The 144,179-nt window shown below is 45.5% G+C and overlaps 4 protein-coding genes across 6 annotated transcripts in view; 1 reads left to right on the forward strand and 3 right to left on the reverse strand.

The window, feature by feature from the left end:
- The first annotated feature begins 14,994 nt into the window (after window positions 1-14,994).
- Window positions 14,995-26,543, forward strand: BTBD17 (BTB domain containing 17). 3 transcript variants are annotated; one of them, XM_072112532.1, is made up of 3 exons: window positions 14,995-15,018; window positions 23,722-23,992; window positions 24,233-26,543. In XM_072112532.1, the coding sequence occupies exons 2-3, from the start codon at window positions 23,772-23,774 to the stop codon at window positions 25,311-25,313; spliced, it is 1,302 nt and encodes a 433-aa protein (XP_071968633.1). In that variant the 5' UTR covers window positions 14,995-15,018; window positions 23,722-23,771; the 3' UTR covers window positions 25,314-26,543. The 3 variants fall into 3 exon arrangements, with proteins under 3 accessions (XP_071968633.1, XP_071968631.1, XP_071968632.1); XM_072112530.1 differs by lacking the exon at window positions 14,995-15,018 and adding an exon at window positions 18,821-19,001; XM_072112531.1 differs by lacking the exon at window positions 14,995-15,018 and adding an exon at window positions 19,352-19,409.
- KIF19 (kinesin family member 19) lies at window positions 26,302-89,316 on the reverse strand. Its single transcript, XM_072112529.1, has 20 exons — window positions 89,063-89,316; window positions 68,989-69,069; window positions 63,896-64,006; window positions 45,403-45,490; window positions 43,152-43,288; window positions 40,116-40,241; window positions 38,853-39,047; window positions 37,153-37,299; window positions 36,943-37,065; window positions 36,646-36,802; window positions 36,386-36,560; window positions 35,685-35,883; window positions 35,086-35,356; window positions 34,743-34,864; window positions 34,340-34,509; window positions 33,955-34,060; window positions 31,077-31,161; window positions 29,741-30,141; window positions 29,445-29,595; window positions 26,302-29,106 (listed from the first exon to the last, which is right to left on the reverse strand). Exons 1-20 carry the CDS (start codon window positions 89,099-89,101, stop codon window positions 28,943-28,945), a joined length of 3,048 nt encoding a protein of 1,015 aa, XP_071968630.1. The 5' UTR covers window positions 89,102-89,316; the 3' UTR covers window positions 26,302-28,942.
- A 5,121-nt stretch (window positions 89,317-94,437) lies between these two features.
- On the reverse strand, window positions 94,438-113,311 carry DNAI2 (dynein axonemal intermediate chain 2). Its single transcript, XM_072112534.1, has 14 exons — window positions 113,187-113,311; window positions 111,321-111,508; window positions 103,654-103,815; window positions 102,713-102,834; window positions 100,443-100,585; window positions 100,238-100,351; window positions 99,278-99,417; window positions 98,844-98,966; window positions 98,404-98,627; window positions 97,893-98,028; window positions 97,421-97,567; window positions 96,900-97,136; window positions 94,790-94,828; window positions 94,438-94,565 (listed from the first exon to the last, which is right to left on the reverse strand). The coding sequence occupies exons 1-14, from the start codon at window positions 113,290-113,292 to the stop codon at window positions 94,560-94,562; spliced, it is 1,887 nt and encodes a 628-aa protein (XP_071968635.1). The 5' UTR covers window positions 113,293-113,311; the 3' UTR covers window positions 94,438-94,559.
- A 4,184-nt stretch (window positions 113,312-117,495) lies between these two features.
- Window positions 117,496-144,179, reverse strand: part of TTYH2 (tweety family member 2) — a 33,055-nt gene continuing 6,371 nt past the window's right edge. The window contains exons 3-14 of the mRNA XM_072112535.1: window positions 139,291-139,402; window positions 136,327-136,547; window positions 135,445-135,540; window positions 130,232-130,304; window positions 124,421-124,490; window positions 124,281-124,336; window positions 124,112-124,204; window positions 122,701-122,793; window positions 122,474-122,616; window positions 122,187-122,372; window positions 121,332-121,410; window positions 117,496-118,291 (exon numbers count right to left, since the gene is read on the reverse strand). Of these exons, the coding sequence (XP_071968636.1) occupies window positions 118,211-118,291; window positions 121,332-121,410; window positions 122,187-122,372; window positions 122,474-122,616; window positions 122,701-122,793; window positions 124,112-124,204; window positions 124,281-124,336; window positions 124,421-124,490; window positions 130,232-130,304; window positions 135,445-135,540; window positions 136,327-136,547; window positions 139,291-139,402 (1,303 nt within the window). The 3' untranslated portion in view covers window positions 117,496-118,210. The remainder of the gene's footprint in view (window positions 118,292-121,331; window positions 121,411-122,186; window positions 122,373-122,473; window positions 122,617-122,700; window positions 122,794-124,111; window positions 124,205-124,280; window positions 124,337-124,420; window positions 124,491-130,231; window positions 130,305-135,444; window positions 135,541-136,326; window positions 136,548-139,290; window positions 139,403-144,179) is intronic.

The following is a 144,179-nucleotide window of genomic DNA, read 5'->3' on the forward strand; positions in this document are numbered from 1 at the left end:
AGTTGATAGGTAGCCACAGCACATGCCCCCAGTAGATATGTAGTCTCAGCAGATGCCCCCAGTAGAAAGGTAGCCACAGCACATGCCCCCCAGTAAATAGGTAGTCACAGCACATGCCCCCCAGTAGATAGGAAGCCACAGCACATGCCCCCAGTAGATAGGTAGCTACAGCACATGCCCCTAGTAGATAGGTAGCCACAGCACATGCCCCTAGTAGATAGGTAGCCACAGTACATGCCTCCCAGTAGATAGGTAGCCACAGCACATGCCACCCAGTAGATAGGTAGCCCCAGCACATGCCTACCAGTAGCTAGGGAGCCACAGCACATTCCCCAGTAGATAGGTAGCCACAGCACATGCCTCCAGTAGCTAGGGAGCCACAGCACATTCCCCAATAGATAGGTAGCCACAGCACATGCCCATAGTAGATAGGTAGCCACAGCACATGCCTCCCAGTAGATAGGTAGCCACAGCACATGCCACCCAGTAGATAGGTAGCCACAGCACATGCCTCCAGTAGATAGGTAGCCCCAGCACATGCCTCCCAGTAGATAGGTAGCCACAGCACATGCCTCCAGTAGATAGGTAACCACAGCACATGCCTCCAGAAGATAGGTAGCCCCAGCACATGCCTCCCAGTAGCTAGGGAGCCACAGCACATGCCCCCAGTAGCTAGGGAGCCACAGCACATTCCCCAGTAGATAGGTAGCCACAGCACATGCTTCCAGTAGATAGGTAGCCACAGCACATGCCCCCAGTAGATAGGTAGCCCCAGCACATGCCCCCATTAGATAGGTAGTCACAGCACATGCCCCCAGTAGATAGGTAGCCACAGCACATGCCCCCAGTAGATAGGTAGCCACAGCACATGTCCCCAGTAGATAGGTAGCCACAGCACATGTCCCCAGTAGATAGGTAGCCACAGCACATGCCTCCAGTAGATAGGTAGCCCCAGTACATGCCTCCCAGTAGATAGGTAGCCACAGCACATGCCTCCAGTAGATAGGTAACCACAGCACATGCCTCCAGAAGATAGGTAGCCACAGCACGTGCCTCCCAGTAGATAGGAAGCCACAGCACATGTCCCCAGTAGATAGGTAGCCACAGCACATGCCTCCAGTAGATAGGTAGCCACAGCACATGCCTCCAGTAGATAGGTAGCCCCAGCACATGCCTCCCAGTAGATAGGTAGCCACAGCACATGCCTCCAGTAGATAGGTAACCACAGCACATGCCTCCAGAAGATAGGTAGCCCCAGCACATGCCTCCCAGTAGCTAGGGAGCCACAGCACATGCCCCCAGTAGCTAGGGAGCCACAGCACATTCCCCAGTAGATAGGTAGCCACAGCACATGCTTCCAGTAGATAGGTAGCCACAGCACATGCCCCCAGTAGATAGGTAGCCCCAGCACATGCCCCCATTAGATAGGTAGTCACAGCACATGCCCCCAGTATATAGGTAGCCACAGCACATGCCCCCAGTAGATAGGTAGCCACAGCACATTGACCCCAGTTGATAGGTAGCCACAGCACATGCCCCCAGTAGATATGTAGTCTCAGCACATGCCCCCAGTAGAAAGGTAGCCACAGCACATGCCCCCCAGTAAATAGGTAGTCACAGCACATGCCCCCCAGTAGATAGGTAGCCACAGCACGTGCCTCCCAGTAGATATGTAGCCACAGCACGTGCCTCCCAGTAGATAGGTAGCCACAGCACATGCCACCCAGTAGATAGGTAGCCACAGCACATGCCCCCAGTAGATAGGTAGTCACAGCACATGCCCCTAGTAGATAGGTAGCCACAGCACATGCCTCCCAGTAGATAGGTAGCCACAGCACATGCCCCTAGTAGATAGGTAGCCACAGTACATGCCTCCCAGTAGATAGGTAGCCACAGCACATGCCACCCAGTAGATAGGTAGCCCCAGCACATGCCTACCAGTAGCTAGGGAGCCACAGCACATGCCCCCAGTAGATAGGTAGCCACAGCACATTGACCCCAGTTGATAGGTAGCCACAGCACATGCCCCCAGTAGATATGTAGTCTCAGCACATGCCCCCAGTAGAAAGGTAGCCACAGCACATGCCCCCCAGTAAATAGGTAGTCACAGCACATGCCCCCCAGTAGATAGGTAGCCACAGCACGTGCCTCCCAGTAGATAGGTAGCCACAGCACGTGCCTCCCAGTAGATAGGTAGCCACAGCACATGCCACCCAGTAGATAGGTAGCCACAGCACATGCCCCCAGTAGATAGGTAGTCACAGCACATGCCCCTAGTAGATAGGTAGCCACAGCACATGCCTCCCAGTAGATAGGTAGCCACAGCACATGCCCCTAGTAGATAGGTAGCCACAGTACATGCCTCCCAGTAGATAGGTAGCCACAGCACATGCCACCCAGTAGATAGGTAGCCCCAGCACATGCCTACCAGTAGCTAGGGAGCCACAGCACATTCCCCAGTAGATAGGTAGCCACAGCACATGTCCCCAGTAGATAGGTAGCCACAGCACATGTCCCTGGTAGATAGGTAGCCACAGCACATGTCCCCAGTAGATAGGTAGCCACAGCACATGCCCCCAGTAGATAGGTAGTCACAGCACATGCCCCCATTACATAGGTAGTCACAGCACATGCCCCCATTAGATAGGTAGTCACAGCACATGCCCCCCAGTAGATAGGTAGTCACAGCACATGCCCCCATTAGATAGGTAGTCACAGCACATGCCCCCATTAGATAGGTAGTCACAGCACATGCCCCCAGTAGAAAGGTAGCCACAGCACATGCCCCCAGTAGATAGGTAGTCACCGCACATGCCCCCATTACATAGGTAGTCACAGCACATGCCCCCATTAGATAAGTAGTCACAGCACATGCCCCCCAGTAGATAGGTAGTCACAGCACATGCCCCCATTAGATAGGTAGTCACAGCACATGCCCCCATTAGATAGGTAGTCACAGCACATGCCCCCAGTAGATAGGTAGCCACAGCACATGCCCCCAGTAGATAGGTAGCCCCAGCACATGCCTCCCAGTAGATAGGTAGCCACAGCACATGTCCCCAGTAGATAGGTAGCCACAGCACATGCCTCCAGTAGATAGGTAGCCACAGCACATGCCTCCAGTAGATAGGTAGCCCCAGTACATGCCTCCCAGTAGATAGGTAGCCACAGCACATGCCCCTAGTAGATAGGTAGCCACAGCACATGCCCCCAGTAGATAGGTAGCCCCAGCACATGTCCCCAGTAGATAGGTAGTCACAGCACATGCCCCCAGTATATAGGTAGCCACAGCACATGTCCCCAGTAGATAGGTAGCCACAGCACATGCCTCCAGTAGATAGGTAGCCCCAGCACATGCCTCTCAGTAGCTAGGGAGCCACAGCACATTCCCCAGTAGATAGGTAGCCACAGCACATGCCTCCAGTAGATAGGTAGCCACAACACATGCCTCCAGTAGATAGGTAGCCACAGCACATGCCCCCAGTAGATAGGTAGCCCCAGCACATGCCCCCATTAGATAGGTAGTCACAGCACGTGCCCCCAGTAGATAGGTAGTCACAGCACGTGCCCCCAGTAGATAGGTAGCCACAGCACATGTCCCCAGTAGATAGGTAGCCACAGCACATGTCCCCAGTAGATAGGTAGCCACAGCACATGTCCCCAGTAGATAGGTAGACACAGCACATGCCCCCAGTAGATAGGTAGCCACAGCACATGTCCCCAGTAGATAGGTAGCCACAGCACATGTCCCCAGTAGATAGGTAGCCCCAGCACATGCCCCCAGTAGATAGGTAGTCACAGCACATGCCCCCAGTAGATAGGTAGTCACAGCACATGCCCCCATTAGATAGGTAGTCACAGCACATGCCCCCCAGTAGATAGGTAGTCACAGCACATGCCCCCATTTGATAGGTAGTCACAGCACATGCCCCCATTAGATAGGTAGTCACAGCACATGCCCCCAGTAGATAGGTAGTCACAGCACATGCCCCCAGTAGATAGGTAGCCACAGCACATGCCCCCAGTAGATAGGTAGCCACAGCACATGCCCCCAGTAGATAGGTAGCCACAGCACATGTCCCCAGTAGATAGGTAGCCACAGCACATGCCCCCAGTAGATAGGTAGCCACAGCACATGTCCCCAGTAGATAGGTAGCCACAGCACATGCCCCTCAGTAGATAGGTAGTCACAGCACATGCCCCCCAGTAGATAGGTAGCCACAGCACATGCCTCCAGTAGATAGGTAGCCACAGCACATGCCCCCCAGTAGATAGGAAGTCACAGCACATGCCCCCAGTAGATAGGAAGTCACAGCACATGCCTCCCAGTAGATAGGTAGCCACAGCACATGCCCCCCAGTAGATAGGAAGTCACAGCACATGCCTCCCAGTAGATAGGTAGCCACAGCACATGCCCCCCAGTAGATAGGAAGTCACAGCACATGCCTCCCAGTAGATAGGAAGTCACAGCACATGCCACCCAGTAGATAGGAAGTCACAGCACATGCCTCCCAGTAGATAGGTAGCCACAGCACATGCACTACACATAGAATATGAGGGGAAAACTTTTTCTAACATATCAAATTCAGGAACACACATGAAAAGCGACAGGTGTAGGAGCCTTCATGTATCTAGCACAGCTACACAGTGCAGAATCACCACGAGAAGAGCCCAGCGATCTGCTCCCAGAGAAAAGCCGATATGGAAACTCCTCAGACTATTACTCAGAAATTCATGGTGTAAATAATACCGCCATATCATCCTCACACAATACCGCCAGTTATGTTCTAAATAATACCGCCATATCATCCTCACACAATACCGCCAGTTATGTTCCAAATAATACCGCCATATTGTCCTCACACAATACCGCCAGTTATGTTCCAAATAATACCGCCATATCATCCTCACACAATACCGCCAGTTATGTTCCAAATAATACCGCCATATCATCCTCACACAATACCGCCAGTTATGTTCTAAATAATACCGCCATATCATCCTCACACAATACCGCCAGTTATGTTCTAAATAATACCGCCATATCATCCTCACACAATACCGCCAGTTATGTTCTAAATAATACCGCCATATCACCCTCACACAATACCGCCAGTTATGTTCTAAATAATACCGCCATATCATCCTCACACAATACCGCCAGTTATGTTCTAAATAATACCGCCATATCATCCTCACACAATACCGCCAGTTATGTTCTAAATAATACCGCCATATCATCCTCACACAATACCGCCAGTTATGTTCTAAATAATACCGCAATATCATCCTCACACAATACCGCCAGTTATGTTCTAAATAATACCGCCATATCATCCGAACACAATACCGCCATATCATCCGACAAGTGAATAGTTGTCTGATGCAGAGGTTGAAGGGTCCACCTTGCATGGTACCTGACACACATATTAGCGCCATGCACTATGTAGTGGCCGGGTCTGATTACTGCAGTGAATTGGAGCTGCTCCTCGGGGGGAGGGGACCCCATTATAAGCAGAAGGATTTCTTATAATATAATAATAATAATATAATTATTTCCGATCCTGGATCATGTGACCCCTGACCTTTCAATCACAGCCAATAAATGATGTTTTCCCTGGATAAACACAAGATCATATTCCTCCACGTAGATTCTACAACCGCCCTGCACCATCAGCGGGAGGGTCACCGGGTCTGATGGGGGTTATATTTATCCGCCTGTGTAGGGAGCGGAGGTGTCAGGGAGCTGCACATAAAGCCTCCTGCATTTTTCAGCAGTTCTGGGCGGAAGACGTAGTTACTCTGAGTTTGTACAGTGTTAGGAAGTGTCCCTGGAGAGATGTGTAATCAGACCTTTGTGATTATTGCTCTTAGCTGCAGGGCTGTGATGTAAGGATTTATATTCTAGGATTGTAGCTGCACTGGGATTGTGTCCTCACACTGCTGTGCTCTGTACTCTCTGCAGCCAGTGTTAGGTATTGTCCCCAGAGAGATGTGTAATTTTGCATCTTGTGATACACAGCAGGACTGTGAAATGTGGATTTATATTCCAGTATTGGACCAGGGGTGTAGGGCTTGTCCTCACACTGCTGTGCTCTGTGCTCTCTATAGACAGTGTTAGGCAGTGTCCCTGGAGAGATGTGTGATTATACCTTTGTGTATATTATTGGTAGCAGCAGGACTGTAATGTATGGATTTATATTCGAGAACTGCAGCTTCTGGCCGTGTGTCCTCACACTGCTGTGCTCTGTGCTCTCTGCAGCCAGTGTTAGGTATTGTCCCCGGAGAGATGTGTAATCATCAGAGATGAGCGAGCACTAAAATGCTCGGGTACTCGTTATTCGAGACGAACTTTTCCCGATGCTCGAGTGCTCGTCTCGAATAACGAACCCCATTGAAGTCAATGGGAGACTCGAGCATTTTTCAAGGGGACCAAGGCTCTGCACAGGGAAGCTTGGCCAAACACCTGGGAACCTCAGAAAAGGATGGAAACACCACGGAAATGGACAGGAAACAGCAGGGGCAGCATGCATGGATGCCTCTGAGGCTGCTTAATCGCACCATTATGCCAAAATTATGGGCAACAGCATGGCCATGACAGAGTGACAGAATGAGGCTAGATAGCATCTAAAACATCCAATAATTGACCCTGACACTATAGGGGACGGCATGCAGAGGCAGCGGCAGGCTAGAGAGTCTCATGGCGACATACCCTAAATGGACTCAGGCTTCACCAAAGGAGGTGAAATGATTTCCTATGTGAACAAAAGGTTGACGGTATATTTAGTCGATAACACAGCATGGTGGCGACATAGTGACCAAGTTCCATAACGTATCTGGTGAAACACCCGAAAAATGAGCCTGACACAGCTCTTTTGATAAGGGGACGACATGTGGAGGCAGCCGTGGAGACGACTTCCATGATTAAGAGCGACAGTATGGGGCATCCATATTGCGCTGCTATGATTGCAACTTCAGGTCTCCAGCATGGCGGCGACAGATGGGCCGAGTTCCACTATGTATCTGGTGAAACACCTGAAAATTCTGCCTGACACAGCTCGTTTGATAAGGGGATGATGTGCTGCATATTCTCTCGTGCTCCAGCGTCTGGGGTATAGACAGTTGAAATGAGACATTGGTGGACGCTGTGGAGGATCGTGGAGGCGAAATGGACAGGAAACAGCAGGGGCAGCATGCATGGATGCATCTGAGGCTGCTTAATCTTGGGATGGAGCTGGTGGTCCACTGCCAGGTGAGCTTTTGCCTGTCCAAGCCCCTGTCTCTCGGCTCCTCCCCACCCAAAATGGGCCTGGGGGCCAGAAGCGTTTACTTTGAAAAAATTATAATTTTCAAAGCAGGCCGGGTCGTTTGAATATTTCACCTAGGAATAATGGAATAGCATAGTGGTTCTATTTTCAATTGTTTTTACGGAAATGGTTCCATGATTAAGAGCGACAGTATGGGGCATCCATATTGCGCTGCTATGATTGCAACTTCAGGTCTCCAGCATGGCGGCGACAGATGGGCCGCGTTCCATTATGTATCTGGTGAAACACCTGAAAATTCTGCCTGACACAGCTCGTTTGATAAGGGGACCATGTATAGAGGCAGTGAACTAGTAGTAGATTAAAGGTGCTGCAGTTAAAACTATGTTAGTTGGATCTTGGGATGGAGCTGGCGCTCCGCTGCCAGGCGAGCTTTCGCCAATCCAAGCCCCTGTCTCTAGGCTACTCCCCAAACAGCACTTCTAAGAACCTTTTGTATAAGATCAAGTGTAGTAGCGTTCTTATAAGTTTAGGATATGGCGGGTGAGGGGAATGTAAACAGAAGCGCAAGAAGCGCTGAAATAATATCGGTAAATGATAAAAGTTTGCCAGTATATTTTGTGGATAACACAGCAGGGTGGCGACAAAGTTAACAAGTTTGATGTGGAATGCCCTGTAATAGCTCTTGGGCGGTGTGCCTTTTATCGCCTAGGCTCAGCAGTTTGAGCACCGCCTGCTGTCGCTTAGCGACGGCACTGCTGCTGTGCCTAGAGCTACCGACTGATGGCACCATGCCCACGGATGGTAATTCGGAGGAGGAGGAGGTGGAGGAGGGGTGGGAGGAAGAGGAGGTATAGAAGGCCTTTGAGACCTGGACCGAGGTAGGCCCCGCAATCCTCGGCGTCGGCAGTATATGACCAGCCCCAGGGTCAGACTCGGTCCCAGCCTCCACCAAGTTAAGTGTAGTAGCGTTCTTATAAGTTTAGGATATGCCGGGTGAGGGGAATGTAAACAGATGCGCAAGAAGCGCTGAAATAATATCCGTAAATGGTAAAAGTTTGCCAGTATATTTTGTGGATAACACAGCAGGGTGGCGACAAAGTTAACAACTTTGATGTGGAATCCATGAAAACAACCCAAATTTCTGCCTGACACACCTCGTTTGATAAGGGGACGATGTATGGAGGCAGCTATATGGACGACTTTTGGAGGTAGCAATGGAGACAACGTGTGGAGGCTGCTATGGAGACAATTTAATTTGGATAGTGCCTGTATGTGGCAGTCCAAAAAAGTTTTCAAACCAGAGGAGCAGGTAGGTGGCCCTCCAGAAAAATGAAATAGATTGAGTGCCTGTATGTGGCAGTCCAAAAAAGTTTTCAAACCAGAGGAGCAGGTAGGTGGCCCTCCAGAAAAATGAAATAGATTGAGTGCCTGTATGTGGCAGTCCAAAAAAGTTTTCAAACCAGAGGAGCAGGTAGGTGGCCATCCAGAAAAATTGAATAGATTGAGTGCCTGTATGTGGCAGTCCCAAAAATTGTTTAAAACAGAGGACCGGGTCGGTGGCCCTCCAGAAAAATTAAATGCATGAAGTACTATAGCAAGAGCCAGTGGGCCCTGTCAAAAAATAGCCAGTTTCCTCTGCTTTAGTGTACAAAGAGGAGGAGAAGGAGGAAAATGAGGAGGAGGAGGAGTGCATAAATTATTCAGGTTGAGCTTCCTTCACCTGGTGGAGATTGGAAATTATGAGAAATCCAGGCTTTATTCATCTTAATAAGCGTCAGCCTGTCAGCGCTGTCAGTCGACAGGCGTGTACGCTTATCGGTGATGATGCCACCAGCTGCACTGAAAACCCGCTCGGACAACACGCTAGCGGCAGGGCAGGCAAGAACCTCCAAGGCGTACAGCGCCAGTTCGTGCCACATGTCCAGCTTTGAAACCCAGTAGTTGTAGGGAGCTGTGTGATCATTTAGGACGATGGTATGGTCAGCTACGTACTCCCTCACCATCTTTCTGTAAAGATCAGCCCTACTCTGCCGAGACTGGGGACAGGTGACAGTGTCTTGCTGGGGTGACATAAAGCTGGCAAAAGCCTTGTAAAGCGTACCCTTGCCAGTGCTGGACAAGCTGCCTGCTCGCCTACTCTCCCTCGCTACTTGTCCCGCAGAACTACGCACTCTGCCGCTAGCGCTGTCAGAAGGGAAATACTGTTTCAGCTTGTGCACCAGGGCCTGCTGGTATTCATGCATTCTCACACTCCTTTCCTCTCCAGGGATGAGAGTGGAAAGATTTTGCTTGTACCGTGGGTCCAGGAGAGTGAATACCCAGTAATCGGTGTTGGAATAAATTCTTTGAACGCGAGGGTCACGGGATAGGCAGCCTAGCATGAAATCTGCCATATGCGCCAGAGTCCCAACGCTCAAGAATTCACTCCCCTCATTGGCCTGACTGTCCATCTCCTCCTCCTCCAACTCCTCTTCTTCTGCCCATACACGCTGAACAGTGAAGGTCTGAGCAATGCTCCCCTCTTGTGTCTCGCCAACATTCTCCTCCTCTTCCTCCTCATCCTCCTCCACCTCCACCTCCTCCGATATGCGCTGAGAAACAGACCTAAGGGTGCTTTGGCTATCAACAAGGGAATCTTCTTCCCCCGTCTCTTGTGACGAGCGCAAAGCTTCCGACTTCATGCTGATCAGAGAGTTTTTCAACAGACCAAGCAGCGGGATGGTGAGGCTGATGATGGCGGCATCGCCACTGACCATCTGTGTTGACTCCTCAAAGTTACTCAGCACCTGACAGATATCAGACATCCACGTCCACTCCTCATTGTAGACTTGAGGAAGCTGACTGACCTGACTACCAGTTCTGGTGGAAGTTGACATCTGGCAGTCTACAATCGCTCTGCGCTGCTGGTAAACTCTGGATAACATGGTCAGTGTTGAATTCCACCTCGTGGGCACGTCGCACAACAGTCGGTGAGCGGGCAGTTGGAGGCGGCGCTGCGCTGCCCTGAGAGTGGCAGCATCTGTGCTGGACTTCCTGAAATGCGCACAGATGTGGCGCACCTTCGTGAGCAAATCAGACAGATTGTGGTATGTCTTGAGGAAACGCTGAACTATCAGATTTAACACATGGGCCAGGCATGGCACATGTGTCAGTCTGCCGAGTTGCAGAGCCGCCACCAGGTTACGGCCGTTGTCACACACAACCATGCCTGGCTTCAGGTTCAGCGGTGCCAGCCACAGATCAGTCTGCGCCGTGATGCCCTGTAATAGCTCTTGGGCGGTGTGCCTTTTATTGCCTAGGCTCAGCAGTTTGAGCACCGCATGCTGTCGCTTAGCGACGGTACTGCTGCTGTGCCTAGAGCTAGCGACTGATGGCGCCATGCCCACGGATGGTAATTCAGAGGAGGAGGTGGAGGAGGGGTGGGAGGAGGAGGAGGCATAGTAGGCCTTTGAGACCTGGACCGAGGTAGGCCCCGCAATCCTTGGCGTCGGCAGTATATGACCAGCCGCAGGGTCAGACTCGGTCCCAGCCTCCACCAAGTTAACCCAATGTGCCGTCAGCGATATATAGTGGCCCTGCCCGGCAGCACTCGTCCACGTGTCCGTGGCCAGGTGGACCTTGTCAGAAACGGCGTTGGTCAGGGCACGGATGATGTTGTCTGACACGTGCTGGTGCAGGGCTGGGACGGCACACCGGGAAAAGTAGTGGCGGCTGGGGACCGAATACCGAGGGGCAGCCGCCGCCATGAGGTTGCGAAAGGCCTCGGTCTCTACTAGCCTATAGGGCAGCATCTCCAGGCTAAGCAATCTGGAGATGTGCACATTAAGGGCTTGGGCGTGCGGGTGGGTTGCACTATATTTGCGTTTCCGCTCCAGCGTCTGGGCTATGGAGAGCTGAACGCTGGTGGATGCTGTGGAGGATCGTGGAGGCGACGATGGGGTTTTTGTGCCAGGGTCCTGGGCAGGGGGCTGACTATCAGCTGACACAGGGGAAGGAGCAGTGGTGTGCACGGCCGGAGGTGAACGGGCTTGTTGCCACTGAGTGGAGTGTTTAGCATTCATATGCCTGCGCATACTGGTGGTAGTTAAGCTAGTAGTGGTGGAACCCCTGCTGAGCCTGGTTTGGCAAAGGTTGCACACCACAGTCCGTCGGTCATCCGGTGTTTCCTTAAAGAACCTCCAGACTTCTGAAAATCTAGCCCTCGCCGCAAGAGCCCTCGCCACGGGAGCTTCACTACGTGACACATTTGTCGCTGATGCACCAGCTCTGGCCCTGCCTCTCCGTCTGGCCCCACCACTGCCTCTTCCAACCTGTTCTGGTCGAGGACTCTCCTCTGTCTCAGAAGCACTGTGTTCACCCGGCCTCTCAACCCAGCTTGGGTCTGTCACCTCATCATCCTCTGATCCCTCAGTCTGCTCCCCCCTCGGACTTCCTGCCCTGACAACAACTTCACCACTGTCTGACAACCGTGTCTCCTCATCGTCGGACACCTCTTTACACACTTCTTCCACTACGTCAAGAAGGTCATCATCACCCACAGACTGTGACTGGTGGAAAACCTGGGCATCGGAAAATTGCTCGGCAGCAACCGGACAAGTGGTTTGTGACTGTGGGAAGGGTCCAGAAAACAGTTCCTCAGAGTATGCCGGTTCAAATGCCAAATTTTCATGGGAGGGGGCAGACTGGGGGGGAGGAGGCTGAGGTGCAGGAGCTGGAGGAGTGGCGATTTCGGTGACATGGGTGGACTGCGTGGAAGACTGACTGGTGGACAAATTGCTCGAAGCATTGTCGGCAATCCACGACATCACCTGTTCGCACTGTTCTGGCCTCAACAGTGCTCTACCACGAGTCCCAGTAACTTCAGACATGAACCTAGGGAGTGTAGCTCTGCGGCGTTCCCCTGCTCCCTCATAAGCAGGTGGTGTCTCACCCCGCCCAGGACCACGGCCTCTGACCCCTGCAGTAGTTGGACGCCCACGTCCCCGCCCTCGTCCTCTACCCCTAGCCCTCGGGTTAAACATTTTGAAAATGAAAGTTTAACTTTAATTTTTTTTAAACTTTTTTTTGTGTTTTTTTGTGTTTTTTAGTTTTTAAAACCAAACAATGCTATCCTATTGCTATGGCTATTTTCTAGCCAAGTATGAAAGCACACTACTATGCCAGATGAGATGACGCTGAGTTATGAAACAAAATAAACGTAAAATAAAAAAGGAAAAATGGCAGACTGTGCCTAATTGAAATCCAACCCCTACTAAATTTTCCCACTTCGGTCTTTGCAATGGATATGTGCGTCACTAAGCGCAAAACACAGCGGTCGCAAGTCTCACTACAAATTCCTCACAATTTGCTAGTAGATGCACTGCAGCAAGGACAGCCACCAGCAGATCAACCAGAAATCAAATATATAACGCTACTGTAGGCGTAAGCCGTTTGGATTCTCCTATGGCTATTTTCTAGCCAAGTATGAAAGCACACTACTATGCCAGATGAGATGACGCTGAGTTATGAAAAAATAAACGTAAAATAAAAAGTAAATGGCAGACTGTGCCTAATTGAAATCCAACCCCTAATAAATTTTCCCACTTCGGTCTTTGCGATGGATATGTGCGTCACTAAGAGCTAAACACAACGGTAGCAAGTCCCCCTGCTAATTCCTCACAATATGGTACTAGATGCAAATAATAAAAAAAAAAAAGTAGAACGTTATTGTAGCCCTAAGAAGGGCTGTTGGGTTCTTTGAGAATCACTCCTGCCTAACAGTAAGCTAATAGAACAGCCTAACGCTTTCCCTGAGCAGCAGCAGCTCTCTCCCTAGCGGCATCCAGACACAGAATGATCCGAGCAGCGCGGGCAGCGGCTAGTCTATCCCAGGGTCACCTGATCTGGCCAGCCAACCACTGCTATCGACGTGTAAGGGTACCACGTCATGCTGGGTGGAGTGCAGAGTCTCCTGGCTTGTGATTGGCTCTGTTTCTGGCCGCCAAAAAGCAAAACGGCGGGAGCTGCCATTTTCTCGAGCGGGCGAAGTATTCGTCCGAGCAACGAGCAGTTTCGAGTACGCTAATGCTCGAACGAGCATCAAGCTCGGACGAGTATGTTCGCTCATCTCTAGTAATCATACCTTACTGTATGTTGTGAGTAGCAGCAGGACTGTGAAATCTGGATTTATATTCCAGTATTGTACTGGAGGGGGTGTTCTCACGCTGCTGTGCTCTGTGTTCTCTATAAACAGTATTAGGTAGTGTCCCTGGAGAGAAGTATAATTATATTTTTGTGTAAGCTAGTGGTAGCAGCGGGACTGTGACATATGGGTTTATTTTCTAGCAGTGTGTCCTCACACTGCTGTGCTCTGTGATCTCTAACTAATCTGCTCCTCAGCCCCTTCTCTCTGCACTAAATCAACTACAGCAGTCTTTCAGATGGGAGGAGGAACAGTTACATGTGTGGGGACATGTTCTTGGAGAAGCTACAATTCTGTAATATAAATTACATATTTCACAGTCCTGCTGCTACTAACATAATACACAGGGATATGGTTACACAACCCACCACAGATAATACCTAACACAGGCTGCAGAGAGCTTAGAGCACAGCAGTGTGGGGAAACTCTTCCAGTACAATCCTGAAATATAAATCCATATGTCACAGTCCTGCTGCTACTAACAACATACAAAAATTTACAATTACACAGAAGTATAGATACAGAGGTGTGTACTAACACTTAAGAAGTACGATGCAGCTAGTAGGGGGAAGCATCTCTCCATGGGCAATTCATAACACTGGCTGCAGAGAGCCCAGAGCACAGCAGTGTGGGGGGACACCTCCTGGGTACTTTGAGTAGCTACAATCCTGGAATATATTCTAATAAAAGTCTAACTTTAATAAACGGTCAAGACACGTGTGAAGGAAGCTGAGATATGAGCCCCTCTTTGATGGAGCCCAATAAGAGAGATAGTCTAACAGACTTTCACCCATGAGACCATGCCACCCCTCCTGCAGGCTACACCCCTGTACAGTGTATTCTATACAATGGGGCAGCATGGTGGCTCAGTGGTTAGCATTACAGCCTTGCAGCGCCGGGGTCCTGGGTTCAAGTCCCATCCAGGTCAACATCTGCAAAGAGTTTATATGTTCTCTCTGTGTTTGCATGGGTTTCCTCCGGGTCCTCCGGTTTCCTCCCACACTCCAGACCATACTGGTAGGTTGATTAGATTGTGAGCCCCATTGGGGACAGAGGCTGATCTGGCAAACTCTGTGCAGCACTGCCTAATCTGTGTGCGCTATATAAATAATAAATTACTATTACAAGGGGCAAACAGTATGCAAGCTATAGGGTCTATGGTGAAAGGGGCCACTAGGGGGAGCTCACTAGCTGTACAAATCTTTATTCTGTGAGCTCCTCCTAGTGGGGGCAAATTAGAAGTATTTTGAAGTAGGACCTTGGTAAGTTTAGACTCTGAGTTATTATATAGTGCTGTTAACCCCTCAAAGTCTTAATAGGATTTAGTATTTTTTCTTTGTCACATAAGTTTTTGACTTAAGAAAACTTAAAAACTGCATTATACTGTATGAGGGCTTGGTTTTTGCATCATTTATGCATCATTTATAGATATCTATATAAATTTACAAAATGATTTTTACTTTTCTTACAGGGTTGAGCTGCAGGATAAAAAAAAAGGGACTAAATTTGTGCCACAGCTACAACGATAACCCAGCACGGAAGGGTTAAACAGCCAATGATTGATATCTGGTAAGTAGCATCTGGATAATCATAACATCATAAAAACTTGGCACCAGATTGAACACGGCCCAGATCTCTGAAATCACCTAATTGCAGGTAATTTTGGATTTTGAGACCCTTCACCTTTAAGTATCTGCTGCAGCTGATGATAATGTCTTCCCTTGGAGGTGGTGGGTTTCATTTTTCCAGGTAACTTCTGCCATCTAGTGGTCACATTTATAATGCATCATATTAAAAAATGGTTTTAGAAGTTCAGTCTGATCCCCACTAAATGATTGTTCAGGATGCATCACCCTGTATGTCCTGCACAGTGGGTGAGCAGGGTGCCCGCCCCACCAGCTGGCACCCAGGGGGGCACTGGCACACAGACACAGGGAGCAGATGTCTGCTTGGGGTTGCGTTGATTTTGCTGGCGAAACAAACACTGCCCGGAGGACAGACACATCTGACAGCGCCAGATCAATGGTAAGCAGGACCCAGAGCCATGGAGGGCAACAGAGGACGGAGCGTTAACCCTTGCGTAACTAGGACATTTACATTTCTCATTTTAGTATCACATACTGGGGCACATGTATTATCGTATCTGTGCCTTAAAAAATGCCGGGATCTTACGTTTTTTTTGGTGCAGAATTGTTGCGGATCATTTATAATGAGTTTGCTCCAGAAAGAACAGATGTTTCCGACTATCCCGACTCCTCCGTCTTATTTTGGCGCAAGTGGGTGCTGCCTAACTTTTGCACATTGTCCGTCACATTTATGTGTATTTTGTCGGCATTTTTAGCCGCATTTTTTGGCGCACAATAGACCAGGAAAAAAATGGTCAGAGAGCAAAATTAAGGCGCAGTCCATTTAAGATTTTGGCACACTTTTCGGCATTTTTCTGGTGCACGACTGATTATTACCGTCTACCCATTATTTACTCACAGCCGTGCGCCACTTTAAAACATCGGGCTGTGCTTTCCGAAGACTGATCTCCGATACCGTCCTTGTGCCAGAATTAGTAAATCCCCCCCCAGTGTGTGCTATGTGCAGTGTCCTGTGTATAGTGCAGGGGGCGCCAGATTCAGGATTTCTGGTGCATGTTCTGCCTGAATCTGGCGCCCCCTGCGATGCCCCGACAGAGTGCACCACTTTTTATTTGGTGCCCTTTAAACATGGGACACAATTCTGTAAGAAATTGCATAATAAATGTGGCGCACAGTACGACTGAGCATCGGAGCGCCTCCTTCAGTGCAGAAATTTGTCCTACACATATGTGGCGTGGACACTTCTTAAATACCAGTGCAAGCAGTTTGCACCTTAAAGAACATGCAAAGTCCAACAGAAAACTGGTGCAAGGTCCATACTAAATGTGCCCCAGGAACTGCAAAAGTAGGGCACATTAACTTACCCATCCCACTGCGTCCGCCGATCCGGAATGTCCGATGAGGATTCGGAGCTGCCGCCATTCACTAAGATCGTGCACCCGATTTCTTGAATGTGTCGCTTCCCCGCTCAGGTCCGCCGGAGTTCACCATCTTCTTCCCGCTGCATGTAAGTGCTGATTTTGCGACACTATTTGAATTTTAAATTCCGCGGTTTGTCCGAATCAGTCGGGTTGTCCGACGGCCACGACCCCCGATTTGTGTCGCATGAAAGCCGGCGCCGATGTGACACAATCCGATCGCGTTTGCAATTCTGGGCAAATCGGAAATATTCGGGAAACATGACGGGAATGTGTCCAACAGACCCTTAGTAAATGAGCCCCAGTAACTGCACCAGCAGCAGAATAGTGAGTGCAGCTCTGGAGTATAATATAGAAAGCATTTACTGACAACTCAGCATTCACCCCTTTATAATGAGACCCCATTGTAACATCCTGTTCTGTATCGACGCTCTTGTTCATGGCCCAAATTCTGCAGTAAGAAGACCCCTTTAAGAACAGGACATATGTATAATATATAGGAATGTCTAGGGGGCGTCCTCCAGTGGATTCTCTTTCGTGCTCATGTAGGGGAAATTGATTCCATGTTCACGCGCTGCTGGAGAGCGGCATTGATGGCAGAGCAGATAAGTGTCAGTCTATGACATTCCCCCTGGCTAGAGACATGGGATGTGGTGGTCCCGGAGCTCGCTGCTGGCTCTGTCTGTGCGAGGGGACCATGATCCTGAGGTGACCCAGACTGTCCCCCGGGGTGGAGGCTCCATCTGCTGCGGCCTCCTGTGTGCACCCGCGGTACACGATGGCTGCTGCTCAGTGTTATGCATTACACAGACATCATTGGCTGGAATGGGAACCATCCTGGGGGCTCCAGGGGTGGCCATATGTAAGGGGCGCCCAAATTTGTTATGCTACTCCCATAATGTAAATGGCACAGGGCGAGTCCCATGTTTGTGACGCGTCTTGTCTCTCTCATACGCCATAGACCATTGTTTGTAAAATCCATGCCTATAACCCCACCCCTAACCCCACCCCTTTTTTCCGGGATGGTTGGAAGGTTTGCCCAGCACAGGTGGTCACACTACATAGGGTATATTAATGGTATATCACAATGCAAGATCAATCTAAGGTTCAACATCCTTAAAGGGGACCTGTCACTAAGTACAAAATGCTGATTGACCTACCCCATGGGATGTCCTCCGCCCCCCTGATCATTTTACTGTTTGTTTCTTTTTAATCCATCCACCTGTTCAAAAGATATGGCTCCGGGAAGATTACATGTGAAAAAGATCATGCTAGTAAGATGGGCGGGCCTTGACAAAGACACACCCCCCAGACCAAATCGTCACCACCCCCTTGGGTATTATCAGCTGATTCACATATAAACTTCTGAGGGCCATATCTTTTTAACGGGTGGACAGATTTAAATAAAACTAACACCAAAGTGATCAGGGGGCAGCGGAAATCACATGAAGTGTGTTCTTAAAGGAAGCATAATAAACCAGGCACTGTCTTCATAGATCCAGGCACCGGGACTGTGAAAATCTTCTTATATGTTATCCATGGCTTCCGTCCTTCTAAAATCAACTTTTAAAATTATGATAATAACCCCGAAGGGCTCTGGGGTGTTACCAGAACCCCTCTATGCAGTAGATTCACAGGCTAATACACTGTCCCCCCCCCCCCCCCCCAGCTCTTCTCCCTCTCTCTGCCTGATATAATCTCACACGGTGATAAGGGGAAAGTTCTCTGCTCTTTTGTGTAACAGCCTGTAAAGCTACAGCACAGAGGGGCTCTGGTAATGCCCCCCAAAGCCCTCCAGATTCATTAGCATAATTTTAAAAGTTGATTTTAGAAGGAAGGAGGCCGTGGATAACTAATATAAGAAGATTACTACAGTCACGGTGCCTGGATCTATGAGTAATGTATGGATTGTGATGGGAGATTTCCTTATAATTTTCCTTTTAAGTGGAATTCAATTTAAAGGGGCATCCTAGACTCCAACTTTAGGCAGCCCGGGTCCATCACTATCATAGAGTCTGAATGAGACAGCAGGGAATGTGCTTGACCATCACACAAGTGGAGCTGGATCAGGAATAGAATACAACATTGCAGTAAGGACTGACACCGGCAGCAGGAATAGTAGTGAGGTCTCTACTGTGTGAGTGGATATGAGCTATTGTTCACTGTTATCAGCCACTGCACAATGTGGAGGAGGTACAAACACAGATATAATTTGTCCATCTCTCCAGCGTCGTTCCCAGGCCGGGGTGTGAATAATTTGGGTGAGTGCGCCTATAAATGGGCTGTCACTATGATGCAGATGAGTCTCTCTCCCTGATACATTGTATCCCATCAGAGGAGGGGAGAATGGAACTTTCCTGGGCACAAACACTGGTTGCCATGACGAGGGGGCAGACGCACCAATGACTGACAAGTGACCACCCGGGAGGACCCCCGCCTCATATAAAGGGGGACAGGGCACAAAATAAGCAGAGAAGAGGCAGCAGGATGGAGAGGGGAGGAAGGTGGCTGCTCCTGGCATCACTACTTACCATCACCGCACAGGCAGGTAGGTGGATCCTGCTCCTGGCATCACTACTTACCATCACAGCACAGGCAGGTAGGTGGATGCTGCTCCTGGCATCACTACTTACCATCACAGTACAGGCAGGTAGGTGGATGCTGCTCCTGGCATCACTACTTACCATCACTGCACAGGCAGGTAGGTGGATGCTGCTCCTGGCATCACTACTTACCATCACCACACAGGCAGGTAGGTGGATCCTTCTCCTGGTATCACTACTTACCATCACTGCACAGGCAGGTAGGTGGATCCTGCTCCTGGCATCACTACTTACCATCACTGCACAGGCAGGTAGGTAGATCCTTCTCCTGGTATCACTACTTACCATCACTGCACAGGCAGGTAGGTGGATGCTGCTCCTGGCATCACTACTTACCATCACCGCACAGGCAGGTAGGTAGATCCTTCTCCTGGTATCACTACTTACCATCACCGCACAGGCAGATAGGTGGATCCTTCTCCTGGTATCACTACTTACCATCACTGCACAGGCAGGTAGGTGGATCCTTCTCCTGGTATCACTACTTACCATCACCACACAGGCAGGTAGGTAGATCCTTCTCCTGGTATCACTACTTACCATCACCGCACTGGCAGGTAGGTGGATCCTGCTCCTGGTATCACTACTTACCATCACTGCACAGGCAGGTAGGTGGATCCTTCTCCTGGTATCACTACTTACCATCACTGCACAGGCAGGTAGGTGGATCCTTCTCCTGGTATCACTACTTACCATCACTGCACAGGCAGGTAGGTGGATGCTGCTCCTGGCATCACTACTTACCATCACCACACAGGCAGGTAGGTGGATGCTGCTCCTGGCATCACTACTTACCATCACCACACAGGCAGGTAGGTAGATCCTTCTCCTGGTATCACTACTTACCATCACCGCACAGGCAGATAGGTGGATCCTTCTCCTGGTATCACTACTTACCACCACCGCACAGGCAGGTAGGTGGATCCTTCTCCTGGTATCACTACTTACCATCACTGCACTGGCAGGTAGGTGGATGCTGCTCCTGGGGGTGCACTACAGGTCTCAGCCTTCCCCCAGCCAGGTAGGACCAGGACTATGTGATCTTATCCTGCCCAAGACAAGTCACCCACATTCTATAAATAATTAGGATAAAATAATTACCCTGTTTTTATAATTGTGGTTTCCCTTAATAAAAAAAATAGAAAATATTTTAGGGTTTAAACATTTTTTTAATTTTCATTTGTTTAATGAGTAGAAATCTGTAGTGTCCAATGTGCTAGATCCAAGCGTCTGCTCTGTGTAGGGTTTTCCTAGTTTATTTTGCTTTATGCGATGTTTTGTCTGCATCTATGTATCTTTTTTTTCCCCCTAAATAATAAAAAATAAACCTGTGTATGTAGATCTACACAATGACATTTTTGGGGAAAAATAACAAAAATGGAGAATGTTTATATTTTTTTCTCCAGCTTTTATTTTAATTGTTCATCAATTTTTTTAAATAATAAATATAGATTTATTTCTTGGTGTGTATTTAGGAAATGACATACAGCAGATAGATCTGAGATTGATAGAGAAAGAGAGAGAGAGAGAGAGACAGATGGATGGATAGATAGATAGATAGATAGATAGATAGATAGATATGAGATAGATAGATAGATAGATATGAGATAGATAGATAGATAGATATGAGATAGATAGATAGATAGATAGATAGATAGATAGATAGATAGATATGAGATAGATAGATATGAGATAGATAGATAGATATGAGATAGATATATTTGAGATAGATATGAGATAGATAGATAGATATGAGATAGATAGATAGATATGAGATAGATAGATAGATAGATAGATAGATATAGATAGATAGATAGATATGAGGTAGATAGATATGAGATAGATATATATGAGATAGATATGAGATAGATATATATGAGGTAGATAGATATGAGATAGATATATATGAGATAGATATGAGATAGATAGATATGAGATAGATAGAGATATGAGATAGATAGATAGATAGATAGATAGATAGATAGATAGATAGATAGATAGATATGAGATAGATAGATAGATAGATATGAGATAGATAGATAGATATGAGATAGATAGATAGATATGAGATAGATAGATAGATATGAGATAGATAGATAGATAGATAGATAGATAGAAAGATAGATCGATAGATAGATAGATGTGAGATAGATATAGGATAGAGATAGATAGATATGAGATAGATATTAGATTGTTTTTGGAAGTTAATAAAACATTTTGAAAACATAACAATTATAGAGCTTTCCTCCCCCTGGCACAGCAGGGTGGGTGCGGGGGGCATCTCCTCGCCAGCGCTTTGTGCCATCTTTCCGCCAGTGTGATTGGGTTCTGGGCTGCAGCTTCTGTTTATGTGATCGGATCCTCAATGAGTCTTTGTCCACTGCCGGGTGACTCTTAGTGCCAGATAGTGCGGGAGGGTGGGTGGTGGGCAGCAGGGGGTCCGGCGGGGGGGGGGGGGGGGGGGGGTCTATTGTGCTGTCACTTACCAGATGGAAATGAGACCCTGGGGGAGATGAGGCTGAAGGGGGGATTATGTGGCCATCAAAATAAAACCCACGTCCTGTGAATGTGTGGTGAGGGGCAGCGTCTACCTTCTCAGGGGGTAAATATTTTATGGCCGTTGAATTCAGTCTTTTGTTTTCTGTTATCAGCCATGTGGTGCCAGGGGCGAGGGTGGCCATGGGAGGGGGGGGGGGGGGTGCAGTGATCAGGAAAGCTGACCAGTAATAAATTTGTTGATAAATCTGCCCCTATATATCCGTATATACACACATACATACACTATATATCCATATATACACACATACATACACTATATATCCGTATATACACACATACATACACTATATATCCGTATATACACACATACATACACTATATATCCATATATACTCACATACATACACTATATATCCATATATACACACACATACATACACTATATATCCCTATATACATACATAAATACACTATATATCCGTATATACACACATACATACACTATATATCCATATATACTCACATACATACACTATATATCCATATATACACACACATACATACACTATATATCCCTATAAACATACATAAATACACTATATCCATATATACACACATAAATACACTATATATCCATATATACACATACATACACTATATATCCATATATGCACACATAAATACACTATATATCCATATATACACACATACATACACTATATATCCATAAATACACACACACACACACTATATATCCATAAATACACACACACACACACTATATATCCATATATACACACACACACTATATATCCATAAATACACACACACACACTATATATCCATATATACACACATACATACACTATATAGCCATATATACACACATAAATACACTATATATCCATATATACACATACATACACTATATATCCATATATGCACACATAAATACACTATATATCCATATATACACACATACATACACTATATATCCATATATACACACATACATACACTATATATCCATATATACACCCATACATACACTATATATCATATATACACACATACATACATTCACTATATATCCATATATACACACATACATACATTCACTATATATCCATATATACACACATACATACACTATATATTCATATATACACACATACACACACTATATATCCATTTATACATAAGCATCATATATATTCTACTCACACAACATTTATATGCTGCCATTACACACTCCTTATACAAACTACACACACCTTTACACATACTACATACAGACCACTCACACCATATATACGAAACACTGAAGTCCAGGTGCATGAAAACTATTTATCCTCGCACCCTATATACAATACCCACATATACCCCCTATAAGCAGTACTGCAAATATACCTACAATGAACATGCCACACACATAAATATATACCAGCACAGAATATACATAACTGCACAGCAGGACTTCTATCAGGCAAATATAGACATCACTTACTGTATAAAATAGTGGCCGCTGCTGCCTCCCCTCTCTGTGGTGACCTGGTTCATCCTGGTTCTTCCCGGTGGACCCCTCTCAGACGACAATTATTCTCCTACAGATATAGAACAACAACTTCTTCTGGCCATGATTTATGGCCAATAAATTTGGTATCCAGGGATCTTCAGCTTCTGTAAGCACATCTCCACACTGCGCCCCTAATGATACTGTAGTCAGTTTTCATTTAGTGCCCCTATTTACACAGGGGTGTACCTGCTAAAAGGCGAATTGAGCCTCTCGCCTCAGGCAGCAGACACTGCAACGAGATCGGGGATAGCATGAGGGGTGTAGTCAAAATACATCTGATCAGCATTACTGTATGGAGAACCTATCTACTAATACTAGATGGTATGGAGGGTATGGAGGTTGCCATCTATCACTATCTAACTCACCTCAGGCAGCCGAAAGGGTAGGTTCACCCCTGTATGTACACGGCAGCACCCCTACTTCATTATTATGCAGTCCAGCACTACTCTGTGCATTAATGATGCATAGGCCTTGTACATAAATTAACTGCAATACTATGTTTCTCCTGCGGGGGCACTGTAGGGAAACTTAGAAGCTACAAAGAGTTGATCTATGATTCCTGTCAATAATTTTTTTTCTTCCTCCTGCAGCTCACAAATCTGATACAGGGGGCGACGCCGCGATCATCAACCACTCCTCCATGGTCATCCAGCGACTCCAGGAGCTGCTCCAGAACGGCAACGCCAGTGACAGTACTCTACGTGTCCGAACCAGCAACTCAGATGAGGTGAAGATCATCCACACCCACCAGCTGATGCTTATCCTGCAGAGTGACGTCTTCGAGGGTCTTCTAGGGAATCAAAGTGTGGTGACCCTCATGGAGCCCCCCGAGTGCGCTGCTCTGTTTGAGAAATTCATAAGGTAAATTTATACTACCAGAGGATACTACCCCACGACCCAACTAAGAGAGTAGCCTCCAGCCCTCCAATCTTCAAACATGTCTATTAGAACCCTTCTGGGACCTTTGAAGGTCTTCCACTGGTCCTTAATCTGTAGAACTCAAGGCCAACAGAAGGGACAGCTACTTCCTTAGAAGCTTGGTCTAGTGGGAGGGTCCACAATTTTCATCAAGTTCATTCTCTGTCGATGTCTCTCTTGTAGATATTTCTACTGTGGGGAGATCTCAGTCCAGTTAAACCAGGCCATACCACTCCATCGCTTGGCCAGCAAGTACCACGTCTCCGCTCTACAGAAAGGCATTGGTGATTACATGAAGACCCATCTAGCCAGCGAGTCCACTCAAGGCCACGTAGTGAGTTGGTACCATTACGCTTTAGGGACTGGAGATGAAACGTTGCAGGAGAGCTGCCTCAAGTTCTTGGCCTGGAACCTTTCCACCGTGATGAGTAGCAGTGAGTGGGTGACCGTCAGTGATGACCTCATGGTGTCTCTTCTACAAAGATCTGATTTGGTGTTACAGACGGAGCTAGAATTGTTTGCTTCGGTTGAGGAGTGGGTAAATCGTAACAACCCAAATATATCCATTATTGAGAAGGTTCTGAGGTCTATCAGGTACCCCATGATTCCTCCAAGTCAACTTTTTCAAATCCAGAAGCAGTCGGTGTTATTGGCATCATACCAACATCTCATCCAGGATCTACTCTTCCAAGCCTTCCAGTTTCACTCCGCATCACCTCTTCATCTTGCCAAGTATTTTGATGTCAACTGCAGCATGTTCATTCCTCGGAATTATCTATCTTCATCCTGGGGGTCCCAATGGATCATCAACAACCCTGCCAGAGATGATCGAAGCCTTAGTTTTCAAACCCAACTAGGTCCCAGCAGCTATGACTCCAGTAAAAAGATTACCTGGAATGCGCTCTTCTCTCCACGATGGCTTCCCGTAAGTCTCCGTCCGGTCTACTCCGAATCGGTGTCTAGTGGTTCTCAATCAAACCGTCTAGAAGACGGAAGACCAAGGCTGGTGGTTTCTTCAGCGGTGAGTGGCCTAGATTTTGCCGGAGTCACGTTCCAGAAGACCGTACTGGTTGGAGTGAGGAGACAGCAAGGTAAGGTGTTCGTGAAGCACGTCTACACCGTCCACCAGAGCACGGATGAAGTGTCAGACTTCCTTGTTCATGCCGATTTGCAGAAACGGACCTCAGAGTATCTGATCGACAACTCTCTCCATCTCCATATTATCATCAAACCTATCTACCATTCAGTAATCAAGGCCAAGTGAGATGCAGTCAGCTAATCTCTGGTTGTGAAGGTCTGGGCAGAACCTGGACATGGACAATGGACTCTTCTCCTTGACAAAAACTTTGGTACAGTTGGATGCATCTCCAAGATGGTTGGGTTGGATCTACCACCTTCACTCCAATTTTGATAGGTCCTATGCCAGACCAGTCTTTAGACCTTCAAACATCTTCTGGAAGACTACAAGAAGATGGGTTGCCTTCTCGATTGAATGTTCTAAGATGAGGCCTCCTATGAATGTCCTTGTGACTTCACTCATGGATGAAACCAATTTCCGTACGATCACCTTGGTTCGGAAATCTCTAAGTGAAGATAACAAACTCATCAGTTGGATAATGGTCGGTGCACACACCCAAGATTTAAAGTTGTGGTGGCCACCAAACTGTGCATCCTTGGGTGTTATGAAACATTGGGGCAGATTTACTTACCCGGTCCGTTCGCGATCCAGCGGCGCGTTCTCTGCGGTGGATTCGGGTCTTCCGGCGATTCACTAAGGCAGTTCCTCCGCTGTCCACCAGGTGGCGCTGCTGCGCTGAAGTTCCCCGAGGCCCGCCGGAACGCCCTGAAATTCACCGGCCTATACCTGGTGAAGGTAAGTGCAAGTTTCGCGACACATTTATTTTTTTTTAAACGCGGCGGGTTTTCCGAATTCGTCGGGTTTTCGTTCGGCCACGCCCCCCCATTTCCGTCGCGTGCATGCCAGCGCTGATGGGCCAAAAATCCGATCGCATGCGCCAAAATCCCGGGGCAATTTAGGGAAAAATCGTCACAAATCGGAAATATTCGGGTAACACGTCGGGAAAACGCGAATCGGGCCCTTAGTAAATGACCCCCATTGACTTTAACTTTCGTAACGGCTCAGAAGCAACATCAGGAGACCCACAAGACGAAGGCCATTGTTTCCACCCAGACACTGAACCAGCAGGGGCGTCTGTGCTGAGACCCAGTAAAAATTAGACTCCACTCAAGTCACCGAGATTATTATATTCCAATTTAATTTATATAAAAAGACAGTCAACAAACAACAACGACAAAAAAAATCAGTACAAAGAATACAAAGTTCTGATCCAGACCATGAAGAAGAACCTACCGGGACCCTAATTCCCCTCCGACTAGAAAGGACGATACAAGTGCCACGGCTGTAAGGACGTTCTGTAGCGGATAATATAGATCCGGTTCTTAGTGCTTCATAATAAAACATATTGGTTTACAATGGTGTGAGATTCTTATAATATGGTAATAAATAATACCCCTGGTGGTCCGGTGGGGCATAGAGGTCAATTTTAAGGAATATTTTGCTAAATTTAGGATCTAATCCATAAAGTTACTGATTATTTATGAAGATTTATGTGTTAATATTACTATTTATGATGACACTGCATGGTTTAATGTCTAATAATACAGGTGCTAATATCCCTGGTGGTATAGGGGGATTTGGGCATTTGTATGAATACTCCTGGTTGTAAAATCTGTGGTGTCCCTGTTGATATAAAGTTAGGGGTGAAATATAAATACTCCTGGTAGTATAGAGTTAGGTAGGTGTTTATAATAATACTCCTGGTGGTATAGGGTGGGTTAAGAGAACCTAAAAATAACTTCATATTTATGGCGGAAAGTTAAGTTTTACATTGACTTGTGTATCATATAGAATTGTATCTACCTGCGGTACTTACCAGCATACTAGGAGGTTAAGACACTACCTCACCTGGTTAATATTGTCCATTTACTATGTATTGATATAAGATTGATGTTGTGGTGGTTAATGTAGAATATCCCTGATGGCCTAGAGTTTAATATCACAGCCGATTTATAATTATAGCCAATTTACCGAAGTATTTAGCCAATACTTAGCCGCCATTCATTTAAACACTTAGGCAATATCTAAGCAGAATGGTAAAGGTGGTCCTGGTGGTCTAGTGTGGTTTATGTATTCACAATTATATCCCTGATGGTCTAGTGTGGTCTATAGATTTATATTAATATCCTGGTAGATAAGTGTGACTTTTGTGTTTATATTAATATCCCTGGTGGTCTAGTGTGGTTTATATATTAACATTGATATCCCTAGTGGTCTAGTGTGGCTTATGGGTTTATGTTGACATACCAGGAGGTCGAGTGTGGTTATATATATTAATATCCCTGGTGGCCTAGTGTGACTTTTGGGTTTATATTAATATCGGTGGTCTAGTGTAGTTTAGGTATTAACATTGATATTCCTGGTGGTCCAATGTGGCTTATGGATAAATATCCCTGTGGTCTAGTGTGAATAATGGATTAATATCCCTGGTGGCCTAGTATGATTTATGGGCTTATATTAATATCCCTGGTGGTATAGTGAGGTTTACGGATTGATATCCCTGGTGGACTAGTGTGGTTTATGGATTTATATTGATATTCCTGGTGGTCTAGTGTGGTTTATGTATTAACATTCATATCCCTGGTGGTCTAGTGTAGCTTATGGATAAATATCCCTGGTAGCCTAGTATGATTTATGGGTTTACATGAATATCCCTGTGGTCTAGTGTGAATAATGGATTAATATCCCGGTGGCCTAGTATGATTTATGGGCTTATATTAATATCCCTGGTGGTCTAGTGTGGTTTACGGATTGATATCCCTGGTGGACTAGTGTGGCTTATGAATTTATATTGATATTCCTGGTGGTCTAGTGTGGCTCATGTATAACATTCATATCCCTGGTGGTCTAGTGTGGCTTATGTATAACATTCATATCCCTGGTGGTCTAGTGTGGTTTACGGATTGATATCCCTGGTGGTCTAGTGTGGCTTATGGATTTATATTGATATCCCTGGTGGTCTAGTGTGGCTTATGGATTTATATTGATATCCCTGGTGGTCTAGTGTGGTTTACGGATTGATATCCCTGGTGGTCTAGTGTGGCTTATGGGTTTATATTGATATCCCTGATGGAATTGCAGCCTGGATCTAACAATGCTAATGCCATTCGGTGTCAGACTATGGAAAAACGGTGAACAAAAAAAATAGACGATTCACAGCAAAGTTCTAGTGAATTTGCATAGTACGGGGGTCCCACAGACCCTGCAGAGGTATTCAGCCAATGGTTGCCCGAGCTACGCCCAGTAGCCCAATCACCTTTAGTCCATTGCATATACGAGGCGCCATCAGCCTCGCCAACACATAGGCACGGGGGCTTCTGATACCATAATGCCCCCGGTGCCCCGTATTGAAGGTCATAGCCCTGGTGAGCGGAGGGACACAACAGTCGATGTGGAATAATCCAGTGATAATACAAAAAAAGTGCACAAACTTTACAAGAAACCTACAAAGGACGAGGATACGATTTGTATAAATTGTTGCCTTAAAATGATTGTGACATCCAATGAGAAGCAGGCACTCTGCGGAAGAGGGAGGCGGCCAAGTCTAAGTAGCAGCAACCAAGTCCACCGGACATTGGTATCTCCATAGCAATTGTTGCGATAACGTTCCGTCAAGGTGATGAACCTTGGAAATATCTTCCAGAATACAACGCGCCCTCCTGCAACTTTGACCTTCTTTGAGCAAAACCGTGTTGGATCTGTGGCATAGATAGGACAACCTCTCCTTAGGTTTTTGAAGGAACATCCCAAACCTGTTAGTATTTTCGGACCCGTATCTCCTTCCCATGGATGACCCCAGCGTTGCCCGTGTTGTAGTTGAATCTTGGCCGCTGGTTGGTGGAGATTTGCTTCTTGGAGTTGCCGGGTTGGTTGTGTTGGGATCCTGCTCCTTGGTGGTCTCCAGATTTCGCCATGTTCCCTGTAGGGATTGAAGACAACGTTAAAAAGGGTCTAGTACTCTACTACTTCTACCCTATGATCCCGATCACTGGTGGTCACGCTGATGGGACCCCGGTCCTACTACAATTCCTTGACCTAGGTGCTAGAGACATCTTCTAGCTACTAGGTCCCACAACTCTACTTATGGAATATTAGAAGATACCAAACTAGTAAAGGGGGTCCAAAACTTGTTCTTATTCCCTCAATCCAGAAGATGAGGACCAGTAGTGGACCAAAACTATGAGTAGAACACCAGGACCACCTCCAAAAACACTAATGGGGTCACGTATCTCCACCCGAACGTCACATGACACCCACCAGCTTGGTTCTGAGGAAGTTTGACCTGTGCTATGGGTAGCACCATTTTCCCGCGGCTGTTGATGTTGTGAGGGGCGTGGCTTTGGATCTTGTGGTCGGAGTTGCTCTCCAGGGCTCTGTTTCGAGAAGGATGGTTCTTTGGTCGCACCAACTAGACAGATAAGAAGGAACAATACGTGAGTCGTAGGGTGACAAAACCTGGAAGCCTGAGGAGCAATTCTCCATTGCAACCTGTACAGAAGAAGACCACCACACCCCTTCTCTATCGTGGTTGATGTCCAAAGGCCTTCGCTTACCCCTTGGCCGGTGACCTCAAAGGACCTTGACCTCTTCTTTCTTCGCTTAACTTCTAAAGACTCTTCCCTTTTCTCCAACTTCTGGGCTCCTTTCTTCTGTGCTTGGTTCCACAGACCTGGTGAATCTCTCGGTTGGTTGCCTCCTCTGGCTAGGGCCACCACCATCTCGCCGGTGCTGGTGGAGAGGTTGTCTTCGCTGGCTGCGTGGTGGAGTGGAGAGTTTGCTATTGGCTGATCTCTGAATGGGTTGTCCTCACTCTCGCTCAGAGAATGGACAGACAGGTTGCTCCTCTCCTTCATGGGTTGAAGCGGTTGTAGACGGTCGCCCTCTATGACCCGGGAACGTCTTCTGGCTGCCTTCACCGAAATACTTTTAATGCTGCTAAGAATTTCTTTTTTCTCTGGAAAAATAAATTCAAAAAGTTTCCTCAAATGGTCACCACCCAATGTTCTAGCACATCTCAGGGTCCACTTATGGTCTTACACAAAATACTCTCCCTACAGTTATGCTAATACCATACACGATTGATTTATATAGCAGGATTATACTAGGGGAGTGTCCTCACCCTGCTGTGCTCTGTGCTCTCTGCAGCCAGTGTTGGGTATTGTCCTTCAACGATGTGTGGTCATACCTATTTGCGTGTTTTTAGTAGCAGCAGGACTGTGAAATATGGATTTATATTCCAAATTGTACTGAGGGCATGTCCTCACACTGCTGTGCTCTGTACTCTCCACAACCAATTGTTCCTGGATATACGTGTAATCAGACTTTTGTGTGCTGTGTTGATAGTAGCAGCAAGACTGTGAAATATGGATATCTATTTCAGGAGTGTAGCTTCTCCTAGTGACCCAGAGGCAGATTTATGAGGTGTGTCCTCACACAGCTGTGCGCTTAGCCGTCTACATGGAGCAATTCATCACATGGAGTACATGCTTCCCGGGGAACTTGAAAAAGCTACAATCCTGAATTACAAATCCATTTTTTCACAGTCCTGCTGCTAATAACATACACAATGGTATAATTACACATTTTTCAAAGAACAATACCTAACACTGGCTGCACAGAGCACAGCAGTGTAAGGACATGCCCCCAGGTCACTTGCAAAAGCTACAATAGTGGAATACAAATCCATTTTACACAGTCCTGCTGCTAATAACAACAACATGCACAATGGTATGATTACAAATCTCTGCAGGGTCAATACCTAACACTTTCTGCAGAGAGCACAGAGCACAGCAGTGTGAGGACACGCCCCAGCGCAGGAAATGGACGATTCAATATAGTGCAGTGTGTATAAGCGGTGGATGTGTGACCCTTTTGACTCCCCGTACTTACCCTTCCGTGTTAGCGCCACCTTGTCACTGCTGTCCGGAGAGGAGCTGATGTGGTGACTTCTCAACAGATTGTCACGTGGAAACGACTGAAACCAAAATATCAAAATCAATAAAATCAGAAGCAACTTATTATTGTCACATAATGTAAGAAGGATCAGACTGGAGGGGGCGCCAAGTGTAAAAACTCCCTGCAGCGCCACCACAGGTGAAGCGGAGTATTACACGGTATCCATTGATATCAATGTATCAGAACAGTTCTGGGTCCTGCTCTCTGGAGATGCTCCTCTCACGTATAAGAGATGATGCTTCCCAAAATTTCCCAACACAGTTTCAGAAAATGGGGTTTTAAAGCTTAAAGGGCAATTGTAGTCACTAAGTTTAATGTAGTATAAATATTTATGGCTCCATCTCTGTGGGCTGTTACTCCAGAATGAATAAGGGTCTTCCCACCCTTCTGCACATTCAACTATCTATGGGAGCCCACCCTAAAAACCAATGTATATCCCATAAATGAATCATTGTGAAAGCCACTGACAGACTGGGCCCATCCATGTAGTAGACACTGAGCCACTGACAGACCGGGCCCATCCATGTAGTAGACACTGAGCCACTGACAGACCGGGCCCATCCATGTAGTAGACACTGAGCCACTGACAGACCGGGCCCATCCATGTAGTAGACACTGAGCCACTGACAGACCGGGCCCATCCATGTAGTAGACACTGAGCCACTGACAGACCGGGCCCATCCATGTAGTAGACGCTGAGCCACTGACCAATGAAAGACCTGGCACATCCATTTAGTAGACACTGAGCCGCTAACAGACTGGGCCCATCCATGTAGTAGACACTGAGCCACTGACCAATGACAGACCGGGCCCATCCATGTAGTAGACAACACTGAGCCAATGACAGATCGGGCCCATCCATGTAGTAGACACTGAGCCACTGACCAATGAAAGACCTGGCACATCCATGTAGTAGACACTGAGCCACTGACCAATGAAAGACCTGGCACATCCATGTAGTAGACACTGAGCCGCTGACAGACTGGGCCCATCCATGTAGTAGACACTGAGCCACTGACCAATGAAAGACCTGGCACATCCATGTAGTAGACACTGAGCCGCTGACAGACTGGGCCCATCCATGTAGTAGACACTGAGCCGCTGACAGACCTGGCCCATCCATGTAGTAGACACTGAGCCACTGACCAATGACAGACCAGGCCCATCCATGTAGTAGACACTGAGCCACTGACCACTGACAGACCGGGCCCATCCATGTAGTAGACACTGGGCCACTGACCAATGACAGACCAGGCCCATCCATGTAGTAGACACTGAGCCGCTGACCAATGACAGACCGGGCCTTTCCATGTAGTAGACACTGAGCCGCTGACAGACCGGGTCTTTCCATGTAGTAAACATTAACCCGCTGACAGACCGGGCCCATACATGTAGTAGACACTGAGCCACTGACAGACCTGGCCTATCCATGTAGTAGACACTGAGCCACTGACAGACTGGGCTCATACATGTAGTAGACACTGAGCCACTAAACTGGGCCCATACATGTAGTAGACACTGAGCCACTGACAGACTGAGCTCATACATGTAGTAGACACTGAGCCACTGACAGACTGGGCCCATCCATGTAGTAGACACTGAGCCACTAAACTGGGCCCATACATGTAGTAGACACTGAGCCACTGACAGACTGGGCTCATACATGTAGTAGACACTGAGCCACTGACAGACTGGGCCCATACATGTAGTAGACACTGAGCCACTGACAGACTGGGCTCATACATGTAGTAGACACTGAGCCACTGATAGACTGGGCACATACATGTAGTAGACACTGAGCCACTGACAGACTGGGCTCATACATGTAGTAGACACTGAGCCACTGACAGACTGGGCCCATACATGTAGTAGACACTGAGCCACTGACAGACTGGGCTCATACATGTAGTAGACACTGAGCCACTGACAGACTGGGCTCATACATGTAGTAGACACTGAGCCACTGACAGACTGGGCTCATCCATGTAGTAGACACTGAACCACTGACAGACTGGGCCCATCCATGTAGTAGACACTGAGCCACTAAACTGGGCCCATACATGTAGTAGACACTGAGCCACTGACAGACTGGGCTCATACATGTAGTAGACACTGAGCCACTGACAGACTGGGCTCATACATGTAGTAGACACTGAGCCACTGACAGACTGGGCCCATACATGTAGTAGACACTGAGCCACTGACAGACTGGGCTCATACATGTAGTAGACACTGAGCCACTGACAGACCGGGCCCATCCATGTAGTAGACACTGAGCCACTGACAGACTGGGCCCATCCATGTAGTAGACACTGAGCCACTAAACTGGGCCCATACAAGTAGTAGACACTGAGCCACTGACAGACTGGGCTCATACATGTAGTAGACACTGAGCCACTGACAGACTGGGCCCATCCATGTAGTAGACACTGAGCCACTAAACTGGGCCCATACAAGTAGTAGACACTGAGCCACTGACAGACTGGGCTCATACATGTAGTAGACACTGACAGACTGGGCCCATACATGTAGTAGACACTGAGCCACTGACAGACTGGGCTCATACATGTAGTAGACACTGAGCCACTGACAGACTGGGCCCATACATGTAGTAGACACTGAGCCACTGACAGACTGGGCTCATACATGAAGTAGACACTGAGCCACTGACAGACTGGGCTCATACATGAAGTAGACACTGAGCCAATTCCATGACCATATGTTGACATTTTGGCAAATTTGCTTACAGAACCCTTATCCAAACCGCAAAGAATAATGAGAAGATAAGACTCATCCAATGTCCCCCACCTACCTCCTTGCTGACCATGCCATTCACGTGTATTGGCGGCGGAGTCACCACTGTAGAGTTTTTAATCATCCTGGCGCGGGGACTGGTTTTAAACACTTTATTTGCATCACTGGTAAAAAAAAAAAAAGAAGACATAAAGAGTTAAACCTTTTTACATCCAATAAGAATCAGGAACTTGAGCAGATGCTGGGAACACAAAGACATTGCTAAAAAACATGACTCTACTGAATTGACCAGCTAAGCATCAACTGAAGAACATCAAGGAGATCCATCACTGGACTCTATCTCCTGCATGAGGAGGACGGACCCTAGATGCCAGTCCTGAAGCCGATAATGGACTGTCCAAAAACATAAGAGAATCAAGGGTAAAGAACAAAAACTATCCAACCTCTCTGTCTCGGAGAGGAGTCGAGGAAGTATTCTTCTGTAGGACTCTCTTTGATTCAGATTCCTGTTGTCCGATCCAAACGTCCGGACGCTCTCTTGGTCCGAGTCTGGTTCCTGGGATGTCTCTTCTGCTGTGATCTGAGGGATTTTCGGCAAAGAGTTCTGGCTGTCCTGCAGAGTGTGGAGAAAGAAGACATTACAAGACGTTGTGGGAGAAGGAACTTCAGATCTCATTGTCATAAGTTGACCAACAGCTTGATGTCCTTGGATCAGGACTTTGCTTATTTTTTCTAGCTCCTGGAGGTAGAACAAAAATGTCCTTCTCAAGGAGCTGAGGGACATGGTCCTATTCATGGTCCACCTAAAGATAAAAGACTGCCCAATCATGACTTAGCCTTACTTACCTTCAAGGCCATAACAGATGCTCTGTCAATTATGGTGATTCGGTCTAAAGTGCCTTCTTCTAGCTCTCGAAGGTAAAGCTCATACAAGTCCTCGAGGCGGGGAGGGATAGCCAGGTTGTGTTCTACAAACAAAGGAACCATTCAGGAAAGATTTGTTTGGTCAACCATTTGATGGCCTGGAAACTGCTCTAAATCTCCACCGTTGAGACTAGAACTACTTCCATCCGACCCTTATATCATCTATGAAAACCAGGTGGCTCAAGTCAAGAAGATGGTCACCCACCCACATTTGATTCTTGTTGAGAAAGTTCCTTCATATTCAGAACTCAGTGGGAAGCCTCACCAAGGATGATGCGTCTCTGCTGCTTGATGATCTCATCGCACAGACACCGGTGCTGCTCGAATTTCTGCACCATGTAGTTCTTCTGCCGGATCATGTTGTCTTTGAGCAAGGCGTGGGACTGCATCTCCGTGTTTTCAATCTCCAGTTCATGGACTTTACACAAGAGGCTCAAAACTTCCCTCTGCTCCTCCGAGCTGATTCTTTTTGGCAATATTTCCTCCAGTCTTCTTGCTCGTTGCCGGATTTCTTTGAATCGTTTCTCTAATTCCATCTGGAGAAGAGAAATCAAGAGAATCAAGAACAGATACCAGGCCAGTACTTCTCTATAATGTCCTATGTGACTCTGCTGATGCATCCGAGTATCGAAGACTGGTATGAGCAGAGTTTTCTCTGGGTGCAGTGTATGGGAGACATCGGAGCAGCTGGTCTCCGGCCACCAGCTCCGAAACAACTAAACATTACAGACAGAACCTTCTGAAGGGAAAACTGCTAAAAACACGAGTCATATAATGGGCAGATGATGTTCCTCATACGTTGTACTGATCTATATTTTACACTCTAGTCACATCTAATACAACAGGGTGGAGTTTGCTACTCACCTTTTGGCGGCGTAGCTTGCTCTGATCCACTACCAGCGCATGAACGTTCTCTCTGGCCGTCGTCACCTCCGGTGGCTCCATGATATCAGACTGGTCATCTCCGGTGTCCGAATCCTTCTCGCTATCATCTTTGACATACGATTCCCTCCGCAGTTCTTCTCGCCACTTGCGGACTCGACGCGTTTTTTCTTGCTCCCAGCTGTAACCACAAGACAAAGGTTTCACCTATAGAGTACCCCCGGAGTCATTTTTATAAAAACCTACTCCAAAGTTGGTCAAAATTATGGTCATTGTATGGTCAGGTTCAAGGACTTAGGACAGTGATGGTGAACCTTTTAGAGATCGATTACCCAAAATGAGACCCAAAAACCACTAGCTTTTCCCAAAGTGCCAACACAGCAATTTAGGCACTAACAAACTTACTGCTACCAGAATCTTTGAGCTCCAATTCGACACCTTTTCTCTCTTCGGACAGGACCAAACAGCACAGGATGGGTCACTTTAAAATAGCAGGACACTACCTAGACTACCTGAGACTGCAGGAAGATGCCATATGGGTCTGCCAAACTCTGTGCCTGGGAGACGGCCTGGGTTCCCACAGAGAGGCCTCCGAGTGCCATCCCTGGCACCAGTGCCATAGGTTCGCCACCACTGACTTAGGACCTGGAGTGCAGGTAGAAGGATGGCAGTTCTCCACCTACTCTGCAATGATGAGGAAGTGACGGGAAGTCTCCATCTGTATCTCCATGTGGTTGTTCTCCAAGTCCATCAGCTGTTTGCGGATTTCCATCTGTTCCCTGAAAGCCTTGATCAGCTGCTCCCGGAGCTGGTCCATCTCCCGCCGATCATAGGGTAAGGTATGGAGCTGAACCTCGGCTGGTGGACAGATGATTGGGAGATGTTAGGTATGAAATTCTTGGGACGCGATGGGATTTATCTGCCCAAAGAAGCCAGGCACTACCTTGGATGTTGCGAATATCGCTCCTCTCATTCCTCATGTGCTTCAGGCCCTGCTCATCGATCTTCTCCTTGAGTCTTTGGATCTCGTTTCTCAGGTCCGCTATGATACTGGTGTACTGGGCGATGTGATACGAGACGTTGAGAAGGTTCCGCTTCACCTGGTGGAAAGAAGACGAACCAGAATGATGTCAGGACCCTCTACTACTCCCTAACACCAGGGTTCTGTGGATCCGTTGGATTCCATGGATATTAGTTGAGGGTTACCCAACATGTCGGTCATGTAAGTGTCTCTACTTACCCGGGTCTTGATATTTTTGGCACGGTCAGCGTAGGTGAGGGTATTCCGAGACTCCTCGAAGGCGCTGCTGGCCGGACTTATGTGGGCGATCATCACCGTGCGGCTATTCCCACCCAAAGAGTCCTGCAATGAAGGTAAGTAGGAGGATGCAATGATGGGAGTTCATGCTGGAGCACAGAGCTGACAATCACTGGCTTGTAAAGACTGTACCTTCAGGAGTCTGGTCAGCTTGCTGTCTCTGTAGTTGACGTATTTATTGACCCCTCTGTCACTGAGGGCGTTGATACAGTTGCCCAGCGCCAGCAGGGAGCGGTTGATGTGCGCCCCCTCCTTCATCCGCTGACCCCGGTTCTGAGTCTGCATCAGGAAAAATGAAGTCCAAAATGAAGCCTTGGACCTGTGACTGCCGTGGATAGTGTGGAGTTATATGTGGCTGAATTATGGGGCACTGGCACTGGCAGGGGTACAATATGACTGGAGGCACTGTGGCTGGTATGGATATGGTATAACTACGGTTAGCACTACTATGGGGGGGGGGGCACTGTTTCGATCACTATGTCTTCTTTTCTGGTGGGTGCTGATAAGGTGGCACTGTGGACATAATATGTGGGCACTACAGAGGGCACTGTACCCAGATCTCTGCAGGGGCACTGAGCCTGGCTCTTTTAAAGGGTCTTCTATGGCAGCATCTGAATTGGCTTAGTTTGTGGGCGAAAAAGCTGGAGTGACCAATGTCTCACCCTAATATGGAGGCACTATGTCTCACCCTAATATGGGGGCACTATTGCTAGGCCTAATATGGGGGCACTATTGCTAGGCCTAATATGGGGGGACTATGGATCACCCTAATATGGGGGTACTATGGCTCGGCCTAATATGGGGGCACTATGGCTCGGCCTAATATGGGGGCACTATGGCTCACCCTGATATGGGGGCACTATGGCTCGGCCTAATATGGGGGCACTATGGCTCGGCCTAATATGGGGGCACTATGGCTTGGCCTAATATGGGGGCACTATGGCTCATTCTAATATGGGGGTATTATGGCTCACCCTAATAATGGGGTACTATGGCTCACCCTAATAATGCGGTACTATGGCTCACCCTTATATGGGGGTACTATGGCTCACCCTTATATGGGGGTACTATGGCTCACCCTTATATTGGGGCACTATGTCTCTTCCTAATATGAGGGTACTATGGCTCCCCCTTAAATGGGGGCACTATGGATCACGCTTATATGGGGGCACTATTGCTCGGCCTAATATGGGGGCACTATGGCTCACCCTAATATGGGGCACTAAGGATCACCCTTATATGGCGGCACTATGGCTCACCCTAATATGGGGCACTAAGGCTCCCTCTCTTGTAGGGGAACTATGGCTCCCCCTAATATGAGGGCACTATTGCTCTCTCTCTTATTATGGATCACTCTCAGATGAGGACACTTTGTCTGACTCTTTTACAGGGGACACTATTAGTCATGATGTGCACAACATGGACCAGAACCACCACAGTCAGTTCCATTCTGTGCACGGTGTGGCGGTATTATTACTACTACGCTGGCCTAGCTTGGAGCAATCCTGTCCAGACCCAGCAGGTGGCGCTATCTGTCAGGACTACAGCACAGCGGCGGCAGAGTCTTTGTCCTCAGCGAGGTCTCAGGTTTCATATAAAAGGACTCGATCATAAAAAGCCTCAAGGAACGCAGAACGAATCGTCTAAAGGGCCGTCGTGTGGCAGCGGCTGAGCCATTGTCATCTACTATGTGTGTATCCATATGTCACATGACCACTACCATGTATGTGATGTGTGATATATGGACTGGTAGGGACCTGCTCCCTACTGTCTATACAATGCGTTATACTATATACGATATAATACCGTAATAAACGTGTGTTACTACTTACCTGGGAGGCTCGTTCTGACCCGGCCAGGTCTATCATGAATAGTCGCCCTACGCGGACCTCCTGGGTGATGTTCTTGACGCGGCTCTTCTGCCGTACGGTCACCTGGAGGATGGCGTGAGAGCGCGAGGAGGTCTTGTTGGCGGCGGTGGGCTCCTGCGTCCTCTGCTTGTTTCCTTTCATTAGTAGCTGCATGATCTGAAGGTGTAATATCCGGTCAGTCTGGTGTTGCGGAGCACCATATAGCAGGATATTCATATAATTTGTGCACTGTATGGCGGTATTATTTTATAAGAGCTATTTTTCAGGCACTGTATATTGATATAATTTGTGCACTGTATGGCGGTATAGAATGATGTAGAATGGATCTACATAGCGGTACCTTGGGCACAGTATTTGTGCACCAGATGGCGGTACTATTTTATTACACTATATAGAGGTATATTTGCCCATATGTATGTATATTAGTTGTGCATCATAATATGGTAGCAGTATTTTATTACTTTGCTGTTGTACGGTAGTAGTGTATGACCACTTGCATGGCGGTATTATTTTATAAGAGGTATTTTGGGGCACTGTATATTGATATTATTTGTGCACTGTATGGTGGTATTATGGCGTTCCTTTACCAGCAGTATACAGTAGCAGCATACAGAAACAATTTTGGCAATATACGTTGCCAAAATTGCATTATTTGTGAACTGTATGGCGGTATTATTTATATATCTTGGTGTTGTATGGTGCTACTTAGAGGTATTTTTTGTGGCATTGTATGTTGATATTATTTGTACACTGTATGGAAGTATTATTTTCTTACTGCTACGATATTGAAGTATTTTTGGCAGTAACTATATGGTGGTATTATGATATGCATGTAGCACATGTATAGCATTATACAGATATCCTGTTGCGGCTGTATGTTGATTTTAGTTGTACACCGTATGACGGTATTATTGTATTAGCTTGTTGTGTGGCACTATATATACACACATTTGGGTATATATTGTATATATTGTTTGTGCACTGGCCATATTACTGTATACATTTGGTGCTGTACTATATTAGTATTTATGTGCACCCTGTGGGGGTATTATTGTAGTGCTTTGGTTATTGTATGGCAGTTTACAGAGGTATTTTAGGCCCTTTATATTGACAGTAATTGTGCACCATGAGGGTTTACAGTCTTTTCAACAGCAGTAAAGTGAGGACTTCCCTGCGCCCCCTACTGGACAGAAATATTAATATGCAAAATCATCATCCGGGCACCTCTTTGGCGTTGATGGTGGACACCTCTGTAATTCCAGCTACTTGTATCACTCCCTTGGAGTCTTCTCGTAGATCCAGGTAGCCCAGCGCTGGGTTCAGCAAGTCTCGGATCATCTCATTGTAGATCTGTAAGATGAACAGGACAGTTAGATGTAAGAAGTGACAGTAATACATCTGTAGCCATCAGATTTATTCATGAAACCCACAGCAAAAAGTCTCCCTTGCTGGTTGTGCGTCTGCATAAGGCGGTGTATGAAATCACAGCAAAGTATAAGTGTGTACATACGCATGTGTCTGTGTGCATGAGCATGTATATATTTGTTGTGTATGAATTCATATATATAGTATTAAGTGTGTATGTGATTATAAATTTGTGTAAGATTATGCACCAGTTCCAATGTGTGTGTATGCATGTGTGTATGTGTGTTTAGATGTATGTGTGTGTATATGCATGTGTGTGTATGTGTCTATATGCATGTGTGTATATGTGTGTATATGTATGTGTTTATGTGTATATGCATGTGTGTGTGTGTATATGCATATGTGGGTGTATATGTATGTGTTTATGTGTATATGTATGTGTGTATGTGTCTATATGCATGTGTGTGTGTATATGTATGTGTGTATATATATGTATGTATGTGTGTATATGCATGTGTGTGTATATGTATGTGTGTATATGTATGTGTGTGTTTATGTCTATATGCATGTGTGTTTATATTCCTGTGTGTGTATATGTGTAAATGCATGTGTGTATATGTATGTGTGTGTGTGTATATGCATATGTGGGTGTATATGTTTATGTGTATATGCATGTGTATATGTATGTGTGTATATGCATGTGTGTATATGTGTTTATATGCATGTGTGTGTATATGTATGTGTGTGTTTATGTATACATGCCTGTGTGTGTATATGTATGTTTGTGTATGTGTATATGTGTGTGTGTGTATGCATGTGTGTATATGTATGTGTGTGTCATATGTGTGTATGTGTTTATATGTATATGCATGTGTGTATAGGCCTGTGTGTGTATATGTATGTTTGTGTACGTGTATATGTGTGTGTGTGTGTATATGCATGTGTGTATATGTGTGTATATGTATATGTATATATGTATATATATATATATATATATATATATATATATATATATATATATTTAAGCATATTTGTGTGTGAATGTTTATGCATGAGTGTATGTGTATATCTGATTATATATGAATATTTACATTTATTTGTGCTAGTATGTGTGTATGAATACACTGATATAGGTGTTGGTGTGTATGAAAAGTATATATGTGTATGATATGGCAGCTCATTATAATACCCCTCCAGTTTTATGTTAGTAGGTATGAATCCCCTCACAGCCTCCAGGAGACGTATGCCTAGGTTTGGCATTACACCTGAGTGCCGCTCAGTATGGCGGTAATATAATCCGCCATCTATGTAATGTACGTCTCGCTTTACACTGATTCCTGCGGTTTCCCTCTTCCCTGTTTGTCTTCTCGGTTGCTGCAGACGATGTCTTGAGTAAATATTGCACAGGCCACACGAGATGGAGCGCACATGCGAGGCCGCGCCGTCACCATGGCGATTATCTGTGTCGCTCACATGGAGGATGCGGCCAAGTGAGCGGTAAATGTTATCAGGCAGGAAGCCGGGAGATAGCGGCAACACACGCCATGGAGAGGGAGGATTATCCACGAAATCTGAGCCCTTCAACGTGTCAACGCCCTGTCCTGTACACAACACCGAGCTACGTACACCCCATACATGCCCAGCTTACAGGGGTCATAACATGTCACGATATGGCGGCATTATATCCCAACAGCACGGCAATGCAGTATTAGTGTGGGGTGTATTGTGTTATTACTGAGGACCATGTGGCGGTATTATATCCCAACAGCACTGCAATACAGTATTAATGTGGGGTGTATTGTGTTATTACTGAGCACCATATGGCGGTATTATGTTTTAAGTATGCTAGTGATATTAAGTAATATGGAACTATATGGTGAGATCATGTGGGCTAGAGAATATTATGCGGGTACTAGATGGCGGTATTATGTTGTTATGTTAATAATATTGCGGGTCTTGTTGGTATTAGTATAAAGTATACTCCTTATATACTCTATACTGTTTACATCACTTATATCTTTACTCTATATGGCGGTATTATGTTAGTAATATTGCAGCTCTCGGTGGTATTAGTATACTCTATGTGGCATCTGTTTACGTCACTTATATTTTTGCTCTTTATGGCGGTATTATGTGAAATGCTTAAAAAAAATCTACCATCAAAATCCATCCTGATAAACCAGGGACATTACTGATAGATCCAGGCACCGGGACTGTGGTAATCTGCTTATATTTCTTTTCCATGGCCTCCTTCCTTCTAAAATCAACTGTTAAAATTATGCTAATGAGTCAGAAGGACTCTGGGACATTACCAGAGCCCTTCTGTGCTGTAGCTTCACAGGCTGTTACACTGTACAGGCCAGGAGCACTCCCCCCTCCTACTGTGTGTGACTACATCTGACAGAGGGAGAGGGAAGTGCTGAGGGAGCGTGAGAGCGAGACAGTGTAACAGCCGGTGAAGCTACAGGATATAGGGGCTCTCTTAACTTCCCCAGAGCCCTTCTTGCTCATTAGCATAATTATAACAGTTGATTTTAGAAGGGAGGAGGCCATGGATAACAGATACAAGCAGATTACCACAGTCCCGGTGCCTGGATCTATGAGTAAGTGTCTCTGGATTATCAGGATGGATTGTGGTGGTAGATTTCCTTTCAGGAAGGATTATTTGGGTATTATTCTCTTGTATGGTATATAACTGGCTCTTCGGTAATACATGGCGGTATTATCTGTGTCAGGGAGTATTATTTTGTGATGTTTCTATTGACCTCTTTTCTTCACTTCAGTCGTAGATTGTCCATAGTTGGCCACTGTACAATGATGAAGTGTGGTGCTCGGACCTCTCCATCCGGGTTATATATAGGAGACTTGACTTATATGATGGCCCCCACCACTCACCTCCAAGTAGGACATGAGGACCTCATAATCCATGTCATCACTGGTCTCCTCGATGGCTTTGAAGAGATCATTCAAGGTCCTGATGTAGATCCCCGGCTCCCGGTCGGTGCCCAGCATGGTGTACGTCTTGCCACAACCTCACAAGAGAGTAAAGTACAACTTATACTCCGTACCACACAAGCCTGCACCCCTATACATGAGGCATGAGGTAGCCCGCACCCCTATAAATGAGACATGAGGTAGCCCGCACCCCTATACATGAGACATGAGGTAGCCCGCACCCCTATACATGAGACATGAGGTAGCCCGCACCTCTATACATGAGACATGAGGTAGCCCGCACCCCTATACATGAGGCACGAGGTAGCCCGCACCTCTATACATGAGACATGAGGTAGCCCGCACCCCTATACATGAGACATGAGGTAGCCCGCACCTCTATACATGAGACATGAGGTAGCCCGCACCCCTATACATGAGGCACGAGGTAGCCCGCACCTCTATACATGAGACATGAGGTAGCCCGCACCCCTATACATGAGACATGAGGTAGCCCGCACCCCTATACATGAGGCACGAGGTAGCCCGCACCTCTATACATGAGACATGAGGTAGCCCGCACCCCTATACATGAGACATGAGGTAGCCCGCACCCCTATACATGAGACATGAGGTAGCCCGCACCCCTATACATGAGACAGCCCGCACCCCTATAAATGAGACATGAGGTAGCCCGCACCCCTATACATGAGGCATGAGGTAACCCGCACCCCTATACATGAGACATGAGGTAGCCCGCACCCCTATACATGAGGCATGAGGTAGCCCGCACCCCTATACATGAGGCATGAGGTAGCCCGCACCCCTATACATGAGGCATGAGGTAGCCTGCACCCCTATACATGAGGCATGAGGTAGCCCGCACCCCTATACATGAGGCATGCGGTAGCCCGCACCCCTATACATGAGGCATGAGGTAGCCCGCACCCCTATACATGAGGCATGAGGTAGCCCGCACCACTATACATGAGGCACGAGGTAGCCCGCACCCCTATACATGAGGCATGAGGTAGCCCGCACCCCTATACATGAGGCATTAGGTAGCCCGCACGACTATACATGAGGCACGAGGTAGCCCGCACCCCTATACATGAGGCACGAGGTAGCCCGCACCCCTATACATGAGGCATGAGGTAGCCCGCACTCCTATACATGAGGCATGAGGTAGCCCGCACCACTATACATGAGGCACGAGGTAGCCTGCACCCCTATACATGAGGCATGAGGTAGCCCGCACCCCTATACATGAAGCATGAGGTAACCCACACCCCTATACATGAGGCACGAGGTAGCCCGCACCCCTATACATGAGACAGCCCGCACCCCTATACATGAGGCATGAGGTAGTTCGCACCCCTATACATGAGGCATGAGGTAGCCCGCACCCCTATACATGAGGCATGAGGTAGCCCGCACCCCTATACATGAGGCATGAGGTAGCCTGCACCCCTATACATGAGGCACGAGGTAACCCGCACCCCTATACATGAGGCATGAGGTAGCCCACACCCCTATACATGAGGCATGAGGTAGCCCACACCCCTATACATGAGGCATGAGGTAGCCTGCACCCCTATACATGAGGCACGAGGTAGCCCGCACCTCTATACATGAGGCATGAGGTAGCCCGCACCCCTATACATGAGGCATGAGGTAGCCCACACCCCTATAAATGAGACATGAGGTAGCCCGCACCCCTATAAATGAGACATGAGGTAGCCCGCACCCCTATACATGAGGCATGAGGTAGCCTGCACCCCTATACATGAGGCATGAGGTAGCCTGCACCCCTATACATGAGGCATGAGGTAGCCCGCACCCCTATACATGAGGCATGAGGTAGCCCGCACCCCTATACATGAGGCATGAGGTAGCCTGCACCCCTATACATGAGGCATGAGGTAGCCTGCACCCCTATACATGAGGCATGAGGTAGCCCGCACCCCTATACATGAGGCATGAGGTATCCTGCACCCCTATACATGAGGCATGAGGTAGCCCGCACCCCTATACATGAGGCATGAGGTATCCTGCACCCCTATACATGAGGCATGAGGTAGCCCGCACCCCTATACATGAGGTAGCCCGCACCCCTATACATGAGGCATGAGGTAGCCCGCACCCCTATACATGAGGTAGCCCGCACCCCTATACATAAGGGCATAAGGTAGCCCGCACCTCCAGCACTTACCTGTGGGGCCGTAGGCGAACACTGTGGCGTTATAACCCGAGATCACTCCTTCTATTAACCCTTTGGTGGTGAGGCGGTACACGGTGTCCTATCAGGGGGGAGATATTAGATTATCAGTAGATCATGACCATTAAAATGTAGTCCCTCCTTCCCCCACCAGCAATAATTCATACACCCTCTTATTCATCCCTTGTGAGGATGTCCCTCTGTTAGGAATTTCAGGGACCATTATTTATTGGGAACCATCCGTCCTGGAACAGGTAGTGTCCCTAGCAATGAAGCTGCTATTTATTGTCTGGACTGGGGTCTGCATTATTATATATTGTCCTGTCTGGCGTGTGTATTATTGTTCGTTGTATGGACTGGGGTCTGTAATTTTTTATATTTTCCCGGCTCGGGTCTGTATTACTATATATAGTCTGGTCTGGGGTCTGTATTATATATAGTCTGGTCTGGGGTCTGTATTATATATAGTCTGGTCTGGGGTCTGTATTACTATATATAGTCAGGTCTGGGGTCTGTATTATATATAGTCAGGTCTGGGGTCTGTATTACTATACATTGTCAGGTCTGGGGTCTGTATTATTATATATAGTCAGGTCTGGGGTCTGTATTACTATATATAGTCAGGTCTGGGGTCTGTATTATATATAGTCAGGTCTGGGGTCTGTATTATTATATATATAGTCAGGTCTGGTGTCTGTATTATTATATATAGTCAGGTCTGGGGTCTGTATTATTATATATAGTCAGGTCTGGGGTCTGTATTATTATATATAGTCAGGTCTGGGGTCTGTATTATTATATATAGTCAGGTCTGGGGTCTGTATTATTATATATAGTCAGGTCTGGGGTCTGTATTATTATATATAGTCAGGTCTGGGGTCTGTATTATTATATATTGTCAGGTCTGGGGTCTGTATTATTATATATAGTCAGGTCTGGGGTCTGTATTATTATATATTGTCAGGTCTGGGGGTCTGTATTATTATATATAGTCAGGTCTGGGGGTCTGTATTATTATATATAGTCAGGTCTGGGGTCTGTATTATTATATATAGTCAGGTCTGGGGGTCTGTATTATTATATATAGTCAGGTCTGGGGGTCTGTATTATTATATATAGTCAGGTCTGGGGTCTGTATTACTATATATAGTCAGGTCTGGGGTCTGTATCATTATATATTGTCAGGTCTGGGGTCTGTATTATTTTATATAGTCAGGTCTGGGGTCTGTATTATTATATATAGTCAGGTCTGGGGTCTGTATCATTATATATTGTCAGGTCTGGGGTCTGTATTATTATATATAGTCAGGTCTGGGGTCTGTATCATTATATATTGTCAGGTCTGGGGTCTGTATTATTTTATATAGTCAGGTCTGGGGTCTGTATTATTATATATTGTCTGGTCTGGGGTCTGTATTATTATATATTGTCAGGTCTGGGGTCTGTATTATTATATATAGTCAGGTCAGGGGTCTGTATTATTATATATAGTCAGGTCTGGGGTCTGTATTATTATATATAGTCAGGTCTGGGGTCTGTATTATTATATATTGTCAGGTCTGGGGTCTGTATTATTATATATTGTCAGGTCTGGGGTCTATATTATTATATATTGTCAGGTCTGGGGTCTGTATCATTATATATTGTCAGGTCTGGGGTCTGTATGATTATATATAGTCAGGTCTGGGGTCTGTATGATTATATATAGTCAGGTCTGGGGTCTGTATGATTATATATAGTCAGGTCTGGGGGGGTCTGTATTATTATATATTGTCAGGTCTGAATAGAATTTCACCACATAAGGGCGACTCAAGGACTTAAAGGGGCAGTCCTATCCAGTGCTATCCTGGCTTTACATCAGCAATCAGCGGCAGAGTCCATCTATAAGGAGTCTTCAGAGTAATGACGGCCCTCTCAGTCATAGGCATAAGGAAGCAATCTCCCGGCAATTATGTACTTAAGATGTTATCACGGCTTATCCAGTTTGTATGTAAGGGCCATTACCGCTCACTGGAGACTCCCTGAGCGATGACTGATATGTACTAGGACAAGTGCAACACTTCACAAGCGTATCCATGAATTTTACTATCTTATAAAGCTCTAAATCAAACCTTTCATGATTTTTCATGCAAATGTGGCCACTAGAGGGCAAACACGAGCCATATGCTTGACTTGAGGTCAATATTGTTGAATACCTTTGACCATCCATGTAAAGGTCGATGGATTTTTAAGTCAACCATCACTCATTTGCTTACCTAAAATTACCCCCAATGCATATGCAAATGGACTTTTTGCTTAAGATTAGTTACACTGAGAGATGCCTCCAGCTATGGCTCTATAGCAGCTAGGGTCTGATGCTTCTGGTGTCATTTTAAAGGTAAGTATTTCCGATAATGGGGCAGATTTACTTACCCGGTCCATTCGCGATCCAGCGGCGCGTTCTCTGTGGAGGATTCAGGTCCGGCCGGGATTCACTAAGGTAGTGTGCCCGATGTCCACCAGGTGTCGCTGCTGCGCTGAATTCCGTCGGAGTGCACTGAAGTTCACCGTCCTACGCTGGGTGCAGGTAAGCACGTGTCAAGCGACACTTTTTTTTTAAAAATGCGGCGGTTTTTCCGAATCTGTTGGGTTTTCTTACACCCACGCCCCGCCGATTTCCGTCGCGTGCATGCCAGCGCCGATGCGCCACAATCCGATCACGTGTGCCAAAATCCCGGGGCAATTCAGGTACAATCGGCGCAAATCGGAAATATTCGGGCAACACGTCGGGAAAACGTGAATTGGGCCCTTAGTAAATGACCCCCAATGTATGAGTTGAAAGTATAGGTCCAGTTCTTTCTCGTCCTGTATCTCTGGTTCTATACCACAGTTTCTGGTGTGTTTTTTAAGTTTGAATTTCTAATCTTTAAAATGACACCAGAATTCAGCTCATTTGCATAGTAATTCTGGGGTGATTTGTGTAATTTAGCTCTGAATGCTACCAGGATAGATATTTCTTGGTCGGGCCCTTGTGTCTCCGGCTTGGAGGAAACAGTAAAAGTAAAGACGTCACCGCCGTAATCTTAGGAGTAACAGATTTGTTTGCGTTCTCAATTGACCAGTAATACCCAACGACAACCTTAAGAGTCACAGACACATCAAGGCAAAGGTGAAGAGGTAACACAACCCAAAGCACAAAGAGGCAACACGATCCCATCAAGGAGGTAACATTATCTCCCAGGAGGCTTGTGTTTCCTCCGGCCTCATTCTAAGCTTCTAACCAGGGGAAAGATGTCTCAAGAAGGCGGCGGCGAAAGTAAAAGTGTCACGAAATAGGAAGCAAAGAGAGTAAACAGGAATGAAGGAAAGCAGGGCGAGCCAGTACGAGGAGGACAATGGCCGACCAGGAGGACAATGGCCGACCAGGAGGACAATGGCCGACCAGGGGGGGGGGGTGGCAAGAGAATGTACAGAAGACAACACCAGGCAAAGCTGTAAATCAAGAGGTCACCTCCACACATGAATGAGCCCACACAAAAACCAAGCGCAATCTTGAGATTACGGGCAAGACACTGCCGGTTGAGTGGCTCTACGGGGAATACGTTACATGCTTAATTATTCACTGGGATCTCCCGATAGAGGGTCCTAGACGAGGCTCACCAGGAGTTTCCTCAACACTTCAAAGACTCTTAGATCTTTCTGGTGATACCTTCAAGACCAACCCCCAAAAATTGTCCATTTGGGTGATAAACAAGGAAAAATTTGTAACTTAGTTACTCAAAAAGTTGAGGACCCATCAAGAGAAGGATCTCCATAATACAGGCCAGGATCCTCAGATACTCGGCCAAACCTGATGATTTTGTGGTGACCTCAATATCTGATTGGGAGAGGGTGGACTATTCTCTGACTGATTGAGGAAGAGAAAGAAGGATCAGAACATGATAATCTTAAGATGCTCCTGCTTGGTTGGTGAGATGTCTTCAAGTTCTCAAATCTAACCTTGCCTTGGGCCATCACGAAGGCCTTCACTAAGCATTACACAGGCCACCCTAGTACCAGGCCAAACGTGTAGAACAATGGAGGATACCCAGAAGGAGGACCCGAGGTTATATTCAGAATTACTAGGTAGCGTTAATACAAGGTCAAGTTCAACGCCAAGTCCAAAGGCAGGAAATTAAATTTCTGTAACCATTAGGACTACTACAATACTAGCAAAGACTATAACTACTATAATACTGCTCCCTATGTACAGGAATATAACTACTATAATACTGCCCCCTATGTACAAGAATATAACTACTATAATACTGTCCCCTATGTACAGGAATATAACTACTATAATACTGCCCCCAATGTACAGGAATATAACTACTATAATACTACCCCCTATGTACAAGAATATAACTACTATAATACTGCCCCCTATGTACAAGAATATAACTACTATAATACTGCCCCCTATGTACAAGAATATAACTACTATAATACTTCCCCCTATGTACAGGAATATAACTACTATAATACTGCCCCCTATGTACAGGAATATAACTACTGTAATACTGCCCCCTATGTACAGGAATATAACTACTATAATACTGCCCCCTATGTACAAGAATATAACTACTATAATACTGCCCCCTATGTACAAGAATATAACTACTATAATACTGCCCCCTATGTACAAGAATATAACTACTATAATACTGCCCCCTATGTACAAGAATATAACTACTATAATACTGTCCCCTATGTACAGGAATATAACTACTATAATACTGCCTCCTATATACAAGAATATAACTACTATAATACTGCCCCCCTATGTACAGGAATATAACTACTATAATCCTGCCTCCTAGAGGTGAGGTTGTGCGTGGTTTGAGCTCCTGAGACCTCTGCATGTCTGGAGATAGCCCAGGGCGGGGCCACCCTGGGTGGGGAAGCTCCCCAAGCAAGGCCCAGGCTCCAAGGCCTAATCTGGCAAACAGCAACCAGCCAGCTAAAGAAAGGGATGTAAATCCTAAAGTCTTTATGGAAGGAAGCAGCAGTGGCAGCAGTGCAAGTTCCAGTAATGGAAGGACAGTCGGTATGGAAGTAGGAACATGTAAGAACCTGGTGAAGCTAGGTATGACTGAAAGTAAAAGTAAGCTGTTGGAAAGTCCAAGAGCAAGAAACATGCAGAGTGTGCAGCAGCCTCCATCCCAGGCCTCAGGTGGACAATCCACCTCCACCCCGGGCAGGCAGAGAAGGACATCGCTGGAGAGACAGACCATCCAGGAGAACCTGCAGCAGCGAGTTATGTTACCAGCGGAGCGCACAAGGTCTGGGGGCCTGCAAGCTGGAAAGGAGACCAAAGGCGGCCAGGAAGGAACATCTAGAGGTACCACTAATGTTGTGTCTGCAAAACATCCGGGGCTCAATCGCCCATTAGCAGTTTGTGACCCCAGTGCAGTTACAGCGACCGCAAAACACCAGAAGTCCCAGGACTCTGTGCCAAAATCTCAGGGGCCAGGAAAGAGCGGTGGTAGTGTGGCTACAGGATCCAGGCCTGCAAGCAAACAGCACCCTAGCAGCAAACTGCAGCCCCCATCACCTGAGCTCCAGCTGGCCAGACAGATCCCAGGACTGGTGAGGAAGATGGAGACACTCAAAATCCAGAAACTTCACCTGCAGAAACAGATAGACTGCACTTACAAACTGAGGGCAGCAAACCCAGGGAAGCAGGTCCTGCTAGACAAGAAGCTGGACTCACTGGCCAAACAACTGGCTGACGTTGTGCAGGAGATGGAGGCCACCATTGAGCAGATGGGACCAGTGGGAGAGACATACAGGAACCAACAAAGGTTTGAGAGAGACCAGGCCTCATCATCCAGGTGTGAGACCCCGCAGCCCCATGTGAGACCCATACTGCAACCAGCTACTCTGCCTTTTGAGGAGGGAGTCGTGTATAAGAAAAGACAGCAACAGCCAAGTCCTGCAACAGCTCCCAGTGATGCACCACACATCCCAGCAACCCATGGTGATGCACCACAAGTCCCAGCAACCACTGGTGATGCACCACACGTCCCAGCAACCGCTGGTGATGCACCACACGTCCCAGCAACCGCTGGTGATGCACCACACGTCCCAGCAACCGCTGGTGATGCACCACACGTCCCAGCAACCGCTGGTGAGGCACCACATGTCCCAGCAACCGCTGGTGATGCACCACACGTCCCAGCAACCGCTGGTGAGGCACCACAAGTCCCAGCAACCACTGGTGAGGTACCACAAGTCCCAGCAACCTCTGGAGAGGCACTGCAAGTTCCAGCTGTCCGTGGACTATTACCTGATAACAGCAGTGAAGTGGAGGAGGCACCACAAGTCCCAGGTGGCAGTGCACTTCAGGAGGACTCTGGACTCCCACCAGAAGGTAACTCTGTAGCACCTCAGGATGTATTTACACAGAACTGTGTGGTGAGGGGTGTATGTGAGCAGGACATTCAGGACTGTGATCTGCAGGAGCTTAATGCTCTTAATAGTGTTGCTGATATGTCTGAAATTGCTGATATTTCTGTTACTGAAGTGTCTGAAATTGCTGATGTCTCTGTGGATAATGTCCTAGCTGAGCAGGCATCTCAGGTGCAGTATATGGAAACTGGAGACACAGAGGGCCCTGATGTTGTTGCGGAGGGAGCGGGTCAATCTACGGCTGAAGAGTTCCCCCCCTTAGTTACACCACAGACAGCAGAGCCCCATGGTCCGGGTGGTCAGCAGCCCCCTACTACTGATGGTCCCCGGCCCACACATCCCCTACAGCAGGACAGGGGTCAGTCATCAGGGAATGCATGGAGTCGGGGTTCCCCATTTTTCTCCTCTAGCACCCATTACACCGGCCAGGCTTTCAAGAGGAGGAACGTTGTCAGGTTTAGGCATAGAGGGGCTAAGGAGGATCTGCCTGACAGGAGGCACGTGGTGAGGGATATGTTATGCACCCAGATGGGTTTCCAGCCAGCCGACATCCTGGCCGTAATAAATCTGCCTGACAGACAGGGGTATGACATTAGCTTCAAGCTGATGTCTAATCTGGACCGTTTCTGGGCTCAACAACCCCGTTATAGAGATACTGAGGGGTGGAACAAGTTTAGTTTCATTCCCATCTCCAAACTAGATACAGCGATTGTCACCATAATGTTCTGGAACGAGTCTGTCCCCCCTCAAGATATCATCATATGGCTCAAGAGACATTGCACCCTCATGTCAGACATGACCAAGACCAGGGATGAGGATGGGATCTGGACCGGGGGGTGGAGGGTCCTGGTTAAATTACATCAGAACCAGAACATCACCCATCACCTCCCCAACTCCTTCTTTATTGGCAGAGAGAAGGGTGTGTGTTTCTATGTCGGTCAGCCCAGGCTATGCTTTAGGTGTGGGAGATCAGGTCACGTGGCAAGTAACTGCACCACAGTGAAGTGCACCCTGTGCGGGGACCTCGGCCATGTGAGCGCCAACTGCCAGACCATCAGATGCAACCTTTGTGGTCAAATCGGTCACCCCCACAGAGACGGTCCTGAAGCCTGGCACAACATCTGTAGGGACCTCCCCGATGAAGACCTAATGGAAGGGGCAGATGTACCAGAAGAGGAGCAGGAGGAGGAGGCCCTATTGTCAGGGTCAGTGTGTACTGTGCCAGAGACCCCAGATATTAGTGGTGCTACCCCGGACCATCCAGGGACAGGTAACACAGAGGGAGACATGGAGGTAGTGGAGCAGCCTATAGAGCAGCCAGTGCCTGTCCCTTCCCCCGAACTGACACCGACCACTGGGGGAAATCATAGTGTTAAAAAGAGGAAGAAGGATAAGAGCACCAGAAAACCCGAGAGTGCGTGGACCACCGTCCAAAAACCCTCTAAAATGAAAATGCAGAGTCAGGCTGATGTTACTGTAACCACAAATAGGTACAGCGTACTGTCCGAGTCAGATGGAGAGGAGGAAATAGAGAGAGAACTGAAGCGCATGATGGAGGAGTATGATGATGATCCAGGGGGGGATCCTCCCACAAAAAGGAAACCCCTTCATGCCGAGTCTCAGTCAGTATGGGATATGGAAACCGGTAGTCAGGAAGATAACTCTGACTCTGACTTATGATGATGGGGATGGTCTTTCTTCTTCTTTTTCTAATGGCAGACTTCCATCTTACTGTGATCACCAGTAATGTAAACAGTATTAGGGCTAGAAGGACCAGACATGTTGTGTATGATCATCTAAGATATCTCAATGCCGATGTGTTTTTCTTACAGGAGACCCGTTTAAACACCTTGGGTCTCATGCGAGAGGCGGAGAGAGATTGGCAGTCTGGTCCTTCCTTTTGGTCGCTGGCTGTGGAGCCTTATGCCGGGGTCTCCATCTTGTTTAACACCCATGATGTCACCGTCCACAGACTCACTGAGATATCGATGGGACGGTGCCTGCTGCTAGAGGTCACCATCAGAGGCAGAAGACTCCGGCTCATTAACATCTATGGCCCACAGACAGTGACCGAAAGGACTCAGCTTTTTAACGATGTAAAGCCTTATCTGTTCACATCAATTCCTGTCATCATGGCCGGGGACTTTAATGCCACCACTACCACCAGGGACAGGAACAGTAGGCCTCTTACCAGAGACTGTAAGGTCCTTAACAGTATTATTCAGCAGGCTGGCCTGTCTGATGTTTTTGTACAGGGTGGTAGGAGTCCAAAGTTCACCTACACCTGTGCAGGACGCAGCAGCAGGATAGATCTCGCTCTGGTAAGTCCTACTGAAGCCATCAGTGAGAGAATGGAAAGGAATGTCCCATATTCGGATCACTTTGCCTTATATTTTTGTTTGGGTTCCTCTAAGTATCCTGATGTTGGAAGAGGACTATGGAGACTAAATTCTAGTCTGTTAGATGATATTTCTGTCCAGGAATACATTTCATCTTTTTTGCTGCACCAACTGGACAGAGTGGATTTTTATGACAACATGGCTGACTGGTGGGAGGACGTCAAGGAGGAGATCCGGTCCCTCTTACAGAAACTGTCAATTAAGAAGGGGAGAAGTAAGTACAGCCAGTATCTGAGACTGCGTAAAGAATTGGAGTCACTCTATTCGGCGGGTGGGGATGACCAACAAAGGATTGACCGGCTGAAATCTGAGATAAGACAGTATCAGTACAGTAGGTACACCTCCCTGGTAGTGGAAAGGGACTATGGAACCCGAGGGGCACCGGATCCATTTGAGAATTGCCGGGAGCGTGTAGAGAAGAAACTGATCGCAGGTCTCACTGACTCCCAGGGTGTTTTACAAGAGTCTCGGGAGGGTATCCTGGGAGTGGTGAGATCGTACTATACTGACTTGTTTCAGAAGAAGGCTTTGGATAATGAAAAAGTGACCCAATTCTTGGAGGCAACTCCAGGCCCTGATACTAGAGAATTGGACTTTTCTCCTTTGACAGCAGAAATAACAGTGGAGGAGATAAAAGAGGCCATTGATAAGTTACATCTGAAGAAGGCACCAGGTCCAGATGGTATTACAGCAGAATTTTATAAGAAGTTCAGAGACCTCTTGGCTCCAATCCTTGTGGATGTTTACAGAAATTGTCTAGAAAATCACCTGATGCCTCCATCCATGAGGGTCTCATCGCTAATTCTGCTGTCCAAAGGGAAAGAGCCAAGTGACATCAAGAACTGGAGGCCCATCGCCCTCTTGAATGTTGATAGGAAAATTCTGGCAAAAATCCTCTTTTCTAGATTAGTCTGTTTGTCCCCGGCACTGTTGGCAGGCTCTCAGTACGGCACAGTAAGAGGGCGGAACATCTCTGGAGCAGTCCTCTCGATAAGGGAGATGTTTGAGAGATGTAAAGCTCTGAGGTGTGGGAGATATGTTGTAGGTCTGGACCAGGCTAAAGCCTTTGACAGGGTTGACCACGATTATCTATGGGCAACTTTATCAAAGTACGGTATTCCGGGAGAATTTGTGGATTGGCTGAGAACTTTATATAGAGAGGCGAAGAGCTTTCCTCTGATCAATGGTTGGCAGGGTGACACTTTCAGGGTAGAGGCGGGGGTGAGGCAGGGCTGCCCCCTGAGTCCACTGCTGTATGTGTTTGCTATAGATCCATTCCTGAGATCACTGCAGCGGTGTGATTTTCAGGGGGTGCAGGTCCCCCATTGCTTGCCCCTGGATGTTGTTGCCTACGCGGATGATGTGACTGTGGTGATATCTGAACCTCGTGAGGTGGAGATGTTGTCTGCAGCCATCAGAAGTTACTCAGAGGCCTCCGGGTCTCTGGTCAATCTTGAGAAGAGTCAAGCTTTCTGGACATTGGATACTGCTCCTGGCTTTGATCTGCCACAGTTTGTAAAGGCCTCCACCCATATTAAAATCCTTGGGGTTAAATTCGGGAGGGAAGATAATTCTGCACTAAATTGGGGGGAGAAGTTGGAAGCCGGAAATGTAAAGGTTCAGCGATGGAAGAACTGGAGGCTGACCTATAGAGAAAGGGTTGCTCTGCTGAAGACTTACCTGGTCCCTGTCTTCCTCTACGTCTCTGTTGTCTTTCCTTTGCCAGAATCTTCCTCCGCTAGGCTCTTTAGCCTGTTCTTCCAACTTTTATGGGGGAACAGGTTGAACCCAGTAAAAAGAGGGATCACCTACCTGCAGAGGAGAGAGGGTGGGCTGGATATGTTAAATCCAAGGGTCTTCTTTGACTCAGTGTTTCTGAAAGTTAATTTCGGTAGCCTGGACTCAAATAATGGTCTCCTGTGGGTAAGTAGTGTCAGGGACTGGATATTGCCTTTTGCAGAGTCTTGGGTGCGAGGCGGCAGTCTCAAGAGGGGCCGATGGACTCCTGGCTTCCTCCCCCAGTATCTGGAGTATGGTCTCAGGTGTTTACGGAAATGGGGGATAGATAAGTCTTTTATTGAAAGTAATACCAGGAGAGATCTGTACTCCAGAGTCTGTAGGACCTTCTATTCTCTGCAGCTGGCACTTCCAGACTGTCCAACCACCACCCTAAAGGACAGCCTGAGGTTTCTGAATGGTCGGAGGCTGCCCCATAAGTTTCGTGACATCACCTGGCTCTCATTACAGGGGAAACTGTTTGTCAGGGGGAATCTTAAGTTCCTCAGTATGGTAGATCGTATGTGTCCCCTCGGGTGTCAGACAGAGGAGACTATGGTCCATTTTATATCAGAGTGCTGGGGTGGACGGAATATCTGGCGTGACATATCCACCAAGCTAAGACTAACATCACTGCAGTCCCTCAGGTACCCAGAGATCCTCTATGGTGTGACACATACTGTAAGTAACACCAACCAGGAGACCATGTATATAGTGATCCAGGTCATCAAGTACTACCACTGGCACATGAGAACCAGAGTGTCCATCCATAGCGAGGACTTCCACCATCATAAGGCCATAAGTCTCATCATGTCCGAGCTCAGGTGGATCCGGTCATTAGAGGTCAGGAAAAAGGGGGAGAATATAAGACTTTGGAGGAACATTCATCTGGAGTGAAATATGTCTGATTATATAATGTGGAAGCATTTGTTTTTTTTCTGTTTTTTTGTTTCCCTTTCAGCTAAAATGGACTCTTAAGTTACATTTAATATACATTTTATTTTTTATGAACATGTATGATTTATACTGAATGATCTATGATTTATTTTGATGGAAAAGTATTTCTGTATTTATGTTTGTTTTTTACTAATAAAAATTGCCCCCTATGTACAGGAATATAACTACTATAATACTGCCCCCTATGTACAAGAATATAACTACTATAATACTGCCCCCTATGTACAAGAATATAACTACTATAATACTGCCCCCTATGTACAAGAATATAACTACTATAATACTGCCCCCTATGTACAAGAATATAACTACTATAATACTGCCCCTATGTACAAGAATATAACTACTATAATACTGCCCCCTATGTACAAGAATATTACTACTATAATACTGCCCCCTATGTACAGGAATATAACTACTATAATACTGCCCCCTATGTACAGGAATATAACTACTATAATACTGCCCCCTATGAACAGGAATATAACTACTATAATACTGCCCCCTATGTACAGGAATATAACTACTATAATACTGCCCCCTATGTACAAGAATATAACTACTATAATACTGCTCCCTATGTACAAGAATATAACTACTATAATACTGCCCCCTATGTACAAGAATATAACTACTATAATACTGCCCCCTATGTACAAGAATATAACTACTATAATACTGCCCCCCATGTACAAGAATATAACTACTATAATACTGCCCCCTATGTACAAGAATATAACTACTATAATACTGCCCCCTATGTACAAGAATATAACTACTATAATACTGCCCCCTATGTACAAGAATATAACTACTATAAAACTGCCCCCTATGTACAGGAATATAACTACTATAATACTGCCCCCTATGTACAAGAATAGAACTACTATAATACTGCCCCCTATGTACAAGAATATAACGACTATAATACTGCCCCCTATGTACAAGAATATAACTACTATAATACTGCCCCTATGTACAAGAATATAACGACTATAATACTGCCCCCCCTATGTACAAGAATATAACTACTATAATACTGCCCCCTATGTACAAGAATATAATTACTATAATACTGCCCCCTATGTACAAGAATATAACTACTATAATACTGCCCCCTATGTACAAGAATATAACTACTATAATACTGCCCCCTATGTACAAGAATATAACTACTATCATACTGCCCCCTATGTACAAGAATATAACTACTATCATACTGCCCCCTATGTACAAGAATATAACTACTATAATACTGCCCCCCTATGTACAGGAATATAACTACTATAATACTGCCCCCTATGTACAAGAATATTACTACTATAATACTGCCCCCTATGTACAGGAATATAACTACTATAATACTGCCCCCTATGTACAGGAATATAACTACTATAATACTGCCCCCTATGTACAGGAATACAACTACTATAATACTGCCCCCTATGTACAGGAATATAACTACTATAATACTGCCCCCTATGTACAAGAATATAACTACTATAATACTGCTCCCTATGTACAAGAATATAACTACTATAATACTGCCCCCTATGTACAAGAATATAACTACTATAATACTGCCCCCTATGTACAAGAATATAACTACTATAATACTGCCCCCTATGTACAAGAATATAACTACTATAATACTGCCCCCTATGTACAAGAATATAACTACTATAAAACTGCCCCCTATGTACAGGAATATAACTACTATAATACTGCCCCCTATGTACAAGAATAGAACTACTATAATACTGCCCCCTATGTACAAGAATATAACTACTATAATACTGCCCCCTATGTACAAGAATATAACTACTATAATACTGCCCCCTATGTACAAGAATATAACTACTATAATACTGCCCCTATGTACAAGAATATAACGACTATAATACTGCCCCCCCTATGTACAAGAATATACCTACTATAATACTGCCCCCTATGTACAAGAATATAACTACTATAATACTGCCCCCTATGTACAAGAATATAACTACTATAATACTGCCCCCTATGTACAAGAATATAACTGCTATAATACTGCCCCCTATGTACAAGAATATAACTACTATAATACCGCTCCCTATGTACAAGAATATAACTACTATAATACCGCCCCCTATGTACAAGAATATAACTACTATAATACTGCCCCCTATGTACAAGAATATAACTGCTATAATACTGCCCCCTATGTACAGGAATATAACTACTATATTACTGCACCCTATGTACAATAATATAACTACTATAATACTGCCCCCTATGTACAAGAATATAACTACTATAATACTGCCCCCTATGTACAAGAATATAACTACTATAATACTGCCCCCTATGTACAGGAATATAACTACTATATTACTGCACCCTATGTACAATAATATAACTACTATAATACTGCCCCCTATGTACAAGAATATAACTACTATAATACTGCCCCCTATGTACAAGAATATAACTATTATAATACTGCCCCCTATGTACAAGAATATAACTACTATAATACTGACCCCTATGTACAAGAATATAACTATTATAATACTGCCCCCTATGTACAAGAATATAACTACTATAACACTGCCCCCTATGTACAAGAATATAACTACTATAATACTGCCCCTATGTACAAGAATATAACTACTATAATACTGCTCCCTATGTACAAGAATATAACTACTATAATACTGCCCCCTATGTACAAGAATATAACTACTATAATACTGCTCCCTATGTACAAGAATATAACTACTATAATACTGCCCCCTATATACAAGAATATAAATACTATAATACTGCCCCCTATGTACAAGAATATAACTGCTATAATACTGCCCCTATGTACAAGAATATAACTACTACAATACTGCCCCCTATGTACAAGAATATAACCACTATAATACTGCCCCTATGTACAAGAATATAACTACTATAATACTGCCCCCTATGTACAAGAATATAACTACTATAATACTGCTCCCTATGTACAAGAATATAACTGCTATAATACTGCCCCCTATGTACAAGAATATAACTACTATAATACTGCTCCCTATGTACAAGAATATAACTACTATAATACCGCCCCCTATGTACAAGAATATAACTACTATAATACTGCCCCTATGTACAAGAATATAACTACTATAATACTGCCCCCTATGTACAAGAATATAACTACTATAATACTGCCCCCTATGTACAAGAATATAACTGCTATAATACTGCCCCCTATGTACAGGAATATAACTACTATATTACTGCACCCTATGTACAATAATATAACTACTATAATACTGCCCCCTATGTACAAGAATATAACTACTATAATACTGCCCCTATGTACAAGAATATAACTACTATAATACTGCCCCTATGTACAAGAATATAACTACTATAATACTGCCCCCTATGTACAAGAATATAACTACTATAATACTGCCCCCTATGTACAAGAATATAACTAAATCTGGGAGAGTAAATCTGGGAGAGTCCCTTGTTGAGAAGGACCTGGGGGTACTAGTAGATCATAAATTGAATAACAGCATGCAATGTCAATCAGCTGCCTCTAAAGCTAGTAGGATCTTGTCATGTATCAAAAGTGGTATGGACTCTCGTGATAGGGATGTAATATTACCACTATACAAGGCACTGGTTCGGCCACACCTGGAATATGCTGTCCAGTTCTGGGCACCGGTCCATAAAAAGGATGCCCTGGAGCTGGAGAGGGTTCAACGTAGAGCCACAAAAATGATAAGGGGTATGGAGGGTCTCAGTTATGAGGAAAGATTAAAACAACTAGATTTATTTAGTCTGGAAAAGAGACGACTACGAGGGGACATGATTAATTTATTTAAATATATGAATGGTCCATACAAAAAATATGGTGGGAAGTTGTTTCAGATTAGATCAAATCAAAAGACGAGGGGGCACTGTCTCCGTTTGGAGAAATCAAGGTTTAATCACCGGAGGCGACAGGGCTTTTTTACTATGAGAACGGTCAATCTGTGGAATAGCCTGCCTCAGGCGCTGGTCACAGCAGGGACAGCAGAGAGCTTCAAGAAGGGTCTAGATGCCTTTTTACACCTAAATAACATTGATGGTTATGTTATATAGAATTGTTTCCCCTAAATCCCTTCCTCATCCAATCCCTTCCCTTCCTTGGTTGAACTTGATGGACAAGTGTCTTTTTTCAACCGTAGAAACTATGAAACTATGAAACTATGAAACTACTATAATACTGCCCCCTATGTACAAGAATATAACTACTATAATACTGCCCCCTATGTACAAGAATATAACTACTATAATACTGCCCCCTATGTACAAGAATATAACTACTATAATACTGCCTCCTATGTACAGGAATATAACTACTATAATACTGCCTCCTATGTACAGCGATATAACTACTATAATACTGCCCCCTATGTACAAGAATATAACTACTATAATACTGCCCCCTATGTACAGCGATATAACTACTATAATACTGCCCCCTATGTACAAGAATATAACTACTATAATACTGCCCCCTATGTACAAGAATATAACTACTATAATACTGCCTCCTATGTACAAGAATATAACTACTATAATACTGCCTCCTATGTACAGGAATATAACTACTATAATACTGCCTCCTATGTACAAGAATATAACTACTATAATACTGCCTCCTATGTACAGCGATATAACTACTATAATACTGCCCCCTATGTACAAGAATATAACTACTATAATACTGCCCCCTATGTACAGCGATATAACTACTATAATACTGCCCCCTATGTACAAGAATATAACTACTATAATACTGCCCCCTATGTACAAGAATATAACTACTATAATACTGCCCCCTATGTACAAGAATATAACTACTATAATACTGCCTCCTATGTACAGGAATATAACTACTATAATACTGCCTCCTATGTACAGCGATATAACTACTATAATACTGCCCCCTATGTACAAGAATATAACTACTATAATACTGCCCCCTATGTACAGCGATATAACTACTATAATACTGCCCCCTATGCACAAGAATATAACTACTATAATACTGCCCCCTATGTACAAGAATATAACTACTATAATACTGCCTCCTATGTACAAGAATATAACTACTATAATACTGCTCCTATGTACAAGAATATAACTACTATAATACTGCCTCCTATGTACAAGAATATAACTACTATAATACTGCCCCCTTTGTACAGGAATATAACTACTATAATACTGCCCCCTATGTACAAGAATATAACTACTATAATACTGCCCCTATGTACAAGAATATAACTACTATAATACTGCTCCTATGTACAAGAATATAACTACTATAATACTGCCCCTATGTACAGGAATATAACTACTATAATACTGCCCCCTATGTACAAGAATATAACTACTATAATACTGCCCCTATGTACAAGAATATAACTACTATAATACTGCCCCCTATGTACAAGAATATAACTACTATAATACTGCTCCTATGTACAAGAATATAACTACTATTATACTGCCCCCTATGTACAAGAATATAACTACTATAATACTGCCCCCTATGTACAAGAATATAACTACTATAATACTGCCCCCTATGTACAAGAATATAACTACTATAATACTGCTCCTATGTACAAGAATATAACTACTATTATACTGCCCCCTATGTACAAGAATATAACTACTATAATACTGCCCCCTATGTACAAGAATATAACTACTATAATACTGCCCCCTATGTACAAGAATATAACTACTATAATACTGCCCCCCTATGTACAAGAATATAACTACTATAATACTGCCCCCTATGTACAAGAATATAACTACTATAATACTGCTCCTATGTACAAGAATATAACTACTATAATACTGCCCCCCTATGTACAAGAATATAACTACTATAATACTGCCCCCTATGTACAAGAATATAACTACTATAATACTGCCCCCTATGTACAAGAATATAACTACTATAATACTGCCCCCCTATGTACAGGAATATAACTACTATAATACTGCCTCCTATGTACAAGAATATAACTACTATAATACTGCTAAATTAACTCATAAAATACTGCCATATAACTAGATGAATCTATAGTATATTGTGTTATAAGGGCCTAGTAGACCTAGTAGTTCAGTCATGAAGTAGTTAAAAAATAATTAGCCGTCATGAAGACACCAGGGAGGATGCAACGGAGGAATTATTCCTGGAAGGCAGATGTAATGTGCGCTCTCTGTACAGATGCACCTGAGCTCCGCGCTCTCTATAATACATTACGGTATATGGCAGGGGCAGGTTCGGTCCATCTTATCTTATCATTATAGACGTCATTGAAAGTCTTCTGCTATAGGTGGAAATGGATGAAGAAGACCTTCAGAGAGATCCACCAAAGAATCAAAAACATACATATCATGGCCGCAAATTATGTATCACCTTTGGGTCCCTTCGGGAGAGGAGGCCCAGCCATGTGAGGTCCCAACGCCTCTGCTAATGGCTTGAGAGAACTTCTTAAGGGTCCTTGGGGACTGGTTTGTGCCAAGAGAACAAAAAGACAGTCTTGACTCTTAAGACTTGGGTTGGTCATGCTGACGTAGTCAAGTAACCACAAACTGGGTGTGTCTAGGAGGGTCAGAGGAGTATCTGTCGGTCAAATGGGCATCTGGCCAACAGCTTCAGAAAAGATATGAGCACCTTAAGAAGAACCCAACAGAAGAAGGAGTCAAGGAAGTCCATGCAGTAAGGCAGTCATCGAAGATATCTACTGGATGGTCACTGTCTACTCTAGTGTCCACCATCAAGCAAACCTGAAGGCTTCCATACACTTGAGATGACAGAGGTCTTGGCTTCTACACATCCATATATCTGAAGGTTTATGTCCACCAAAGCATCCTACCTGGGTAGCAGTGTAGTCAAATGCCACGTCAAACATGTAGGACTTCTCGCGAGAGCGGTTGGCTCTCAAAATGTCATCGGGGTCTTCCATCGGATCCATGAGAACCACCATCTGCAAGGAGTCATCAAACAGGTTTATAACATTGAACAACTTCGTGACAGGAGACCCTTTTGGGTTCATCCTCCAACTATACCTTTCCTTTAGCTCCTGTACATACCTGATCTGCCCCTACACAACTGTTGGGAAGTCTCACCAAACTGTTCCACCAAAATAGTCAATTTTCTACGAATTTCAATTATATGGTCACCCAAAGAATCCAATCAAGTCCCTGAAATTTTAACATGTCCTTGAATCCCCCCCTATGTCACCATGTCCACCACCAGCAAATTGAGTAAATGTAATGGGTATGACCACCATGGTCTTCAAAATGTTTGGGTCCTTACTTCCATTTTTAATCCTTTGTCTTATATAACTTTTTGGTCCTCACCCACCATCAAGGTTCCTCCTCCTTTAGGAGTTGTGGTGGAACCTGGTGCAAAATGTCCATGTTTTTGGAACCTACAATAATTTTGTTACTGTAAAGGGCAGATGTAAGACGCTAAGTGTTCCTCAAACTGAAACGATCCTTTGTTTGGAGGAAGGCCTCACGTCAGTGGACGAGGAGGTGGGTGGACTTTACGAGCAGATGGCGTGAGGCCACATTGTCTCGAAATTCTTCTAAGTCAGATAAGGGATTATTCCAGAGATGAAGCCAGTTCTAACAGACAAGGTTCTGTGCGAGACCCGACCCCGATACATCTGAGAGTAGGGAACCGGACAATGGCCACCTTCTCTGCAGGACCAGATGGTGTTACCTCAGCACCGAACAAAGGCGACCATTGAGCTCAGCCCCAGCCGAGGAGATACCGGGGGGAGTTATGGAAGATTGTCCTTACAGTCACAAAGGTAGAAAGTGTAATAAGGACAAGCACTGACTAATTAGTCCTCAGTATAGACCCAGTAACTATAGGCACTGACTTATTAGTTCTCACTATAGACCCAGTAACTATAGGCACTGACTTATTAGTCCTCAGTATAGACCCAGTAACTATAGGCACTGACTTATTAGTTCTCAGTATAGATCTAGTAACTATAGGCACTGACTTATTAGTTCTCAGTATAGACCCAGTAACTATAGGCACTGACTTATTAGTTCTCAGTATAGACCGAGTAACTATAGGCACTGACTTATTAGTTCTCAGTATAGACCCAGTAACTATAGGCACTGCCTTATTAGTCCTCAGTATAGACCCAGTAACTATAGGCACTGACTTATTAGTTCTCAGTATAGATCTAGTAACTATAGGCACTGACTTATTAGTTCTCAGTATAGACCCAGTAACTATAGGCACTGACTTATTAGTTCTCAGTCTAGACCCAGTAACTATAGGCACTGACTTATTAGTTCTCAGTATAGATCTAGTAACTATAGGCACTGACTTATTAGTCCTCAGTATAGATTTAGTAACTATAGGCACTGACTTATTAGTCCTCAGTATAGACCCAGTAACTATAGGCACTGACTTATTAGTCCTCAGTATAGATCTAGTAACTATAGGCACTGACTTATTAGTCCTCAGTATAGACCCAGTAACTATAGGCACTGACTTATTAGTCCTCATTATAGACCCAGTAACTATAGGCACTGACTTATTAGTTCTCACTATAGACCCAGTAACTATAGGCACTGACTTATTAGTTCTCAGTATAGATCCAGTAACTATAGGCACTGACTTATTAGTCCTCAGTATAGACCCAGTAACTATAGGCGCTGACTTATTAGTTCCCAGTATAGACCCAGTAACTATAGGCACTGACTTATTAGTTCCCAGTATAGATCTAGTAACTATAGGCACTGACTTATTAGTCCTCAGTATAGACCCAGTAACTATAGGCACTGACTTATTAGTCCTCAGTATAGATTTAGTAACTATAGGCACTGACTTATTAGTCCTCAGTATAGACCCAGTAACTATAGGCACTGACTTATTAGTCCTCAGTATAGATCTAGTAACTATAGGCACTGACTTATTAGTTCTCACTATAGACCCAGTAACTATAGGCACTGACTTATTAGTTCTCAGTATAGATCCAGTAACTATAGGCACTGACTTATTAGTCCTCAGTATAGACCCAGTAACTATAGGCGCTGACTTATTAGTTCCCAGTATAGACCCAGTAACTATAGGCACTAACTTATTAGTTCCCAGTATAGATCTAGTAACTATAGGCTCTGACTTATTAGTTCTCAGTATAGACCCAGTAACTATAGGCACTGACTTATTAGTTCTCAGTATAGATCTAGTAACTATAGGCACTGACTTATTAGTTCTCAGTATAGACCCAGTAACTATAGGCACTGACTTATTCGTTCTCAGTATAGACCCAGTAACTATAGGCACTGACTTATTAGTTCTCAGTATAGATCTAGTAACTATAGGCACTGAGTTATTAGTCCTCAGTATAGACCCAGTAACTATAGGCACTGACTTATTAGTTCTCAGTATAGACCCAGGAACTATAGGCACTGACTTATTAGTTCCCAGTATAGACCTAGTAACTATAGGCACTGACTTATTAGTTCTCAGTATAGACCCAGTAACTATAGGCACTGACTTATTAGTTCTCACTATAGACCCAGTAACTATAGGCACTGACTTATTAGTTCTCAGTATAGATCTAGTAACTATAGGCACTGACTTATTAGTCCTCAGTATAGACCCAGTAACTATAGGCACTGACTTATTAGTTCTCACTATAGACCCAGTAACTATAGGCACTGACTTATTAGTTCTCACTATAGACCCAGTAACTATAGGCACTGACTTATTAGTTCTCAGTATAGATCTAGTAACTATAGGCACTGACTTATTAGTTCTCAGTATAGATCTAGTAACTATAGGCACTGACTTATTAGTCCTCAGTATAGACCCAGTAACTATAGGCACTGACTTATTAGTTCTCAGTATAGACCCAGTAACTATAGGCACTGACTTATTAGTTCTCAGTATAGACCCAGTAACTATAGGCACTGACTTATTAGTTCTCAGTATTATAGTGGGCGGGGTCTAATGGGAGTGGGCGTTTCCCTATCCTGCGGCACCTGACATGATGTCTCGCTCCCGTATAACACCTGCTGGAAGGGTTTCTGTTTCGGCGTCTCCTCACTTCTTATCACAAGGAGATATAAGACGTCTCAAGACACCATCTGGCTGTTGTGTAATCCCCCCGCCTGGAGTCTTACACCTTAAGGGTCTTACACCTGCCATATGTTACGGAGGGGCGGCGGGGGCACTAGAGCGAGCCCGTGCTGACATCTACTACCACCCCCATCATTGTGCTGAGAAATCAGATCTGGATCTTCATTCATCAGGATGATAAAACATTTATTCTACTTGGCAGAGGTTGAAGAAATAGGCCCCTCCCACTCATATATGTACAGTATATACGGTGCCTATATACAGTATACAGCACCTATACCTAGGTACATAGTAGTCACCCATCAGTGAGCCATGAGGGCCCCGGATATCTCTATATTGGTCTGGGGACTGGTTTTATGTCGGTGTTTATATAGGGGGTCTGTAGATTAATAGGATTTACTTATATGGTCTGGGGTTTGTGATTTTCTATGTGATCGGGTCTGGGGGTTCTGTTTATGTTAAGGGGGGGCTGTCTTTACTTAGAGGGTAAGTACTGAGTAGGGTTCTGGGGTCTGCGATTATTGAGTCGGTCTGTTCTGGGGTCTGTATTAATTTATAAGGTCTGGTTTGGGGTCCGTATTTCTTCAGGGGGTCTGTCTCTGGGTGTCCTGCATTTATCTAGGAGTTTGTGTTCTGTTTCTATTTAGGGTGTCTGGACTAGGAGTCTGGAATTCATGGGGTGTCTACTTAGCTCTGCATTCATTTAGAGGGGTTGAATTGAGGGGCAATGGGATCTATATTGATTTTGGAGTCTGGGCTGGGGGCTATATCAGTTTAAAGGTTTTAGGGACGGACTATATTTATGAATTTCTTAGTATGGGGGATCTTTATCTATATGGGGTCTCTTTGCTCTGGTCTAGGGATTTCTTTAGTGAAGGGATTGTATGTATATAGAGGATTTGGGGAGGTCTGGTTTGGGGTCCACATTAGTTTAGGGCTTGTGTAATGTTTAGTCTTTAGTTTGGGGTCTTTATTTGTTTAGTCTGGTTTTTATATTTGGTCTTTTTTAAGTTTATAATCGGGGGTCTGCATTTACTTAAGCGCCTCTGTGGTCGGTTCTGGGGTCTAAATCAGTTGGGGAGGGATAATATATTGATTGAGGAGCCTAGTTTTGTATATAATTCATGTTCTAGGGAGGGGGTGGGTGTCTTTATATAATTTGTGTTACTTTGGGGTCTAGTCTAGGGAATTCTTTAGTGAAGGGTCCTGTATATGGATCTGGTGTGGGTCTGGTTTGGGGGTCCCCATTAGTTTAGGCCTTTGGGATCTTCTTCGGATGTATTTAGTGAGAGGGTTTGGGGCTTCTATTTCTGTCTAGTTTAAGAAGTCTGGTCTGGGGTCTGTATTTGTTGAGTTTGGTTTAGTATTTGGTCTTTTTTGGTTTATAATCTTGGGGTCTGCTTTTATTTAGGGGTCCTGGGGTAAATATTTGTTACGGTGGTTTGTATGACTATCCGAGGGGCTGGTTGTTGTTATTAGTTGCAATTCATTAACCCTTTGTAGTTAATAGTTGGGCTTGGGGGTGAGTTATGGGCAGTGGGCAGCTCTCCTGATGATGTCTCTCTATCTCTGTCATCCTCATCCAGCTCCTGCTCTCATGGCCTGGGATCACCCGGATGTTTCCATAGCAATGCGTTACTATGCAGGAAAGCGAGGAGCTATAAGCTGTGCCCCCTCTCCTGTCTACAATGTCACCTCTTCCTACTGACCTGATTTATTCCCTGTTCCTCGCGCCTCCTCCCTCATACTAATTTTATAGTGAAAACCATCAACAGTGAACAAAGTCTGGATTCTCATCTAAAACAAAGAACCCCCCCCCCCCCATGGCATAAGGTCCAACATCGTCCGACTTACCTGTTCATCCACCTTGTGGGCGATGATGGCGGCTCCTTCCACCAGTTCCGTCTCATTGATCGGCCGGATGCGGAGAGCGACCTGTAACGGTAAAAGAGATGTATAAATGGCGCGTCACCAGAATACAACTAAGCATAGAGCACTACAACCCCCAACATGACCCGAACACTGTACATGACCATAATACAATCTATTATACTCCATACATAGAGCACTACAACCCCCAACATGACCCGGACACTGTACATGACCATAATACAATCCATTATACTCCATACATAGAGCACTACAACCCCCAACATGACCCAGACGCTGGAAATGACCATAATACAATCTATTATACTCCATACATAGAGCACTACAACCCCCAACATGACCCGGACACTGTACATGACCATAATACAATCTATTATACTCCATACATAGAGCACTACAACCCCCAACATGACCCAGACACTGGACATGACCAGAATACAATCTATTATACCCCATACATAGAGCACTACAACCCCCAACATGACCCGGACACTGGACATGACCATAATACAATCTATTATACTCCATACATAGAGCACTACAACCCCCAACATGACCCGGACACTGGAAATGACCCTAATACAATCTATTATACCCTATACATAGAGCACTACAACCCCCAACATGACCCGGACACTGTACATGACCATAACACAATCTATTATACCCCATACATAGAGCACTACAACCCCCAACATGACCCGGACACTGGACATGACCAGAATACAATCTATTATACCCCATACATAGAGCACTACAACCCCCAACATGACCCGGACACTGTACATGACCATAATACAATCCATTATACTCCATACATAGAGCACTACAACCCCCAACATGACCCAGACGCTGGAAATGACCATAATACAATCTATTATACTCCATACATAGAGCACTACAACCCCCAACATGACCCGGACACTGTACATGACCATAATACAATCTATTATACTCCATACATAGAGCACTACAACCCCCAACATGACCCAGACACTGGACATGACCAGAATACAATCTATTATACCCCATACATAGAGCACTACAACCCCCAACATGACCCGGACACTGGACATGACCATAATACAATCTATTATACTCCATACATAGAGCACTACAACCCCCAACATGACCCGGACACTGGAAATGACCCTAATACAATCTATTATACCCTATACATAGAGCACTACAACCCCCAACATGACCCGGACACTGTACATGACCATAACACAATCTATTATACCCCATACATAGAGCACTACAACCCCCAACATGACCCGGACACTGGACATGACCAGAATACAATCTATTATACCCCATACATAGAGCACTACAACCCCCAACATGACCCGGACACTGGACATGACCATAATACAATCTATTATACTCCATACATAGAGCACTACAACCCCCAACATGACCCGGGCACTGTACATGACCATAATACAATCTATTATACTCCATACATAGAGCACTACAACCCCCAACATGACCCAGACACTGGACATGACCAGAATACAATCTATTATACCCCATACATAGAGCACTACAACCCCCAACATGACCCGGACACTGGACATGACCATAATACAATCTATTATACTCCATACATAGAGCACTACAACCCCCAACATGACCCGGACACTGGACATGACCATAATACAATCTATTATACTCCATACATAGAGCACTACAACCCCCAACATGACCCAGACACTGGACATGACCAGAATACAATCTATTATACCCCATACATAGAGCACTACAACCCCCAACATGACCCGGACACTGGACATGACCATAATACAATCTATTATACCCTATACATAGAGCACTACAACCCCCAACATGACCCGGACACTGTACATGACCATAACACAATCTATTATACCCCATACATAGAGCACTACAACCCCCAACATGACCCGGACACTGGACATGACCAGAATACAATCTATTATACCCCATACATAGAGCACTACAACCCCCAACATGACCCGGACACTGGACATGACCATAATACAATCTATTATACTCCATACATAGAGCACTACAACCCCCAACATGACCCGGGCACTGTACATGACCATAATACAATCTATTATACTCCATACATAGAGCACTACAACCCCCAACATGACCCAGACACTGGACATGACCAGAATACAATCTATTATACCCCATACATAGAGCACTACAACCCCCAACATGACCCGGACACTGGACATGACCATAATACAATCTATTATACTCCATACATAGAGCACTACAACCCCCAACATGACCCGGACACTGGAAATGACCCTAATACAATCTATTATACCCTATACATAGAGCACTACAACCCCCAACATGACCCGGACACTGTACATGACCATAACACAATCTATTATACCCCATACATAGAGCACTACAACCCCCAACATGACCCGGACACTGGACATGACCAGAATACAATCTATTATACCCCATACATAGAGCACTACAACCCCCAACATGACCCGGACACTGGACATGACCATAATACAATCTATTATACTCCATACATAGAGCACTACAACCCCCAACATGACCCGGGCACTGGACATGACCATAATACAATCTATTATACTCTATACATAGAGCACTACAACCCCCAACATGACCTGACCACTGTACATGACCATAATACAATCTATAATACCCTATACATAGAGCACTACAACCCCCAACATGACCTGGACACTGGACATGACCCTAGTACAATCTGTTATACTCTATACATAGAGCACTACAACCCCCAACATGACCGTAACACACTTCTCATATACTATTGGCTGATTTCCTCCATAAACAGCACCACCCCTGTTGAATGGTTGGGTCAGGTATTACACGGATGCCCATTAAAGTGAATAGAGCGGCGCCATTTTTCGGAAGAGATGACCAATGCTGGAAGCAATGCCTCCGGTGAGTATAGTCCCATATGTGATAGTAGCAGGTGGCGCCCCCTGCAGGCGGAGGGCTCCGGTAATTACAGATTACAAGTCATTAGTCGTCCCTTGTAATCCTGTAGTGAGACCCCCAGCGAGGGATTATCCTGCACATAATGACTGAGCAGTCTGAGCGAGCGCACCACCAGACACTGACACAGCACAACCTGCTGCACCGGGTATATACAGTACAGCACCGGGTATATACAGTACAGCACCGGGTATATACAGTACAGCACCGGGTACTGGGTATATACAGTACAGCACCAGGCACCGGGTAAATACAGTACAGCACCAGGTATATTCAGTACAGCACCAGGTACCAGGTATATAGAGTACAGCACCAGGCACCGGGTAAATACAGTACAGCACCGGGTAAATACAGTACAGCACCGGGTATATGCAGTACAGCACCAGGTATATACAGTACAGCACCAGGTATACACAGGACAGCACCAGGCACCGGGTATATACAGTACAGCATCAGGTACCGGGTATATACAGTACAGCACCAGGTATATACAGTACAGCACCAGGTACCAGGTATATACAGTACAGCACCAGGTACCAGGTATATACAGTACAGCACCAGGTATATACAGTACAGCACCAGGTACAAGGTATATACAGTACAGCACCAGGCACCGGGTAAATACAGTACAGCACCGGGTATATACAGTACAGCACCAGGCACCGGGTAAATACAGTACAGCACCAGGTATATACAGTACAGCACCAGGTACCGGGTATATTCAGTACAGCACCAGGCCCCGGGTAAATACAGTACAGCACCGGGTAAATACAGTACAGCACCGGGTATATACAGTACAGCACCAGGTACCAGGTATATGCAGTACAGCACCAGGTACCAGGTATATACAGTACAGCACCAGGTATATACAGTACAGCACCAGGCACCGGGTATATACAGTACAGCACCAGGTACCGGGTATATACAGTACAGCACCAGGTATATACAGTACAGCACCAGGTACCAGGTATATACAGTACAGCACCAGGTACCAGGTATATACAGTACAGCACCAGGCACCGGGTAAATACAGTACAGCACCAGGTACCGGGTATATTCAGTACAGCACCAGGCACCGGGTAAATACAGTACAGCACCGGGTAAATACAGTACAGCACCAGGTACCAGGTATATGCAGTACAGCACCAGGTACCAGGTATATACAGTACAGCACCAGGTATATACAGTACAGCACCAGGCACCGGGTATATACAGTACAGCACCAGGCACCGGGTACATACAGTACAGCACCAGGCACCGGGTATATACAGTACAGCACCAGGCACCGGGTATATACAGTACAGCACCAGGTACCGGGTATATACAGTACAGCACCAGGTATATACAGTACAGCACCAGGTATATACAGTACAGCACCAGGTACCGGGTATATACAGTACAGCACCAGGTATATACAGTACAGCACCAGGTATAAACAGTACAGCACCAGGTACCGGGTATATACAGTACAGCACCAGGTATATACAGTACAGCACCAGGTACCAGGTATATACAGTACAGCACCAGGTATATACAGTACAGCACCAGGTACCGGGTATATACAGTACAGCACCAGGTATATACAGTACAGCACCAAGTACCAGGTATATACAGTACAGCACCAGGTATATACAGTACAGCACCAGGTATATACAGTACAGCACCAGGTACCGGGTATATATAGTACTGCACCAGGCACCGGGTATATACAGTGCAGCACCAGGTACCAGGTATATACAGTACAGCACCAGGTATATACAGTACAGCACCAGATATATACAGTACAGCACCAGGTACCAGGTATATACAGTACAGCACCAGGTATATACAGTACAGCACCAGGTATATACAGTACAGCACCAGGTACCAGGTATATACAGTACAGCACCAGGTATATACAGTACAGCACCAGGTACCGGGTATATATAGTACTGCACCAGGCACCGGGTATATACAGTGCAGCACCAGGTACCAGGTATATACAGTACAGCACGAGGTACCAGGTATATATAGTACAGCACCAGGTACCGGGTATATACAGTACAGCACCAGGCACCGGGTATATACAGTACAGCACCAGGTACCGGGTATATACAGTACAGCACCAGGCACCGGGTATATACAGTACAGCACCAGGCACCGGGTATATACAGTACAGCACCAGGTACCGGGTATATACAGTACAGCACCAGGTACCAGGTACATACAGTACAGCACCAGGTACCAGGTATATACAGTACAGCACCAGGTACCAGGTATATACAGTACAGCACCAGGTACCGGGTATATATACAGTACAGCACCAGGTACCGGGTATATACAGTACAGCACCAGGTACCAGGTATATACAGTACAGCACCAGGTACCAGGTATATACAGTACAGCACCAGGTACCAGGTATATACAGTACAGCACCAGGTACCGGGTATATACAGTACAGCACCAGGTACCGGGTATATACAGTACAGCACCAGGTATATACAGTACAGCACCAGGTATATAAAGTACAGCACCAGGTACCGGGTATATACAGTACAGCACCAGGTACCAGGTATATACAGTACAGCACCAGGTATATACAGTACAGCACCAGGTATATACAGTACAGCACCAGGTATATAAAGTACAGCACCAGGTACCGGGTATATACAGTACAGCACCAGGTACCAGGTATATACAGTACAGCACCAGGTATATACAGTACAGCACCAGGTATATAAAGTACAGCACCAGGTACCGGGTATATACAGTACAGCACCAGGTACCGGGTATATACAGTACAGCACCAGGTACCGGGTATATACAGTACAGCACCAGGTACCAGGTATATATAGTACAGCACCAGGTATATACAGTACAGCACCAGGTACCAGGTATATACAGTACAGCACCAGGTACCGGGTATATACAGTACAGCACCAGGCACCAGGTATATACAGTACAGCACCAGGTATATACAGTACAGCACCAGGTACCGGGTATATACAGTACAGCACCAGGTACCAGGTATATACAGTACAGAACCGGGTATATATAGTACAGCACCAGGTACCGGGTATATACAGTACAGCACCAGGTACCAGGTATATACAGTACAGCACCAGGTATCGGGTATATACAGTACAGCACCAGGTACCGGGTATATACAGTACAGAACTGGGTATATACAGTACAGCACCAGGCACCAGGTATATACAGTACAGCACCAGGTACCGGGTATATACAGTACAGCACCAGGTACCGGGTATATACAGTACATCACCAGGTACCAGGTATATACAGTACAGCACCAGGTAGCGGGTATATAGAGTACAGCACCAGGCACCGGGTGTATACAGTACAGCACCGGGTATATACAGCACAGCACCAGGCACCGGGTATATACAGTACAGCACCGGGTATATACAGTACAGCACCAGGCACCGGGTATATACAGTACAGTACCGGGTATATACAGTACAGCACCGGGTACATACAGTACAGCACCGGGTATATACAGTACAGCACCGGGTATCGGGTATATACAGAACAGCACCAGGCACCAGGTATATACAGTACAGCACCAGGTACCGGGTGTATACAGTACAGCACCAGGTACCGGGTATATACAGTACAGCACCAGGTACCGGGTATATACAGCACAGCACCAGGTAAATACAGTGCAGCACCAGGTACCAGGTATATACAGCACAGCACCAGGTATATACAGTACAGCACCAGGTACCGGGTATATACAGTACAGCACCAGGTATATACAGTACAGCACCAGGTACCAGGTATATACAGTACAGCACCAGGTATATACAGTACAGCACCAGGTACCGGGTATATACAGTACAGCACCAGGCACCAGGTATATACAGTACAGCACCAGGTATATACAGTACAGCACCAGGTACCAGGTATATACAGTACAGCACCAGGTATATACAGTACAGCACCAGGCACCAAATATATACAGTACAGCACCAGGTACCAGGTATATACAGTACAGCACCAGGTACCAGGTATATACAGTACAGCACCAGGTACCGGGTATATACAGTACAGCACCAGGTACCGGGTATATACAGTACAGCACCAGGTACCAGGTATATACAGTACAGCACCAGGTACCGGGTATATAAAGTACAGCACCAGGTACCGGGTATATACAGTACAGCACCAGGTACCAGGTATATACAGTACAGCACCAGGTACCAGGTATATACAGTACAGCACCAGGTATATACAGTACAGCACCAGGCACCAAATATATACAGTACAGCACCAGGTACCAGGTATATACAGTACAGCACCAGGTACCAGGTATATACAGTACAGCACCAGGTACCGGGTATATACAGTACAGCACCAGGCACCGGGTATATACAGTACAGCACCAGATACCGGGTATATACAGTACAGCACCAGGTACCGGGTATATAATGTACAGCACCAGGCACCGGGTATATACAGTACAGCACCGGGTATCGGGTATATACAGTACAGCACCAGGCAGCGGGTATATACAGTACAGCACCAGGTATATACAGTACAGCACCAGGTATATACAGTACAGCACCAGGTACCAGGTATATACAGCACAGCACCAGGTAAATACAGTGCAGCACCAGGTACCGGGTATATACAGTACAGCACCGGCTACCGGGTATATACAGTACAGCACCAGGCAGCGGGTATATACAGTACAGCACCAGGTATATGCAGCACCAGGTATATACAGTACAGGACCAGGTATATACAGTACAGCACCAGGCACCGGGTATATACAGTACAGCACCAGGCGGCGGGTATATACAGTACAGCACCAGGTATATACAGTACAGCACCAGGCAGCGGGTATATACAGTACAGCACCAGGTATATACAGTACAGCACCAGGTACCGGGTATATACAGTACAGCACCAGGCACCGGGTATATACAGTACAGCACCGGGTATATACAGTACAGCACCGGGTACCGGGTATATACAGTACAGCACCAGGCACCAGGTATATACAGTACAGTACCAGGCAGCGGGTATATACAGAACAGCACCAGGCAGCGGGTATATAGAGTACAGCACCAGGCAACGGGTATATACAGTACAGCACCGGGTACCAGGTATATACAGTACAGCACCAGGCAGCGGGTATATACAGTACAGCACCAGGCAGCGGGTATATACAGCACAGCACCAGGTACCAGGTATATACAGTACAGCACCAGGTAAATACAGTACAGCACCAGGTACCGGGTATATACAGTACAGCACCAGGTACCAGGTATATACAGTACAGCACCAGGTAAATACAGTACAGCACCAGGTACCGGGTATATACAGTATAGCACCAGGTATATACAGTACAGCACCGGGTATATACAGTACAGCACCAGGCACCAGGTATATACAGTACAGCACCAGGCACCAGGTATATACAGTACAGCACCAGGCACTGGGTATATACAGTACAGCACCAGGTATATACAGCACAGCACCAGGTACCAGGTATATACAGTACAGCACCAGGCACTGGGTATATGCAGTACAGCACCAGGTATATACAGTACAGCACCAGGTACCGGGTATATACAGTACAGCACCAGGTACCGGGTATATACAGTACAGCACCAGGTATATACAGTAGAGTACCAGGCACCGGGTATATACAGAACAGCACCAGGCACTGGGTATATACAGTACAGCACCAGGCACTGGGTATATACAGCACAGCACCAGGTAAATACAGTGCAGCACCAGGTACCGGGTATATACAGTACAGCACCGGCTACCGGGTATATACAGTACAGCACCGGGTATCGGGTATATACAGAACAGCACCAGGCAGCGGGTATATACAGTACAGCACCGGGTATATACAGTACAGCACCGGGTACTGGGTATATACAGTACAGCACCAGGCACCGGGTAAATACAGTACAGCACCAGGTATATTCAGTACAGCACCAGGTACCAGGTATATAGAGTACAGCACCAGGCACCGGGTAAATACAGTACAGCACCGGGTAAATACAGTACAGCACCGGGTATATGCAGTACAGCACCAGGTATATACAGTACAGCACCAGGTATACACAGGACAGCACCAGGCACCGGGTATATACAGTACAGCATCAGGTACCGGGTATATACAGTACAGCACCAGGTATATACAGTACAGCACCAGGTACCAGGTATATACAGTACAGCACCAGGTACCAGGTATATACAGTACAGCACCAGGTATATACAGTACAGCACCAGGTACAAGGTATATACAGTACAGCACCAGGCACCGGGTAAATACAGTACAGCACCGGGTATATACAGTACAGCACCAGGCACCGGGTAAATACAGTACAGCACCAGGTATATACAGTACAGCACCAGGTACCGGGTATATTCAGTACAGCACCAGGCCCCGGGTAAATACAGTACAGCACCGGGTAAATACAGTACAGCACCGGGTATATGCAGTACAGCACCAGGTACCAGGTATATGCAGTACAGCACCAGGTACTGGGTATATACAGTACAGCACCAGGTATATACAGTACAGCACCAGGTACCAGGTATATGCAGTACAGCACCAGGTACCAGGTATATACAGTACAGCACCAGGTATATACAGTACAGCACCAGGCACCGGGTATATACAGTACAGCACCAGGTACCGGGTATATACAGTACAGCACCAGGTATATACAGTACAGCACCAGGTACCAGGTATATACAGTACAGCACCAGGTACCAGGTATATACAGTACAGCACCAGGCACCGGGTAAATACAGTACAGCACCAGGTACCGGGTATATTCAGTACAGCACCAGGCACCGGGTAAATACAGTACAGCACCGGGTAAATACAGTACAGCACCGGGTATATACAGTCCAGCACCAGGTACCAGGTATATGCAGTACAGCACCAGGTACCAGGTATATACAGTACAGCACCAGGTATATACAGTACAGCACCAGGCACCGGGTATATACAGTACAGCACCAGGTATATACAGTACAGCACCAGGTACCAGGTATATACAGTACAGCACCAGGTACCAGGTATATACAGTACAGCACCAGGCACCGGGTAAATACAGTACAGCACCAGGTACCGGGTATATTCAGTACAGCACCAGGCACCGGGTAAATACAGTACAGCACCGGGTAAATACAGTACAGCACCGGGTATATACAGTCCAGCACCAGGTACCAGGTATATGCAGTACAGCACCAGGTACCAGGTATATACAGTACAGCACCAGGTATATACAGTACAGCACCAGGCACCGGGTACATACAGTACAGCACCAGGCACCGGGTATATACAGTACAGCACCAGGCACCGGGTATATACAGTACAGCACCAGGTACCGGGTATATACAGTACAGCACCAGGTATATACAGTACAGCACCAGGTATATACAGTACAGCACCAGGTACCGGGTATATACAGTACAGCACCAGGCACCGGGTATATACAGTGCAGCACCAGGTACCAGGTATATACAGTACAGCACCAGGTATATACAGTACAGCACCAGGTATAAACAGTACAGCACCAGGTACCGGGTATATACAGTACAGCACCAGGTATATACAGTACAGCACCAGGTACCAGGTATATACAGTACAGCACCGGGTATATACAGTACAGCACCAGGTACCGGGTATATACAGTACAGCACCAGGTATATACAGTACAGCACCAAGTACCAGGTATATACAGTACAGCACCAGGTATATACAGTACAGCACCAGGTATATACAGTACAGCACCAGGTACCGGGTATATATAGTACTGCACCAGGCACCGGGTATATACAGTGCAGCACCAGGTACCAGGTATATACAGTACAGCACCAGGTATATACAGTACAACACCAGATATATACAGTACAGCACCAGGTACCAGGTATATACAGTACAGCACCAGGTATATACAGTACAGCACCAGGTATATACAGTACAGCACCAGGTACCAGGTATATACAGTACAGCACCAGGTATATACAGTACAGCACCAGGTACCGGGTATATATAGTACTGCACCAGGCACCGGGTATATACAGTGCAGCACCAGGTACCAGGTATATACAGTACAGCACGAGGTACCAGGTATATATAGTACAGCACCAGGTACCGGGTATATACAGTACAGCACCAGGCACCGGGTATATACAGTACAGCACCAGGCACCGGGTATATACAGTACAGCACCAGGCACCGGGTATATACAGTACAGCACCAGGTACCGGGTATATACAGTACAGCACCAGGTACCAGGTACATACAGTACAGCACCAGGTACCAGGTATATACAGTACAGCACCAGGTACCAGGTATATACAGTACAGCACCAGGTACCGGGTATATATACAGTACAGCACCAGGTACCGGGTATATACAGTACAGCACCAGGTACCAGGTATATACAGTACAGCACCAGGTACCAGGTATATACAGTACAGCACCAGGTAACAGGTATATACAGTACAGCACCAGGTACCGGGTATATACAGTACAGCACCAGGTACCGGGTATATACAGTACAGCACCAGGTATATACAGTACAGCACCAGGTATATAAAGTACAGCACCAGGTACCGGGTATATACAGTACAGCACCAGGTACCAGGTATATACAGTACAGCACCAGGTATATACAGTACAGCACCAGGTATATACAGTACAGCACCAGGTATATAAAGTACAGCACCAGGTACCGGGTATATACAGTACAGCACCAGGTATATACAGTACAGCACCAGGTATATAAAGTACAGCACCAGGTACCGGGTATATACAGTACAGCACCAGGTACCGGGTATATACAGTACAGCACCAGGTACCGGGTATATACAGTACAGCACCAGGTACCAGGTATATATAGTACAGCACCAGGTATATACAGTACAGCACCAGGTATATACAGTACAGCACCAGGTATATAAAGTACAGCACCAGGTACCGGGTATATACAGTACAGCACCAGGTACCAGGTATATACAGTACAGCACCAGGTATATACAGTACAGCACCAGGTATATAAAGTACAGCACCAGGTACCGGGTATATACAGTACAGCACCAGGTACCGGGTATATACAGTACAGCACCAGGTACCGGGTATATACAGTACAGCACCAGGTACCAGGTATATATAGTACAGCACCAGGTATATACAGTACAGCACCAGGTACCGGGTATATACAGTACAGCACCAGGTACCGGGTATATATAGTACAGCACCAGGTATATACAGTACAGCACCAGGTATATACAGCACAGCACCAGGTACCGGGTATATACAGTACAGCACCAGGTATATACAGTACAGCACCAGGTACCGGGTATATACAGTACAGCACCAGGTACCAGGTATATACAGTACAGAACCGGGTATATATAGTACAGCACCAGGTACCGGGTATATACAGTACAGCACCAGGTACCAGGTATATACAGTACAGCACCAGGTACCGGGTATATACAGTACAGCACCAGGTACCGGGTATATACAGTACAGAACTGGGTATATACAGTACAGCACCAGGCACCAGGTATATACAGTACAGCACCAGGTACCGGGTATATACAGTACAGCACCAGGTACCGGGTATATACAGTACATCACCAGGTACCAGGTATACACAGTACAGCACCAGGTAGCGGGTATATAGAGTACAGCACCAGGCACCGGGTGTATACAGTACAGCACCGGGTATATACAGCACAGCACCAGGCACCGGGTATATACAGTACAGCACCGGGTATATACAGTACAGCACCAGGCACCGGGTATATACAGTACAGCACCGGGTACCGGGTATATACAGTACAGCACCGGGTACATACAGTACAGCACCGGGTATATACAGTACAGCACCGGGTATCGGGTATATACAGAACAGCACCAGGCACCAGGTATATACAGTACAGCACCAGGTACCGGGTATATACAGTACAGCACCAGGTACCGGGTATATACAGCACAGCACCAGGTAAATACAGTGCAGCACCAGGTACCAGGTATATACAGTACAGCACCAGGTATATACAGTACAGCACCAGGTACCGGGTATATACAGTACAGCACCAGGTATATACAGTACAGCACAAGGTACCGGGTATATACAGTACAGCACCAGGTATATACAGTACAGCACCAGGTACCAGGTATATACAGTACAGCACCAGGTATATACAGTACAGCACCAGGTACCGGGTATATACAGTACAGCACCAGGCACCAGGTATATACAGTACAGCACCAGGTATATACAGTACAGCACCAGGTACCAGGTATATACAGTACAGCACCAGGTATATACAGTACAGCACCAGGCACCAAATATATACAGTACAGCACCAGGTACCAGGTATATACAGTACAGCACCAGGTACCAGGTATATACAGTACAGCACCAGGTACCGGGTATATACAGTACAGCACCAGGTACCGGGTATATACAGTACAGCACCAGGTACCAGGTATATACAGTACAGCACCAGGTACCGGGTATATACAGTACAGCACCAGGCACCGGGTATATACAGTACAGCACCAGATACCGGGTATATACAGTACAGCACCAGGTACCGGGTATATAATGTACAGCACCAGGCACCGGGTATATACAGTACAGCACCGGGTATCGGGTATATACAGTACAGCACCAGGCAGCGGGTATATACAGTACAGCACCAGGTATATACAGTACAGCACCAGGTATATACAGTACAGCACCAGGCACCGGGTATATACAGCACAGCACCAGGTAAATACAGTGCAGCACCAGGTACCGGGTATATACAGTACAGCACCGGCTACCGGGTATATACAGTACAGCACCAGGCAGCGGGTATATACAGTACAGCACCAGGTATATGCAGCACCAGGTATATACAGTACAGCACCAGGCACCGGGTATATACAGTACAGCACCAGGCAGCGGGTATATACAGTACAGCACCAGGTATATACAGTACAGCACCAGGCAGCGGGTATATACAGTACAGCACCAGGCACCAGGTATATACAGTACAGCACCAGGCACCAGGTATATAGAGTACAGCACCAGGCAACGGGTATATACAGTACAGCACCGGGTATATACAGTACAGCACCGGGTACCGGGTATATACAGTACAGCACCAGGCACCAGGTATATACAGTACAGCACCAGGCAGCGGGTATATAGAGTACAGCACCAGGCAACGGGTATATACAGTACAGCACCGGGTACCAGGTATATACAGTACAGCACCAGGCAGCGGGTATATACAGTACAGCACCAGGCAGCGGGTATATACAGCACAGCACCAGGCAGCGGGTATATACAGCACAGCACCAGGTACCAGGTATATACAGTACAGCACCAGGTAAATACAGTACAGCACCAGGTACCGGGTATATACAGTACAGCACCAGGTACCAGGTATATACAGTACAGCACCAGGTAAATACAGTACAGCACCAGGTACCGGGTATATACAGTACAGCACCAGGTATATACAGTACAGCACCGGGTATATACAGTACAGCACCAGGCACCAGGTATATACAGTACAGCACCAGGCACCAGGTATATACAGTACAGCACCAGGCACTGGGTATATGCAGTACAGCACCAGGTATATACAGTACAGCACCAGGTATATACAGCACAGCACCAGGTACCAGGTATATACAGTACAGCACCAGGCACTGGGTATATGCAGTACAGCACCAGGTACCGGGTATATACAGTACAGCACCAGGTACCGGGTATATACAGTACAGCACCAGGTACCGGGTATATACAGTACAGCACCAGGTATATACAGTAGAGTACCAGGCACCGGGTATATACAGAACAGCACCAGGCACTGGGTATATACAGTACAGCACCAGGCACTGGGTATATACAGCACAGCACCAGGTAAATACAGTGCAGCACCAGGTACCGGGTATATACAGTACAGCACCGGCTACCGGGTATATACAGTACAGCACCGGGTATCGGGTATATACAGAACAGCACCAGGCAGCGGGTATATACAGTACAGCACCAGGTAAATACAGTACAGCACCAGATAACGGGTATATACAGTACAGCACCAGGTATATACAGTACAGCACCAGGTACCGGGTATATACAGTACAGCACCAGGCACCAGGTATATACAGTAGAGTACCAGGCACCAGGTATATACAGTACAACACCGGGCACCGGGTATATACAGTACAGCACCAGGTACCGGGTATATGCAGTACAGCACCAGGTATATACAGTACAGCACCAGGTATATACAGTACAGCACCAGGTACCGGGTATATACAGTACAGCACCAGGTACCGGGTATATGCAGTACAGCACCAGGTATATACAGTACAGCACCAGGTATATACAGTACAGCATCAGGTACCGGGTATATGCAGTACAGCACCAGGTATATACAGTACAGCACCAGGTACCGGGTATATACAGTACAGCACCAGGTACCAGGTATATACAGTACAGCACCAGGTACCGGGTATATACAGTACAGCACCAGGTATATACAGTACAGCACCAGGTACCAGGTATATACAGTACAGCACCAGGTTTATACAGTACAGCACCGGGCTCCGGGTATATACAGTACAGCACCAGGTACCAGGTATATACAGTACAGCACCAGGTATATACAGTACAGCACCAGGTTTATACAGTACAGCACCAGGCACCGGGTATATACAGCACAGCACCAGGTATATACAGTACAGCACCAGGCACCGGGTATATACAGTACAGCACCAGGTACCGGGTATATACAGTACAGCACCGGCTACCGGGTATATACAGAACAGCACCAGATAACGGGTATATACAGTACAGCACCAGGTATATACAGTAGAGTACCAGGCACCAGGTATATACAGTACAACACCGGGCACCGGGTATATACAGTACAGCACCAGGTACCGGGTATATGCAGTACAGCACCAGGTATATACAGTACAGCACCAGGCACCAGGTATATACAGTACAGCACCGGGTATATACAGTACAACACCGGGCACCGGGTATATACAGTACAGCACCAGGTACCGGGTATATGCAGTACAGCACCAGGTATATACAGTACAGCACCAAGTTTATACAGTACAGCACCAGGCACCGGGTATATACAGTACAGCATCAGGTACCGGGTATATACAGTACAGCACCAGGTATATACAGTACAACACGGGGCACCGGGTATATACAGTAGAGTACCAGGCACCAGGTATATACAGTACAACACTGGGCACCGGGTATATACAGTACAGCACCAGGTACCGGGTATATGCAGTACAGCACCAGGTATATACAGTACAGCACCAGGCACCGGGTATATACAGTACAGCACCAGGCACCGGGTATATACAGTACAGCACCAGGCACCGGGTATATACAGTACAGCACCAGGTATATACAGTACAGCACCAGGTACCGGGTATATATAGTACAGCATCAGGTACCGGGTATATACAGTACAGCACCAGGTATATACAGTACAGCACCAGGTATATACAGTACAGCACCAGGCACCGGGTATATACAGTACAGCACCAGGCACCGGGTATATACAGTACAGCACCAGGCACCGGGTATATACAGTACAGCACCAGGTATATACAGTACAGCACCAGGTACCGGGTATATATAGTACAGCATCAGGTACCGGGTATATGCAGTACAGCACCAGGTATATACAGTACAGCACCAGGTATATACAGTACAGCACCAGGTACCGGGTATATACAGTACAGCACCAGGTATATACAGTACAGCACCAGGTACCGGGTATATACAGTACAGCACCAGGTATATACAGTACAGCACCAGGTTTATTCAGTACAGCACCAGGTATATACAGTACAGCACCAGGTATATACAGTACAGCACCAGGTACCGGGTATATACAGTACAGCACCAGGTATATACAGTACAGCACCAAGTTTATACAGTACAGCACCAGGCACCGGGTATATACAGTACAGCACCAGGTACCAGGTATATACAGTACAGCACCAGGTATATACAGTACAGCACCAGGTTTATACAGTACAGCACCAGGCACCGGGTATATACAGTACAGCACCAGGCACCGGGTATATACAGCACAGCACCAGGTATATACAGTACAGCACCAGGCACCGGGTATATACAGTACAGCACCAGGTACCGGGTATATACAGTACAGCACCGGCTACCGGGTATATACAGTACAGCACCGGGTATCGGGTATATACAGAACAGCACCAGGCACCAGGTATATACAGTACAGCACCAGGTAAATACAGTACAGCACCAGATAACGGGTATATACAGTACAGCACCAGGTATATACAGTAGAGTACCAGGCACCAGGTATATACAGTACAACACCGGGCACCGGGTATATACAGTACAGCACCAGGTACCGGGTATATACAGTACAGCACCAGGTATATACAGTAGAGTACCAGGCACCAGGTATATACAGTACAACACCGGGGACCGGGTATATACAGTAGAGTACCAGGCACCAGGTATATACAGTACAACACCGGGCACCGGGTATATACAGTACAGCACCAGGTACCGGGTATATGCAGTACAGCACCAGGTATATACAGTACAGCACCAGGTATATACAGTACAGCACCAGTTACCGGGTATATACAGTACAGCATCAGGTACCGGGTATATGCAGTACAGCACCAGGTATATACAGTACAGCACCAGGTACCGGGTATATACAGTACAGCACCAGGTACCAGGTATATACAGTACAGCACCAGGTATATACAGTACAGCACCAGGTTTATACAGTACAGCACCAGGCACCGGGTATATACAGTACAGCACCAGGTACCAGGTATATGCAGTACAGCACCAGGCACCGGGTATATACAGCACAGCACCAGGTATATACAGTACAGCACCAGGCACCGGGTATATACAGTACAGCACCAGGTACCGGGTATATACAGTACAGCACCGGCTACCGGGTATATACAGTACAGCACCGGGTATCGGGTATATACAGAACAGCACCAGGCACCAGGTATATACAGTACAGCACCAGGTAAATACAGTACAGCACCAGATAACGGGTATATACAGTACAGCACCAGGTATATACAGTAGAGTACCAGGCACCAGGTATATACAGTACAACACCGGGCACCGGGTATATACAGTACAGCACCAGGTACCGGGTATATACAGTACAGCACCAGGTATATACAGTAGAGTACCAGGCACCAGGTATATACAGTACAACACCGGGCACTGGGTATATACAGTACAGCACCAGGTACCGGGTATATGCAGTACAGCACCAGGTATATACAGTACAGCACCAGGTATATACAGTACAGCACCAGTTACCGGGTATATACAGTACAGCATCAGGTACCGGGTATATGCAGTACAGCACCAGGTATATACAGTACAGCACCAGGTACCGGGTATATACAGTACAGCACCAGGTATATACAGTACAGCACCAGGTTTATACAGTACAGCACCAGGCACCGGGTATATACAGTACAGCACCAGGTACCAGGTATATACAGTACAGCACCAGGTACCGGGTATATACAGTACAGCACCAGGTTTATACAGTACAGCACCAGGTATATACAGTACAGCACCAGGCACCGGGTATATACAGCACAGCACCAGGCACCGGGTATATACAGTACAGCACCAGGTACCGGGTATATACAGTACAGCACCAGGTATATACAGTACAGCACCAGGTATATAAAGTACAGCACCAGGTTTATACAGTACAGTATCAGGGTATATGAGACAATTACCCCAATGTCCTTATGGAAGGACTCCCCAACCTATAGCCCCTGCCCCCATACAGGGATATAAGGTACTCACCTGAGGGTCACGGCTATACATACCCTATAGAGGAGGGCAGTACATGGCATGTAGGTGAGTGTATATAAGGGTATAGAGTATAAATGAGTGTATAGATAGATCTATATACTGCTGTATACAGGAGAGTGGATGTATAGATATTTGAGTGTGTATGAAGTGTATGTGTATACATACAGTGACCGTATATACAAAGGGGATTACAGTATATACAGAGGGGACAGTATATAAAGAGAGGGGCAGTATATACAGAGAGGGACAGTATATACAAAGTGGGCAGTATATACATGGGGTGACATCCTATATGTGGTGTACAGTATATACATTAGGTGGTGATGTGTATATATACAGTATATACAGGGGTGTACAGTATATACAGGGGGTGATTATGTGTATATATACAGTATATACAGGGGTGTACAGTATATACAGGGGGTGATGATGTGTATATATACAGTATATACAGGGGGTGATGATGTGTATATATACAGTATATACAGGGGGTGATGATGTGTATATATACAGTATATACAGGGGGTGATGATGTGTATATATACAGTATATACAGGGGGTGATGATGTGTATATATACAGGGGGTGATGATGTGTATATATACAGTATATACAGGGGGTGATGATGTGTATATATACAGTATATACAGGGGGTGATGATGTGTATATATACAGGGGGTGATGATGTGTATATATACAGGGGGTGATGATGTGTATATATACAGTATATACAGGGGGTGATGATGTGTATATATACAGTATATACAGGGGGTGATGATGTGTATATATACAGTATATACAGGGGGTGATGATGTTTAAATATACCATATATACATGGGGGGCTTTATATACAAAAAGTGACAGTATATACAGGGGTGATAGCTTATTCTGAGGGGGGCAGTATATACATGCGGTGGTGATGTGTATATATATATGCAGTGTATACAAGGGTGTACAGTATATACAGGAGGCGGTGATGTGTGTATATGCTGTATATACAGAGGGTGGTGGTGTATATATGCAGTATATACAGGGGTGTACAGTATACACAGGTGTAGGTGATGTGTATATATATATATATATATATATATACAGTATATACAGGGGGGAGGGTGATGTGTATATATGTATACAGCAGATGTTGGGTGCCATTACCGTCAGCTGCTGGTCCTTGGAGTCGGTTCCGTCCTTCATGGTTCTGTGTAGCTGCGGCTCTATGGCTCCATGTGTGTCATCCCCGGGTACTGCTCCTGCGGGGGGCGCTGCTCCTGGGGAGGGGGCTCTGCTCCTGGGGGTGGGGGGCTCTGCTCCTGTGGGGGGCGCTGTGCGGCTCCTCTCACTCCTTCATCTCTTGTGGATTCCCTGGAGATTTGGAAACCCAACACAACAAACCAGCCCAGGCTGTCACCGCTCACCCGCGCCACCTGGCGGCCGCTGCCGGCACTGCATCTCCCGGACACCACCACGGGGGACCCGCTACTATCCGCTGTTATCAGACATAATATAAATACTTGTCTAGGACGTCTCCATTCCTTCCGCCCTCTGGGAGCTCACATCTACACAACAGAGACCCAGTGACTACATCACCTGTGATACAAAGGCCTAGAGAAAGAATTGGGACTTGCAGTACCAGACCTGGCCATGGAGAAGAGTGGCGCTATGACCTGGATATAATCAGAAGACGTGGACTGCCAGCAGAAGTACAATACAGTACAAACCCAGATCAAGCCCAATATCCAAAGGCATGTCCTCTACCCTGTCCATAGGGGGCAGTGTTCTATAGATCAGGTGCACAGTCCTGTCCATAGGGGGCAGTGTTATATGGATCAGGTGCACAGTCCTGTCCATAGGGGGCAGTGTTCTATAGATCAGGTGCACAGTCCTGTCCATAGGGGGCAGTGTTATATAGATCAGGTGCACAGTCCTGTCCATAGGGGGCAGTGTTATATACATCAGGTGCACAGTCCTGTCCATAGGGGGCAGTGTTATATGGATCAGGTGCACGATCCTGTCCATAGGGGGCAGTGTTATATACATCAGGTGCACAGTCCTGTCCATAGGGGGCAGTGTTATATAGAGCAGGTGCACAGTCCTGTCCATAGGGGGTAGTGTTATATACATCAGGTGCACAGTCCTGTCCATAGGGGGCAGTGTTATATACATCAGGTGCACAGTCCTGTCCATAGGGGGCAGTGTTATATACATCAGGTGCACAGTCCTGTCCATAGGGGGCAGTGTTATATAGATCAGGTGCACAGTCCTGTCCATAGGGGGCAGTGTTATATAGATCAGGTGCACAGTCCTGCCTATAGGGGGCAGTGTTATATATATCCGGTTCACAGTCCTGTCCATAGGGGGCAGTGTTATATACATCAGGTGCACAGTCCTGTCCATAGGGGGCAGTGTTATATACATCAGGTGCACAGTCCTGTCCATAGGGGGCAGTGTTATATGGATCAGGTGCACAGTCCTGTCCATAGGGGGCAGTGTTATATACATCAGGTGCACAGTCCTGTCCATAGGGGGCAGTGTTATATAGATCAGGTGCACAGTCCTGCCTATAGGGGGCAGTGTTATATACATCTGGTGCACAGTCCTGTCCACAGGGGGCAGTGTTATATACATCTGGTGCACAGTCCTGTCCACAGGGGGCAGTGTTATATACATCAGGTGCACAGTCCTGTCCATAGGGGGCAGTGTTATATACATCAGGTGCACAGTCCTGTCCATAGGGGGCAGTGTTATATACATCAGGTGCACAGTCCTGTCCATAGGGGGCAGTGTTATATAGATCAGGTGCACAGTCCTGTCTATAGGGGGCAGTGTTATATAGATCAGGTGCACAGTCCTGTCCATAGGGGGCAGTGTTATATACATCAGGTGCACAGTCCTGTCCATAGGGGGCAGTGTTATATACATCAGGTGCACAGTCCTGTCCATAGGGGGCAGTGTTATATACATCAGGTGCACAGTCCTGTCCATAGGGGGCAGTGTTATATACATCAGGTGCACAGTCCTGTCCATAGGGGGCAGTGTTATATAGATCAGGTGCACAGTCCTGTCTATAGGGGGCAGTGTTATATAGATCAGGTGCACAGTCCTGTCCATAGGGGACAGTGTTATATACATCAGGTGCACAGTCCTGTCCATAGGGGGCAGTGTTATATACATCAGGTGCACAGTCCTGTCCATAGGGGGCAGTGTTATATACATCAGGTGCACAGTCCTGTCCATAGGGGGCAGTGTTATATACATCAGGTGCACAGTCCTGTCCATAGGGGGCAGTGTTATATAGATCAGGTGCACAGTCCTGTCTATAGGGGGCAGTGTTATATATATCCGGTTCACAGTCCTGTCCATAGGGGGCAGTGTTATATACATCAGGTGCACAGTCCTGTCCATAGGGGGCAGTGTTATATAGATCAGGTGCACAGTCCTGTCCATAGGGGGCAGTGTTATATACATCAGGTGCACAGTCCTGTCCATAGGGGGCAGTGTTATATAGATCAGGTGCACAGTCCTGTCCATAGGGGGCAGTGTTATATACATCAGGTGCACAGTCCTGTCCATAGGGGGCAGTGTTATATACATCAGGTGCACAGTCCTGTCCATAGGGGGCAGTGTTATATAGATCAGGTGCACAGTCCTGTCTATAGGGGGCAGTGTTATATACATCAGGTGCACAGTCCTGTCCATAGGGGGCAGTGTTATATACATCAGGTGCACAGTCCTGTCCATAGGGGGCAGTGTTATAAACATCCGGTGCACAGTCCTGTCCATAGGGGGCAGTGTTATATACATCAGGTGCACAGTCCTGTTCATAGGGGGCAGTGTTATATACATCAGGTGCACAGTCCTGTCCATAGGGGACAGTGTTATATACATCTGGTGCACAGTCCTGTCCATAGGGGGCAGTGTTATATACATCAGGTGCACAGTCCTGTCCATAGGGGGCAGTGTTATATACATCAGGTGCACAGTCCTGTCCATAGGGGGCAGTGTTATATACATCAGGTGCACAGTCCTGTCCATAGGGGGCAGTGTTATATACATCAGGTGCACAGTCCTGTCCATAGGGGACAGTGTTATATACATCAGGTGCACAGTCCTGTCCATAGGGGGCAGTGTTATATACATCAGGTGCACAGTCCTGTCCACAGGGGGCAGTGTTATATACATCAGGTGCACAGTCCTGTCCATAGGGGGCAGTGTTATATACATCAGGTGCACAGTCCTGTCCATAGGGGGCAGTGTTATATACATCAGGTGCACAGTCCTGTCCATAGGGGACAGTGTTATATACATCAGGTGCACAGTCCTGTCCATAGGGGGCAGTGTTATATACATCAGGTGCACAGTCCTGTCCATAGGGGGCAGTGTTATATACATCAGGTGCACAGTCCTGTCCATAGGGGGCAGTGTTATATGGATCAGGTGCACAGTCCTGTCCATAGGGGGCAGTGTTATATACATCAGGTGCACAGTCCTGTCCATTGGGGGCAGTGTTATATAGATCAGGTGCACAGTCCTGTCTATAGGGGGCAGTGTTATATACATCAGGTGCACAGTCCTGTCCATAGGGGGCAGTGTTATATACATCAGGTGCACAGTCCTGTCCATAGGGGGCAGTGTTATATACATCAGGTGCACAGTCCTGTCCATAGGGGGCAGTGTTATATACATCAGGTGCACAGTCCTGTCTATAGGGGGCAGTGTTATATACATCAGGTGCACAGTCCTGTCTATAGGGGGCAATGTTATATACATCAGGTGCACAGTCCTGTCCATAGAGGGCAGTGTTATATAGAACAGGTGCACAGTCCTGTCCATAGGGGGCAGTGTTATATACATCAGGTGCACAGTCCTGTCCATATTGTATCTCAGGTACAGTCAGGGCAGTAAACCTGTTATAGCCGACCTCAGGAGCAGATCACAGCAGGAACAGCAGAAGGTTTAGATTTCTTCTTACAGCAAAGTAACTGATTTATTTTCCACAGCATGTTGGACCCGGTGATTTTTTTTTGCCAATTTTTTGTACATTTTTTTTTTAATTCTTAGAACTCTGCCCCAAGACATATACAAAAACAAGTCCCCATGACGTAAATCTGAGCTGTTATATGGAATGATTACTACAGGCAGGAGCGGCACAGATGGTACCCGGCACTGCAGATGGCGTGTAACCAGTCACATGTTATTGTTGTGAATGGGGGGGGGGATTAGCGGGATGAGAGGGGGAGGGAGGGAGGGGGGGGGTCAGGTTAAGAGCCTTGGGTCAGTATCAGGTGCAGTAAAGCAGATTGTCTCAGAATAGTCTGTAACATGTCACACAAGGGTCATGTTTGGATACGGCTGAAGGTGTAATGAGGAGTGTCATTGCTGACGGGCTCCCCTGCTACCCAAAATAGCCCCTCTTAAAGGGAACGTTCAAAAGATTCTCTAATGTTACTTCTCAGGTGGTCACCTTGTTTCTGGGACGGACTATCAGGGGCTCTCAGAATGGGTCCTCAGTATCCGTACAGTTGGGGTCTTGCATTTAGGACCTCAGCAGGTCATACACAACAAATGAAACAGGAAGTAGACAGCGCCGATCTCTGTGTAGTGGTCAGACCAGTTGACTGCCTTCATTTGAATGCAGGCTAAGCTGCAATACCCTGTTCAGCCACTAAACAGTGGATGGAGCTGTCTGCACCTAGCTGATATGGAGGACCCATCCTTGTGATATGTCACCTCCTCCAGAACCAGAAGAGGCCACGTTGTACTTGTGGCCACTGAGCCATTTCCTGGCCTCATGTAGATGTGACCACTAAGTCTGTGCAATAATAAACTGCTTATTAGATATGAGCAGCAGGGGGCAGCAGAGAGACTTTGAAATTTGTGTGCAACTTTGGATGTGAATGGTGTAGAAGACATAGGGGCAGATTTACTTACCCGGTCCAGTTGCGATCCAGTAGCGCTGATTCGGGTTCTGCCGGGATTCACTAAGGTCATGCACCCAATGGCCACTAGGTGTCGCTGCTGCGCCGAGGTCCGCCGGAGTTCACTTCATATTCCTGGTGCATGTAAGTGTGTGACAAGTGACACATTTTTTTTTTAAATACCGCGGTTTTTCCGAATCCGTCGGGTTTTCCGATGGCCACGCCCCTGATTTATGTCGCGTGAAAGCCGGCGCCACAATCCGATCGCGTGCGCCAAAATGCCAGGGCAATTCGGTGCAAATCGGAAAAATTTGGGAAACCCAGTGGAAAAACGCGATTTGGACCCTTCGTAAATGAGCCCCATAATGTAAGTGAAGATGGAAGGTGATAATTTGGGTTTTATGCAGTTTTCCCGGGTTATCTGAACCAGCAGGGGGCAGTAAAGAGATACAGGACGATCTAGGAGCCGATCAAATTCTAAATGCAGCTTTGGATGTGAGTGGAGTACATGACACAAAGTATCTAACATCATTCTGACTTCTATTCTTGGTTGTTATTACAATAGTCAGTGGTCCTCCAGTCTATGATAATAATTATAGAGAAAATACTCACAAATTATAGCAATAAATTATTTATTCCCACATTAAAAATACAAAAAGAGAGAAATATTAACGTTCTCTGGACAATACGGTGTCTGTGTAGTCTCGCAGGGATTGGCTGTGGCACCGCGAGGTGGGTCAGGCCTGTAGAGAGAATAGAGAGAGGGTTAATCGTGGGTGCAGCTCGGTGCCTCTGGTTATACCACTTACAGGGGGGATCACGCAGCATAACCCAGGGGGCAGGGGATGTATGAATACTCACTTCATGGAAAGTGGTAGATAGTCACCCAGCTTTTCCATGAACACATAATTACCAATAAATGCGCAGTAAATGGTTAAGAGCGATGAGTAGAACTGACAGAACTGACCTGTGAAAGAATCTCCTTCTCCTCCGACACTTCCTTTTCCTGTGGACGATATAAAGATCTCATTTAGAAGGTGGAGATGAGCACAAGCCGCAGCTATTCCCTTCTGACACCCTGGACACATGCATGCTCAGCCCGTGTGCTGGCCCAATCCCTGAATCCTGGAAAAGCAGGACCCAGCTTTCCCCATTCCTGACTGTCTATGGCTGTGCCCAGGATGGAAGAAGAGGATCCTGCATGTCTGGTGTTCGTGATTATGGAGGTTTGGGGTCTACATTTAGGGGTTTGGTTTAGAGCCTTTATTATCATATGGGCCTCAGACTAGATCACGTTATTAATGGGGGGGGGGGGAGGGGGATTTAATGGGATTTTATTGTCTGTATTTTTAATGAGTCTAGTCTTGGCTCTGTAGGAGACATGTACAGGCGGTCCCCTACTTAAGGACACCCGTCTTACAAACAACCCATAGTTACAGACGGACCCCTGTGACCTCTGGTGACCTCTCTGGATGTTACTATAGTCCCAGATTGCAATAATCAGCTGTAAAGTGTCTGTAATGAAGTATTATTGATAATTCTTGGTCCAATTACAGCAAAAAAATTTGAAAATCCAATTGTCACTGGGACAAATTTTTTTTTCGTCTGGATCTACAATTATAAAATATACTGTTTCGACTTACATACAAATTCAACTTAAGAACAAACCTACAGACCCTATCTTGTACGTAACCTGGGGACTGCCTGTATTTATATAGGGGTCTGGTCTTGGCTCTGGAGGAGACATGTATTTATATAGGGGTCTGGTCTTGGCTCTGTAGGAGACATGTATTTATATAGGGGTCTGGTCTTGGCTCTGTAGGAGACATGTATTTATATAGGGGTCTGGTCTTGGCTCTGTAGGAGACATGTATTTATATAGGGGTCTGGTCTTGGCTCTGTAGGAGACATGTATTTATATAGGGGTCTGGTCTTGGCTCTGTAGGAGACAGGTATTTATATAGGGGTCTGGTCTTGGCTCTGTAGGAGACATGTATTTATATAGGGGTCTGGTCTTGGCTCTGTAGGAGACATGTATTTATATAGGGGTCTGGTCTTGGCTCTGTAGGAGACGTGTATTTATATAGGGGTCTGGTCTTGGCTCTGTAGGAGACATGTATTTATATAGGGGTCTGGTCTTGGCTCTGTAGGAGACATGTATTTATATAGGGGTCTGGTCTTGGCTCTGTAGGAGACGTGTATTTATATAGGGGTCTGGTCTTGGCTCTGTAGGAGACATGTATTTATATAGGGGTCTGGTCTTGGCTCTGTAGGAGACATGTATTTATATAGGGGTCTGGTCTTGGCTCTGTAGGAGACATGTATTTATATAGGGGTCTGGTCTTGGCGGCTTTTTGTTTGAGAAAGGCAACAAAAAGATTTCTTGGCCGCACAAACAAAATAAAACTACTTTTTCTTACTTGAAGAGTGTGTAGATTTGCTTTTATTATATTGGCTCTATAGGGGTCTTTATTTACTTAAAGGAAATCTACCATCAAAATCCACCATGATAACCCAGGGACATTACTCATAGATCCAGGCACCGGGACTGTGGCATCTTCTTATATCTGTTATCCATGGCCTCCTTCCTTCTAACATCAACTTTTATAATTATTTTAATGAGTCTTAGGGGCTACCCTAGAGCCCTTAAGCTCTGGCTTTACAAACTGCTGTTACACTGTCTCCCCCTCCCCCCTGATTTTAGAAGGATGGAGGCCGTGGATAACAAATATAAGAAGATACCACAGTCCTTGTGCCTGGATCTATGAGTAATGTCCCTGGTTTATCAGGATGGAGTTTGATGGTAGATTTCCTTTAGGGGTCTGATTTTTTGGCTCTATAGGGGTTTGTATTTAGGGAATCTATGTGTTAATCATACTTTTTTAACTTTACAGATGGGGACTGTATAGACTGTAAGTCCCACTCCTCACCGACCGCCTGCTCTAACCCTAACCCAGACTGTGTTGGAGATGACTATCCATCCTGGAGCTGGTGTGAAACGTGACAAGAGTGTTTTTGACACCTGTGGATGGCGCTCTTCTCTGACGGAACCATTATAGACATGAGAGTCCTTGTACCTGCTCCTCCTCGCCTTCCGACTTCTTTGTTTCCTGCTCCCGGCGCTTGCGCTCGGCCTCGATGATCTCGAAGAATTCCTTCTCGGCCTTGGAGATCAGCTCCTCCATGTTCTCCTCCGGTTTATCCTCCTTGGCCTCCTCATCTTTGCCCGGCTCCGCTTTACTCCTCTCCTTCAGGCGCATCTCGCGGTGTCGAGCCTCCAGGATTTTCTCACGTTTCGTCTCTCGCTCAAACATCTAAGAATCATGTAGGATTATGAGGTGACAACATCTAATGCTTCTATGATGATGGGTCGGTGGGGGTCCGACACCCAGGACCCCCATGATCAGCTGACAACAGGCACTTGTACAAGCATTGCTACATTATAGGGGCACGCTTAGCTTTTTCTACAGAAGATCAGTATACAGTGCTGGGTGTATGATGACTGAAGCGTACAGACACTGAACAAGCAGGGACTGCTGGAAGATTTCAGCTCTGAGGCCTGCAGATTGGTAAACGCAGCTTTAGTGAGGAGACTTACCGCAGTGGCAATGTTCTTCTCATTTCTTTGTAGCGTGCACAGTCCAGGAGACAGCTCCAGCAGAGTGGTCAGGCCCAACTTAGAGCCGCAAGCTACGAAGCGTCCATTATCCTGTAAGCGGAGGCTGTAGAGGGCCTCATCACACACCTGCGGGAGGAGGAAGAGAGAAGATAGAGGGGTCACCCGGACCACTTTGTAACTAATAGGGTGTGAAAAATAAGTCCTGTATCCTTAAGAACCAGTGGTGGCTCTGGTACCAGACTAGAACCCACACAAGGTAATAGCATACAACATTACGGATCAGGCGGACGTGGTGAAATCTTGGGGTCAGGAGGTAAGATTGGTCTCCCATATCATAGTCCCCATTTCCAGATACTAACCTCAATATCCCACTACAGGCCTAACAAGGTTTCTATGTGCCAAAATCCCAATGGGATGGTCCTGTGTATAATAGGAAGTGATGCAATCGCACCTTTAGGCTCAGCGAGGGGTTGTTCTGCTTGAATAAGTAGTCCCAGACGTCCAAGGTCCCGTCCATCTTGGTGGTCAGGAACACAGAAGGTCGTACTGGACTCCAGGCGCCATCTGTCAGGTAACTGGTGTGGTACCTGGAGGGGAAGGAAGCAGAGAGCATGGTGGGTATATGCCAGGGTATGGGTATCGCACGGAAGTGATTCTGTATAATGGAAAGCGTAATGCCCGGTGCAGGACTGGTGCCTCCTGGAGGTACGGAGAATCTATTAAGTGCTTGGAGCCTTGTGACTGCCACCTGGAATACCTGTAGTGGTGGCCTGGGCAGTACTTGGGGCATTAGGACTGGCACTGTTATCGTGGACTCCATGACAAACCGATTTGACTCTCCCTGGAATGTGCCGTCCTTATGGCTGCTCCTGGGTGGACTTATATTGGGCACTTGGTGCTTTATGGGTTGGCGCCCCTGACAGGAGGTCCTGTGCGTACCGCTCTCATCCATAGCGTCTTACTTGGTCCACATGATGGAGGATTCCCGAGAGTCTTCTGACCAAATCCGAGCCGTCCAGTCTCCGACTGTCAGGAAATTTTTTGGGAAAAATGGATTTCTCTGTATGGCATAGATGGGGCCGTGGTGACCGCTGTAAGTGCACACGATCTTCTCTGCGGGGGTCTTGGCCTTCCGGTTGCAGGATATCACCATGCCTTGTTCTGTGCCCACCATGAACTTGGTCGGCTATGAAGAAAAGCAGAACACAACCAATAACGACCACAGTCCTGTGTATTCTGCGGGGTTTCTACTACAACTATCAGCCATTGCTTGTACACGGCCTACGACAATGCGCAACCTCCAGCCTCCCCTGTGCTTATTCATCATCCTAATTCCTGTATAGACCTATAGATCGTGATCTATTCTACCTATTATACCATAGTCTATGTATCATGCACTTACTATGGTTGGCTCAAACTCTAGGGAGATTCCGCCTAAAGCCAAGTCAAGGTTCCCTTTCTTTGTGATGTCCAGGATCAGCTTTTCCGTCGGCTCACTCATCTTTCGTATGTCCCACCATAAGACCTGTAACCGAAATTCACAAAAAAACAAACATGTATTAATTTGGGAGGGGGACGGTCTGTTACACATAATCTGTTCCCATGATGCTGGATCCTATAGTAACTAGCAGGGCACTGATGTCACTATTGGACTGGGTCCAGAAGACCACAGCCCACCCCTATTCAAGGAACTCCAAGGTGTTTTCATTAAGAACTGGGTTTGAGTGGATGGTTGAGGGGTGAGAATGAGTCAAGGCCTCCATATCATATAAATGCCCAGTGTTCAGTGTTCACTTCAAGTTTTTCTACAATTCCTAAATGTTTTCTACCGCTCACCTGCCCATCAGTGGAGGTGGAGAAACACTCGGTACCGGTTTTGGACTGCAGCCATATGACCTTGTATACGGGATCGCGATGACTGTGTTCGATGACCGAGAGCTCTACTGGTTGCCCCCCTTTCCTGGTGTCCCAATAGGCTAGAAAACAAACAAAGCAGGGCATTGTAGGGTTAAAATATACATAATCAGTTATTAAATGAAACAAGTGACAAGCAGATGGAGATTGTATCCTGGCTTTATTTCTGTAGTTTTTGGGGTATAATGGGGGTCCTCAAAGAGCCAATAAGTTCATCAGAACACAGGACCCTCCACAGCAGGGGGTGGCATCACTTTAATATAGACTAAATGCCCCAAATTACAGTGTAGAGGACTAAAGGCAATATACTTATTAATGAAAAGTCCTCTGAACCTATAATTTTTGGGGAGAGCGGACTATCTTGTATATGGGGGTGGGGCTTCATGTTTTGGGGAAAAGTTCATGTTGGATTTCAGTTTCTGATTCTTTTCTTCTCAGAGGATATAAGTCAAAGCTAGAGGTTTCTGGCAGCGACTTACACCCATCTGCACATGCATGCTTGGCCGTACCGGGGGTGCATGTGTATGGGGGATTATGAGAAATACTTGTAAACCTTATGAAAGTAAAAGCGATCAGGAACCTAAGGGACCTCAGGCATGATCTCTCCAGCCTAAACTGGCTGATAACAGATAGATGTGTACATCCCACACTCTCTTCCCGTGTTCACGTTGCATTTGTTACCACATTGTAAACACATTGTAAACATTGTGTGAACTCAACATGTGAACGCAGCCACTGTCTTACAGGAAAAATAAGGCTTTTACATGAGGCTCCGGGAGGCTTTATGGTTTTTCAAAAAATGTTAAAGTTTTATACAACTTGTGTCTTGCCACTAGAGGGCGCCCACCACATGGTCAGGTCATGAACGTCTTCTCTACTCACTGATCTGTCCGTTATAGCAGCCTCCGACCAGGATGTGGGAGTCCTTGGGGTTGTATTCCAGGCTGACCAGCGGTGACACAGGCTTCAGGGTCAGCTCCGGCTTGTTTGGATTCTCTGTGTAGTAGACATAGGGCGGAAGTGGATGCTGGTTTTGTACCAAGCTGCCATCATTATCCTATACATAAACTAGGATGAAGCTTCTCACCAATGTCCCAGATATACGAGTCGTAGCTCATGTCTTTGGGGGCCCTCTGGAACTCCAGGCAGGAATACGCCACCGCCAGCTTCCTGCCGCCATCCGGGTGCCAGGAGAGGTGGGTGGCCGTGCGCTTGATCTCATTGGGGTCTCTGTTGAAAGAAAAATAAAATTAGACATATATGAATGACAGTCAGTGGTCTCTAATCTCTGGCTGTAGGACACTACAACCCCCAGCAGTCACAGACTTGGAGTTATAATTGTGAACTGGCTGAGGGTTAAAGAACTATAGACTATAGGAACAGAAACTGGTCCAACAAGTGAGGTCCAAACTTATGAAGCCACCAGACAAGACTTAAATAATAATAAAATAATAATTCTTTATTTATATAGCGCACACAGATTACGCAGCGCTGCACAAAACATGTCAAATCGGTCCCTGTCCCCATGGGGCTCACAAGCTAAACAACCTACCAGTATGTTTTGGAGTGTGGGAGGACACCGGAGGACCGGGAGGAAACCCACACAAACACAGAGAGAACATACAAACTCTTTGCAGAAGTTGACCTGGGTGGGATTTGAACCCAGGACCCCAGTGCTGCAAGGCAGAAGTGCTACCCACTCAGCCACCGTGCCACCCAAAGACTTCAGTGTCACCTACCAGATACCTGTAATAAAAAACCGTAGCAATGTGTTGCACATACCTTCTCCTTGGAGCTACATACAGCCAACGACCGATCCAAAAAGAGTCCATTAAAGTATTAAAAAGTGACTCTGACCGCAGCTCCTCCATCCTTTCTTTCTCATGTATACAGTACATAAATCAGCAGGTTTTTTTACTTTCTTTTTTCATCCAAATCCGGATCGTTCACACAATTTGAAAGATCCTCCGAATAGAATAAGCCACTATTCAGACCAGCATCACTCTGTTGTATCTAAACAGAATTGGGATCTTAACAAAATAGTTGAACCCAGTCAAGGGCTACATACATGCACATATTTTCACTCTGTTGTATCTTCCTCCGTTCCCACTAATGATTGTAGTAGAGATATCGTAGTGCGTTCCTAAGGGTGGCGGCACACCTGGCGTTTTGAACCCGCTTTTGGTCCATTTTTTGTCGTGCGTTTTCAGTCCGTTAAAAAAATGCATCCGTTTTTGTCCAGTTTTCCCAATTATCTTAATTAAAAACGGATGCGTTTTTTAACGGACTAAAAACACATGACTAAAAACGGGTTCAAAACGCCACGTGTGCCACCTCCCTAATGGTCACGGTTTATTCAAAATGCGCACATAATAATCTCAATTGGGACTCAATTTTTAGATTTATGTTTGTGAGTATATTTTATATTGAATAAACCGCGACCCTTAGGAACGCACTACGCTATCTCTACTACAATCATTAGTGGGAACGGAGGAAGATACAACAGAGTGATGCTGGTCTGAACAGTGGCTGATTCTACTCGGAGGATCTTTCAAATTGTGTGAACGCATCTGTGCAATCGGGTTTTTGAAGAAAAAAAATCAATTAAAAAAAACCTGCAGATTTATATATAAAGGAGAAAGAAAAGATGGAGGAGCTGCGGTCCGAGTAACTTTTTAATACTTACCTGTAATACTGAAACCCTTCAAACCAGGAAACAATTCATACCGGAGGCAGGTAGTGCCCGGGCACTGGTCACTCCAAGGAGGGTATACATGAGCTGTGGGTCAGAGAGGGACTAAGTACAGGCAGTCCCCTACTTAAGAACACTCGACTTACACACGACCCCTAGTTACAAACGGACCTCTGGATATTGGTAAATTATTGTACTTTAGCCTTAGGCTACAATAATCAGCTGTAACAGTTATCACAGGTGTCTGTAATGAAGCTTTAGTGTTAACATTGATTCTTATGACAACCCAACATTTTTAAAATCCAATTGTCGCAGAGACCAAAAAAGTTCTGGCTGGGATTACAGTGATAAAGTATACAGTTCCGACTTACATACAAATTCAACTTAACAACAAACCTACAGACCCTATCTTGTATGTAACGCGGGGACTGCCTGTACTAGATTTGTTGGCTTCTGCGTGTGCCATGCTATGGACCTGCCTAGTCTACAGAGTTATGCCCTGCACTAGGAGCACAGGGCATAGCAATAGCTAAGTCGGGCACCTAATCACAGCTCTTCAAGGGGTTAAGACTTTCTTCTCCCGCAACAGTCTACAGGTCAGATTCCTTCTCCATAATGTGACCCACCTTGCCTATTAGCGTCAATTAGCTGCGAGAAAGCCGTACCTGAATACATTAATGGTCTTGGCAGAAGGCGCCTCGTCCATTCCCTCCAGCTCCTCCTCTTCTTCAAAGTACTCCTCGTAAATATTGATGGCGTTGTTCTGCTTGATGCAATGCTCCATCACCTGGGAGGACACAAAGCGAGCTGCAAATCAGGGGGCATCGCTCTCCGCTCCACACGTCTCCTCACTCTGTGGTCGGAGCATTAGATGGGGATGGATTTCTTGTTATGTCAGCTGCAATCGTGTTTCCGGGAAACCTAGGAACCGCCAACCGCACCTATTCCTAATGCTTTAGGACAGGAGAGGTCCAATGAGGTGGATAGAGAGGTGAGTAACATCACGATATGTGGTTGTCTAAAACTGGAGGACAAATTCAAGGTGGTCTTATGTTTATATACCAACCTGAACCTTCTACGGGTGGTGGACGTCTAATGAGTGAAGTGCTGACTCATTGGAGAAGACAATTGTCCTCAGAAGAATAGGCAGACTATCGGGATCCAGATGGACATGGACAACTACAAGGAAGGAACCTATTGAGGATGTGACTTTATGGAGAGACACCGGTCATATGGAGACCACAAGTTGAGGTTCTGGGACATCAACCAAGTGTTGCCCCCCCCCCCATATCTTTCAGATCAACCTAGCATTGACCTCTTCGTAGAGCTGGGGGTCTCCACTGATCAAAACGTCATCTCATAACCTCTTTGTCATTGGTGGTCAAAACTTTGGTCCAGTAGACCTCATTTCTGCTCCATTGTATCTGCAGTTGGGGTCATAGCCCAGATCCCAACCACTGGAAACCTCTGACTGGTGCTGCTCTGCTCATTACTTAGGTGGTTGCCCATATGATTAGTGGGGGTCTCAGCACTGGGACGTCATCTGCAGGTTACCAACCCATAGATGTAATATGGTAATGGCTGTGGCATTGAGTGCTCCCCTTACACTGCCCAGCTGTGTGATGGTGGTGATATAGTGGTCGTCCTTCTCCACTTTCTTCCTGTAGCGAGTGGTCTGCTCCATTTCTTGGGGGTTGATGTCCTTGGGCCAGCCGCCCTCCACGTGGTTGATGCCTCGAACCTCCATTTCAAACCTCTCGGTGTTCACCTATGGAGGAGAAGAGAAGGTTAGACTGTGTATCCACATATTGTATCCATCATTACCAGATCAGATACTTCCATCACATGTGATCACAAAATACCAACCCAGAAACCTCAGAATAGAAGTAATGATAATAATACAGACCCCAGACCAGACAATATATAATAATACAGACCCCAGACCTGACAATATATAATAATACAGACCCCAGACCTGTCAATATATAATAATACAGACCCCAGACCTGACTATATATATAATAATACAGACCCCAGACCAGACAATATATAATAATACAGACCCCAGACCTGACTATATATAATAATACAGACCCCAGACCAGACAATATATAATAATACAGACCCCAGACCTGACTATATATAATAATACAGACCCCAGACCAGACAATATATAGTAATACAGACCCCAGACCAGACAATATATAATAATACAGACCCCGGACCTGACAATATATAATAATACAGACCCCAGACCTATCAATATATAATAATACAGACCCCAGACCTGTCAATATATAATAATACAGACCCCAGACCTGACTATATATAATAATACAGATCCCAGACCTGACTATATATAATAATACAGACCCCAGACCTGACTATATATAATAATACAGACCCCAGACCTGTCAATATATAATAATACAGACCCCAGACCTGACTATATATAATAATACAGATCCCAGACCTGACTATATATAATAATACAGACCCCAGACCTGACTATATATAATAATACAGACCCCAGACCTGTCAATATATAATAATACAGACCCCAGACCTGACTATATATAATAATACAGATCCCAGACCTGACAATGTATAGTAATACAGACCCCAGACCAGACAATATATAGTAATACAGACCCCAGACCTGACAATATATAATAATACAGACCCCAGACCTGTCAATATATAATAATACAGACCCCAGACCTGACTATATATAATAATACAGACCCCAGACCTGTCAATATATAATAATACAGACCCCAGACCTGACTATATATAATAATACAGACCCCCAGACCTGACTATATATAATAATACAGACCCCAGACCTGACTATATATAATTATACAGACCCCAGACCTGACTATATATAATACAGACCCCAGACCTGACTATATATAATAATACAGATCCCAGACCTGACAATGTATAGTAATACAGACCCCAGACCAGACAATATATAGTAATACAGACCCCAGACCTGACTATATATAGTAATACAGATCCCAGACCTGACTATATACAATAATACAGACCCCAGACCTGACTATATATAATAATACAGACCCCAGACCTAACTATATATAAAATTACAGACCCCAGACCTGACTATATATAATAATACAGACCCCAGACCTAACAATATATAATAATACAGACCCCAGACCGGACAATGTATAGTAATACAGACCCCAGACCAGACAATATATAGTAATACAGACCCCAGACCTGACTATATATAATAATACAGACCCCAGACCTGACTATATATAATAATACAGACCCCAGACCAGACAATATATAATAATACAGACCCCAGACCTGACAATATATAATAATACAGACCCCAGACCAGACTATATATAATAATACAGACCCCAGACCAGACAATATATAATAATACAGGCCCCAGACCTGACTATATATAATAATACAGACCCCAGACCTGAAAATATATAGTAATACAGACCCCAGACCTGACTATATATAATAATACAGACCCCAGACCAGACAATATATAATAATACAGGCCCCAGACCTGGAAATATATAATAATACAGACCCCCAGACCAAACAAAATATAATAATACAGACAACAGACCAGACTATATATAATAATACAAACCCCAGACCTGACAATATATAATAATACAGACCTGACTATATATAATAATACAGACCCCAGACCTGACTATATATAATAATACAGACCCTAGACCTGACTATATATATAATAATACAGACCCTAGACCAGACTATATATAATAATACAGACCCCAGACCTGACTATATATAGCAATATAGACCCCAGACCTGACTATATATATAATACAGATCCCAGACCTGACTATATATATAATACAGATCCCAGACCTGACTATATATATAATACAGATCCCAGACCTGACTATATATAATAATACAGACCTCAGACCAGACTATATATAATAATACAGACCCCAGACCTGACTATATATAATAATACAGACCCCAGATCTGACTATATATAATAATACAGACCCCAGACCTGACTATATATAATAATACAGACCCCAGACCTGACTATATATAGCAATATAGACCCCAGACCTGACTATATATATAATACAGATCCCAGACCTGACTATATATATAATACAGATCCCAGACCTGACTATATATATAATACAGATCCCAGACCTCACTATATATAGTAATACAGACCCCAGATCTGACTATATATAATAATACAGACCCAAGACCAGACAATATATAATAATACAGACCCCAGACCTGACTATATATAATAATACAGACCCCAGACCAGACAATATATAATAATACAGACCCCAGACCTGACTATATATAATAATACAGATCCCAGACCTGACTATATATAATAATACAGATCCCAGACCTGACTATATATAATAATACAGACCCCAGATCTGACTATATATAATAATACAGACCCAAGACCAGACAATATATAATAATACAGACCCCAGACCTGACTATATATAATAATACAGACCCCAGACCAGACAATATATAATAATACAGACCCCAGACCTGACTATATATAATAATACAGATCCCAGACCTGACTATATATAGTAATACAGACCCCAGACCTGAGTATATATAGTAATACAGACCCCAGAGCTGACTATATATATAATACAGACCCAAGACCGGACAATATATAATAATACAAACCCCAGACCTGGCTATTAATAATAATGATGCTGGTTAGTACCAGTGATGTCACCAGGCAGGAGGGTGCCCACAGGTCCAGCACTCCTGATCTATGAGCCTTTTGATGAGTGGAACCGTTTGTGTGATGACCCGATCCAACGCAATACAAAAATAAGATGGCACCAGCCAAACCCGAGACCCCCCTCTGTACATCGCTCTACTTGGGAGATCTTACCCCTCATTAGCATAAATCAGACACTTGGTTCCCTGCCCTGTACTGACGCGGTGCTGATCCGGTGCTGCTAGAGGATGCATCCATGGTCTACACTGGGCCAAGAACTTGGGGGGGTCATGTAAGTACAATAGAGGTCGTTTGTAATGGACCCAGGTTCTTCAATCATTGGAGGGAGGAGGAACCCAGAGAACCTGAAGGAGACCTGCAGAACCCTGGGAAGAACACGCCAGGTCCATAGCGCAGCTGTATATGTGATAGGAGCGTGAATGGCTCTGGCGGAACCACAGGTCCGATTCATCTCAGCTCGGGAAAAACGGAGACTTGTGCCAACTAGCGCGACTCTCTGCGGTGTAATTAGCAGTAACCACTTAATGACTGGCACATGATTAACTTAATAACTTCGCTAATTAGTATTTAGGGAAATTGCTTTTTGCCAATCAATTCTGTAGTCGTTGACGCGATTTATCCCCGTCTCGCTGTAATCTCATCTCCCTGGCACTGGATATGGTGGCGGTGCCAGCTGCTCCGAGTGGCATCCACAAGCCTCACGCTGTGAGTGTCTGCACCGGGAATAGCCATGGGTACCACCGACAGAGTCTGGGGGGAGGGGCTGGTTGCATATACAAATTAGCAAAGGAAAGTTGTGCCTCTAGCGCCACCTGTTGGAAGGTTGAATTCCTGTAAGTCAAGGTCCGACCCTTTATTATTTAGGTTACAAGGCCTGATTAATGGTCCGGACTATGACTGACACTATAGAGCTGTATGTAACTGTACCCCATTGTCTGCCTCCATCAATAGTGACCCCTGCAGGCTGAGTGGAGTATTGCACCAAAGCTCAGTATCGCCTTCCCCCCTATATATTGTCTGCTCTGGGGTCTGTATTATTATATATAGTCAGGTCTGGGGTCTGTATTACTATATATAGTCAGGTCTGGGGTCTGTATTACTATATATAGTCAGGTCTGGGGTCTGTATTATTATATATATAGTCAGGTCTGGTGTCTGTATTACTATATATAGTCAGGTCTGGGGTCTGTATTATATATATAGTCAGGTCTGGGGTCTGTATTACTATACATTGTCAGGTCTGGGGTCTGTATTATTATATATAGTCAGGTCTGGGGTCTGTATTATATATATAGTCAGGTCTGGGGTCTGTATTACTATATATAGTCAGGTCTGGGGTCTGTATTATATATATAGTCAGGTCTGGGGTCTGTATTACTATACATTGTCAGGTCTGGGGTCTGTATTATTATATATAGTCAGGTCTGGGGTCTGTATTATTATATATAGTCAGGTCAGGGGTCTGTATTATTATATATTGTCTGGTCTGGGGTCTATATTATTATATATAGTCAGGTCTGGGGTCTATATTATTATATATAGTCAGGTCTGGGGTCTGTATTATTATATATAGTCAGGTGTGGGGTCTGTATTATTATATATATAGTCAGGTCTGGTGTCTGTATTATTATATATTGTCAGGTCTGGGGTCTATATTATTATATATAGTCAGGTCTGGGGTCTGTATTATTATATATAGTCAGGTCAGGGGTCTGTATTATTATATATAGTCAGGTCTGGGGTCTGTATTATTATATATAGTCAGGTCAGGGGTCTGTATTATTATATATTGTCTGGTCTGGGGTCTATATTATTATATATAGTCAGGTCTGGGGTCTGTATTATTATATATAGTCAGGTCAGGGGTCTGTATTATTATATATAGTCAGGTCTGGGGTCTGTATTATTATATATAGTCAGGTCAGGGGTCTGTATTATTATATATTGTCTGGTCTGGGGTCTATATTATTATATATAGTCAGGTCTGGGGTCTATATTATTATATATAGTCAGGTCTGGGGTCTGTATTATTATATATAGTCAGGTGTGGGGTCTGTATTATTATATATATAGTCAGGTCTGGTGTCTGTATTATTATATATTGTCAGGTCTGGGGTCTGTATTACTATATATAGTCAGGTCTGGGGTCTGTATTATATATATAGTCAGGTCTGGGGTCTGTATTACTATACATTGTCAGGTCTGGGGTCTGTATTATTATATATAGTCAGGTAGTCAGGTCTGGGGTCTATATTATTATATATAGTCAGGTCTGGGGTCTGTATTATTATATATAGTCAGGTCAGGGGTCTGTATTATTATATATTGTCTGGTCTGGGGTCTATATTATTATATATAGTCAGGTCTGGGGTCTATATTATTATATATAGTCAGGTCTGGGGTCTGTATTATTATATATAGTCAGGTGTGGGGTCTGTATTATTATATATATAGTCAGGTCTGGTGTCTGTATTATTATATATAGTCAGGTCTGGGGTCTGTATTACTATATATAGTCAGGTCTGGGGTCTGTATTACTATACATTGTCAGGTCTGTGGTCTGTATTACTATATATAATCAGGTCTGGGGTCTGTATTATTATATATTGTCAGGTCTGTATTATTATATATAGTCAGGTCTGGGGTCTGTATAATATATATATTTTCAGGTCTGGGGTCTGTATTATTATATATTGTCAGGTCTGGGGTCTGTATTATTATATATAGTCAGGTCTGTATTATTATATATAGTCAGGTCTGGAGTCTGTATAATATATATATTTTCAGGTCTGGGGTCTGTATTATTATATATAGTCAGGTCTAGGGTCTGTATTATTATATATTGTCCGGTCTGGGGTCTGTATTACTATATATTTTCAGGTCTGGGGTCTGTATTATTATATATAGTCAGGTCTGGGGTCTGTATTACTATATATTGTCAGGTCTGGGGTCTGTATTACTATATATTTTCAGGTCTGGGGTCTGTATTATTATATATTGTCCGGTCTGGGGTCTGTATTATTATATATAGTCAGGTCTGGGGTCTGTATTACTATATATAGTCAGGTCTGGGGTCTGTATTATTATATATTGTCCGGTCTGGGGTCTGTATTATTATATATTGTCAGGTCTGGGGTCTGTATTATTATATATAGTCAGGTCTGGGGTCTGTATGATAATATATAGTCAGGTCTGGGGTCTGTATTATAATATATTGTCAGGTCTGGGGTCTGTATTTCTATATATTGTCAGGTCTGGGGTCTGTATTATTATATATTGTCTGGTCTGGGGTCTGTATTATTATATATAGTCAGGTCTGGGGTCTGTATTATTATATATTTTCAGGTCTGGGGTCTGTATTATTATATATTGTCAGGTCTGGGGTCTGTATTATTATATATTGTCAGGTCTGGGGTCTGTATTATTATATATAGTCAGGTCTGGGGTCTGTATTACTATATATAGTCAGGTCTGGGGTCTGTATTATTATATATTGTCCGGTCTGGGGTCTGTATTATTATATATTGTCAGGTTTGGGGTCTGTATTATTATATATAGTCAGGTCTGGGGTCTGTATTATTATATATAGTCAGGTCTGGGGTCTGTATTACTATATATAGTCAGGTCTGGGATCTGTATTATTATATATTGTCAGGTCTGGGGTCTGTATTATTATATATAGTCAGGTCTGGGGTCTGTATTACTATATATAGTCAGGTCTGGGGTCTTTATTATTATATATTGTCAGGTTTGGGGTCTGTATTATTATATATAGTCAGGTCTGGGGTCTATATTATTATATATAGTCAGGTCTGGGATCTGTATTACAATATATAGTCAGGTCTGGGGTCTGTATTATTATATATTGTCCGGTCTGGGGTCTGTATTATTATATATTGTCCGGTCTAGGGTCTGTATTATTATATATTGTCCGGTCTAGGGTCTGTATTATTATATATAGTCAGGTCTGGGGTCTGTATTACTATATATTGTCAGGTCTGGGGTCTGTATTATTATATATAGTCAGGTCTGGGGTCTGTATTATTATATATAGTCAGGTCTGGGGTCTGTATTATTATATATAGTCAGGTCAGGGGTCTGTATTACTATATATTGTCAGGTCTGGGGTCTGTATTATTATATATAGTCAGGTCTGGGGTCTGTATTATTATATATAGTCAGGTCTGGGGTCTGAATTATTATATATAGTCAGGTCTGAGGTCTGTATTATTATATATTGTCTGTTGTGAAGGTAGAGGATATGCAAATTAGCTTCCTTTCCAAAACAAAAGAAAGTTGTGCCTCTAGCGCCACCTGTTGAAATCCTGTAAGTCAAGGTCCGACCCTTTATCATTTAGGTTCCATTTAAGGCCTGATTAATGGTCCGGACTATGACTGACACTAGAGCTGTATGTAACTGTACCCCATTGTCTGCCTCCATCAGTAGTGACCCCTGGAGGCTGGTAGAAGTATTACACCACAGCTCAGTTCATTACCTCGTGCTCGGACATGTCGTGGGCGCACTGGATCCCGATGTCGCAGGGGTTTCTCTCGATAAAGTTCAGAGCCTGTGAGGGGTCGGGCAGGATATCCACATGCAGCTCTGCTGGACGGTCCGAAAAGTTGCATTGCCGCCCGAATTCGCTGCGTTTCCGCGTGTAGACGTACACGATCTCCATGATGCCTGAGAGGGAAGTACAGCAGATAATAATAAGAGTTATGTCTGGTTCTGGGAAAGCTGGGTGACATCCAATATGACTCACAGCAGCAATTGAGTAACCTAGGAAAGATGGGTGGCAACCATTATTGGAAAAGTATCAGTCACTCAGCTTTCCCAAACACCAAACCTTCAAGAGGGATTGTCACACAGCTTTTCTGAATCCTGAATGACACATTCGTGTTACCTATTGATATGATATCTCCGCAAAATAGGGCCATTCAGGAAACAAGGAAAGCTGGGTGACAATCTAGTGAAGCAGTAATGACAGTCATAGTGCTTTTCACACAGCTTTTCTGAATCCTGAATGACACATTAGTGTTACATTTGCTTTTCGAATATATATCTCTACAAAATAGGGCCAATCAGGAATCTAGGAAAGTTGGGTGACAACCTAGCGAAGCTGTTATAGTGACAGTGCTGTTACCCAGTTTTTCAGGAATTGCCAGAGAATATCCTAGGAAATATGTGTGGCAGCCTCTTTAAGAACTGTAATAGGGGACAGGCATTCAGCTTTTCCACAATCCTGACAAATCTACTTAGTGATGAGGTCATAAAGAAATTTGGAACTTTGTTGGACTCCTGAACGAGTCTGCAGCTTGCAACGAGGAATCCATTACATCAAATTTAATATTCAGAAGTCTAGGAAAGCTGGGTGGCAATGTCTGTCGATGCAATATACTATTTGTCACCCAGCTTTCCTGATAAATCTATTTACTTAGGAAGAATCTCCATCTACAACAGAGAACTCTCACCCAGCTTTTCTGGACTCCTGAATTACTCATTGACTCAATATGGAGCATTACCACAGAATTGAGCCACTTTGCCAATCAGGAGCATTGAAAAGCTGAATGACAACTTCCTTCGGAGCCAAATATAGAAGGCTAGTCACTCAGCTTTCCCAAACCCCAGACAAATCTGCCTTTCTAGGACGCAATAAGTCATGAAGGTCATTGTTGCTGCCACCCAACGTTCTCAAAAACGGATACATTACAAGAATGTGTAAATCCATCAGTTCCTGTTCTATGGTAGGAGAGATGGGTGACAATCAGCATGGCCGCCATTGGGTCCCATCACCCAGCTTTCCCAATAAGAAATGGTATAGTTACAGATTTGCCATTAAGGACTCTAGGAAAGCTGGGTGACAACGTCAGTGAGAGTAGAAGCGATGGCGGCCGTACTGACTGACCCTTTAAGACCCCCCCAAAATCTGTTGTAACGCTTCATAATGCGAACAAGCTATCATAACACCGCCCTAGTGCCGATCTGGGGCCTGGGAAAGCTGGGTGACATAAGAAATACAATAATATTTACAAAAAACGTGTGTCTTTAAGGAGGGACCCGACCTAATTACATAAATCTCAGCCACGGGGAGGCGACGTGGCGTTTCGTGGCGACCATGTGGCGATTTTCTCGAGATCACGTGACCAGGTCAGGATTAGGAGACCCTATAGCGGGACTCCTATACAAGAGGCACTTATAGGCTCATAACTACAATGTATATCATAGGACTTGCTGGGACTTGTGGTTCCACAATGTGAGATACCCCCAAAAACCATATGACAGGGTCAGGACAGTCATGAGATGTTATTGACCCTCAGCTCATGACATTAGAGAGTCATTACTACCCCGCCATCTCCATTACCTCCTCTGTAGTCGCTATTTTGTTCCCAGGACGAACCACTACATCGGTTGTGTACGGTATCCCAGCAACGCAAACGCCGGAAATGCCTAGGAACTCCCCCGCGCATGCTCACACACCACTTCCGCCCTTACTAGCGCCATCTTGAAACTGGGCAGCCGGGAACACGCACTTAAAAAAAAAACTCAGCAAAAATGTAAAATATAAACCGTAGAATAACCCACTAGCGGATACGTGTTATTAAAGTATTAGAAATAAATTTCTTTGACGCGTTTTTATTGGGCTCGGATTAACCACCTGAGTGTATGGTCTGAGGTATTGGTTGTAGCGCTAGAATAGGGCCGCTAGGTGGCGGTGTGCCTGCATCACATTTTTAGGATTACACAAAAAATGGAGGGATTATCAGATTTGGAGATTTTGGGAAAAGATTGACATATTTGGATATATTTTAGAGAAATTTCCAGAAATTATAAAGGATTAGAATATTCAGTGCTGAGATACTGTGGTTATCACTATTGTGGGGACACTGTCACCCCCTGATATGGCGGGATCTAATGGTGGACACTATTACAGGGGGTCTTACACTGTTATGGGGGAACTGTGTGGCTATTACATTAAGTCCCTTCTCTAATTGCGAGGTCATGTGTAATGTTATGGGGTCCTTGTATTGCTCATTATGTTTGGGGTGGTACTAAAAAAACATTGAATCCTCTTTGTCACTGTTATGGGGGCACTGATACATGACTGTGATTGGGGTGAGGTTGCGGTTATGGGAAACTAGGCAGCAATCTGGTGGGGACACTGTGACCGACCCCACATTATTAGACTAATCCTGTTTCTGAGGTTCTCTGTCAGTTTTATGGGGGTCCTCTGGCGATCATTGATATGGTGACCCCCTGGATGTTACTGTTGTGCACTAGATAACACTGTTATGGGGGTTGATATGTTGTGGGGTCACCATGGCTCTGCAGGTTACTGTGTGCTGTGAATGTCACTGTTATGGGGTCACTGATACATCACTGTGATTAAGGTGATGCGGCCTTACGGGACACTGTGTGTTAGGATACAATGGTAGGCCGTCACTCTGCTGGGGGCACTGTGCCCATCACATATATGGGGGTACTATAGCTATTACAGTTTCCAAAAAATCCTGTTTCTGAGGGTCACTTTTATGGGGGTACTCTGGGGATCATTGATATGGTGACCCCCTGCCTATCACTGTTGGTGCTCTAGATGGCCCTCTTATGGAGGCTGAGGTATTGTGGGGTCACTGTGGCGCTGCAGGTTACACTGGGCTGTGAATGTCACTGTTATAGGGGCACTTGGAGTGATGATGTGGCTTTGGGACGTCATGGCTAGTCTTTATGTGTTAGGATTCAGGGGTAGGCTGTCACTGTCACATGTATGGGGGTACTATAGCTATTACAGTATTAGAATAATCCTTTTTCTGAGGGTCTCTGTCACTTTTAATGGAGTACCCTGGCGTTCATGGTGGGAGGTGTTGTGGGGTCACTGTGGCGCTGCAGGTTACAATGTGCTGTGGATGTTACGGTTATGGGGGTACTGATCCCATCACTGTGATTGGGCTGATGTTGGGACACTATGAATAGGCCTTATATGTTTGGTAGTCTGTCACCCTATCATGTACTATGGCTGTTACAGTATCAGAATAATCCTATATTTGAAGGGCTCGGTCACCGTTATGGGGGTACTCTGGTGACCATTGATATGGTGACCTCCTGGTTGTCACTGTTGAAGCTCTAGATTGACACAATCGTGGGGGCTGAGGTGTCATGGGGGAGTGAGGTAGTGGTTACGGAACACCCAGGCTAGGTGTTAGGCTGTCACTCTTGTGGGGACCTTGTAACCATCACATATATGGGGGTACTGCTATTACAGTGAGGGTCTTTGTCACTTTTATGGGGGTACTTAATATAGAGTGACAACTGGGAGTCTTTGTATTGACACTTATGGGACTGTGATGTTGTGGGGGTCACTATGACTCTGCTGGTTACTGAGCGCTGTGAATGTCACTGTTATAGGGTACTGATACATCACTGTGATTGGGGTGATGTTGTGGGGGTCACTATGACTAGTTGCTGTGAATGTCACTGTTATGGGGTACTGATACATCACCATATCATGGAATATGGCTATTACAGTATCAGAATAATCCTATTTCTGAGGGTAAAGGTCACTTTTAATGGGTTATCATCGATATGGTGACCCCCTGGGGGCTGTGATGTCATGGCATCACTATGTCCTGGGTGGTTACTGTGTGCTGTTAATGTTATTCAATGGGGATGTTTTGGGGGTCTGTAAATTCCTCCTCCATAGTTTCACACCATAGCGGCATATCCTACAAAAGACTCTTAAAAGGGACACACCCCATGACTTTCCTCTCCCTCGATGCGCTGATTCTTCACCCTGGAAACCATCTCAGAGCCGACAGCCCGTCACTACCAATTATTTCCCCTGTGGTGAGACATGGAAGCCCCCTGGCGCCGGGGATTTGGGATTCAAATCCATTGTTAAAGACTTCAAAAACATTCTATTCACGGCTGCTCTTTGGGGTAGTGGTCCTCAACCAATATAGACCCCAATACAAATCCCACCCGAGTCACTACAACCCCAATAAAAACCCATCCTAGCCGTCACCCAGCTTTCCCAAAGTCCTGAAAGACAACTACATGGGCTTAAGTGGCAGTGAAAAAACTGGGTGACTCATCTTAAAGGTAACTTTTCAGCACCTATAACTTGTTACCTCCTCTAGTAGCTGCAGCTCCATGGACTCTGGCACAGTTGAATTTTTTTCGGTAGAATGCACCGTTCCGGAGCAATCAAGGTCTTTAGTTAAACACCTTATATGCAAATTCTGCTGGGCGGGAGGCGAAAAGTCTGGACCCGCCCACCTAACCTATTGGCTGTCAGAAATAACAACTGATTGCTCGGGAACGGTGATGACGAGCAAAAAAATTCTAACTCCACACAAATCAGGGGAGCAGTACCTATTAAAGGAGGCAAAGATCTGGAGGTGGTAAGTGGGGTGAGACTTCCCCTTTAAGGCCTTGCACTACACAGTGGCTTTCCTGTTTTCGTCTGTCGCCTTCCATTGTTTTCGCTGCAGCACTAGAAAGCCAGGAGTCACACTGGGAAGGTTAATGGAAGGTTTTATTGGCTGTCACATCTAATTCCCGAAGACATGAAGCTTGTTTTGCTCCTTAAGAAGGTCTCCGGTATTTAGGTAATAGTAAAGAAGGCAGCGGCACCCGGAGAAGACGTCATTATTAATTGTGGAAAACTACATAATACTCAGCTTGTATATTATTCTCCAGTCACCTCCAAAGCTGCATCAAACATTCTTCTGGAGTCAGTCACGTTCTGGCCTCTGCTGGTTCAGTTTCTGTAGACATCATGCTCCAAGAAAAAATAGTTTCCCCAGAATGCACTGCATGATACAAGTGGAGTAGCTCAATGCAGAGAGTCAAGAGCAAAGAAGTGTGAGGACATGGTATAATCCTGGAATATACATCCTTATGTCACAGTCCTGCTGCTACTGACATACACAGCAGTGTGAGGACAAACCTCCAATGCAACTGAAGGAGCTACAATCCGGGAATATAAAACCATATGTCACAGTCCTGCTGCTACTAACAACATACACAGAGGTATGATTACACATATCTACAGTAATAATACCCAACACTGGCTGCAGAGAGAGCAGCAGTGTGAGGACACTACCACAGTGCACCTGGAAAATCTATAATCCCGGATATGGTGTACAAAGCAAATTTCTTGTATGGGATCAATAAAGTTGTATTATGTTGAATTGCATAAAACCATATTTCACAGTCCTGCTGCTACTAATATCACACAAGAGGTTACACATCTGCCCATGGACAATACCCAACATCAGCTGCAGAGAGCACAGAGCACATCAGTGTGAGGACATACCCACAGTGCACTTGGAGAAACTACAATCCTGGAATATAAATCTATATTTCACAGTCCTGCTGCTACTACTCACATACACAGATGTTACACATTTCTCCAGGGACAATAATCTACATGGTCACACCTGCTGACAGGGACTACAGGGGCTTGTAAATTACTACCCTAATCTACAATCTTCTTCCCACTGCATGATGGAAGTTACATTCACAACAATGAAAAAAGGATCACCCTTAAAGGGGTTGTTTCCCCTTTCCTCCCAGAAACAGCTCCACTCCGGTCCTCAGGTCCTGTTCGGTATTGCAACTCAAATTTTTATTTTTCTGCCCCCCCATTCCAGCTAAGAAATCACCAATAATCAGACAGTCTCTCATAAGCGGTTTATTTCAAGGGTTGGGAAGAAAAAAAAAAAGGACAAAGTTGCACGTAATAAAAATAAAGCAGGTGCCCCGAAAAATTGGGCAACAATTTTTTTTTTTTTAAACAAGTAAAAACGTTACAATTCGCCGCCGTACGTCAGTCTATACGGCGGCACCACCCATGCCGGCGGCGGGGAGGAGATGGTCACGTACATAGAAAACACACAGTCTTATGCTTTAGGATACATCGATGTCAGATCCCGTGGGGTTTCCTGAGCCCCTGCTGCTATACTGAATTTTACATTAATAAAAAAAAAAAAAAAAATCAGTTTAGTTGCTCTACCCTGGTCAGCCAGCAGGTGGCTCTAGAGATCCGAACCATTGGACAGGAACTACTTTAGAGTAGGTAGTATATACAATCCTATGGGAGTTGTATTGTTTGTGGAATGATATGATCCCCCAGGCCCTGACCCCCCCCCCCCAACCCAAAAAATTTCCTACACCCCAATTTTAGGCTTAAAATTGCCCTGTGGCGTTTTGCGCCGAGTCCGGTCCAGTTTCTCCACTGCAGATTTTTTTTTTTTCCTCTTGTCCCATTGCTAGGCGTGCTATTGCTCCCCTTTATCAGCCAAGGATTATTGCAGTCTCTTCTCCATATAGTCTTGGCAGGAGGGGTCCACAGGACACCATTAGCAGTGTAAAGGAGGGGGGGGGTCTCTAAGCCGGATACTCATTGCCATAAATACTGGACGGCTCTTCATTGACCGAGAGGTAGGTCGCCCTCATACTTGGAGAATACTACAAAAAAAAGGGAAAAAAAGTTATAAAAAAATCAAACAAAATCACAACATATGATGAAGGGTGTATAGAAAACATGAGACGCACGAATCACGGGGCCCTATAGGAAAACGCAAATGGGAGGTAAAATATCTCTTAAAGGGAACCTGTCAGCAGGTTTACCCCCACTAAACTCCCAGACCCTCAGGTAGGGGATGAAATGTACTTTCTAGAATTCCCTCTTGTATTTAAAAATCACCAAGTTTTCCTATAAAAACAAAAAAAAATCTCCCCCAAAGTCTGGAAAATGTGACTCGTCTCACCTCATTTTTACACGAGATGAGTCATGTTTAGAGGTTGCAGTGTTAGTGTCACTTCAAAAGCCGCTATCTTCTGTTCTATAGCACCCAGAAACATGCTGCTGGTGTCATATTAAAGATAAGAATCTAAATTTTTTGCGCTACAGAACCGAAGATACAGGCTGATAAAGACATAGTTGGGAATGAAAGCTGCAGATAATGATCCATTTCCCGCCTAATGTTTAACTGCCTGTAGTTCCAGTTGCGATCTGAAAGAGGAGATACTTCTCTTTAGTATGACATTTAGCGGGTTTCTAGGTGCTATAACAGAAGATAGCGGCTTCTGCAGTGCCACTAACCTCGCAACCACTAAACTTGACTTATCTCATGTGAAAATGTGGTGAGAAGAGTCATGTTTGCCTCGGGGAGATCAGGTAAGCGCGTGAGATTTCACACAATAAGGAAATTTAGAAAGGACATTTCATCTACGATCCGAGGGTTCTAGAACCTGGTGGAATTTGGGGCTTATAATTCATCATTCTATCAGGAATATGGCAATGATGGGGCAGTGTACAGAGATATTTGGGGGTAGGAGGGGTGTATAGTTGCATCACGACCCCCCCCCCTCCCTATTTCACCAGCCTCAGCTAATTGCATACATAGTATAGTATGGGGGAGGGGGCTTTAGACCTTGGTAATCTATCCCTGTGTACACTATACGCTCCTCCGCTGATTACTTCTGTCCTAAACCTCAGGAAAAACCGCAGCACTTAAACATCCTATATATTTAATGGAGCGGCTAATGAACTGCAGAGCTTCCTGTGCGCTCGGGCGGAGGATACACCCAAGGCCACGGAAAGAGATCAGAGTAATCAGAAGATAAGGTGCGTGGAGCCGGGTTACGCAGCCCCGTGTAACATCACCTCTCGCTCTGTTTGCTGAATGCACAGACGTGACTGATGTCTATGGGTGCGACATCTCCTATAAAGCAAAGTCTTAGGTCGTCTCCCTAATAATCCACTAGGGGGAGCTGTTTTGTCTATACGATTCCTATACAGCTGTATAAATATATAGACAGAGAGCTCCACCTAGTGGCAGCTACAGGCAGCCAAATTAGATAAGTCTCATAGATACAGGTAAGGGCTCTGCTGGCTGCAGCATCATGGTAATTGAATAAAGATACATCCACTCATTTGGGAATCAAGTATGCCCGCTCAGCTACCTCTCAGAGGCAAATGTGGGGGGCGGTTGTGGCAGCCAGTGGTTGTCAGATGCTATTCTGTCCCGATGTAGGACATCCGACACAAATATTAATGTTATATCCTGTGACTAATGAGAGCACTTGCCAGCTCCGGTACCATGACTGTGATATTCGGGTATCTAAGAGCAGACGTAACCCATAAAACACCTACACTAATCCCCTGAATAAGGGTGGCCCTATTCCTGCGATGTGGTGGGGATCACAGGTCTAACTGAACCTGTGTGATGGTGGGGTCACAGGTCAGATAATTTCTGACAGCTTTCTGTAGACAGCTCCCTCTAGTGGTAACCAAAACCTTTACCATAACCTACACCCCATAGATACAGGTGCCACCTGTGTACCCTGAGCAGTCATGGAACCCTATTTCAGGCATTGGTGGGGGGTAGGGGGAGGTCACACGTCTGGCTGAACTTGTGATGGGTGCCACAGGTCGCATCATTTTGTCAGGTTTAGATAGCTCCCCCTACTGGTGGTCAAAACGTATATGGATGTTCCTACACCTGATAGATACCGGTGCCACCTGTGCATCCTGGTAGGAAGGGAGGAGTCTGGGAACCCTATTTTAGGCATGTGGTGGTAAACCTAATGACAATCTTGTGTGTGTGTGTGTGTGGGGGGGGGGGGGGCGGTGGATGGATAGAGGAGAGGGGGCACAGAGTGACATTACACACAGTGATACAACTTACGTTTTACATTACAAAGCTCCAAAAATATAGCATGCAAAAATAAAAGACGGATTAGCAGACAGAAGAACCAGCGCCAAGCAAATCACTCCTGTATTTCATACAAAATCCTCTTTAATTCGGCAGCTGCGATACACTTACAATGATCAAGTGTCTCTGGGATCCTAAAAGGATTCTCCATCCTAATTTGTTTAAAAAAAAATCTGATTACTAATGCCGGCTGAGATGTGAAGCGTCAGGGAGGTAACTGCTGAAAAGCTGATTTAAAGGGACACTGTCCAATATTTACAGATACATATGGGCAGCTGTCTACAACACCTATAAGTCTGTACAGTACTAGCGCTGAATTAAGGACAGGCTCTGCAGCACATTCCTCCCATTATTGCCCTAGTCATCAGATTTTTATAAAATAGTTGAAAACCACTTTCCCTTTTCACGCATTTGTGGAAGGGGAGCTTTGCTGCCCAAAATACAAGTATGGAGAGATCAGGGGGAAGGGGGGTAACATGTGGTATTGAAGCACAATATGATTTACTTGTAGTTATCCAGGCTGCAATACCAGTCATAACCTATCTATGAGGGTGGCGCTGTAAGTGGGAGGAAGCTGACATCTTTCTGATTCCTTATACAAGTATCTGTTGCTAGTTTATTGGTCAAGGCCAGTGGCAGACTCTAGGGGCCTCTTTGGGGTAGACGCCCCTTTGTTTTTGCCCTTGCAGGGTATTTCCACACTGAGTTAGGGCACTTTCCTGTATTGCTATAAGTGATGGTAGCCTGTACAGCTACAAGAAGGATTTGGATTCAGAGGCCCAGCGTACCGTAGGAGGTGGAGATCCTCTGCCGATCAGCGGAACGTTCTCGTAGCGAGGATTGCCCCCAAAAAGAGCTGCCTGGTTCCTAAGAAAAAGCAAAATATACAAAGGTGATTCAATGAGTTAATAGCTGGGGAAGGGGGAAGGGCACTCAAGACCCTCATTTACAACCTAAGAGCATACAGAGGGTTTAAAAATCTCTAATCCCTGGAGGACCCAGCCTGTTCATTTTAAGAGTAATTAGATGTAATTCCACTTATAACCTGTGGGGGAGCTGGAGAGGTCTATAACACTTGCAGCAGTGTCGATCACAGCTGATCAATGGGGAAGTTTACAGCTGCAGTGCTGAACTCCTACATTTGACAACCGTGAATCTAAACTTTCCTCAGTCCGCCCCCCCCCCCCACATATTACACTAGAGAACCCCCTTAACATTACTCATACATAAAATCCCAAGAAAGTATAGCGCCCCCTATAGACACAGCATGTAATCTGTCCTGCCTAATAACTGCACAGCATCTGAACATAGCGCCCCCTAGAGTCATGGCGTGTAATCTGTCCTGCATAATAACTGCACAGTGTCTGAGCATTGTGCCCCCTATAGATAAGGTGTGTAAACTGCCCTGCCTAGTAACTGCACAGCATCTGAGCATAGCGCCCCCTAGAGACATGGCATGTAATCTGTCCTGCCTAATAACTGCACAGTGTCTGAGCATAGCGCCCCCTATAGATAAGGCGTGTAAACTGCCCTGCCTAGTAACTGCACAGAGTCTGAGCAGAGAGCCCCCTGAGGACATGGCACAGACCACCACTTCATCAGGATGATATAACAAATCTGCATCTCTTGATGCCACCACTTACATGTATTCGGCCACGGGGGCATTGGAGATGGCTTGTCCCGGCGGGTGTAGACTGGCCTGGCTGCCCAGGCTGCTGCTGTAGCTGCAGAAGCTCCTCAGCTGCGCCCGGTTAGGGTTGTGCACCGCTATACGACGAGCCTGAGGATTAAAGGGGTCCTCATCGTCGATGTCGTTATAATCTCGGTCTCTGAAATACAAATATAGGCCGATTTAACCTGTGAATAAAGTAATTTTATGTGCTGCCCCCTGGAGTACATTAGTGGTACTACAGCCAAAATGAAATCTTACCTTGCAACCAAATGCTTCCAGGCTTGTGGCACAGCACATACCATGGCGGTGAAGGCAAACGCCGCCAAGAGAGAGAAAAGGCCGAGATAAAGGAGTCCTTCAACTCCGTCATAGCAGATGCCGATAAGTGCCTCCAGGTAATCCTAGGAATGAGATGTAAGATGTAGTGTGAGCAGGTATTCAGGATTATCGGATGCATACGCAATATACGGATCGTGGGCCCGCACCTTATGGAGTCCTCGGCAGTCCAGCAGAGCCGTCAGCTGGTGCAGGTTGGACTCGGATGTGTTGAGCAATAGCTGGATGCCCTGGAGATCTTTCTAGAAGAAGCACGAGGTGCGGCAGGGGGTTTGTACATGACACGGATCAATTTTAGTTTATATCTTATACAATTATAGTTATGGTGGAATACAATACAGGGAGAGAAAACAAGTAAGATGTGCCAAGAGTAACAAACCTGCAGCTGTGACAAAGCACAAATGACCAATTCTGTAACGTACATTTAGAAATATTATAAATAGTGATGATCGAGTATACTCGTCCGAGCTTGATGCTCGGTCGAGTATTAGCATACTGGGACCGGCTCGTTGCTCGGACGAGTATTTGCCCTGCTCGATAACGAGCATTTAATTTAAAAAAAAAAGTGAAGAACAGTAAAAAAAATACAATTAAAACATTTAATTTAATCATTTAATTGAAGAAAACAGTGAAAGAACACAGTGCAGAATAGATTGCAGATGTTCGCTAACATCTGCGATCTGTTCCGGAGACACGCGTGCAGAACGGTGTTCTCCGCAATAGTATTTGAAGAACAATATGTGTGAAGAACACATTGCAGATGTTTGGAAACATCTGCAAGTTGTTCCCTACACATATTGTTCTTCAAATACAGTGCTCGTTCAGTTTGTAATTTTACTGAAAAATGCTCGGGTCTCCCATTGATTTCAATGGCGCTTGTTACTCGAAACGAGCACTCGAGCACCGGGAAATGTTCGGCTCGAGTAACGAGCACCCGAGCATTTTAGTGCTCGCTCATCTCTAATTATAAACATATCTAAGAAAAGAAGAAAACTGCCCTGCAGTGTCACTGAGATCCACTGGGGGCAGCACACTACATGTAAATATACACACATGCAAATCTGTATACACCGAGACTCTGTGCTGTCACCTAGTGGTGGCCATTGTAAGAATTTTATTTATTTTAATCATTAGTATTATTATTACCTTACAGTACGGGACAGTCTTCCCTCTGGTGCCCCCTTTAAAGCAGACTTGTCCTATTGTTATTCACATCTAATATTATTCCACATAATAGAACCATTTTTGGAGTATCTTTTCTTTGAACTATATATTACAACGTCCCTCTGTTATTCTCCATGAAAATGTACGAATATATGGACATTATATATGCCTAGTGGGTGTGTCCCCCATACATCGTCTGAACTGATTGGATGGTTGTCAGTAAGTAAGTACACGCCCACCACTAGTTATACCAACTTAATTTTTCAGCTTATTTATAATAACTAGGAGGAATAACATAGGAATGTTACAAATACAATAAGTTGAACCAGAATTATTATTTCTGTGTTTTGTAAAGTAGGAGGGGGGACAGGTCCCTGCAAACATTTGGGTACTTACCTGGGCGGTAGGAAATATGGGCACGGCGAACTGCAGTAAGCCTTGTATCTGGATCTGCATGGTGGTCAGTGACTTCTGGAAGACGTTCAGGGCCTGGAGAGAGGGATGGGGTTAGTGTCAGACTCCACTGTACATATAGTATATAGTGACCTGGATCCTCTCTATATACCTGCTGGAAGGGATTCTTCAGGCTCTGGCTGCAGTACAGGTAGTAATGGACGACCTCTACAAAGATAACGACAACACATGGTTAACAGGCGCGACCATGGGCATCATGGGTGGCATCCTCCCAGCAATGGGCGACATTACCTCCACTGATCTGATCCTGGGTCATGTTCATGATGAACTTATCTGGGGCCACACAAAAGTCACTGGTGCCCTGCAAGACAAGACAAGGGATTAGGGGGTTAATATGACATACATCCAATTCAGGTATTTCGGAAAAGCTGGGTGACAACCAATATGGTCGCCATCACTTTTTCTTAGAATTTCGCCTTCTATAATCCCCTTGTTATTCCTCTGGGAAATATATGCCTAAACAGAAACGTAGGTGTTCCCATTCCCATAGTCAAAGGGGTGTGTCCCGACAAGCTCACAGTGCGGTGTCCAAAGGGTTTTTAGTGATAGGTCCCATTGAGAAATAAAACCTATAACCTCCAGCTGCGTCTACTAATTTCCAGGAGGAACAATGGAAGAACGAGACGGAATTCTAAGAAGGGAGAAGAGATGTTCCAGAATTTTATGTGACCCATAAGATAACAATTTTGCAACATTGTTTCTTAAAATGAGCTGCTGTTCTATTACTCCAATAAGTGTCCAATCAATAAAAACAGCATTAGAGAATGTGTGTATTACAATGTATGTATGTATTACAACGTATGTATGTATGTATGTACCACCCAATGAATCGCAATCATATCCCTCACCTTTATATGTTTCCAGGAGGAATTACAGAGGAAATGGCTCAGGTGATGTAAATTGGAAATTTTTCAGAAAATAAGTGTTTTAGGGGAAATATGAGCATTTGGTAAAACTGACATATTGGAAAAGCTGCCAGAGCTATGATAAAGGTGAAGTGATCCCTTTAAATAACTGGAGCGGTTCTAGAACAGAGAGACTAGAGGGCGCCAGAGCCCTCCCTTACGTCGGCCCCTATGGGTGGCGAGGTACTTCCTTACGTCGGCCCCTATGGGTGGCGAGGTACTTCCTTACGTCGCCCCCTATGGGTGGCGAGGTACTTCCTTACGTCGCCCCCTATGGGTGGCGAGGTACTTCCTTACGTCGCCCCCTATGGGTGGCGAGGTACTTCCTTACGTCGCCCCCTATGGGTGGCGAGGTACTTCCTTACGTCGCCCCCTATGGGTGGCGAGGTACTTCCTTACGTCGCCCCCTATGGGTGGCGAGGTACTTCCTTACGTCGCCCCCTATGGGTGGCGAGGTACTTCCTTACGTCGCCCCCTATGGGTGGCGAGGTACTTCCTTACGTCGCCCCCTATGGGTGGCGAGGTACTTCCTTACGTCGCCCCCTATGGGTGGCGAGGTACTTCCTTACGTCGCCCCCTATGGGTGGCGAGGTACTTCCTTACGTCGCCCCCTATGGGTGGCGAGGTACTTCCTTACGTCGCCCCCTATGGGTGGCGAGGTACTTCCTTACGTCGCCCCCTATGGGTGGCGAGGTACTTCCTTACGTCGCCCCCTATGGGTGGCGAGGTACTTCCTTACGTCGCCCCCTATGGGTGGCGAGGTACTTCCTTACGTCGCCCCCTATGGGTGGCGAGGTACTTCCTTACGTCGCCCCCTATGGGTGGCGAGGTACTTCCTTACGTCGCCCCCTATGGGTGGCGAGGTACTTCCTTACGTCGCCCCCTATGGGTGGCGAGGTACTTCCTTACATCGCTCCCTATGGGTGGCGAGGTACTTCCTTACATCGCCCCCTATGGGTGGCGAGGTACTTCCTTACATCGCCCCCTATGGGTGGCGAGGTACTTCCTTACATCGCCCCCTATGGGTGGCGAGGTACTTCCTTACATCGCCCCCTATGGGTGGCGAGGTACTTCCTTACATCGCTCCCTATGGGTGGTGAGGTATCAATGTCACTTTTAATTCACCTGCCTCATAACCACCGACTAAAGAATATAATCTGCAAATCGGACGAAACCGGAGAAACTCTGCAACACGAGTAAAAAAAAACAAAAAAAACGAGAAACTCAATTATCAACGATTGGTGGAATCAGAGAAGGGCAAAATCTGAGACCAGTCCATAGGAATCCAAGAGCAGAACCAATATCCCTGAGATATTAGATTCCCAGAGGGGCACCCACAACCCATTCCAGGTCCCCCGGAGCTCAGTGTCATATCCCGGATATGTAATACGATAGATCTGGGTCTGCAGATCTTTACTTGACCTCGTCTTGAAGGAGACTTACCGGATGATAAGATCTGGGACTATACAGTAGGAAGGTGAAGACCTCATCCTAATACCTTATATACTCGAGTATAAGCCTAGTTTTTCAGCACAAAATTTGTGCTCAAAAACCCTAACTCGGCTTATACTCGAGTCAACTAAAAACATAAAGACAAAACTCACCTTTCTGACGTCACCCATAGGTCCTCTTCTGTCTGAGACAGTCTGAGACAGAAGAGGACCTATGGGGGACGTCGGAAAGATGAGTACAGTGTTTTTTTTTTCCCTACTACAGCGGCTGGGCAGGCTGTATGCTACAGGGGTTGGGCAGGCTGTATGCTACAGGGGCTGGCAGACTATATACTGGGAGGCTGTAACCAATGCATTTCCCACCCTCGGCTTATACTCGAGTCAATAGGTTTTCCCAGTTTTTTGTGTTGAAATTAGGGGTCTCGGCTTATACTCGGGTCGGCTTATACTCGAGTATATACAGTACCTTATTTCTAGGCCAAGATATGATGGGATAAAGATACAGGACACAAACCTAAGGCTGCACTGCTGAGAGATTCTGGACACACGTTTTTTGTCAGGTCGGGTGCTGTCATGGATAATTTATGTGGGGGGGAAAAAATCTTGTTACTCCACCACAAATTAGAGGACATCAAATCCCTTAGTAGTTTCACATTTTAATTGTACATTTCTTGGGGCTTACTTCTTTTTCTTACCCTATTACAGAAATGTAGTGACTGATGGATGGTGTAAGGACTGGTGTATGATACATACTCCAAATCAAACAATAATACCGGAGACCCCAGGGGAGACCGTAAAAATAATACCGGAGACCCCAGGGGAGACCGTAAAAATAATACCGGAGACCCCAGGGGAGACCGTAAAAATAATACCGGAGACCCCAGGGGAGACCGTAAAAATAATACCGGAGACCCCAGGGGAGACCGTAAAAATAATACCGGAGACCCCAGGGGAGACCGTAAAAATAATACCGGAGACCCCAGGGGAGACCGTAAAAATAATACCGGAGACCCCAGGGGAGACCGTAAAAATAATACCGGAGACCCCAGGGGAGACCGTAAAAATAATACCGGAGACCCCAGGGGAGACCGTAAAAATAATACCGGAGACCCCAGGGGAGACCGTAAAAATAATACCAGAGACCCCAGAGGAGACCGTAAAAATAATACCGGAGACCCCAGGGGAGACCGTAAAAATAATACCGGAGACCCCACACCAGACAGTAATAATACGGGAAACTGCAGACGCCCACAGGAGACCAACAATACTGGAGACCCCCACAGGAGACCAACAATACTGGAGACCCCCACAGGAGACCAACAATACTGGAGACCCCCACAGGAGACCAACAATACTGGAGACCCCCACAGGAGACCAACAATGCTGGCAGCATATGGCACTATTGTGGACTTTTTATTTATTGGTTGTTATAGGAGGGCTATATATGGCAGTACCATATTTCAGTATGTGGGTATTATATATGGATACTAGATATATTATGAGGGCCGTATATATCACAATATTGTCTTGGCCCTATGTGGTAGCATATTTTAGGGCTGGCTCTGCACATAAGGGCGATGGGGATGAGAAATACAACTTATTCTTATTCAGTTACAGCAGATCTGTCAAATTTAATATTTGAAAAGGAGAAATAGAGTGGGGTCCATCATTGACGCCCCTTAAAGGAGCTGAACTAAGAGGAAGAGTTTTCCCATTTCCATAAACAGCACCTCCCCAAGCCCTTAGGCCAGAGGTGGCACTCAGAGCCCTTTCTGTGGGCACCCAGGCCATCACCAGAGAGGACTCCAGGTATCTTCTTGCAGTCCCAGACAGCCCAGGACTTGCTGTGCACAGAGATATATTAAAGTGACAGCTCTACCTGGGACTACTGGAGGAGTGGGAAGGTGTGGACAGATCTGGATTATCATTGTAGCTCCGGCCCTGACAATTTTTCCTGCTTATGGGACCCTGGAAGGAAGATACAATGGTCATGCAAATTTCTTCTATTTTCTGCTTTATTGGTGTCCTCAGGGAGCTGGTATCAATGAAAGCTGTGACAGAGGAGGGAGTATAAATCACAAATTATATTTCTGTGTTGGCACTTTGCGATAAATAAGTGGGTCCTGGTTGTAGTTTGGGCACTCGGTCTCTAAAAGGTTCGCCATCACTGCCTTAGGCCAAGTCTAGTATTGCAGGAAAGTCCCATTCAACTCAATATTATAGACAGGACCCATGTACAGGTTGTAAAGTTCCTATATACAGCACTAGGGGTATGGAGCATGTGAGCGAGGTGGCATCATGTCAAGGTCTCCGGAGCTGTAATCAGTTAATTGATAATCTAACTAATGTAAGTGATGTCTTACCAGCTCAAGGTTTTATGTGCAATCAATACTCCTCAAGTCTCCTCACCCAGCTGGTCCTGGGCGTCTCCCTGGGGAGAACATGTCACCCGCGACGGCTCATTACTGCCATGGCCACTGCTGATATGTGGCTCTGGGGTGACATGATCCACTTAGGGACAGGGGAGAAAGCTGCTGGCCCAGATGGGACCGGATGTAAATCTTATTTATCTGCCTGCCGTCATGTGTAAGGAGGCTGTAAGGATTATTGATGAGACTGATGTCACCTGCATTTCCTCCGACACACACAGGAGGCGCTATGATTGGCATTAGACAGCTGCCTATAGACAACAAAGGAAAAAAATCTATATAATGGTGTCCAAGCTCAGAACATTACAAGGGTAATTACATCAAAACCTTGAAGGGAAAGAAGCAGACAATGGCCTTAAAGGGAAAGTCCAGCTGGGTATCCCATTTTTAGAATAAAGGTAAAATTTGGTTTTCACGTGTTTACTGCAACAGAATGAAATCCACTATACAGAAGGTTATTGGTTTATTTATTCATTTATTTAATTTACATATAAATATTTCTAAATATGTATTACATTTTTCGGGTTTATTTATAGAGAGATTATCTACCAATAATAAGCCATACATTTTGGGAAATGAAATACACACACACAAAAAATAAAAACATGTACCGTGCTTTTATATCTTATGCTATACTTTCTCTTATAATTCTGTAATCCCGAGTGCCCCCCCTTAAAATATATTTTTCTTTATTACTTTTATCTTCTCCTCCATGGATACTGACATCCCAAAAGACAAGGTCATAGACCTCTAGAGGGTGATGGACAGGAATTAAATGGACACTTAGCGTTCCCCCAGAGAGGACAAAGTGAATCTCCCATATTAGCCGCTGACCTTCTAACACCCAGGGATGGAGCAGATGAATCAGGCTGGAGGAGCTGGCTGATAACAGCGAGAACCGCGAGGCGGCTGAGCCATAGAAAGTGATGGGCTAAAGACCTGAGCGCTGACGGAGGAGAGGCTCATGGACGGCCGTGGGCAGAATTTGTAACCTTATTCCCATGGCCGACCATAACATAGGTGCTCCCTAAAATCTCTCAGAATTCGGAATTCCTGGGTATTCCGTCTCTAAGAACAAACCTGAAGATCTCATGGACAAGAACTTGGACTTCAATCATCTGGATTGAAATAAAATCAGCAAATTGGTTTTACCCACCATTAAGTGATTTTGGGGGAAACTGGATAAACAATAATTTAAAAAATTATATCCGGCACACATCCTACAAGACTAAATACTTATAAGAGAGTACAACTTACCACCGCAGACGAGGTATCCAGGGCTAACGACGTCCAACTCAGCAACACAGTGATCAGGCCAAAGCTCAGCATCCTGGGGGAAACACAAAGTAAAAACACTATAAAACATGTTCTATCAACTCTTTTTCCAATTTAGGCTGCTGATCTGTACTCCCCTCAGTGTCAGACTGAGTTTCCTTAGGTCCACCAGAGAAAATCTGAGGGCCCACACTTCATTATTCCCCAGGAAATATACTCTAGCAGCCTTCAAATTGTGTTGTTTTCTGATGGACCTCTGGGGCTCAATATTAGGTTGAGCCAGGGCCCACCAGAGGATCCTCTGGTACCAGTCCGACACCTTTACACTGCAGCTCTGCTTCTTCAGATTGGCTGCTGTGTATAAGCATAAGCCCTCCCCTACCAAGTCAGTGAATTTTTTGGAAGAAAGAAGCAAGAGAAGCCCTGATATCAGGATAAGGGTGGGTCCTACAGAAGAGTGCGGCATTATCATCTGTATAGTGCATATCCTGATGCCGTAAATGTGGGAGATAGAAGACCCCAAAATGTCCCAATATACAATGTACAGCCGGAGAGGAGACCACTCCCCTCTCCTTAGGGATGTACGTCGCACGGCCATACAAGCGGGGAAAGAGAAGATGTCCTATATTATTCCCGTGTACACATGTGCAGCACCGTATCGCTCCATGCACCTATTGCTGTCTATGGGGACGTATATACAGCCGCAAGCTTGAGGCCGTATACAGTATATATGTCCCATGTGAATTATTATCTTATTCTACATGATGTTAGTTGGAGATCTGACTTTTAGGACCTCCACCAATCACGACAAGGGAGCCCACATTCCCTTTAATAAATTGAGCATATGACCTGCCGCTCTATTCTTTAGGGGGGAGTAGGACCCCCATTATCAGGAACACTGAAGGCTCCAGTGGTCAGACCTCCACCAATCAGCATAGTGTTCCCTTCTTATGGACAGGGTGGATAACATAGAATCTGAGGGGGGTATCCTCCCATCTCACACAGGATATGCAAAAAATACTTAAAGGAAATCTATCACCAGGATGAAGGATTGTAAACTAAGCACACTGGCATACTGGTGTGTGCCCCCTCTGGCAAGATCTACTATTCTTTAAGCTTCCTATACCCTTGTTTTAAAGGGGAAAAAAAAGGCTTTAAAAATTATGCAAATGAGCCCGAGGGAATCCAGGTTCCATTAACACCTTACTTGCATAATTTTAAAAGACTTAAAAAAAACAGGGCATAAAAAGCTAAAAGAACAGCGGATCCTGCCGGAGGGGGAGCACACCAGTATGTCAGTGTGCTTGGTTTACAATGCTTCATCCTGGTGGTAGATTTCCATTAATAGATTCAGTTCCCACTTCTAGAACACACTTCTATGTGGAGATTGCAGTTCTCGGACCACCCCCTCACAGGCAATGTTCGGACCTTTACTGATCATCCTATGGATAGGGGATAGCGCTGAATCCAGCAACAACCCATTTTAAGGTTATCCTCCTACCTCGAACAGGATATGCATTAAATGTTTCATAGATGCAGTTCCTAATTCTAGAACCCACCACTATTTGGAGAATGTAGTTCTCGGACCACCAACTAACAGCCAATGGTCAGACCTTTACTACTCAGCATCATCTTGTGGATAGGGGATAGTACCAAATCTTTCACCAACCCCTTTAAAAGGGAATCCTAAAGTCTCACACATTTGTGGCATTTGTGTAGGATATGCAATAAGTTTTTGACAGCGCAGTTTTCACCCTTTTCTTGAGATTAGGGTTCGGACCTTTACACCTGTCAGCACCATCTGATGTATAGGGGTACATGAAATATTTTGTGATGTTGGATGTGTAAAGCTCATTGTAGTTTCCATTTTTATGAATGCTGAGAGCCTCTTCTTTGTATCTCTTGTATTCCTACAATATTCCATGTATCTCCGCCCTGAGGCTGCTCCATTATTCATGTGCTCTGCAGATCTCTGGCTCCTCGGCCATTAGTTGCTTCTCACTCTACATCCCGACTAAGAATATCTGAAATCAATGGGTGCAGCCGTCATAGCAGGAGGTAGTAACGAGAGCCTCCCAGGAGGACCCCCACAGCAGATGGAAACCATCAGACCCTTCATCTGCCTCTTCTTCCTTCCAGGATTCCTCCATAACAAGGCAATTACCATCACACACGCTGCCGGCCCGCCACTTACCCATCACACATTACACGACTTAACAAAGGCCTTTCATAATTGGCTTCAAATCTAAATTTAGATGCGTTATAAATGTGATTATACCTGTGATGTATATATAAAACAGGTTTGAGGCTGCTCCACCTGTACAAAAACAACTAAACTATAGATTTCTTCCAAAAAAAAGCAGCGCCACTCCTGTCTATAGGTGGCGCTGAGCTGAGCTGTAAATGCTGAGATATTGAACCTGTGGGCAGGTGTGGTGCTGCTTTTGGATCTTAAAGGATGAACCCGTCACTTCCAAAATTAACAAATTGTCCAGAAAAAAATTTAGTTTTTTTTTCTTATTTATTGAGACTATCACTCATCGACTGGAAGCAAAATGTATTGGCGGAGCCTCCTTTGGAGATCACTTTTGCCTTCTTCAGAAGTGGTCGATGTCCCAATATAAAAGATTTCCCAAATTTTTATATTTACGAATCTCCCCTCGTGTTTAGGTTCTATAGGTGTCCTCTATATCTGTCCAATCCTAGATTTCTCTTTCATGTCCTATTAGATCTCTCCTGGGGTCATAAACAGAACGGAGAGGCCCCCTTTACCCCTGGAAGTCCTCCAGAATTGGCCCATACTGTAGGGGATAGCGGTCACTCCTTCACATTAATAGGGGTAATATGTTGCATCAGATGCAATTATTAGTGTCTTATGAGGGAACCATATGGCGGTATCCATGGTGCCTAGAGGTGTGCAAAATATCAGTTGCCATTACCCTGATTACAATGGCTCATATATGAGGGTCGTATAAGTCGGAACCCATATAATAGGTCATTATATTATAACGACCTATAGTAACCCTGTGTCTGTAAGACAATGAAGACTTGGTTACTTGTCTTGTTCCCTCCATTAACAGCATATAATAACTCAGGATGAGCAATCGCTGGTTTTCCTCTCATTAGAAACCACAAACCCAGTTACGGACGTCATCCCTTTAAGCGGACAACACAATTAGGTCTCGTTCAAGAGGCCATATTCATGGTCCTAATGTACAACATACAGAAACATTACGTGGGCAAAAAAAAAAATAAAATTACAGCATTCTTTCTACCAAAAACAGCACCACGCCTGTCCACAGGTTGAGTGTGGTACTGCAGCTCGGTCACATTCACTTCAATGTAGCCGAGGTATGATAACAAACGCAACCAAAATGGCGCAAAAAGTTAAATAAATGCCATTACTTTCTAAACCTGGAGGCCATTCCATCCAAAACCAAAAAGACAGGCCTCAAGAATCAATGTTGTCCATAGCAAACAATCAGAGCTCAGCTTACATTTCTTATTCTGCTGAGCAGAGATGAAAGCTGAGCCCTGATTGGCTGCCATGGAAAACAGGGCCAGATCTATTACATGAGGCCTAAATAGATGTCTGGAAATTTAGGATTTTTATTGTTGTGTGACTGGTGAGGGTCCCGCTCCTGGGAGCAGAGCGCTCAGGCCCCATCCCTGATCGTCCATCTATCAGAGATTTATGACATATTGTCTGCATAGGACTATGGTTGGAATACCCCTTCAAGACGTGTACAATATGGACATACACCATTAAGACATGAGCCCCAAGAGTAGATTTCCACCCGACTATGCCTAGTACAACATTACGTTTATGTTGTCACTTTAAAGGGCCTGTGCATGATGAGGAGCAGCGCCACACTTGTACATTGGTTGTGCCTGGTATTGCAGCTCATTAACTGGACTTCATCTGTCTACATGTTGTGCAGTAAGTGAAGTGTTATTTTGAAAGACAGAATTCATGTTTTTTCTAATCTTAAACAAATCCTTCTTAAACAAGTCATTATACACTTTTTCCCGTCTTGAAGGATTCCCGTTTATTTGAGCTGACTTATATCTACCATCAAAATCCATCGTGATAAACCAGGGACACTAGATCCAGGCCCCCTGACTGTGGTCATTTTCTTATATTTATTATCCATGGCCTCCTCCTTTCTATAATCAATGCTAATGAGTCAGGAGGGCTCTGTGCAGTGTTACTAGATCCCCTTTGAGCTGTAGCTTCACAGACTGTTACACTGCCTCCCCTTCCCCTGCTCCCTCAGCACATCCCTCCTCCCTCTGTCCGCCATAATCCCACACACTGGGAGTGGGAAGTGCTCTTCAACAGTGTAACAGCCTGTGAATCTGCAGTATGGAGGGGGTGTTACTAGAGCCCCTCCGTGCTGCAGATTCACAAGCTTCCTCTGGCTCATTAAAATGATGAGTTTTAGAGAAGATTTCCTTTAAGACCTATGCTGTGCAGGACAAAGGACACTCCTAAATAATCTACAGTCAATCAATCATTCACTCAGAACACCTTATTCACTTCCGGAAATCTGGGGTGGACAATTTAATGGATCAGAACAAAAAGAGTCTACATAGATTACACAGATAATAGTGATATGTGAGCAGCTGATTTGAGGGATCCTCCTATTTTATGCATGCAGCTTTGGGTGTGAACAGAGTAGAAGGCAAAACATGAACTTCATTGCATAAAGCGGTAAAATAGTTGGTGCCAATTTTCAGTGATGTCATCTCTCCGCTCTTACAATCTCTCTTGCCTTTTTGATGAATGATTCTCATTACCCTCTTAGATTTTCTGGAGATCAGGGCGACAGAGGACACCCAATTATCCGCCATTGTTGCGCTGACAGACGACTGAACAAAACTTATTAATGGGAAATAATTACCAGCTCCAAATACTGATCTTATCCAGAATTCAGACGCTGTGACCCCACATGACCTTGTGGAGGTGACAATTTTGCGGAATTGGCAAAGGAAAGCCTGAAAGGAGCTTTAGGGCTCTTGTGCGGTGACTGCCTCCGTCCCTATGACAACACCTGCTGCGCCATGCTCCCTTAAAGGGGTTGTCCTTAACATACAATTCAAATCATTTCAGAAGTGATACCCATTTTGTTGTCTGAATTTTCAATTTGCTCAAGAATTTTGATTACCTCTACCTGCATTTTATTAGTACTTACGTTATAAGGAGACACTTGGAGCGCTTGGCCAGTCCCAAACACGTCATGAGACAGATGACCAAGTCGAAGATGAAGAGAAAGAGGTATGAAAGCCACCTGCAATAGACAGACATCTTCTTAAAGGGGTGTTCCTCCCACGAAGACAAGATTCTTAAATACACTTAGAATAATAAAATAACACGTTCCCTAATTCACAAAATTTATTAACAAAAATACAGCATTTCACAGATATAAGTCCAACCTGTCTCTATCAGTCCGGGTGTATACAATTTTGGTTGCCCTGGATATGACCCTAAATCTTCTGACTATGGTCGGGCAGGGCAGAATCTTCTCATGAAAAGCTTCTCAAGTCTGCACACTGCAGTGCTCCCTGCCTCCTGCCCCTCCCCCTGTATTACAAGACCAGCTCAGACACAGGCACTTTCTGCCAGCAAGCAGCAGCATGTAGAGACTTACTCTCCAAGCTACAGACATATAAGGTATTTATCCAGGAGGAGGCACTCTGTGTGTGTTATAGCTCAGAAGTAGCAAATCTGGCAGTGTGTGTGTGTGTCATAGCTGAGAAAGTAGTGCTGTGAGTGTCATTGTGTTTTATATCCGTCTCAAGGATCTCATCAACTCATCTCTGATCTGTCTCGTCTCTCTGTTTCTGTGTGTCAGATACTAGAAGAATGTTCAGAAGGTAAATCAAAGTGTAGATAAACCCTGGACCCTGATTATCTAAGCACATTGTCAGTACACAGATCTCAGGAGAGACCACCATATTGACTGCTTTCAATATCTCTGCTTGCTTTCGTTGATGATAAACTGTGCATTTACCCTCCAGAACCTGCCCTTATACACTGTAACAAAACTCTTCATGCAGAAGATAATCTTAATTACCTGTAGTACTCGACGAAACGGGTCTGCCGGGCTATCAGGGACAGCTTTCCGCTGGTGTCCTGCCAGTTTGGTAACGTGGAGAGCTGGTTGATGACGCCATTGGCCATGATCTGCATGAAGCGCAGGGTCTGTACGTAGTCGCCATGTGCTGCAAAGATCTCATTGAGGCGCAGCAGATGCTGGTCCAGGCTCTCCTTCAGCTTGTAGCTGGTGCCAGACACCTGTCAGGAAGGCAGAAAGACATTAGCGTTGGTGCGAAGGGTGCGGCTCAGCTGTCACATCTGCTGCAGACAAATACTTTATACAACATTATCCTAAATAAGCATTTTCTATCTGTGGTTTGGAATGACTGTTGGTCAGTACCATATGTGTCAATAGGAGTGGGCCGCAGTACCAGACTCAACCACAACAGTATATGCGGCACTGTGTACACTAAGCATCAGGCGTTTCCCCAGAAAGAGGGAGGGTGAAAGAGAACGAAGGACCCATCCTACCTATGAAATGGAGCGACAGATTGAGCGTGCACCCTATTGCTCCATTTACTGCCAGAGACGGACGAGTATAACGTTCCCAATGTCCCACAGAGAATAAAAGGAGTGGCAGGACCTACCTCACACTGCTGGGCTCTTAACACTCTGGATTGTTGGCTCTACAGCCCATGAGTAAAAGAGGTAGGCTGCTGCTTGAATACTAGAATGGGTGAGTACTAACTGCTGTGGGCTAGATAAAGCAGAGAACTAAGAGCACAGCAGTGTGAGGACACGCCACCAAAATAAATCCAGTAGAACAGTCCTGTTACATATACAAAGGTCCAATTACACAGATCTCCAGGGACAACAACATTTGCTGCAGAAAGCTCAGCAGTGTGAGGATATGCTCCTTCGTGCAATCCAGGAATAAAAAAAAAATTCACAGTCCTGCTGCTACTAACAACATACACTAAAATATGATTGCACAGGGAATAAATCCAACACTGACTGGAGAGAGCATTGAACACAGCAGTGTACACCCTAATACAATGGAGGCGAACCTATGGCTCGGGTGCCAGTGGTGGCACTCTGAGCCCTTTCTGTGGGCACCCAGGCCTTCACTTCAACAGAGTTTGCCAGACAGGACTCAAAGCTTCCTCCAGTGGTCCAAGTCCAAAAGTCCACAGCGCCATCTTAAAGCAACATCCTTGGCTGCCAGGACTACAGGAGGAGCGAGAAAATGTGGATAGAGATGGATTATTTTTGGAGCACCTACTCTGGGAGTCCTGATTCTTTCTCTTCAGGGAGGGAAGTTACAATCCAAATTTCTCCATCATCTTTCTATTGTATTGGTGAACTCAGGACACCAATACGATTAAAACCTGTGATACAACAGCGATCAATAAGTTACTACTTAAATTGTCATGTTGGCACTGTGCTACATATAAATGGGCACTGGTTGTAGTTTGGGGACTGTCTCCAAAGGGTTCGCCATCACTGCCCCAGTACAATCCTGTAATATAAAGTCAAGCTACTACTTATACACAAGTGTATTGTTACGCATCTCTCCAGGGACAATTACCAACACTGGCGGCAGAGAGCACAGAGCACAGCAGTGAGAGAATTAAACATTCCAGTGTACTTGGAGGAGCTGCAATACTGGAATATAAATCCATATTTCACAGTCCTGCTGCTACTAGCAACATACACACAAATGTCTGATCACATCTCTCCAGGGACAATACCGAACACTGGCTGCAGTCTGTATGGTCACACCTGCTGCAGATCCCTTTAAAAAAAAAATTAAAAATTCAAGTAAATTATCCAAAGTATCCAAACATTTTTGCTCAATATGAGACCACAAGTTCTTACAATTGGCACAGAAGGGTGAAGGACATAAAAACTTGCCAGCTACAGGGGCTTCTCCTGCCAAAGGTTTCTATATCCACCCTCCCTCCTCCTGCCAACTCCGAGTGGGTAATTCACCGGCTGCAGCGATGGAGGCGTCCCCAGGGGTCGGGGATTAGAGTCTGATGGCTAGAAAGCAGTGGGGGAGGGAGCCAAGATGCCCAGCTGTTGGGTTAAAGCCGTGGGTACGAGGGTGGGGGACGAGGAGCGGTCTGGAGAGAGAGGAAATGAGAGGTGAGGGCGATTACCCGCAGACTGGAGACTGCACTTCACATCCTCCAGCAGGGAATTACTGGGAGCGGCCGTCTATGGAAAGCGATATCTGATGCCGCAAGATACACTCACTTACCACCAGAGTACATAGAAGCCTAAGTAGTGCCACGCTATAGGGGGTCAGATGGGAGGTTTAGACCCCCCCCCTCCATATTCCTTGCTCAAGTCCTTATGTTAACTACACAGATCTGGCGACTTGAAGAATTAGACAAGTGGGTGGAATTATTCTGCTCTGTCTATTGGATAGCGAGAGGCAATAGTGGAGGGGCGCCTGTACGGTCAGCAATGACATGAAACAAGTGATGTCAGTGGGTCAGGAGACTCACATAGGACCCCAGGGATCAGACCCTTCTGATGATGTGGTACAGAAATGTAGAAGTTCTTGTCTAGTATTGCAACTCAATTTAATGTACTGTGGCTGAGCTGCAATACCAAACATGAACACGGGCCGGGGTGGCACTATTTTAGTATCTCATAAACCCCTTTAATAGTGAATGCCCCTGCTCTATAGTTTCTATAGTCGCCCCCCCTTTCTCTCCTCTGTCAGACAGATGGCCCCCGAGAGGCCACTCAGCACCAGATTTAGTCTCTACATTAGTCACAGTCCATAGGAATTTCACAGAAGTGGGTTCAGCTATTGTGCTGCTCGGTCTTCGCCACAGCTGCCAGAATCACTCATGTCCGCCAGGCGCTAAATAACAAAAAATTAACACACCCCGTCCCATATAGAGGAGAGCAACACGTATGTCTTCTCTCTAAATTCAAGGCCAGCGCCAGGACTCGGAGAGGTACATATTTATATCCTGGCACTTACCAGAGTGTCGATCCCCGCCAGGGTGTGATTGGCATCATCCAGAGAGTATGTGAGCTGGTAGACGCCATCGTTGGTCTCGCTGTTACCATAGAAGCCGATGCCGACCGCAGCGCTGGAAAAGACAAAGCGACACAATATAAATCCCCGGGGTCTAACAATACAATACATCAATCAACACATCAGAAATATATAGCAGCGGCTGAAGAATGCCAAGATTACCGCAAAGCGGATGCCAGTCAGTCCGGGCACAGGAAACAAGCAATTATATAGAATAATAGGAGAATCATAGTCTAAAAGTGAAAACTTGCCTGTGCTCCAGGATCCTACAATGTTCAAAGTCCAAATCTACTTCCTACCCCACACAGAGGCCGCAACTTCCCATTACCCCATTACATGCACAGAGGCCGCCACTTCCCATTACCCCATTACATGCACAGAGGCCGCCACTTCCCATTACCCCATTACATGCACAGAGGCCGCCACTTCCCATTACCCCATTACATGCACAGAGGCCGCCACTTCCCATTACCCCATTACATGCACAGAGGCCGCCACTTCCCATTACCCCATTACATGCACAGAGGCCGCCACTTCCCATTACCCCATTACATGCACAGAGGCCGCCACTTCCCATTACCCCATTACATGCACAGAGGCCGCCACTTCCCATTACCCCATTACATGCACAGAGGCCGCCACTTCCCATTACCCCATTACATGCACAGAGGCCGCCACTTCCCATTACCCCATTACATGCACAGAGGCCGCCACTTCCCATCCCGCACACACACAGAGGCCGCCGTTTCCCGTCACACACAGAGGCCGCCGTTTCCCGTCACACACAGAGGCCGCCGTTTCCCGTCACACACAGAGGCCGCCGTTTCCCGTCACACACAGAGGCCGCCGTTTCCCGTCACACACAGAGGCCACCGTTTCCCGTCACACACACACACACACACACACACACTGAGGCCGCCATCTTTATCTATATCAGTAGTTGGAGCTAGTGAAGGGTTCACTTTAATGAAAGATTCCTGGCTATAAATATAACTTACTAAACCCAACCTTTCGTGGGTCTAGAAGGACACAGTCTACGTCTATGAAATCAGTGCTTCAGGCTGTGTGAAGTTATATCCCAGCACCATGAATACTGGCGCAAATTGTAATATCTAAATTTACACACAATCCCTTGATTTCCATCGGGCGACCCAGGACCGTATAATGGAAAGCTGTTCCATCCCTTTGTGGTGTCTGATAATGGTCTGCCGGCCATGCCCCCTTGTCCGTTCAGCTTAGGCACTGCCGGAATAATTGAGCCATCAGCGAGTCTTTTGTATAGCGGGAGATAACGTACGCTGCTATTTTAAGGCATTGCCTGCTAAAAACCGCCCTGAGGTTTCGTTATATAACAAGATCCCTCCGACAGCCCATTTACAGGCTCTGAGATGAACCTCCACCACCCTCCCCTTGCCTTGCTGATCCACGTCTGTCATCTCTAAGTCATATCAATCGTACAGATTTTTTTTCCAGCAATTCACGCGATTTGTGCAGAAAACAAAACAAAAACAAACATAGCATATCAATAACAAACTGTAAGGGTAATAGGAGACAGAACAACATTAAGACTATTCCAAGATCTTATGGCATTTAACTTGGATACATTAAAGGTGTCAGACATCTGGGACCCCCTGGGCCTGTCTGGGAATGAAGGGACCATCATGATGTGCCATTACTATTTTATGTGGTGAGATACAACCTCAGGGACATATATTAACACTATGAATGAGAAGGCCGAAAGCGAAAGCGGCGTCCTGCGAGGCCGAAAGCGGCGTCCTGCGAGGCCGAAAGCGGCGTCCTGCGAGGCCGAAAGCGGCGTCCTGCGAGGCCGAAAGCGGCGTCCTGCGAGGCCGAAAGCGGCGTCCTGCGAGGCCGAAAGCGAAAGCGGCGGCCTATGGGGCAGGAAGGGGCTCACAATCTTATCAACCTACCAGTATGTTTTTGAGTGTGGGAGGAAACCATAGGACCCAGAGGAAACCCATGCAAAAACGGAGAGAACATACAAACTCTTTGCAGATGTTGACCTGGATGGGACTATAACCCAGGACCCCAGCACTGCAAGGCTGTAATGCTAACCACTGAGAATGGTTCAACCTTGGTGGCCTCCTTGCCAAAACATAGTATAAAAGCCTCACTGGAATATACATCTCTTTTTGCTCAAAGGGATTTAAATTTGGAACCTATCCCTCAATTTTGGAGACCTCTTGGAGGAAATGTCACCGCTTTATGATCAATGACCCCCATCTGTATGGGAATGATGTTATGATAGGCCGTCATCACTTTATGGGGTTGGGTCATTTCAGACCTCGCAAGAATATGCCACCACTGTATGATCAGGAAGAAAACTTGATTTTTTTTTTATAGATGTACCGGTATATGGTTTTTATGCTTTTTTTTATATCCACTAATGTAAAACAATGCAGCTGATAACTTCTATTCTCTCTGATGTAACACGTTACTTGTAAATGTGGTTTTGCTCTTTCCTCCAGTCTGTACTGGCGAGTTACTCATCGCACATCTCTATAAAGCGCTTTCTATTAGATTAGGATGTCCGCTCCGGGCTCAGCGCTCCATTTGGATTATTAAGCCGGTGAAGGCCGCCATCACTACATTATTTGCTGTCCTGCTATTCTTTACTGTGCAATTTCCAGCAACAAGAAGAATTACTCCGCAGGGAGGAAAGCCGCATCCCAATACATACACAGCATGTGCAGGAATTTAAAGGGGCATTCCTACCATAGAAAGACATGTCATCCTCTAGAGGGGGTTATCTTTCCAATACTGGTCTGATAGCAAGCATCTAGTCATGTGCAGGTACAACACTAGTATGCACAGAATAAAAGAGGACTGTCAGCAGCTGCGACCTTATAGACTGCAGGCAGCATCAGGTATTGTCTCTGGAGAGATGTGTAATCACACCTTTATGCTGGTTGTTAGTAGGGGCAGCATGGTGGCTCATTGAATAGCATTACAGCCTTGCAGCGCTGGGGACCTGGGTTCTCCAAAATTGAGGCATAGGTTCCAAATTTAAATCCCTTTGAGCAAAAAGAGATGTATATTCCAGTGAGGCTTTTATACTGTGTTTTGGCCAGGAGGCCAACAAGGTTGAACCACGCTCAGTGGTTAGCATTACAGCCTTGCAGCGCTGGGGTCCTGGGTTCTAGTCCCATCCAGGTCAACATCTGCAAAGAGTTTGTATGTTCTCTCCGTCTTTGTGTGGGTTTCCTCCGGGTCTTCCAGTTTCCTCCCACACTCCAAAAACATACTGGTAGATGATTAGATTGTGAGCCCCATTGGGGACAGGGACTGATCTGCTAAGCTCTGTGTGCTATATAAGTAAAGGAATTATTATTATTTTTATTAGTAGCAGGACTGTGATATATGGACTTATATTCCGGTATTGGAGCTGTGCCACCACACTGCTGTGTTAGGTTTTGTACCTGGAGAGATCTTTAATCATACCCTTTGTGTATTGTGTTAGTAGCAGCAGGACTGTTGTATATAGAATGTGTGTATATTGCTGTTCTTGTAGCACACTGAGTTCGGAGTCAAAGCAAAGTAAGTTATTGGTCCTGGAGAGAGCTGCAGTAATTGGTCCTGGAGAGAGCTGTGTGTGTTAGTGGCAGCAGGACTGTGAAATATTGATCTGTATTCCAGGAATTTTGCTTCTTCAAGCACACAGAGGTTGTGCTCACACTGCTGTGCTCTTAGCTTGTAGCTCAAGGACTACACCCAGCAAATCAGAATACATAATTATCTTGGATTCATTAATAGAAGCCGGGTCCTGACCCGGAGGAGCTGACAATCTGTGCAGCCTCCGCCTTGTCATGCTGCCAGCATATTCCTCTCCCTCCAGCGTTTGTCTAGACACTGATAAGGTAATGTTGCTGGTACAAGTAGAAATCTGGACGCGGAGTGCAAAGTAAGACGGATTCGGCAGGGACTTTGATGATGATGAAAGACGTTCCAGAATTACAAAGAGTCAAGGCTACTTAGACAGTGGACTTAAAGGGCAGAACTAGCACAGCTTTTTATGCCTAGTGCAAATAGTGCAAAGCTGCACTTTCTATTCTGCTGGTGCAGTCACTGTGTACATACATGACATTACTTATTCTGTACTGATCCTGAGTTACATCCTGTATTATACTCCAGAGCTGCACTCACTATTCTCCTGGTGCAGTCACTGTGTACATACATGATATTACTTATTCTGTACTGACCCGGAGTTACATCTTGTATTATACCCCAGAGCTGCACTCACTATTCTGCTGCTGGTGCAGTCACTGTGTACATACATGATATTACTTATTCTGTACTGACCCGGAGTTACATCTTGTATTATACCCCAGAGCTGCACTCACTATTCTGCTGCTGGTGCAGTCACTGTGTACATACATGACATTACTTATCCTGTACGGATCCTGAGTTACATCCTGTATTATACCCCAGAGCTGCACTCACTATTCTGCTGCTGGTGCAGTCACTGTGTACATACATGACATTACTTATCCTGTACTGATCCTGAGTTACATCCTGTATTATACTCCAGAGCTGCACTCACTATTCTGCTGCTGGTGTAGTCACTGTACATACATGACATTACTTATCCTGTACTGATCCTGAGTTACATCCTGTATTATACCCCAGAGCTGCACTCACTATTCTGCTGCTGGTGTAGTCACTGTACATACATGACATTACTTATCCTGTACTGATCCGGAGTTACATCCTGTATTATACTCCAGAGCTGCACTCACTATTCTGCTGCTGGTGCAGTCACTGTGTACACACATGATATTACTTATTCTGTACTGACCCAGAGTTACATCTTG

This window comes from Engystomops pustulosus, chromosome 6, assembly GCF_040894005.1.
Source record: "Engystomops pustulosus chromosome 6, aEngPut4.maternal, whole genome shotgun sequence".
Lineage (NCBI taxonomy): Eukaryota > Metazoa > Chordata > Amphibia > Anura > Leptodactylidae > Engystomops > Engystomops pustulosus.

What these genes read in the sequence shown, in the direction of transcription:
- BTBD17 (XM_072112530.1), top strand. Translation starts at nt 18,941, where the DNA reads ATGGAGAGGGGAGGAAGGTGGCTGCTCCTGGCATCACTACTTACCATC. An exon ending in TACCATCACCGCACAGGCAG is followed by an intron (nt 19,002 to 23,721) that starts GTAGGTGGATCC and finishes TTCCTCCTGCAG; the next exon opens with CTCACAAATCTGATACAGGG. An exon ending in CTGTTTGAGAAATTCATAAG is followed by an intron (nt 23,993 to 24,232) that starts GTAAATTTATAC and finishes TCTCTCTTGTAG; the next exon opens with ATATTTCTACTGTGGGGAGA.
- KIF19 (XM_072112529.1), bottom strand. Translation starts at nt 89,101, where the DNA reads ATGAAGGACGGAACCGACTCCAAGGACCAGCAGCTGACG. An exon ending in TTGACTACACTGCTACCCAG is followed by an intron (nt 45,491 to 63,895) that starts GTAGGATGCTTT and finishes CCCCCCTGATAG; the next exon opens with GACACCGTGTACCGCCTCAC. An exon ending in CATCTGTTATGGCCTTGAAG is followed by an intron (nt 34,510 to 34,742) that starts GTAAGTAAGGCT and finishes CACACTCTGCAG; the next exon opens with GACAGCCAGAACTCTTTGCC.
- DNAI2 (XM_072112534.1), bottom strand. Translation starts at nt 113,292, where the DNA reads ATGCGCGGGGGAGTTCCTAGGCATTTCCGGCGTTTGCGTTGCTGGGAT. An exon ending in ACGACATGTCCGAGCACGAG is followed by an intron (nt 103,816 to 111,320) that starts GTAATGAACTGA and finishes TCTCCTCCATAG; the next exon opens with GTGAACACCGAGAGGTTTGA. An exon ending in ACCCCTCGCTGAGCCTAAAG is followed by an intron (nt 97,568 to 97,892) that starts GTGCGATTGCAT and finishes CTCCTCCCGCAG; the next exon opens with GTGTGTGATGAGGCCCTCTA.